This window comes from Mangifera indica, unplaced genomic scaffold (genome assembly GCF_011075055.1).
Source record: "Mangifera indica cultivar Alphonso unplaced genomic scaffold, CATAS_Mindica_2.1 Un_0076, whole genome shotgun sequence".
Lineage (NCBI taxonomy): Eukaryota > Viridiplantae > Streptophyta > Magnoliopsida > Sapindales > Anacardiaceae > Mangifera > Mangifera indica.
This window is the reverse complement of record NW_025401168.1, coordinates 8,258-132,957: the sequence shown is the minus strand read 5'-3', so window position 1 is coordinate 132,957 and position 124,700 is coordinate 8,258. Positions and strand designations below refer to the sequence as shown.

Sequence of the window (124,700 nt, the reverse complement as noted above, 5' to 3'; positions counted from 1 at the left end):
TTCTTTTCAATAATCTCAGCTTCAGGCTTTGAAGATCTGTTGCTAAACTCGTCTCTACGGATATTGCTTACAAGAGAAAGCCAGCGCTTGGAAACACATGCACAGGCACTCTTCTCCTTGCCTCCAGGCAAACGTCTGAAGATCTCAAAGAGACATTCATCAGGCAGGACTTCAATAGAGACATGTTTCTTCTCAGATTCTCTTCGCTGAAAACAATGGAGCACAAATGTGAGACCTCTTGCGAGGAGGAAAATACACATCCAAATGATACCCAAGGGACAGAAAGACGCTCGAATCCTTGGGGTTTGGGTATACTGGCCCCCCAGGGCAAAAATCATCATTACCTGATATTGAAAATCAAAATCTCAGATAAGTGAAATAATACAGGCAAAAAATTTCAACAAATATTGATACATACACTGAAAGTCACTATCTATGATACAAAGTTTCAACAACATACTACATCTTTTCAGACCATCAGCAATCTTACATTAGTTTTCAATTATAAAACCATATTATTCCTGTTTGCTCATGATTACAACCAGTTATCCAGGACTTCCCAATATACATAATAGCATGTTAGTAGTTATTTATGAGGAACTTTTCCACCCTAAATTTCTAAACCACCACCTTTCAAAGGAAAAAAAAAAAACAATTAAAAAAGCCAAAACGTTATATATGTTACTAGCAGCTGCTCAATCATCAACTTCTTCATATTCCACAAAGTTAAATTTAAAACATCGACTTCTTCATATTCCACAAAGTTAAATTTAAAAAGATAAATCTAGAAACCCCCTCTAAGAGATCCACAACAAACAAGGCTAATCACATCTGTAAAAAATTATGAAATCTCATCTAATCTATTCTACTCCAATAAATACGTCACAGAAACACTACCATCACTTTGGAGATCACAAATAACCTATACGATCTACGTTTACGTATCGTGTCAACAAGAAAAAGTCTCAACAAATCAAGGATCATAGATCTGATCTACAACGAAACCAATTAAACAACCACCTACAAAATCACAAAAACTAACATACGCATGGACAAATTCAACTACCAAATTAGAAAACAAGGAAAGATGAAAACTTACCAGAGAAAGCAAGGAGCTTAGACATGGGTACAGCTCAAAAAACCCCGGGAGGTAAAATCTGAACTGATCCTGACCCAAAAACCCTCCAAAGAGAGCAAAAAACAGAGACCCCACAAATATGGAAATCGCAACAACACCGTATAGTTCTTGTTCTTGAAGACAGGAATGCATGAGAAAGATTAGAGCCTGAAGGAGATGGAAACCCTATCAGATAGGGAAAAAAAAAAAGAGGAGAAATTAGAGATGAGAAACGAATGATAAATGTTTATGGTAAAGAATAGAATTTTAATATGAGTGGAGTGTGGTTTCGGTACGTGACAATATACGCAAGAAAAGCTCAAATGCAATGTATTTGTTCACAGAAGTGGGGCTTCCTTGTTATATTCTCCCACCAAATGAATACCAGAAACCAGGTCGTGGTTTTCTATTGCAGTTTCCATTTTTGTTAAATTGGCTTGTTTGGATACAGGGTTATTTCCAGCCCTGTACTTGTCTTTATTTGGATTTGGCCGTGTTTGGATAACCCGTCACGATTAATTGACATTAAATTTTATCGGTAATAACTGCCTATTTGACATTAAATTTTACGGAGAATTACAATATCCCACCTTTTTTTGCCTGAACGGCTTTAGCACCCTCTAATTTTACAAACAACACTTTTTTACCGTCACAATTCAAATATAACTTTTAACACTCAAATAGTATTTTCATCCGTTTATAAAATATATAAATATAATAAAATAAATATCATTTATATCTTTAAGAATATATTTAATAAAATAAAATACCATCAATGACAATTAGAATTGCATCATAAATATGTGATTCTAATTGATTTTGCATCATTTCGATATAATTTTATTTTAATTACATTATTTTCATATAATTTCTATTAGAATAACACTATTTGGATGTGACTTACCCTTAATCAAACTAAGATAGAATAATTATGATATGAAATCTCCCATAATTGTCTAACCATCTAGAACCATCATGAATAATATGATGATTAAAATCAATATTTATTTTATTTTTTGGCTAAACATGCTAATATAACATGTGATAAATGAAATTTCCAAGTTAGATTATGTCATGTATTTATTTATATAATTTTATAATTATAAGATTAAATAAAGAGAAATCGTACCACCCAAAGAAATGTTGTAAGTGGTATCAAACATTTGGTTGATATATTGGCATGAAGAGATTTTTTTTTGGGTAAACAGAGAACTTTTGTTTAAGTTGGATCATTTTTCTTATGTCAAATTAAAAGTTATTTTTAAAATTTAATTAGGTATGAAATAACTATATTAAATAAATAAAATCTCAAATTTAATGATAGGTTTAATAACATAAAATTTTACCTCTATGGAACATGTTTATGTGGTGGGGTGTGGGCATTTGCTTCTTCCATTATTTCCATGTGAATTTAGTAGGCATTGCCTTGTTTTTTTATTGGAATATGTTGCACATTAGGAAAATTCCAAGCCCATTTAAGAGTCATTGAAATAGTAAGGTAAATTAATTCTTTGGCCATTCCAAGTAATGTAATTTCCAGGTTGCATGTTATGCATTTTGAGATTGGCTTAAATTTAGAAGAGTTTGTTGAGATCAATGAATTGAGACTTGTACTCCTAAAAAAATAATTTTTCTTTATATTCGATTAAATTCAGTTCAAACTCAAAATATGCATAATGGCTTGAATTTGATTTGTTTTATGAAAATGTGTTTAATCATTAACTTAAACTTAACTCTCTCGCATTAAACTTAAATTGAAGTTCAAGCAATTAAGATAGAATCCAACCCTAATTGCACTCTAATTAATCCATTTCAACATTGGAAATTTAAGGACAAAGGACTATTTTCCACTCAAGTTTTAGCTTAATCTCAAATTACACCCGTGATAGTTGAAAAACTCAAATTTTTACCCATAAACAAACTTATATTAATTTTTTCTATTAGAAATAAAAGTAAAATCGTTATTTTATTATTAATAATAAAAAGATATAAAATTCATTATTTTTCACCCTAGTTTTTACAAACTAACAGTTTCACACTTATTTAAAGTTTTTAAACTTTTAAAAATAACATTTTCATCCCCAAACTACAACCAACCCCCAGAACTTTCAAAGACAATAGTTTTACCTTATTCTTGAACTTCACTTTTTGGGATTCTTCGGTGTCTGAGTCCATAGTAAACATTGGTGTAATGAAGAAATAAAGATCTTTTCGTCGCATGTTGTGACAAAGAGACAAAGATTTCTTCGTTACACGGTGGTGCGACAAAGAGATTTTTGTCTCTTCGTCTCACGGTGGTGCGACGAAGAGATCTTTGCCTCTTTGTCTCATGATGGTTCATCGCATCACTTTTTTTTGTTGGCTCAAGAGAAGGAGGAGGTCGGAAGCTAAAGTTGAAGAGTAGGGGGTGATTGCTATTTTTAAAAGTTTTGGGGGCAGTTTCAGTTTAAAAAATATGAAAACCCTAGGTTTGAGGGTGAAAATATTATTTTTCAAAGTTTAAAAACTTTAAGCAAAAATAAAATTATTAGTTTTTAAAAAATATAATAAATCTTATATTTTTTTAATATTAACAATAAAATGATGATTTTAACCTTTCTTTTAATAGAAAAAATTAACAAAAATTAGGTTATGAACCAGAGTTTAGGTTTTTTAACTTTCACATGTGATTTTAAGATTGAACTAAAATTTGAGTAGAAAATAATCTTTACCCCAAATGTAATAACAAATCTTATAATGAAGGTGATGTGAGAGCATTTTCTACGTTTGGCTTATAAAGATGAAAGCCCATATATCAGGAACATGAATTCTTATAAAATAAGCAAGTTGCAGTGATAATACAGAAGCCATCCTGGCTTGGTCATGAATTCTGCAAGAACATGATGGTGGAAAATAATAATAATACCATTTTAATATATACCTATAGGTTTATCGATAAAAGAATCAAGTACGGATTCTTCCCAGGTTCATAATTTTGAAGTATTATTGTTATGCTTTATTGACGAAATGCATTACTATTAAATTTGGAAGTTCAAATGGATCTCCCTGTTGCCCCATTTGACCATTGTATTAGGTTCTATGCAATGTATCAAGAATATTTTCCCCAGCCCAATCCTTGACAAGTTCCCAGTAGTAGAATGATCTGTGTTGGGTACCACTGTTATCTGCTATAGATTGTTGTGCTTATAGGGAGGGATGCTTTTTCTTCATAAAATTGATATTCTTTGACTAAAGGAAATTTCCATCCAGAAAGTAAAATAATCTTAATCTTCCTCATTTTTCAAATCAATGTAATTAGTTTAAACTTAAACACAAGGAAAGGCAAAGAGATGAGATGATTTCATTTGGAATTAGACTCATCTCTATCTCTAATCTTTAATATCATCCATAAAAACAAATACAAAACACGTTGCAATTACTTCATAGAGTCATATGGAGTAGTTGAATGTAGGTCCATTTTGGGGGCTAAACTTTTTAATTAAATTATCTTTCTGTCTCCATAAGAAACTTCCACCACAATCATTGAGTTTCTGATAAGTACAATCATCAGATGCCTTTGTACAGAGAACCTATTGAAATGAGGAAAAAGTTGATCAACTGTGAAAAAAAAAAAACCAAATTAAGCCTCAGTGTGTCTCCTCAGTCATACAAACCCTCCTTTTTCCAAACATCAACAAGAAAATCCACCATTTCCTGTCAATATGATGTGCAATGAATGAGCAGTCATCAACATTCTTAACAATAATAACTGCAGAAAGTAGAGTCTACTTACCGGGAGAGGGACTGGTTGAGCAAAAGGCTTGCTAGTTCCCAGTGAACTTTCGTAAGAAGCATTCCAACTGCAAAACACAGTAGTTAATTCATGTGGAACTATGTGACACAAGTTTATAGCCCAGAACAAAATCTCAAGTGATTAAGGCTTGTTTTGAATAGCATATTAGACATACAAAAGTCATGCGAAAAGTAAAAGCCTGATATTCAGTGTTGGTAGCAATGAAATTTATGCACCTTATTGTAGGTTCTTGAACTTGCTTTCGACTTTGAGAACTTTTGTTTGCAAGCCATTGCTGCCGTGTCTGGTTCCAGAGAAGAAGACCTGAGCCAGCCCAGTGAAGGCTCCACAGTTAAGGGAATTCATTTGACAAAACGAAATATTATTGAAAAACAGAATAGAAGAATGTAAGAAGAGAAAGAGGCGCCCATAAATGCAGCAATAACACTGTATAAACACAGGGCAGTAAAACAAGGAAGAGCATCTGAAACCTATAAATTCACCCCTGGTGTAGAAGCAGACAAGTTAAAATCATATTGATGAAACCAGAACAGCGTAGCTATAGATTTCTACATGCATGTAGAATCACAAGATAAAATAACAAAAGAGAAGAGAAAATTCAACCATGTTTCCAGGAAAATCTATCATGTTATTTGGAATATCTAGTCAAGTAGAGAAGTTCAGCGTAAAATGTACAAGCAAATTCACATTCATATAAGGGATCCAATAGTCAGCCTTAGTAATATAGACAGGAAAATTCAAAGAAGTAGAACTTGCCATGATTCACAAATTCAGAAGGCATGCTTGTGCTACCAGAACCATTGACAGTATGAAGGGATTGGTTTGATGCACAAACTGATGACACAATTCTGGACTGAATCTCATTGTTGTCCACCTCACCACTGCTAGAGCTCCAGAAATCGTCTATGCTAGGTTTCTTCACTGTTTTTCGTTGAATTTTCAATCTGTCTAATGGCTCATCCATGGAAGTAATCTGTGTGCTTTTAGTTAAGCATCCAAAACAGCCTCTGCTCTGTTACAAATCAGGTTTCACCACAGGCATGATTAGTACCAGAAACGAACAAGTCCATCCTCAATCCAGCATACAGACAGGAAAGTGATTAAATAAGATATGAAAAAATGTGACCAACTGCTGAAACATTTATCATCCTGCCATAAAGCCTCATTCGTTTATGTGCACTCAAAAGAGAAATTATTTTTCATGCTAAGAAATAACAGTAGATGAAAGCAAGGGGAAACTAAAAACATTGGGAAATACTGTAAACAGACAAGATAAGCATTAAATTTCAGAAATATTCTGATGATGCCTGACAGTAGAGCCCTCATTCCTACCACTTAAAAGATTGTATTTGTTTTCATGATATAATTCATCATGTTCTTTAGCTTTCATTCATCCTCCTTTTGTTGTTTACACCTTTAAATTACCCTTCCCCAGCACATCTTATGTTCATTCAGATTGACAAAATGAAAAAGGTTTACTTGAAAGCCAATCAACATCAATCTGCCTTCAGGAAAATCAACAGTTCAATTTTGATGACTGAACTCTTATGCCATATAACTAAGCAAGCATTAAGAAATAAAGCATTCCATTCCAAACAAATATACAAATTGACTAAATTAGGAAAAAAAACTTCCTCACACTGAAATGAGCCTTGAATGTGTTCCTAAATGATTTTAACAACCAACGTGTATGCATACGGATATAAGCTCCAGAAAACAGAACAAATGAACAACATGGTTTCTTCACAAAACATCTCTCCATTAGAACCGGGAAAAAACATTTAGAGTATCAAATCTCCTAATGAATGTCAAAGCAAAAGCATAACCCTACGTGTATTGTGTTGTATAGTATAACCAAGTGCCCAAGACTTCAAGAAAAGAATGGAAAACATAAAAAGCGATAACACGGCTCCCTTACAGTACAAGCAAGCACATATACACATGACACCTTATATAACTGTAAGTTTGGTGACTCAGAAAGCTTAAAAAGCCTACTAGATTGAAAACTTTAACTCCTAAGCTTCTACAGTCTTTAATCCACGAAAAATTACAAAATCCTAATGGAAAGGTTAAGGATGAAATAGTTGAATAAGAATAACTATTTCAAACTTTACCTTTCCATTCAATTTCCTATATCGGCTCTGCATTCAAAGAGAGAATCTAAAACTATAAAAATCCTTTTCTCTTTTTATCCCCAAAGTTTCTCAGAAAAAATCACAGAAGCAACAACCCAGAAAAGAAAAACGTAACATATGTATATGTTTATATTCTACATGAATGGAAATGAAATGACTGACCCCATGCATGCAAAAAGATGACAGATCCAAGGCGGGACGTATCTACAGAATTGCATTTAAGAGCACCAAACCACAGATCTTTTAAGCGAAACTTTATATGCAGAAAGGAGGCTCACAAAAATCCTGCAAAAATTTAACCGAAACCCAATTAAATAAAAATACAGGAGATGGTAAAAATATAGAAAAAGAGAATTACAAACCTAGAAAATTGCATGATAGAAATGGGATTCGTTTTTGGGATCATCTCGGTTTTCCTTCCTGGAAAAAGTTAGTTGTTTTGGCCCCGTGGTTCAACTTCAACTAAACGGTTCTATCACTTTGTATCTGCTCGAGGAAGTAACTGCTATTTTTGAATAAAATAATAAAAAAAGAACACAGTTGGAAGTTAGATAACATCTGATGTTGTTTGCACTTGCAACTGAAAGTTTAGATATTGTGGATAAGAATTACATTTCAAGTGGAGTCAGAATGGCGTTCACTGAGGGGGATGCAGACCAAGTTAGTACCTGTCGAATATAACTCCATTTGAAATAGTTGATTTTAAGTTGGAGATTTAATTTGATAATTTGATTAAATACTCATTTGTATATTCATATTATGATATTATTTATATTTAAAATAATATTATTTATCATATTAACAATAATTTAATGGTATTATATATTAATTTAAACAAATTTAATTTCAAACCAAATATTATAATTTCAATTCAAACTTGAATTTAGGTTAGATCTTTCAATTTGGACCAAACCCATCCCTATCTATTGCTCTATACCCCACATAAAAGAAGTTGCTTATAATTAAACAATTTCAATCCATATCTACTTTTGTTAGCACTTAATTTCAACAATTCAATTGTTTCCTAAGCAGTTAATTCAAAACAACTCAAAACCAAAACATTTGAAGGAATAAAAGTAGGCACGTTTTGATAGAAAGCAAATGCAATTTTATATAATCCCATATTATAGGTCAAGCATTTCTTGACAGTGAGAGTACTCTCAAATACATTCATTTATTGTTTACACATCATATAGAATGTGCGAGAATTCTGAAGATACAAATTATTGTAAATATGTACATCAATAGGTCTAGGTGGTAAGAATTGCAGGAAGGACGTCTGATTTGTTTCCAAGTACATGAGCCTTGGTATCAGGGAACACTTCATATCCTGGAATAGTTTTGATAGCTCCATCAATGGTAACTTCAATGGGATAGGGGAGTAGATGACCTGGAAAATCATCTTCAAAGGCATCGCTTGTGTACATTTCCCAACATTTCTCAGCGATCTCATTCACTTTTTGAATGCATAGCAGAGTTTCCGGATGGTTGAATGAGACATGCAGTTGTCCCAGGTGCTCGCACCATAATGCCATTCTGAATCTATATATTTGGCCCCTGGCTGTTTCATTAGGAGTCGTTAAATGACCAGGCTGAAAGGCCCCCATTGCTATCTCTGTGTTCCTTCCACCATCCATTGACCTCTGGTTGATGTTGGCAGATCCAATTATTATGTACATCATCAACTGAAAGAGTAATGAATATTTCACTTTATGGACAATTGATTAGAGGGTTTATTTGAATGCATATAGAGTAGGATCATTACTTACCTATCATCATTTTTGCATGAACATAGATCATGAAACGATGAGCCTGTTGAGCTCTCTGATAATCACTATCTGGTTCTGGTGTCTCTGGAGGTACATATTCTCCCGGTATTCTTTTCTCACGATTTCCAAGGCAAAAGAATGATAAATACTCTCTAGGATGTGCAATAAGTCTTCTCTTTTTAAGGGCTTGAGCAATATCATAATACATCATTTCAATTGTTCTTCTTTGCCAATCTAATATTGCCTGCACAGAACTACTCTCAGGTATTCCTTCGGGCCACAATGGAATCACAATGTACACAGCGAATCTCTCCCCTGCTTCTATCTTGCTAACAATCTTCAGAGAAAGCTCCTTTGGTATGTGCTAAGCAACAATATCCTCAACTTTTATATCTTTTGAAAGCCAATTGTACGAACTTCCCAAGAAATATTGGTTTTCAATGCAAATAAAGTTCTTTGCTTGACGAATAGCATTGATATATGCATCTTGAATGCTTCTGTCAATGACACTATCTTTCCCAGTAAGAAGGCCTAATTGGTATGCTTCATGAACATCGCTAGGAAATCCATATGCGGCACCCCCATCAATGGACCGAAATAATTGAACATTCCATGGTTTAATGTTTGATGACATATCGTTTGCAGTTGGATGGACTATGATTTCATCAAACTTCTCCTTGGAAATTAGAAACTTATTTCCAACTTGCTTTTTCCACCTCTGCTCGAAATTGTTCATGACATCCCATGCAACAGGACCTTCTAGTCTGTACTGAATATCATGCCAAGGCTCCCTTGGACCACCTTTTTTAATTGAAGAACCTAGAGAGTTCGGTTGATGGAAATCCTCATGATGCAATGAGTTGCTGTCCAAAGTCACGAAAAGAGGATGTGCTTGTATATCATACCTTCCTTCACAAAGATCAATCCCACCGATAAAACTCACAATCCTTCGCTTTTGTGATTCTCTAGTACCTGGTACTTGACTGTCAACCACCACAGTTTTTTGATGGTGAGTAAACATGGCAGCTATTTCATACCCTTGAATTTTACTTCTATGATTATCAGCAACTCGAGGACACAAAACACATTTAACATTTGAGTTGCGAAAATAATCTGCTGTTTCTTGGTCATGAGTGGCCATCAAACCACCCTTCTTTAAATCTCCAACTGAAGACCTGTCATCCCACACAAGCATCAAACTGTCACACCTTCATTGGCTTTCTTCTTCAGCAAATCCCCGAGCTTGATCATATGACTCTTCTGTCCATCCCCTATCAAAGTTATTTCAACATACACAGACCAGCCAGTTATATAAATAAAATGTTTGGCGTTATTGATTGCATAAAAAAATGTCCTCCCAACATCTGTGAAATTCATATTAAATTCCTCCAGGTAGAAAAATTTGAGGCTTAAAATTGTCTTGCACATGAGCATCCTGATATAAAGTAACCATGCAACCACGTCGTTGGTTAAAGAATGTTAAGAGAACTCCACCATATCGAGGACTTCCAATTCCTTGAGACCAAAAATTCTCCCTAGCAACATTGACATACTCCAACTTAACACGAATTTTGGAACCTCCCAGTATTGGATTAAGATCTTCATCTACAATAGGAACCCATCTGTCAATTGGATTCCCTCTTACAATGTCTTAAGCTGATAAATAAGCTCTTCCAACTAGTGTAGCCCCAATAAGATTGTCATATTTGTTTGCAAATACAACATTTGATATCAGATGGGCACAATATATGTGAAAGAACTCGTTCCACTGGGGCTTGGAGGAATGATTTTTAATTATTCTGGTTCTCCCCACCCTTGCCTTATCTAAATCGATAGTTGCATACGGTTGGGAACCAAAAAACTCCAAGAGAGTATGAGAAGTCAATTAGATGTAGAAATATGAAAAATCTAATTCACAAGACTTAAATTGATGACATTGCAATGTAGCAAAACGAAGAATTAGGTACCTCAAGCCCGCACATTATTTTCTAGACTTGAGATAAAAACTTTCTCTCCCGCACTGGCATGTTCAAATAAAAGAACAACAGTTGAAGGTTACTCAAAATTTATTAAATGATTTTTTTAAGGTCAAAGGTAAAGTTGGAGACATGCATGCAATATAGAGTCAATATAGAATATGGTAACAAGAAAATCGATTAATCAATTATATTATCTTTTAAGATGAGAGACAAATACAATATAACAAAGATTAGATAAAACCGATTATTTTTAATAAAACCTATGTTCAAAATTATTTTAAAGATAAAAATAATATTTTTTTATAAGTTATCATACAAATATTTGAAAAAGAAACGTACATATTATCTTTTGAACTAAAACAAATCTAAATCCAATATGTAATTTATCGATTTCATATATTGTCACCAAAATTATCTCATGTAGCAAAGTTGGTGAATCCATTTCCCTTTGCATTGCAACCTACAAATCACATCAAACTATAAATAAACAACTTCATAAATTGTCAAAAACTTCGAAATAAACTAACATCGCCAACCTTCAAGAACAGGAAGAAACCTTGAAAATGGATAGATTTCTGATTAATCTATAGAGGGAAAAAAGAGCATCTTTAATTTATTAGTTCTTTAGATGAAGCATCAAGAAAGAGAAAATTCTTTTACTCCAAAATTCATTTAGAATCTTTTCCTGCCTTTGCTTCAAAGCAACCCATTTTGGGTAACCATATCTTACACCACTTTACACATACAAATAAAAAATTTTTATTATTTATTACAAATCAAATACATATATAATGTGGGATTACATGAAGAAGTGTTGTCATATTACATCAATAGATCTAAGTGGTGAGAATAGGGGGAAGGTATTCTGATTTGTTGCCAAACACATGAGCCTTGGTGTCAGGGAAAATTTCAAATCCTGGAATAGTTTTCACAACACCATCGTTGGTAACTTCAATGGGATAAGGTAATAGGTGACCTGGAAGATTATCATCAAGGGTATTGCTGTTGTACAATCCCCAAAGATCAGTGGCGAATTGGTTCACTGTTTGAATGCATTGCAAACTTTCAGGATGGTTGAATGAATTGTGCAATAATCCAAGGTGCTCGTACCATAATGCCATTCTGAATCCATATGTTTGACCCCTGGCTGGTTTATAAGGAGTCGTTAAATGACGTGGCTGAAAGGCTCCCATTGCGATCTCTGTGTCTCTTCCACCGTCCATTGACCTCTGATTGATATTGGCAGATCCAATGATTATGTATTCATCATCAACTGAAACAGTAACAAATTCATAACCTTTTAGGTATTTTTACAATTGAATGCATAGTTTAATAAATGCAACTATAAAATAGTCATTACTTACCTATCATCACTTTTGCATGAACGTAGATCATGAAACGCCGAGCCTGTTGAGCTCTCTGATAATCACTACCTGGCTCTGGTGTCTCTGGAGGTACATATTCTTCCGGCATTCTTTTCTCACGATTTCCAAGGCAAAAGAATGATAAATACTCTTTGGGATGTGCATTAAGTCTTCTCTTTTTAAGGGCTTGAGCAATATCATAATACATCATTTCAATTGTTCTTCTTTGCCAATCTAATATTGCCTGCACAGAACCACTCTCAGGTATTCCTTCGGGCCACATTGGAATCACAATGTACACAGCAAATCTCTCCCCTGCATCTATCTTGCTAACAATCTTCAGAGAAAGCTCCTTTGGTATGAGATGTAAAGCAGCGATATCTTCAACTTTTATATCTTTTGAAAGCCAACTGTACGAGCTTCCCAAAAAATATTGGTTTTCAATGTAAATAAAGTTCTTTGCTCGACGAATGGCATTGATGTATGCATCTTGAATGCTTCTATCAATCACTCGACCTTTCCCTGTAACAAGGCCAACTTTGTATGCTTCTTGAACATTAGTGGGGAAACCATAAGCAGCACCACCATCGATAGATCGAAATAGCTGGACATTCCATGATTCGGGATTTGATGCCATACTTAATGAAGTTGGATGGATTATGATTTCGTCAAACCTCTCCTTGGGAATCAGAAACTTGGCGTCAGCCTGCTTTTTCCACCTTTGCTCAAAATTGAATAACACATCCCATGCAACGGGACCTTCTAGTTTACAATGAATGTCATGCCACGGCTCTCTTGGACCGCCTTTCTTTATAGAAGAACCTGGAAAGTTGGGCTGGTGGAAATCCTCATGGTGCAATGAGTTGGTTTGCAAGGTCGCGAAAAGGGGATGTGTTTGTATATCATATCTCCCATCACAAAGATCAATGCCACCAACAAAACTCACAATCCTTCTCTTTTGTGATGCTCCCCCGGGAATTTCGCTGTCAACGACCAAAGTCTTTTGATGGTGAGTAAATAGGGTCGCTATTTCATAACCTTGAATTTTATTTCTATTCCCGCCAGCATCACGAGGGCACAATACACATTTAACATTTGTGTTGCGAAAATAATCTGCTGTTTCTTGGTCATGAGTTGCCATCAAACCATCCTTCTTTAAATCTCCAACTGAAGACCTGTCATCCCAAACAAGCATCAAAACTGTCACACCTTCATTGGCTTTCTTCTTCAGCAAATCCCCAAGCTTGATTTTCGGTCTCTCCTCCCCATCCCTTATCAGAGTTATTTCAACATACACAGACCAGCCAGTTATATAAATCAAATGCTTGGCATTATTGATTGCATAGAAGATGTCCTCCCAACATCTGGGAAATTCGTATTGGATTCCGCCAGATAGAAGGATTGGAGGCCTGAATTCTTCTTGAACATGAGCATCTTGATACAAAGTAACCATGCAACCCTGTCGCTGATTAAAGAACGTTGAAAGAACTCCCCCATAGTGAGGACTTCCAATTCCTTGAGACCAGTAATTCTCCTTAGCAACATCAACATATTCCAACTTAACATGAATTTTGGAGCCTCCTAATATAGGATTAAAATCTTCGTCAACAATTGGAACCCATCTGTCCACTGTATTCGCCCTGACAAGATCCTCAGCCGGTACATGAGCTCTTCCAAAAAGTGTTGCTCCAATAGGATTGTCATTTTTTATTGAAAATACAACGCTTGAGGTCAAATGGGCACAGTATATGCGAAAAAACTCATTCCATTGGGGTTTCGAGGATAGAGATTTCAGCACTCTCGTCCTCCCCAACCTTGCCTTGTCTAAATCAACAGTTGCATACAGTTGAGAACTAAAAACCTCCAAAAACATTTGACAAAGTTATAAAAAAATATTATCAAAAATCTAATTGACCAGCCAGAGAAGAATTAAAAAATACCTCAGGCCCGCATACTATTTTCTTGACTTGATATAAAACCTTTTTGCCCCACTAATGTGATCAAAGAAAACAAATGAGTTCAGGTTCCAGACAATAACAAACTCATAAACAATAGTCATGCCTCAAGATAATTTGTAAACGAATATATTAATACATTATAATAATATTATTAGACTGTATAGGTTCTCAGTTGTAACATGAATTATATAGATAAGAATGTACATATATTACCAAACTCACATACAAAAATAAAAAATATGATCTTAGTACAGGTAAAAAAATGTAAATACAGCTACCATAAAAAGGGAAGCTTTATAACACTAGGCTATCATGTTGGAATTAACTACTACTTCGTCTATAAAGAACCACGCTGACATATATAGGGTCCCAATCCCCAGTTAGTAGACATGGATCCCACTCACCAGTGAGCAAGCAAGGGTGTAGAGGGGGGTGCCTTTGATAGAGCTAGACCCCAATTGAGTTGTTTTGGTCTCAAAAACCATTCAATTCGGTTCAAATTGAATTTATTTAGATTAAACTCAATCAAAAACGAATTGAGAGGGTTGTCTCTTATTTGAAACCAAGTTGAACTAAAGCTAAAGAGAGTTCGGTTCAGTTTAACTCGTGAGTTATATTGATGACTCGATTCAATTCAAATTTGGCTTATAAGTTGATTCGATTTATATCAAACAATTATCAAAATAACGTTGTTTTGCCCATTATTGGGTAAAACAACATTATTTTGTCAATGAGTCACAAACTCGCTATAGATTCAAATTAAACTCAAATAAAATCATTTTTCATTCAAGTTGAAATTGAGTCAGGGTGTTTGAGTTCAACTCAATTTGAATCCACCTCTAACCTCTAAGCCCATAAGCGGCGTTTAACTACTCGCCCCTTCCTTATGCAATGATTAGGGTGTAACCCATTAAATGCTACCTATCTTTAGGTGCTATCCATAACTTAGGCTTATCTCATGGATAGTTATTTAAGAATTTCCTTAAATGGTAAAAATTCTAATAGGGTTTGGTTTAAGGATAATAACCTTAGTACATCAACACATTATTCTATCATATGAGAGTAAAAACAGATATAACAATTCTATAGCAAATGCATTATTGAAACAAGAGGGATCAGAAAATATTTTATAATATTGATTCTGTTGGACATAACCAAATAAAGCAATGGGTCGGGTTGGCAACCGACCCGACCCATCTGGCTTATGGGTTGGGCCCAAGGCTCATACAGTAATGGGCCTTTGGGTTGGGTCGACCCATATATTTTTGAAGGCCCAAAGCCCGACCCATATATAAATGAGTCAGCCCATTTAAATAATTTTTTAATTTTAGTTAAAATTTTTAAATATAAATTATTTTTTAATTATTAAAATTGAAAACAATACTTCAAATGTTTTATTTATGATCTCTCATTTATAGTGAAATAATATTGTGGTTACATGATAGAAAATATTATAAATTTATAATATAATACAAATAAATTGATTTACATACTATATAAATTACAAACATAAATAAAACATATATACTATACCATTTATTTACTCATTTTTAACATTCAAACATTTAAATTCTTTTGACATTAGATCCATTTGTAATATTTTATAATAATAAAATTAAAATGAAAATGAAATTATAAACACAAAGAATTATTATTTACGAATTTGGATAATTTTTGAAAAATAGTTAATAGTGAAAATGGGATTGATAATATAATTAAAAAAATTAAAATTGATATAAATTGAAATTGATGAAGGGTTAGATTGATTTATATATAAAAAAATAAAAAAATAAAAAATTTAAATATATATATATATATATTTAAGGCTCCTGCCTTTGTGCTTCTACCACACAAAGGCAAAAGCCAACTGCTTTTGCCCTTCTACCCTCTGATTTTTTTATAATTTTTATTTTTTTAATGGTAATGGGTTGGGCCGAATCGGCTCATGAGCTTAATATTAAAGTTCATAACCCAATACGTTACAGTATTAGAGCGGGTCTTATCGTGTCAGGGTATAAATTTGTGTTTTAGATCGGATCTCTATTTAGCCTGACCTAATTAATGTGCCTAGACATAATCCACTCTTATGTGACTCAAGATAAATTACACATGTTCTTTCTCCTTATTGTGTTACTATTTGTACAGTTTCTAGTTTGCTTCTAAAATTAAGAGCATGCATATTTTTCTTAAATGAAATCATCTTTAAGGGCAAACTATACGCAGGAACCAGGTACTCCAAATTCTAATTAGACACCTGAAAAGATTAAATAGAAGAAAGAAATGTATTCACCTTTTCAGCCGAAGCAAATCCAAATCCAGTGTGTAGCTTATCAATCCCATAAATTGTCACAAAAATGGTCCCATGAAGCAAAGTTGGTGAAGTCATTTCTCTCCTGTCTTGTGAGTAACAACCTAAAAATCAATTAACCCGATATGAAAAAAATATAAAACTATGTAATCAAACACAAAAGAGCAATACTATGTGTACTCACTTTAGGTACACAAATATATACACACTCATATGTGTCATCATATGATTAGTTATTGTTTTATTTTTAATTCAAAATCATCCAATCACATGATGACACATATAAATATGTATACATTTGTGTACCCAAAGTGGGTACACATAGTTTTATTGAACACAAAATTATAAATAAAGATCGAAGCTTACCTTGAGGATTATGAAGCTATACTTAGGTTTGGAAATGAAGCTGTAGACTATATGCATGGCATGACCAATATATGCCTATATAGTGAGGAAGAGCATCTTGCTTTCAGTGTTTCTTGAGATCTCAAGGATCAAGAAAGAGACAAATCTTTCTTTGTTGTATAAAACCCAATTAAAAATATATGTTCTCTCCTTCGCATCCAAGCAACCTATTGTATATGCCAATTGTCCAAGCATATCTAATAATAATTTTTTTTATAGATGCTTATATGTGGCCGATAGAGATTCGGAGCTATCACCAACACTGTACAAACCGGTTCTGCTCAAGCCTTCGTTGTTGCTGGATGAAGTCTCTGCCACACTCCAGAATAATGAAGCAGAAATATTGTAATAAGAATGGATATTGTAAATGATTGTATGGATTGCAAACTAATAGAAGGAACTGCTTCTTGTATTAAACCTTTTACTGAATGTGATACAAACAATTTACTGAAGCTTTGCTAGCATTACATTGACAAAAGCATCTGATAACACTAAACTACTGGAAAGCAGAACTTAAACACCCACATAAACACAACCAAATTAAACATTCAACATAGAACACAATAACACCAGCTATTCGAGAGGCTAGCCACTCTCCTACTTTCTCCCTTCTTCCAATTTTTTTCTCTTTTTCCCCTCTTCTCCACCTCCAGGTCCATATTCCTCTTTTCTTCTGCCAAGTCTCTTTCATTCTTTTCTCTTACAGAGTTTCTTTGCCAATCCAATGCTGCCACTTCATCCTTCCTGCAGGTGCTTATGGTTCCCATACTCTGATGAATTAATGTTGTTGTTGCAACTTCTTTACTGTGCATAAGTTGGCCTGTTGACTTCCCTTTAGCTTGATGTCTATCATCTGTCCCTTGTTCTCTGCTAACATGTGTCATCCATTTTGTTCTCCTCTTTTTCTTCCTTGTGTATACCTTGACCGTAACAATGGCCTAGCTTTGGTTCATCTTCGTCATACACCAGGCAGTATTCTTTACATTAACAATGACCGATACAGTTTATGCTTTTGTGACATACACCATAATACAAATGGGTCAATCACAAACATGTAAATATTATTCGGAAAATGGAAAGATGTATAGAACTATGTGTTAAGCCTGCTATTACTATACCAAGGCATTATACGACTGCTAATACAAAAGACAAAGTCAGTCCAATGAAGAGGCATATCCCAAAACAAAAAGCTGACATTTCATCCCCTAATTAAAGAGATTGACTATCTGCGATTCCATAATTGATCCGTCATGGGATGTAAATCATATATATTCAACCCCCAACTAAATTAAGAACTTTTTGCTGTTATTTTTGCATGGTGGCAAAGTCTAAATGATAAATTTGTGGAGAGAGAAAAGAGAAAGGTGTGTAGAAGTAGCACGTCATACATTTATTTTTGTGGTTATTGAATAAGGTGTTATCATGGTTGTGTAGGTGAAATCTTAATTGCAGCAAGTACTAGTTACTTGGAATTTTAAGCTGTTTGGCCGACAATTCTTCATCTAGGATTTACATATGTTGTACTCTACTCTGTCCATAATGCAGTTCTCATTTATATAACTCCTTTCTGCAGATCTCTCTTTTTTATGATTCCTCTCCCAAGATTCAAAGAAAAACATGGTACAATCAAAGAAGTTCAGAGGTGTCAGGCAACGCCACTGGGGCTCTTGGGTCTCTGAAATTCGAAATCCTGTACTGTAAGCTCACCCACTAACATAATTGCTCCTAAAACAATATTAATGTGGTTTTCTCTAGATATATATAACTGTTACCTTTTCCAGGAAGAGAAGGGTATGGCTAGGCACCTTTGGGACTGCTGGAGCTGCAGCAAGCGCATATAATCAAGCTGCCATTCTAATGATTGGTCAAAATGCCAAGGCCAATTTTCCTTTACCAAAGACTACTACTCAAACTGCTGCTCATCAACAAGGCAAAAAGAGTGATACTGATCATCATAACTACTCTCCATTTCCTTCAAGGGCTCTTTCAGAACTTTCAACACAAAGCTTAAAAAGTGTTGCAAAAACTTGTCACCTTCACTCACCTGCCTCTGTCCATCCTTGATAATCAGAATATAATATAGCTTATATAAAAGGTATACGTACATCTCTGCATGTCCAAAGTCACCTTACCAATTAATCTCAAAATTAAACTCATAAGCATAGTATGCAGAAAGATGATTGATGTACGATTATAATATCACTGAGCTCTGAAATAAGTATATTCTTCTATGAGATTTATGTGTTACCTGGTAGAGTTGACGAACCGCTAGTTTCTGAAAACAAAAAGGAATAATGCTTGCTACCTGTACAAATCTAGTCATATAATAATATATGGTTGCAATCAATTAAGCAAGTCTTAATCAGGAAAAAGTGTATAATCCGCAACTTAATTATGTTGATGATGTTATAGTATACTTCGGATGTTATATTTTTCTCAGTAATTTGGTCTAGAATTAATATTTAATAATGGATATAAAAAGCAACTTACAGTTTCTGAGGTCAAGCATTATTATGAGAGCAGGAGAGGACATGGTCCACTCCAACCCCCAAATTTCTCCGTGGAAGTCCTTACGTTTTATAATTGAGCTGTCAAACAACTCAGTTAGTCAGGACTTTTCTTTTTCTTATGGTTGAGCCATGACAGACACGGTGATAATAGATATATAATGTTTATCACATCTCTATATTAAATTCTATAAAGAAAGAGGGCAGTTACTAGTTATTAAGTAGTTGGTTTATCACTAATGCCATCACTATCACTTCTAAAGTTACTTGAGTTGTGTTGCTTTCAAATCAAATGGGTTCGGTGAGTCGCATTTGATGCATCATTCCTGCTGCAATCTCGTTCTTTACAAGAAAATTACCCAACTAAAATTCTCTAATAAAATTGTGATTAGATTTTTTCCAATATTATCCCCTGAGTCTTTGAAGAAAATCTTAATGAATATATAGGTAAATTGACAAATTAATTTCAACTGCAATTAGTACAATCTGGACCCCCTTGTATTTAACCTTGTCCAAATCAATCCATAACGTAATATTTATGTTTTAATTATCCGACTAACATTTTATCTAACAAAAACCATTTTTCACCAAACCTCTAGAAAAAAGGGAAAAAAAGGTCAGTGTACTCAAGAAGAGGCTGTCAATCTCTACAAACTCATTAAAAGTCACTCTTAAGTTACGTAGCAATTTTCGACAGCACTGTATCAAGAAAATAGGAAAAGGTCTGCATCGAAACATTAACTTATATGCATCAAGTCAAACTTATTAGTTTTCAATTTAAGGCTCAAGGAGGAGCTAAACTTATACCTGTCACAATTCATGTGAAGTGCTGTTTGATAGACAGAAAAAGCAGCAAGTAAGCTCCACGAAAGTTTATCTCTGATAACCTGCAATATAATCAAGTTTAAAATGTAAAATTAGCAATCACACTCTCAATTTCTCATGTAAATTCACTATATTTCCCTGTGAAACTTCATGGTCGAAAGGGGTAAAAGTCACAAGGCTTGCTTCTTCAGAGCATAAGTGACAAATAATCTTGCATTTACTTCCTTACCTTCTGAAATAGCTTAGGTAAAAAGAATCATGTCAATCAAAAAATGCACAAGCTCTCATTTTGGAGCATCTATATGGTGAAGGGATTGACGGGTCAGTACTACTTCATTGACTGTCAACCAGAAGGACAACCATGTATTCAACAACTAAAATAAAAAAGAAAGAATCTCATGGGTTCCTATCATTAAGGAGCAATCATATAATAAAATATCATTGTAGTTTGCCAGAAAAAACAGGTTGATCGCAGAATTACCTGAATGCAACTTAAAGACAACCAACAACTTTATTAGATTAAGAACCCAAAGACCAATACATAATATCCAAATTTGCAAATAAAGCATCTTATTGAAAAACATTTGGTTATAATTGAGAATATAAATCATAGCATTCACGATTAGTAGTTCCAAAGCATTACTGCCATAACAAAATCACTTGGCAGCTTGCCTTTAACAATGGCAGAGTGGCTTGCAGCCAATAAACCCTGTTACAGCCTTAAACAGTAGCTGTCAACAGCCTCAAATGCTGGTCACAATCTATCAGCCAGATACATTGCTAAAGAGTTGACCGGCTTTGTAGGGTCAGCATTCTCCATTCCTCGATTCCTAATTTTGATCCGAATAAGATAATCATCTGCAATCCAGGCAAAACTCAGCAAAACTACATTCCTACAGCCATCTAGCTCTTGCAGGTCTAATGATTTCTTCACCCATTTCGGATGGTAAGTGACCTGGTACCATGCTGCGGCCTTACGTTCATAGATTAAATTCTTCTCAGCATCAGAGAGTTGCTCAAAATCTGACTCCATCTTCTCAAAAATTTGCCTAAATTCCTTTCTCAAGGAACTGTAAGAATGTTTGAGCCTCTCCTTTAAGTCACCTTGCTTCCGGCTGTTGTATCTTGGCATAGACCATATATGCCCCGTGACCAGCTCTTCTTCTCTATTAACTTTGTACTGGTCCAGAAGACCAAGCAATCGGCTGTCATAGGAGCATTTTTTATCCCAAGCATCAACAATGAAATCAACAGATCCAGTGACCTCAAGATCTGTATCATAGGGGATTTCAACAGGATTAATGTTTACCTCAGCTGAACCAGAAATTTCTTCTTCATAATTATCTTTAATATATCGATAGAGTCTTCCCAATATTTTGTTTGACTTGTATGATTGATACTCCTGCTTTCCCATAAAATCTGGATACATCTTTGGTTTCAGATGTGACGGCATAGATACAACCTTCCCGGTTTTGGGAAAATCAACAGCTGTGGCAGCTAACTCTGCTAGAATGATGCACTTCTCATCCAGTGCTCCATACTCACTGAGGTCAGCATGAACAACATGAGCATTGCAGATTGCACCTAGGTTCTCATTAACCATGTGTTTTGCAAAAAAATCTATTATGTCCTGTAAAAAAAAAAAAACATGATTAGAATTGCAGCACAATTAAGAGAGTTCTACAGAAATACTCTCAACAAGACTAATTATAAAATAACTCAGAACTTGAAGCTTCTTGTAGGAATCAGAAAATATCCATAAGCTACCTTTAAAGCTACATGCTATTCTAGATTCATCTGATTTCATCAAATATAGTTTTGTTATCATCTAATTTCATCAAAATAACTTCATTCACTTTTCTATGTTGAATTTTCTGAGGTTACACCAACAATGTAGCACTTCGCATCGTCTGGCAAAACACTCTCAAAACTACAAGAGGCCACTGTATTATCTGCAATACTGCCATTAACATTGCTGAGCTACCTGTTTCATCTGTTTTGTTGGGTGTAACATTGTCAGGCTCCACAGGTAGAAATTAAAAAAAAATGCCAGTTTTTGCCATTGCTTAATTGAGACATGTGCGCAATTGCAGCATTATCTTAATCACCTTAGTGCTACAAAGAAAGATAACATGGAAAGAATGTTTGCAGCATGAATAATTATTATATGATGTCAATGATAAAAAAAGAATTACATCTAACCAGATTCTGAATAAAACACACAGTTATAGAAACTTAGTCAGAACATTCTAAGGAGGTGAAAAGCTACCTGGTGATTGACTGGGCGTGACAAAAGTTTGGCCTCAGCAGGATCATACTGCATCGGAGGCCAGCTCTTCTTACCAGGAGGGATAAGATTTTCATCCCAAGTGACAAAGTAGAGATCCCCATCAAGGTCACTTCCAGAAGCTTCATTTGTATGGGGCCTGTCACCCTTTTGAGGGAAAACAAGGCAATCATACAAATGGTGCAAACCCGGAACATCAACTGCTTCCAAAATCCTTATATCTCCTGGGTGAAGGCACGGGTTCTTTGCTATAACCACAAATCCGGTAACAACTTCCAAATTGCATTCTGTCTCTGTAAATCTGGAGCCATGTTTGGAAAAGCGGTTTTCCAAAGATGGCTTGGACACTTGGATAAAGCACTGACCTTGTTCCAATACCGCAAGTTCATCCAAGCAGCCCATCAACCACCTCCCGGACTGAACAAATATCCGAGCCTTTTCCCTAAGACCCCAAAGCTGGGCAGCTCTTATAGAGGTTAACATTCCCCGTAAATGAGGTTCTGCTTGAGGCTTGAAACCTGCACTCAGCATCATTGCTGCGGTATTTCCTTGATCAGTACAGGATACAGTCAAGACTTCAAATGCCACATCAGTATCCATGACCATTTTGTTCAGTTTAGAAACCATAGAGACCTGCATTTGCCAAAATGTTTCATCGGGAATGTTCAATGTTGAAAGTAATGTAATTATCTGCCTATTTAGGAAACCAGGCTGAAACCTGGTCCATGAGCATATTTCCAAGGTAGTGTGTTTAGACTGGAACTTGTTCATACTTCTCCTCAACGACAGTCGAATCCCATCACCATTTGCTGGCCAACAGGCCACCACCCCTTTGTAACCCGCATATCTGATTTGATAAGCACAGGGCAGTGGGTTCATGTTCAATTTCAGTTTCTCTGAAACTTCCTTGGCAAGATCAGGAGTGATCATACCGATACCATCAGAAAAAACATATCCATTGCGCTCAACATCTGAAAGATCATGATTAACCTCCGTTGACGGTACTTCTACTGTTGCATATGTTGATGAGAAGCACTGGCCCATCCTGGCAGCGCACTTTGCAATGTTCCTATTGACGAACTTTCCCATCCAACTTTTAATGTCAAGCACATTGGTCTTCCCATCTTCGGCAAAAAACCACGCCGAACGATCCCTTAATTGATTTGACGAAAAGGCTAGAAAGGAATATTTGCGACCACATAAATAGAACCCATCTAAGAGAATGCTCCTCACCCTCTTAAATACTCGTGTCTTCTGTGGGAAGGAGTTTGATGTGATTTCCTTCACAATTGGAGCAACATAATAAGTAAGAACATTTGCATTCATTGTCTGCAAGCCTTCATCCATGAAGGTGACTCTTAAAAACCGATCAGCAACATTTTTATATTTCCGAAGAACCCTATTGGAGAGTTCAACTTCTGGGGGAAGACAGTACGCTTTGGTTGGGGTAATAACCAACCTTCTGATTTCTACAATGTCATCCACCTGCTTAGGAATCTCATAAAGCTTGGGATTCTTGAGTAACCATTCTTGCACAACTTGCAGCCTCTTACAGGCATCAAACACAGGCCGTTTATAAGAACATATGTGCTTCAGAGCAGCCATATTTACCTCCTTAGGTTGGCTCCTCAGTATATTAAAGAAGTTATCTGATAGCCGGTGTTGGCTGAATATTCCTTTATGCATGACAGCATTCACCAAATACATAACCTCAAAGTCTATGCCATCCCTATGATGAATACAAAAAAATGGATCTGTCATGAGCATCCCGAATTCAGGTCCATCTCTAATCTTAAGTGGCCACCTGAGGCACTCTACTGGCACCCCACATTTTCCAAGATAATCCATGGCCCTATTTAGCTTTCCACCATGACGGGGACGGACACAAATTCGATAATAATTACACCGACCAATTGCCCCACTAGGTGTAAAATCTGTGGTTCGGATCCAAGGATCATCATCATCCAACAAATCATATGGTACCGTTACATCTATATCATCATCAGCGGTTCTGTACCACACTGAAGGTGATGAAGCCAGCTGAAATAGAATTACTTGATAGGACCAATCTGAATATTGTTTGATCTCATTGATGTCCTGCACCAAGAACTCAACCTTAAAATCACATTTAATAACAGCACGTGCAGTAGAGCTTTTGAAAGAGAAAGCAACATCTCTTGAAAAACAAATTTTGCACATTCCATCAAAAGGATCCACCAAAAACTCAACGCCTGACGAAGGTCCTCTCCAACCAACAAAAAACTCATCTCGGCTAACTAAGGTACCAATTTCAACACATACATCAGGTAATTTGAACGGAATACTAGTCCTCCTCCTCATATTCAAGTAGAATGGATTTTCAGGGCCCAAGCTGGCCTTCAGTGCTCGATTCTTGAAAAAGAGCTCACAACGGCCTGCAGCATTCATTGCTTCAGTTGCAGATTCAGGTGAGGCAAAATGCACAAAGGCATGTGGCTCCACCTTCTTATAACCATCAGTACTTTGAATTTCTGAAGTTTTAATGATATCAAAATCTGGATAGGATTCTGGAGGGGTTGAAGAAGTCTTCAACCTACAGCGCCACACATCTCCAATGTAACATTGCAAGTAATATGTAAGTTCTTTTGCTGTAACATCGTTGTCAAATCCACCAAAACTAACCTGAGTGACCACTGTCTTCTTTCCAGTTCCTTCTTGCCCCATCTGGCACAGAAAAGTTGAACTTAAAACACTTGCATTAGAACCCTGATATCATAACAGATTAACAGTTATTCCAATTCAACTCGACAATCAAAGTAAAAACAAATAAATCTGTTCTGGTTAGCCAGAACAATTAAGAAATAATTGGGTCTAACCACAGGTCGAGCGCTCATAGTCATAGCAAGAAAATGATTACAAAGGAAAAGGAAATAGATTTGGAAACAGTTAGCTTAAGCCAATATAAGCAAAGATCGCTGTCCACCATGCCTTTATACAATAATAAATACTCTTTGCATATAATTCATTATCTTTTTTCTTTCTCACGAGCTTTCCCAACAGCCATAATATAACATATTGATCAGAAGCTACACACAAATATCAATTAAAACGTAGCCAAACTTTATTTTGGTGAGAAGAGAAAGAAAAAATAATTAATTAATTTCAGTTCATTTATCTTTTTTTTTTCCCCTTAGCGTGCAAAATCTCATTATACAAAATACAGAATAATCAATAAGAAAAAAAAAATTGCAAGAATCATTTCCGTAGAGTTACGCGGCAACCAAACAGAAGTTGAATTAACGCCCAATAAGTCGCTACAAGAAATTTGAAGGTTTGAAAACATGACATAACCACAAGTTAACTGAAACTCACCGAACGAAAAAGTACAAACCTGGAGAATGGCGATCAAAGTCAAAGAGGAGACAGACAATCAGAGAGAGTAAAGGCGCCGGAGGTTTTGAGTTTGTTAATAGTTGAATTGAGGGAAGGAAATGAAATGAAATGTGCGTGTCTATATTTATATCTCTCAAGCGAGGGAGGTGCTGAGACTGGAAGTGTTGCCTTCTCAAAGAAGTTGCGAGGACTCAGACCCACATTGCTTTATTATTATGTTTTTGTCTTTTTCCCGCTTTTTTATTTTTATTTTTATTTTTGCCTTGAAGGGCGACCGATATATAGCTGAAAGATTATTCATCCAACGGCTGCCATTAACTTGATCAAGTGCCAAAAGCAAACCGCGTTGGCTGCTGCCAGTGGAGTGGTTAAGAGAAAATTGTACTTAAAGTAAATGATGGTATATTAATTTTCATATAATTGGTCCGCATTAGGTTTACTTCTCCAAAAAGAGGGCATATACCATATTTTATTATTATTTGCTGTTATCAAAATTTAGAAATATAGAAACCATATATTATTATTATTATTATTATTATTTATCAATATGTCCAGCTCATTCCTCTATCTAATATGTTGTATTTTTTAGCTTTATGTCTTTGTCCTTTTCCTTTTCCATCTTTAAATGTTAATTTCATTAATATGACATCAAATCAAAGCAAGTCCAGGGTATCTTCACAAACAATATGATAAATTCGAACAAATGTTTGTTTAAATTAACAATTAGTTAGTTCAAAAGAAAAAGTTAGTTTTTATGCAATACTGATGTAACCAGGAATATTTGATTATATATATATAATGACATAGCGTGGAATGGAATAGTCACGGAAACAGAAGAATAATACTTAAAATTGATATATAAATTGTAATTTTGTTATTAAACTTAGCAAATATTAAATATAAAATTTTTATTTAATAAAAAATAAAAAAAAATAATAATTTTTTATCTAAAATTTGAAAAATAATAATTTTCTTCGTAGTGTTTTGAAATGATCGCAGGAGATGACAAAGTTTGATTGTATTAACTTTCCCTCTCGATTTATCTTCTCTTATTAACTTGTTTTTACCCATAAATAATAATGATTTTCTTTAACAAAGATGAGATTGTTTTTGTTGGAGTATCTTTGTCTTGGACAAAGATAATTTTATCTTTGTCTAAGATAAAAATACTCAAACAAATATAATTTCATTTTCATCGAAGGTAATTGCTTCAATCGAAAATATGAGTTTGATTGATAGAAAGAAATAATCCAAATAAAAAGATACACGTGATTAGTGATAGTAAACTTTATTGTCTTTAATGATAATTTCAAAATTTTATAACTAAAATTGTTACATTTCACACCTTAAATAAGGAAAATTATTAAATTAAAAAAAACAAAACAAAACAAAACTTTAGTTTTAAAAATTGTTTTGGTAAATGAAAGTGTTATTCTCACCTTTAAGAGGATTTTAACAAAATTTGTCTTACAAGGAACTATTTAGATTTTAAAAGATAAAAAATAACAGCCGGGAGCAAGTCTTTTGGCCAAACTTATACTTTGAGAAACAGAGAGGATATCCTTATTCTCCTCTAAAGAATATTCCAATTCCACCAACATAAAAAACAATACTTTTATGTTTAGTTATCTTACAGCTACCGACAGACTATCGTCTTCAATCGCCGGAATATTTCATCGGATCTTTATTATTTGGACAATGAAGTTTTGGAAGAGTTTGAGCATATTGATCGAAGAGACATTGCCTGATTGGCGAGACAAATTTTTGTCGTACAAGGATTTGAAGAAGCAATTGAAGCTCATCCATCCAAAACATGGCGAGAATAGTAACAAACGCCCCAGATTAGAGTGCCCAGATGGTGGAGCTTGCGGCAAGGAGGCTGAGGAGACCAAGCGTGTGAATCAATTCGTCAAGTTGTTGGAGGATGAGATGGAGAAGTTCAATGTCTTTTTTGTTGAAAAAGAAGAGGAATATGTTATCAAATGGAAGGTTAAATTCTGAATTTTTACCTTTAATATTACTGATTTATTGTTTACTAATTACTAGATGTTTTTTTTTTCTTTTTGTTTTATTTACTGTTTCTAGTTGTTTAGTCCTTGGAATATGTTTATTTATTGCGTGTAGTTAGAAATATTGTGTGCATCTGATTGTTTTTTTTGCATTTTTTTGAAAAATTTGTATGGAGAATCCCGTGTTGGGGAAGGGAATTTGGAATTTGAAATATCTATACGGTTGTGGTTGAAATGCAGGAGTTGCAAGATAGGGTAGCAAAGGCCAAGGGTTCAAATGAAGAGTTGATGAAAGTAGGAAGGGAAATTGTAGATTTTCATGGTGAGATGGTTTTGTTGGAGAACTACAGTGCCCTTAATTACACAGGTATATTTCTTTATCTTGGGCTTTATTTCAGTTTCTGATGTCCTGTGAGGCTACCTGCATCTCCTCCTAAAAGTTAGTGGGAGACGATGTGCAGGTTTATTCCTGCTTTTGGATGTGCTTGGTAGTATTTACCAAGCGCATTTGTGCAGACACAAAAGGCTGTGCTGGTATTCAAATGATTTATTGCTTGGATGGTTTTGTGGACGCATCTCTTTAAGGCATATAACTTTTGAGCAGTTACCTGTGCACAGAATATTTATTGCATCTGGTCAAATTGATGATGTGGTATTAGAATATTTTGGATATTGTTTTTGTTGGGTTGACATAAGTTGATGGAATATCTTAACTTTCATTTTTTCATAAGTTTAAGGCCAATCAAATGGGTTTCATATGTACCCTCTGCTGATAGGATTAATTTTGCTTAAAGATAAGTAGGATGGATACTGTTAAAGTTATAAAAAGGTTCAGACTTTATAAGAATAAATTTAACTGCCCATATTCCAATGAATCTGTTGTTACATAAGTTAGATAGGAATATGTCTCGTGCCCAGGTCCTTGGTGGCTGACTTTGCTGTAATTTAAGTTAATTAATTGCAAAGAGTGAGTGGATTTCTGAGTGCAATTTATGTCCTGCGATGGTATGATCTAAAAGGAAAAAAGAAAAATGTTGTTATTAAGATGAGTCATACTGTAGTTTGTGGCTTGCTACTAATACCGTCAAAGTATCTGTTATGGTTTGAGCCACTTGTGAGCTTTCCTAATCCTGATTTGTTATGTACAGGGCTGGTTAAGATATTAAAGAAATATGACAAGCGAAGTGGAGCTCTTATTCGGTTGCCCTTTATCCAGAAGGTATTACAACAGCCATTCAATACAACTGATGTGCTTAACAAGCTTGTGAAGGAGTGTGAGACAATGCTGGATCATCTTTTCTCTGAGAATGAACCATCATCCTTGTCCGAATCAAATGAAGAGAAAGAGAGCTTTGACCCAAATACTTCCACTGTTAATAAAGAGAGGCTTCTCACAGTTCCTAAAGAACTTTCAGAAATAGAGAACATGGAAAGCATGTATATGAAGCTGACACTGTCGGCGTTGCGTGTCTTGAAGGAGATTCGAAGTGGGAGCTCAACTGTGAGCATGTTCTCACTCCCTCCTTTGCAAAGTAATACTTTAGAAAAGGATTGGAAGAAAGTTCCTGTTTTAGAGCAAGCAGCCAAGTAGTTTTGATGGATCTTAGCTTTTATTTTCACTCTTTTCCTCCCTCTTACTGCCTTTTTACTTATACATCACTGATATAGTTGCTTACAGGCACATGTATGTTTGAATCCTAGCTCTCAAGACATGGGTGAAAGTCTTGTAGAAATTATTAATGACACGTAAACTGATGCGATTGACTTCTCTGAGTGTCCATACATTTAGTTATTTATTTTTATTTAACTATAATCACTTGGATGTTGGCAGATTATTAAAACTATTTTTTGCATTTACTTGTGTTGAAACAACTGAAGTTGTGGACATACGGGAAGAACATTTACATCAGGGGGACACAACTTTTGTTGGTTGAAATTGTGCTTAAGCTTTATAATTGTTTAATAATTTTGATTAAAGTTCAATTATCAAACCATCTTAATCTCACTTCTGCATATCAGTGTGATGATTCCAAGTTTACATTTTCGTGATTGTGTACACTGATTCAGACTTACCATCTTAAATTTATTTGGATAAAAAAAATTAACGTATGCACTGTGAAACGGAGGCGCCTGTAGCTCAGTGGATAGAGCGTCTGTTTCCTAAGCAGAAAGTCGTAGGTTCGACCCCTACCTGGCGCGTAATTTTAAAATTTTTTAATATTAGTGGTAACAATGCATGCGTCTTTACATGATTTGCCTAACTCCACATAAACATACTGGAAGCAGCCCATATAATCTCATTCAATCTTTTCAAAATTTGATCGCAAACCAAAATGTCTATAATAGGTGAAGCACCAGGCTTCCTCCAAGTCTGTGCTGATGGTTCTGTTTAACGCTTTGCTCCTGAAATTGTTCCTGCCTCTGCTGAATCATTTAATGGATACAAGTCTAAGGATATCATCATTCACACTTGTAAGCCAATCACTGCAAGGATTTTCCTCCCTGATACTACCATCACCACCACCCTTCCCATTCTCCTTTACTTTCATGGTGGTGGCTTTTGCATTGGCTCAACCACCTGGCTTGGCTACCATTGTTTCCTTTGGAGACTTCTCTGTTGCTTCACATGTTAGAATTTTTCTGATGTGAGTTAACATTTATTATGATTTTGATTTAATAAAACTATATAATTGAATAGTTCAATATCAGTTTACAGATGGGCTTATGTGATCAATAAGAATAAGTCCAATATATTTAAAGGTTATGATCTAGGTAGACAGTACAAGTGTGAGCTTTAAGATTTATTGAACCTTAATGAGAGGTCAATTAATCTAATATAAATAGGTTAGGTTTCTACTCCAAAACCTAATGTAGTATAGCTTACCCATTCAAAGTTGTCATTTAGGGAGATTTCTGGAGTAGTAAACTAAGTCATATCGAAATGTGATCTCGACAAATAGTTTCAGGTGATTTCAATAGGTTTTTCAGTTTCAAATTGCATAAAGATCTAGTTATTTCTAAAACCTTAAAGTTTAATTCAATATTTTATAATCTATGCGTAAATCTTGAGATTATAATTGAATGATTTATTTTATTTTGTTTTATGAAATAAATCTTACATGTGGTATCAGAGCCAATGCGCATTAGATTATGAAATCTGAATTTGGTGATTAAACTCTAAAATTATATTTTGAAAACCCTAAATCTAGAGTTTTAAAGTTTTATTTTAATTATTGCTTTTAATAATTCTAATTTTGAATTTGGGTTCTTGAATCAAAATTAAGGTTTCAATTTTTTTTAAATTTGGGGATTAATTCAATTTCAGTATAAATCAAACCTAAGAGATTATGATTTATGTTGAAATTAGGGATTTGGTTTAATTTTTGAAATTAGGGTTTCTTTTAAATCAAATTAAGGTTTATAATTCAATTAAGTTTTTAATTGAAATTATGGTTTAAATAAATAAATAAAACCATCACATAGAGTTACCATTCGACCACGATTTCCGACGAAATCAGAGGTGTTTGAGCCATTGTCGGCTTGAGTCGTACCCTCACACCCATACTCGGTTAATTGGCACTACCAATCGACGATGAGACTGGGTAGAAAAGTCATGGACGTCGATCGAGTGTGACTACCTTCTTTAACGTTTCTTTGATGTGATTTCTAGGCGAAGGCAATGACTCAGATTATTGTCGACATGCTCTTTGGATTTATTGTTCATCGAAATCGCTAATTATTTAGGATATAGTCCGAATCATGGTCAAAACTATTAGATTTATCAATTAGGGTTTCAAGAGCTAGTGGGTCTAACCGGTTTAGGAAAACCCGTTAACCTGATCCACTAACTGAATCAGATATGAATTGACTCGGTCAAAGTCAAAGAAGGTCAAATCTCAATTGGACTTGCCCGAATCCATTTACATGAACCTAACTAGGCGCGTGTGTATTACACGCACTAAATTATATTATATAGATTAGTAAGTCACACGTGAGCGAGTGCATGAAGAAGAAGACGTGTGAAAGTGCGTAGCTATGTTATTGGGGAGCGTGCTAGAACATGAATTGATTATGTGAGCGCATGATAGGAAAAGATAGCACGTGGGACTCAATTAGAGGCACATGTTCACGTGTGAATGGTTCTGGATGAGTGAGAGAACGCGTGGATGGCTCATGGAAGTCAGTGAAAGCATGTGAAACATTGTATGAGAGCCTTTTTGTCGTGTAAGCGTCCTTTTGGCATGTGCAGTGCTTTGACATCCTCTATCAGTGCATTGGTAGTCCTTAAAGGTATGTACAAGTTTATGATTTGTGTAAGTAACATGTAGGGTCTTCTAAAAACATGTTAATGTATATAAACGATTAATTATATTGAGTGGTTGCATGTAATTCTGTGCAATTTGTTCCTAATAAGTGTTTGCATACATAAAGAATCATTTGAACAAATTTTGCATGTGTCAAAGTCCTTTGATGACATGTAATAAAGTTTTAAAGTTCTCTTGGAGTACGTAAAACACATAAAAGGTTTTATAAGATACATATGAGTGTATGAAAGTTAGTTAAACACATTAGTGTGTGTAAAAGCCTAAGGTAACGTGTGAAACCCAATAAGAACGTGTGATCGTAAGTGATTTAAAGGTTTAAGAGTGCACATTACAACATATGAAAGGCAAACAACAACCTTTGACTAGCATTAAAGACAAATATCAGCACGTGAATGGATTGTGGTGGCATATAAAGACATATTAGACACCTTATAAGTCTCTATTTAAAAATGAATTGAATTTTAGGTTAAGTATTGTGACATAAAGTACTCTCCTAAAGTAAAGATTATTGTTCATTGAGTTAGATACAACAATTTAAGGAAGATTGTCAGAGACAATAAGGTATTGTGTCTCATGAAATCTTACTTAGGATAATAATATTTAGTATCATTAAAATATTTTGTGAGTTTTCATAATAGTAATTACTAAAGTGGTATATTATTTAGACTTACAAAATTTTTCCTTCGGTAATGATACATTTTTTGATTTTTAAAACATAAGGTTAATTTTGGAAATGCACTGGTCATGAAGAACTCAATACATTCAAAGGTGATTAGGCTTATTCAATTTACATGCGTTTTCCTATTAAATAGAGGAGGAACAATACTCTAGAAAGTTATATCTGTCCAAAGGTGATATTTCTTTCAAAAACCATATGTTCTGAAGCTCCTCATATGACTTTAACCTTGTGTTTGTGATCCTAATAATATGTCATTTTTCTATCCAAAGGTGATTTAGTAATGATGCACCGGGAATTCCTATAAGGTGTGACTTATACAGTTTTAAAATTACTTTAATTATTGCCTAATACGAATTTGTTGTAATACTTAATTAAAATTGTTAGAGGTAATTTAGTGTTGTATCTCATGAAATCTTAATTTTAACAATATTATTTAGTCTCAATAGAAGTTATTGTAAGTTTTCAAAATGTTTAATCACCAAAACGATACATTCATTGAAGCTTGTAAAATTTCAATATTCGGTGAAAAAGACATTATTCAATTAACACATACAATTTCCTATCCAAAGGTGGTTATTGTATGTTAAAATTGATGGTTGCATAAGGTGATTGTGAAACTGCATTGATCATGAAAAATTCAATTCACCTAAAGGTAGTTGTAATTTTTCAATTGACATATGTTTGTCCTATTGGTGTGAAAATGAAGCAATAACCTAGGGGGTTTATCTGCCTAAAAGTGATAAACTTCCTAAAAGTTATTTATTCTTCTTATTTGTAACCTTATACTTGAAGATCCTAATTGCATGTTGTATTTTCTACCCAAAGGTAATTATATGATGATGCATCTGGAACCTTCGTGGATAATAGCTTATAATGTTTTCAAGCTATTTATTGCCAACGATATTGTTTATTTATTGCATCCATATCTAATAGGCTTCATCATTGTGAACAATAATAATAAAGTCATAATTGAGGTCCTGATTAACTCTAACTTTAAAGAGTTAAAGATAAAAGTTGATTTTGTACTACTAATTGAGGATATATCTTTGGCCTAGTGAATTGATGAACTATCTAAGCTCAAGATGAAAGCCCAATTGAATAAAAAGATTTTTATGTTGAGTGGGAGAAATCCATCAAGTTAAGGTTGCTTGTCATAAAAAATCTCTTATTGATTACCTCGTTGGAGGTTTATCCTGAGGATTACTAAAATATCTCACAATATTAGAGATACTTATTTAAATAGTAAGAGTCTGAAAATGTATGATGGTCCCAAAGGAGTCAAAGATTGATGAGTATGTGTTGTTTTCAAAAGGCACCATTAGACTTACTTATGACTTCAATCAAATCAAAACTAGTTATGGTCTAGAATCATATATGAAGTACTATTAATTTTATTCATAAATGTTCTCGAATAAGGAAAACATAAAGTGAATGAGCCTTAATGATAGGCTTGATTATTCAATTGATACTCAATTGTAAAAGAAAACGCAATAATAAAAGGTACTAGTTTTAATTGTCCAAATAGAGTTAAAGTTTTAGATGTAAAGTTGGTCAATAGATAAAAACTAAGTAAGTGGAAGCCCCTATTCAAGTTGAAAATTGTGTGGACATTAAAAGTAAAATATGGGCATAACAGGTATTTTGCTAAAATTTTCAAGATCTTAGAACTTCAAAATGGTATTGTTATAAAACTCAGTCTTAAGCTTAAAGTTATGATGAAAAGTAAATGTATCTAAGTGTTCATGAGATAAAGTTGTCAAAATAACTTAGTATTTTCTTAATGAATTTCTCTGTATATATGTCAAAGTTATTACCCCCATTAAGATACTAAAGTGATTGACATCTAATTCATGAAATGTTATAAAATTAGATAATGTCATGACTAAAATCAATAGTGAGAGTCAATAAAGATTATAAAGTTTAATGAAATCTAAGATCACCTTAAAGGGTGTTTCCCTAAATAATTGATAACTAATCTTATAATAGATAAATCCAATACAATTGATGAAGGTATAGAAATTCTAATAGAATTGTTTATTAAAAAATGATGATTTGTCATTATCAAAAATTATTATGTATCTCAGCAAATGAGACCTTATAATATTGGAAGCTCATTTGGATTAGAGTTATAAAAAGTGAATATCAAAGTTGTCTTTCTAAATGAAAACCTTAGTAAAAAAGGTTGTATCATACAATCAAGTTTATTAAACGCATAAGGGATGAAACTTTTAGTATGCGATCTTGAAGAGTCTATCTATAGTAGAAATATAGTTCTTGACAATGGTGTTTTAATAAAATACACTTCTCATGGCCTCATAAAGAATAAATTGGACCAATATAGAAATATGAAGATCAATAAGAGCAAATTTATTTTTACGGTATGGTTCAATATAGGGAGAAGGCCTATTTCCCACCTAACTTTTGATGCGTTTTCAAAATGTCACCCATGGTAGATGAAAATCCACTTTTCCCACCCATGAGCCATGAATATGGATGATATCTGTTTGCATAAGGGTAAATTGATATTTTACCCTTGTTAGATAAAATGACAAAAATACCCCTCAATTTAGTCTGCAAAATTCATCACAAAATTGATGTGAAGGTTTTACCATTCACCCCCCTTAGGTTTTAGAAACTAACATTTCACCTTACCTAAAATTTTTAAACTTTGAAAACTAACATTTTCACTCCCAAACCTAGGGTTTCCATATTTTTCAAAATACAGTCGCCCCTTAAAACTTTCAAAACTAGCAATTTCACCTCCATTCTTCAACTTCATCTCCCGATGTCGTCTCCGGCATCGTCACCGGCCTCTTCCTTCTCCTGGTGCGACGACGGTGGTGCAATGAAGAGATCTTCATCTCCTCGTCATATGGTGCGATGAAGAGACGAAGATCTCTTCGTCGCACCACCTTGTGACGAAGAGGTCTCTCTTCGTCGCTCCACCTAGATGACGAAGGACGACTCTTCGCCGTCCTTCGTCACTCATCATGTCGTCTAGATGCTACGACGAAGCGTCGTCCTTCGTCTATTCTTCCAGATCTAGACGACACTTTATCGTCCAGATCTGGGCGAAGAAGGGTCGTCCTTCATCGTTCAGATCTGGGTGATGAAGGGTCATCCTTTGTCATCCTTTGTCATCCTTTGTAGTCGGAGATGAGAGATCGATCGATTGCGTCAGTTGTCGGTGGTGGCCAGAGAAGGAAGCAAACCTTAGAGGTGAAATTTAAACTTTTCAAACTTTGAGAATAGGTTAATTATTAGTTTTTAAGACCTAGATGGGAGAAACGGAAAAATTTTAAAGTTTTAAGGTTTTAAATAGTAAATGACAATTTTGCCCCTGTCCCTAACTGAAAAATTGGACGACAGTTTGGTCATGGGTGGGAAAAGTGGATTTTCATCTGTCATGGGTGACATTTTGAAAATGCATCAAAAGTTAGGTGGGAAATAGTCATTCTCCCGTTCAATATATTGATAGTGGCGATATAAATTTATTCCATGAAATTAAGTCAATTTTATCCAAGACATATGATGTGAAAGATCTTCAAAATACATCATTTCTTCTTGGTGTTGAGATCCACTGTGATAGGACTCATGGATTTAGTAACTTATCTCAAATGCATTCTTGAAGTATGTGCTTAAGAGACTTAACATGTAGAGTTGCAAGGTAGTCGTGTGTCTGTGATAAAAGGAGATAAATTTGATATCAAACATTGTGTAAAGAATAAGGTTAAAAGGGAATCCATTTGAAATGTCTCTTATAATAATACTACTTGAAGTTTCATGAATATACAAGTAACTTTTGCATTTATGGTTCTCAATTTACACCTCTCAAATCCAATGTTGATTATTGGGCTGTGGTTTAAGAGGCAATGTGATATTTGCAAAAGATCAAATTTTGGTGGTTATAAAGATGATCTAAAGTCTATTTTATGATATGTTCTTATACTCGCTGAATGGGTTATATTTGGAAAAATACTAAATAGTCGTTAGTTGCAACATCAATCATAGACATTTAATTTGTAGTTTACCATGGGGTAGCTTCTCAAGTGTGTGGTTGATAAATTACTTGGTTGAACTATTAAGGTATATTTTATCTATTATAATAGCAATGCTTAAAAGGGAATCCATTTGAAATGTCCCTTATAATAATACTACTTGAAGCTTGATGAATATATAAGTAACTTTTACATTTATAGTTCTCAATTTGCACTTCTCAAATCCAAAGTTGATTATTGGGTTGTGGTTTAAGAGGCAATGTGATGTTTGCAAAAGATCAAATTTTGGTGGTTATAAAGATGATCTAAAGTCTATTTTAGGATATGTTCTTATACTTGCTGAATGGGTTATATTTGGAAAAGTACTAAATAGTCGTTAGTTGCAGCATCAAACCATAGACATTTAATTTGTAGTTTACCATGAGGTAGCTTCTCAAGTGTGTGGTTGATAAATTACTTGGTTGAACTATTAAGGTATATTTTATCTATTATAATAGTAATGCAATTAGGTAAAAACCTATTAGTAGATTGAGACATACAAAATAAAATATATTACAATCAAGAACCTTATAAAGAAATGAGACATTAGACTAAAATATAATGCAAAGTTGATAAAAGTTAAACTCCTAATCAAAGGAATAAGACCTATAACTCATAAAGTCATGTTAAAAATATAAGGGTGTTTAAAGTCTTCTGACATGTAGGGTTAGTGGAAGTTTTTTTTATCGTTGTTTTATTGATATGTTTTGTTATTTATTATTTATTTATTCATTGATCATGATCATATTGATATATTTATTTGTCTATAAATGTATGCATATATATACGGTTAAGGTACAACATGTGTCTCAAGATAAAGTTTCTTTTGAGCATGACAGTTGTATGTGTATGTTTAATGAGTCTCGAGCAAGGTTGAAACATACAAATTATTTAAAAGTAAAGAGATTTCTCTTATTTCTTTTGAAACATAAGGTTAAAGAGAAATCATAAAGAAGACTGACAGAGATATAACACATATTTGTGCTCACATTGTTGGGTGCCATTTCTGTCATACTCCCAAATTTAATTATTAGTAATTGTGATAAAATATAATCTTATGTTGATAAAAGACATAAGTAATGACTTGATTCGTTATTAATGGTCGTATTAACTGTATTATTTATTAAAGTGTAATTTATCTTTGGACTATTTTGTTTTTAAAAATTGTGGCCACTTAAAATTAAAAATGTTAATTACTCGTGAGTCAAAAAAAATTGTTTTCTTTTTCTTAAAATAAAATAAAAATAATTAATGTTGTCCAAGTAAGAGAATGTTAGAAATTTTTCGATGTGGCTAACATTAATTATAATTTTGATTTAATAAAACCAGGTAATTGAATAGTTTAATGTCAGTTTATAGATGAATTTAAGTAATCAACAAGGATAAACACAATACACTTAAAAGTTATGATCTAGGTAGACAGTACAAGTACGGGCCCTAAGGTTTATTGGGTTAAAGTTTATTGGACCTTAATAGGGGGTCAATTAATCTAATATAAATAGGCTAGGTTCCTACTCCAAAATTGAATGCAATATAGTTTATTCATTCAAAGTTGTCATTTAGAGAGGTTTTTGGAGTAGAAAACTAGGTCATATCGAGAGGTGATTTTGACAGATAATTTCAGGTGATTTCAATAGATTTTGCAGTTTCAAATTGCATGAAAATCTAAATATTTATAAAATCCTAAAATTTAATTCAATATTTTATAATTTATGCGTAGATTTTGAGATTATAATTGAATGATTTATTTTATTATGTTTTATGAAATAAGTCTTACATCACAATCCATTGTCCTTTCTATTGACTACCGTTTGGCTCCAGAGAATCGCCTCCCCATAGCTTATGAAGATTGTTATTCTCACTTGAATGGTTATGTGGACATGTAAAATCTGAACCATGGCTTGCTCAGGCTGATATATCTCGGGTGTTTCTCTCAGGTGACAGTGCTGGAGGGAACATTGCGCATTATGTTGCAGTTAGAGCCTTGTGGAGCAAAGCTCTGGAGGTTAAAATCAACGGGTTGCTATTAATACATCCTTATTTTGGCAGTGAAAAGAGAACTCCTAAGGAGATGGCAGATGGGGTTGGTGAGCATGTGGCCATGAATGATTTGTTCTGGAGGTTAAGCATACCAGAAGGGTCGAATAGTAATTATTTTGGTTGCAATTTTGAGACACAAGACATGTCTACTGAAGAATGGTGTTAATTTCCAGCAGTGGTGGTTTATGTTGCTGGGTTGGATTTTTTGAAGGAGAGGGGCATCATGTATGCAGAGTTTTTGCAGAATAAAGGATTGAAGGTCGGAGTGGCGGAAGCTGAGAAGTAGTCGCATGTGTTTCATGTATTTTACCCCGAATCTGAGGCAACTCGTTTGCTTCAACAACAAATGTCCGAGTTTATGAAGAGGTATTAGTTACAAACTTAAAATGCTATAACTGGCTCGTGCCTTCAGAAAGCATTTCTAATAAAGTCAAGATTCAGTTCCAATTTACAGAACTTTCACTCATGAAATTCTTGCCAAGTAAGAATAATGTCAATGGAACAAAGAGAAGCAAGTATACACATCTGTACATATACAGGTGGAAGCAGGTACTTAACTCATAAAACCACCCACGAATCCAGCTCCATTGCAGCTTCCACACAGCATATCCTTTTTCCCTCTGCAACAAAACACATATAATATGAATCACTCAAGCAAATCAAACACAAGAAAGATCAGATAAAAACAAACTAAAGAAAATCTGCAACATTACCCGCAAAGCCAACTTGAATCACCAGCCATAAATTGTCCATTGAAGACATCGACAGTGTTCACTCCACTACCTTTGCATTGAGAGCATAAAATTGCACCTGGTATTATTTTAAATCTAGATAAGATGCATTTACATGCTATTTCCACAAATGCCAATAGAACAATCTCACCATTTCCATCACAATATGCACAGATAACACTTTTTTTTGGCTTTGTGTTTCCATTATTTGCCGCAGCCTTTTTTTGATACAGTAAAAAAAATAATAGCTGTTGCAAACACCACATCAATCTATAGAGGCTTAAACTGGCAAATGAGTAAAGTCTAACCGTGGCTTTAACAGAATAAAGTTTACTGGCTGTAGAATTTGGTGATGCATGATGAATCCAGTACAGCTTTTCATGTGTCCCTGCGCATCAGGATTTTATGAAACAACAGTTAAGAATAAAGAAGTTAAGATAAAGAAAGAGGGTGTTGTTACTTGTACTGAGTGTTGATCTTGAGGGAAGTAAGGGGCAAAAGATGAAGCGGAAACCATTGAAATTATTGGAGAAGTAGTTAGTTTGTAATGGCTGGCAATCAAAACTTCAGGATTAGATTCAAAGACAACTCAACTTGTTTGTGTGTTTGTAGCTTTGCTCTGAGCTCAGTTCTAGTCCCATTGCTTCAACTGGCCCAACCCAATATTTGTTCCATAAAGAACTGTTGCATTTAAGATACTCAAATTTAAATGGAATGAATTGTATTTGAGCAAATTTTTGAACTTGGATATTCAAGTTAAATTAGATATTTGAATTTAAATTAACTCAAATCAATTTAAAATTAAATTAATTTTGAGTTAAATTCAAATATTAACTCATCAATTTTAAACTGATTTTGAAAAATCTCTTGTTAATTTGAACAAATCTTAAAATGAAGACTTGTTGAGTTTGATTTAAACTGAATTCAGCCCTAAAATAAAAAGAACATACAACTTAGTTAAATCGAGAAACAATTTCTTTAATTTATTCTCAATTTCTTCTTTTTAAAAGGAGAGTTGTTTCATTGGGCCAAACAGCCCAAGTCACTGGAAAGCGAATTGAATTTGGTAATAAAAGACAAAATTTAGGGGCATTTTGGATCACATGTCCGAGTCGCCTCTTTATAAGCCGCTCTCTCAATCTTTAACCCTAATCTCTCTTTCTTCAGCCTCTTCACTCATAGATATTTTCCTTTTCTTTTTTGGCTAATTTTTTTTCCTTTGCAGCAGCCTCTCAAAATTTCCCTCTCCCCAAACCCTAACCCTAAAACCTCAAACCATCTCTTAACAGATTAGCAGGTGCAACTTTAATTTTTCTCTATTCACTCCCTAGTCCCCCACCTTTAGTCTTTTCTTCTGTAGTTCAAACCTTCCCCTATTTCGTTTTCGATTTGCTATTTTATAAACGGTGATTTGTTTGATCTAACTGTCGAAAACCCTAATTAATGAAGATCTAATGTAATTTTCTGATTTTGTTTTACAGGATGGGAGAGACTAGGGACAACGAGTACGAGGATGAGCTTCTCGACTATGAAGAAGAGGATGCCCAAGCTCCCGACTCTGTGGCTACAAAAGCCAATGGCGAAGCCGCCAAGAAGTCAGTGCTATACTCGTTTTATTTCTACGTTGGTTTATTATTTTGCCAAGATTCTGATTTCATTTGGTCTGGAAATGTTTTTATGTATTTATTATATTTGTTGCCTTTTTAAGTTTTGAATTAGTAAATTAGCCTGCATTGCCCTTAACAAATTTTTTCAATGTAATTAACTAATTTGAAAGTTCTCGCTCTCACTGTGAGCAGGGGCTATGTAGGAATTCACAGTTCAGGATTCAGGGACTTCCTATTGAAGCCAGAGCTTCTTCGAGCAATCGTGGACTCTGGATTTGAGCATCCGTCAGAAGGCAAACTACCATCTTTGTTTTTCAATTATTTTTTTATTGTGGTGGATTTTACTGATTTTCCTTAAAATTTATATCATAAGATACATTGTATGATAAATTCTGATGTGATTTTTTTTTGTGTCATTGTCAGTTGCATTTTTAGCCTACAATCTGAAAACTTAATAGGTGTACATTTTGGTTGATATGTGAATTACATATATTGTCACAAATAACTTATTTTTTAATTATACGCACTATATATGTGTATATGTGTGTGGGATTTCTGATTTAGAAGTTCTAGGATGTTTGCTGATATGGAAGCCCCTTTTTTTATTTCCTCTACTTGATATGTAAGAGGCGTAATTTGTGTGGTTTTGCTGCATGACTTTGGATACTGTTTTTTAATTAATTTTGGTACTTCTACTGTTTCTAAAATCGTGTTCTTATGTTGTTTTAGGTAATATACTACTATCACACTATTGATTATGGAGCAGTATTGTGGTTTGGTAAACCTTTCATCATGAAGGCTTATATTTTACTTACCAAAGGTTCCTTCGATACGATTTTCTTTGGTTCTTCATCAGTGCAACATGAATGTATACCCCAAGCTATTCTGGGCATGGATGTGATTTGCCAAGCTAAATCTGGGATGGGGAAGACTGCTGTTTTTGTTCTGTCAACTTTACAGCAAACTGAACCAAACCCGGGTCAAGTTACTGCACTTGTTTTATGTCATACTAGAGAGTTAGCTTATCAGGTATATCCAAACTCTTTTGTCTTTGTCTGGAATTATATTATTTATATTTGTTTGTATTATTGACTTGATACACTTTTCCCCATTTTTGTTACTCGCCACATTTTGCAGATCTGCCATGAGTTTGAAAGGTTCAGTACTTACCTGCTTGATATCAAGGTTGCTGTCTTTTATGGTGGTGTTAATATCAAAAGTCACAAAGATTTGCTGAAAAATGAATGTCCTCAAATTGTTGTTGGCACACCAGGAAGAATATTGGCTCTCGCAAGAGATAAAGACCTCTCATTGAAGAATGTGAGGCATTTTATCCTTGATGAATGTGACAAGATGCTTGAATCACTTGGTATGCCACCAGCTGTACCCCAGAAATTGAACTAAATTATTATTGTTTCCTGGAAATGTAGAATATCTTAATTCCGTTTGTAGGTATCTTGTGATTAGTTCCACTTATATTGTTAGTTTTCATGTTTTACAGATATGAGAAGAGATGTGCAGGAAATATTCAAGATGACTCCTCATGATAAGCAAGTTATGATGTTTTCAGCTACACTCAGCAAAGAAATCCGTCCGGTCTGCAAGAAATTTATGCAAGATGTAATGTCTTATGGCCAGAACTACTTGAATTTAGAACTCCCATCTTTTTTATTCATGCCAACTTTCTACGAGAGTTCCATAGAAGTTTTATAATGTGGTGGTTACATGACCTTATGCTGCCATTGATGTTTGTCTATCCGGTGGCAATTTTATTCTGAAAGCGGGGAATCCAGTCTTATAGGGGAGATTAGTGAGTAGCTGGAAAATAGAGACAAGTTGCAACAAGTTAGGATATCTCAAAGTTGTGGGACATGCCTTAATGCTGAACTTTTGTTCAGATAGGTTTATATTTGTACTTATTTTTTTTTCTTTATAGGCTACATGTTGGGTGTGGTTCAAATTTTCTGTTGTTGAGAGGGGTGGTTTGGGTTGTGGGGTGGGGTGGGCATCTCTGGGCTGTGCTTTGTCTTTATCATAGTTTACATGTTTAGCAACAGTGGCTCTTCTAGCTGTGACAAACAGTTTTCTACAAGGAGACAAATCAGATTGAAGGAATCTCAATTGAAGGGATGTGCATCCATCATACATTTCGTACTGGATTCATAAAATTGAGGAAGGTTCCTAATATGATTTACTGTGACATTTGTTCCTTTCAGCCTATGGAAATATATGTTGACGACGAGGCCAAGTTGACTCTTCATGGTCTTGTACAAGTATGTGTTCAGGAGCTTTATACTTTATCTTCTCTACTAGTTCACTGGTGTTCATTTTGTATCTCACTATTACTATTTGAAATAGCACTACATCAAATTGAGTGAGCTGGAGAAGAATCGGAAGCTGAATGACCTCCTTGACGCTTTGGACTTTAATCAAGTAGTTATATTTGTCAAAAGTGTAAGCAGGGCTGCAGAGTTGAACAAGTTACTTGTTGAATGTAATTTTCCCTCTATATGCATTCATTCTGGCATGTCCCAGGAGGAAAGGTTTGTACATCTTTAGCATACAATTTTTTGCTCTTTGCAATTATCTTTAGTAGTCAACTTTAACCCTTTACTGTAGTAATTGAATGCTTGTTTGTGATATCTAAATGTTACGAGTTTCTACTACTTTTCCCTTAACTTTCTTTTCTAGGTCTGTTTATGCTGTTTATATACTTTATTTCTTTGTTTTACTTTTTATGGGCATCCTTTACCCCTAAAGATTTTAGGTAAGTTCAGTGTTGTATCAAATATGTAATGGATTGAACATGCTATGATTTTAAACATAGCAGTGAATGTGGAGGGCTCAGTGAGAAGTTTAATAGATACCAATGGATTAAATTTAGAAGTAATTATAAGAGACAAATTTGTGCAGTATTAGGTTTTCCCCTGAATGGTCGTTGTCTCTGTGATTTTTTTGAATGTTCAACAGTATTAGAAACGTCCCCAGCTCGGTTGTTGAGGTTTTGTATTTTCTTTGTGCTGAAGCCTCTTGAAACATATTCATCAAAGAACAACCAAGAATTTGGCATATGTTTTATTTCAATCTGTATATGTAGGTTTTATGCTTTTTTTTTTTTGTCATTTCTTTTATTATGAATTTGTTAAAATTTTGCTCATATCCTTTAAGATCTGTTTTAACTAATGTTTCATTACGTAAAACAATCATATTCAATTTGTAGTATTCCCCTTTCCTTATCATTTATAGTGTCTATTTACTGTGTTTGCAATGTTGAAGGTCAACAAGGCAACGCTTGTTTCTTCTGCTAGCATCTGAACGTCTATCTAGATTTTGGCTTGTAGTATCTCTTTTATTATACAAAGCTTTACATCTTCATATCAAATAACTCTTACTTTATTGCATGGATGGTTGGTTGACATAAAGTAAATAAAATGTTAAATTTTTGGAAAATATTTTTGTCTTGCTACTGGAAATTAAAATAAGGATTAGCATATGCAATGGTTAATGGTTTGATTTTCAGCTGACTGATATTTGCTTGTAGGTTGACGCGTTACAAGGGTTTCAAGGAGGGGAATAAGAGGATTCTTGTGGCCACAGATTTGGTTGGAAGAGGAATTGACATTGAGCGAGTTAATATTGTCATCAATTATGACATGCCGGATTCTGCTGATACGTATCTTCACAGGGTAGGCTCATTTTAAGTTTTGGCCATTTGTTTGTGTCAAACAATCATGTCTGAGCTTTCAGCTCATGCTAGTGGCTGGATCTTGTAGGTTGGTAGAGCTGGTAGGTTTGGCACTAAGGGTCTTGCGATCACTTTTGTCTCCTCTGCATCTGATTCGGATATTCTTAATCAGGTTTCAAATTTATGTTTTGTGTGTCTCTATGAAAAATTATCTATAGTACTATTTTTTTTTGTTTCTTTTGATAATTATTTGTCTGTTAATAACTTAATTTGTTGGTCAATCGAGTGCAGGTTCAAGCTAGGTTTGAGGTGGATATAAAGGAACTTCCGGAGCAGATTGATACATCTACATACAGTATGTTTCATGCTGTTTAAGTTTTTAGTGTAGTGATTTAGCTTATATTATATGAATCGTCTTTGTAAGTTTCATTAAGTATTCTAATTGAGATAAAATTGTTTGTTTCTATATAGTGCCATCATGATGGAATGGAGGGAGTGCTTTTGAAATTAAATTTGGATGTGGGGTGCTGCAGGACCTGTACAACGGTTGACGTATGTGGCCTTGGAGAGACCTAGTCAGATAGACTCTTATTCTCTGTCATTTTATACTTCTTAGAGTTACATCTAAGACCACGATTCTGCTGCTTTTGGGAATTTTAACCTACTACTACTAGTACCTTTTTTCTTCATTGTATTAAACTGCTTATGAACTTGTGGTGTTAATTTGGTGTTGCAGATTAGATTCTTAGACAAAATTCAGAGGTGATATTTTGTGTTTTAATTTATTATGTTGGGCTTATTAGGTGTGCATATTATTGTTGGTTTATCGATACCTGAATGGAGTTGTAGTTGTGGATGGATGGTTTCTAATTTATACGAAAATGTCAGATTTAACTAAATTGGTGAGTGGACATCAGCTCTGCTCTGTAATTTTAGGATAATTATGTCGAAGTTCTCTATCAAAATATTTAACTGATTAAGTTGTTTTCATTTTTCCATCTCAACGTCTCGCTGATGGGTTATAATTGGATGTACAATGATTCTGATTTTAGACGAGAAAATGTGTTTTTAACCATATTTTAAGATATGATTGTTGATTGATATGATTAATTGGATATTATTTTATTTTTAATTTAAAATTATTTAATTATGTAGTAACTTATTAACAGTACACATTGATGGAATTTATCTGCTACTACCAGATCTAAACGGAGTATTTAGGCAGGGGACATTAGGAGTAGTGCGTGTGGAGGTTCTATGGGCATTGTTGCGGTAGGCAATAGTCTTCTTCTGGCGTGGAAGAAGTAATGTCAATTTCCTTCATTTGAATGTTAAAGCAACCCACTTCATCACTGCAATTCAATGTGATTGCTTGTTTGCCCCGCGAAGTTCCTTGCACACAGCATAAATTATAATAGGGTAATGCTGATCCAATAATTAGTTTTTATAATACAGTTTTAAAAACTATACCTCATCTCTTCTGCTGCGGTCGATGGTGTAATGCTGATAAATTATAATAGGGTTTTCGGCATCTATAAGTGTGATTTGCTCGAATGAGATGTCCCTAGCATATCCTGACCACCCAACCCCCCCTGGATAACTAGTATAACAACATCAAGTTACATTAGTTTGATTTATAATTTTTGTAATTATAACAATATATAATTAATTAATTACCCGAAATCTCTTAATTCTGGCTCCATTTTTAGTTCCAGTGAAATTACATTCCCGTACATGAGATGTCCCTAGCATATCCTGACCCCCCCTGGATAACCAGTATAACAACATCAAGTTACATTAACTTGATTTATAATTTTTGTAATTATAATAATATATAATTAATTAATTAATTACCCGAAATGTCTTAATTCTTGCTCCATTTTTAGCTCCAGTGAAATTACATTCCCGTACATGCACTTGTTCCACTGTGTCATCTGCTCCATGTTCTCCTAGACTTCCCACACTTGAAGCCAAACCATCATTGTTAATCTTAATCTGCCAAAATTAGTGAATGATGATGAGGGTTTTCACAAGTTACCTGATGCCATGACCTGGTCCACAGGCCACTCCCGTAATGTTGATAAAGGAGGAGCCGGTGTTGATAGCAATGCAGTCATCTCCTCTATACATATATATATATATATATATATATATATATATATATATATATATATATATATATATATATATATATATATATATATATATTATTAGTTTAATTATATAAGATTAAGATAAATGACATATGAGGGAGGGAATCAATCATTTACCAGATTTGATGATGGAGTTTCGCACATCTACGTAGGTTGATGAAGCGATGTCAATGCCATCAGTGTTAGGGCTATCAGCAGGTGAATTTATATGAATTCTGGAGATGGATACACCAGTGCACTGATTTATTGAGATATGACACATTGGACTGTTAACAACACTGATCCCTGTTACTTGATTATTACAGTTGTCGAAGTGTACAGCCTGCAACAACATATAAGAGGTTGTTAATTACTTTGCTAATTCAATCAGAGTGAAGGACAAATTCTTTTACCCTTGGTCGTGTAGACTCTTGACTTCTGCTCCACCAAGTAGAACCCCGGCCATTGATGGTTCCAGATCCATTAATGACAAGACCATTAACATTATCGAAGCCTAGCCAGTAATCTCCACTGCCATTCCATCCACTGATAGTATCGGGTGCTATTATATCCCCTCAAACCTGTCCTCCAAACAATTACATATAATATATATATAAAATATATATATATATATATATATATATATATATATATATATATATATATATATATATATATATATATATATATATATATATATATATTTATATGTATGTATACACACACACACATATAGGGACATTGTGACTTATTTGACCTGAAGATGAGGAGTAGTGGAGTTGCAGGGGCCTTGGAATGAAGTGGGGTTCAACAAGAATGTTTTTGCTGCAGATATTTCTTTCCATGCTTTTAAGAAAGCCTGAGAATCATCAGTTTTGCCATCTCCAATTGCGCCAAACTCACCTACATGAAAGGTAGGTTCACTGTATCCAATTGCAATACACAACAGAAGCAAAACTCCAGCACCAAGTACCTCCTGCATCTTCATCTTTTGAAAAATGAATCAACTGCTCAAGTAGATAGCAAGGAAGGACTTGTTTATGTATGTATATGCCTTATGCAACACTGGATTTATGGCAAGTTACTTGTTTATTATTTGTAAACATAAATGGGTAATTAATTATGTCATTTATAATTCTGTTCTGTGTGTTGCATGAAAAGTAGTAGTGCTCCCCTGTGACTCTTTTTTTAAGGTAATGTCCCCTGTAACCCCTACTCCTTTTCTATGTACAACCTTCCACATTAATTTACTTCATTATTATTTCTACACTCAAATTAATTAGTAATTTATTATGTCATTTCTAAGATTTTTTTTCCCCTAACCTCAAATGTTTGTTGCATGCACAATTATTAATTACCTCACCTAGTTTAGGGAATTATTTAATAAAATAAAGATAGATGTTACATGTACTTATAATAAATATTAATTTGAGAGTCAAATGACTATTTTTAACCCAAAGTTTAATAAAATAACATATTATCACTATTTAGAATTGAAAAAACTAATTTCCACCGATTTGTTAAATATTTTATAATATTATTCAAAATACAAAAAACTCTTAAACTAAATACCACTTTACTCTCACCATTTTTTCTACATTAGAATTGCTTATGAACTTGTGGTGTTAATTCTGTGTTGTTGATTAAACTCTTAGATAAAACTCAGAAATGGTATTTTATATTTTAATTTCTAGTGTCGTATTCAAACAAAGCAATGATATGGTTTTTCTATTTTATGTTGAAAAATATAAAAGAATTGTGTTTCTTGTGTGTTATGTACAAAGGACTAGCATTTATACTAGCACACAATAAGGTATGAAAAGGAAAAAATTAAAAAATTAATTTCTTGATTGTTTAATTTTTATGATTGATTGATTTCTTAATATATAAGATTGATTGATGGGATTGCTTGATTGATTGACCTTAATTGATGATTGATTGATGATCTTGATTCTTGTTTGATTGACTGATGATATACTGGATATCTTCAACATCCCTCTCAAACTGAAGGAGACAAAACAAATGTCATCTTGAGTCTGCTAACTAAATTAGAAAACCGTCCAAAAGGATAAGATTTAGTAAAAATATTGGCAAGTTGATCAGAAAAGAAATTGGATGAAGGCATAGAATATCTTGAAGCAAATATTGTCAAACAAAGTGACAATCTATCTTAATATGTTTTGTACATTCATGAAAAAATCATTATGAACTATTTGAATAACATTTTGATTGTCACAATAAAGAGGAGTGATAAATGTCTAAGGTATGCCTATATCATGCAATAATCACCGTAACCAAAGAAGTTCAAAGGTGCTAAATACCACTTTACTTTCATATGAGCGTGTAACGATACATGTAATCATCCAAAAATATAACAAAATATTTTGAACCTTTTAAAATTGTAATAGGTGTAGGACCTCAAATATCAGAGTGTACAGGGTCAACGGGTGAAGAAGCAATAAAATCACTTTTATCGAAAGACAAATTAAGATGTTTACCAAGTTGACAAGACATACACCCAAAATCTTTATGAAGAGCAGATCCTAATAATCCTGACGAAGACAATGTTTTGAGACAAAATTCAGATACATGGCCTAATCGAGAATGCCAAAGACTCAAAGACACAACAACATTAGTCATAGGAACATGAAGCGATGTAATCTCAAACAGTCGCCCGACTTTACGACCTTTCTTAACCGTTTTGCTTGTCTATGGATCCTGCACAATATAATCATTATTAGAAAAATGAAAATTTAATTCAAGTTCACATAATTGCCCAACAAATAAAAGATTTAAAGAAAGTTTGGGGATAAGGTATGTGTCTGGAACAAATAGGTGTGTAGTAGAGAAAAATCTTATATGGCTAACTTATATTGTAGATCCATTAGCTGTTTGAATATTAGGAATATTATTGGCTAGGGTCTTGAATGAAAATAATGATGAGGAAGGAGTCATATGATTACAACAAGTAGAGTCAAGATACCAAGAGGTATTATCTATGGTGATTGAAAATGCATAAACAGAAGTAGAAGTAGAAGAACTAGTATCAATTCGAGTGAGAGCTTGAGTGATAAGTGTCTCAATGTCAATCTTTGATAGAGTGCGTGTGCCAAAGGTAGGCTTTGGTGCATTATCTTCGATAACAATAATGACATAGCAAGGATGGAAACTCCAATTTGGATTACGTTGTTGATTTCTTTTTCTTAAATTGAAATTCCTCTTATCTTTAGAACGACATTCCTTAAGTTCATTGTGATAACAATAAGAGCAATATTTTGAAGAATTAGATGCAAGTTTTGTAGACTATGATTAAGTAGCAAGAACTGTATCTGAGAGACGGAGTTTTCGAGTTTACATGCTTGTTTCTTCAAAGATTAATTCTGTTATAGCTATGTCCAGTGTTGGTAAAGGATGCAAATGTTTTTTTCAAAGGTTTCGTGTTTTTTGATTGTCTAATCTTTATGATTGATTAATTTCTTAATCTATGAGATTGATTGATGATTGATGAACTTGCATTATTCCTTGGTTTCAAAATGAAAGTCAAATTTCATATCTCCTGGAGATGCATACAAGAAACTGAATTTAGATTGCTTCATTCTCCACAATAATCCTTTCATTGATACATGTATATATGTATATATCTCATGTGTTGGATTAATTGAAGAGGGTGTTACTCAATCATGAATTTTCTATTTCTCTCAGAATCTTGATCTTTTTAATTATGTCCTTCGTCTAGAGTGGTATAAGTAGTACTCCTATCACCTTCCCTTCTTTCAACAATGATAGTTGCGACAATGGCAGGCTTATTTGTATGGGTTCAGTGACCGCATTTAATGGCTACTTGAGTCTTACGCCGGAACTAGAGCAAGATAATAATTCAACCTCAACATCATATCAGGATTCACCTTACAAAGTTGGTCGGGTTCTGTTTCACCGACCTGTTCTAGCTTGGCCTGCCATTATTACCACTACCTTTACTGTCAGGATTTCCACCTTCCCTAATTCAACCGGTTCTGGAGATGGGATGACGTTTATCATGGCAGAGAATAACCATTCTTCACCACCTAAAAGCTATGGGTCTTATATTGGAATCATGGATGAAACCACAAAAGGCAGTAAAAAGTATTCAATTTGCTTGTAAAAGAAGTGGATTGGTTTCTGGTTTAGAGATTGATTAATTAATTTCTGAAAAAAATGGAAGCAGATGGCGTGGTTCGTCTAAGTAGCAGTAGAGCTGGACACTTACATGAACGAGTTTGATCTAGATGGAAACCATGCAGGCGTTGACACAACAAGCATAACAAAACCAGTTGCAGCCAAGAGTTTCAAAGACACTGGGATTGATCTCAAAAGTGGAAGAGAAATTAACATCAAAATTGATTATGACAGGCACAAGTAGATGCTCCATGTTTCTGGGGGTTATGCTGGCAAACCCTTAATCAATTTTCTTCACCAATCTATTATCGTGTCAGATTCGGTTCCACGCTCCGTTTATGTGGGTTTTACAGCCTCTACGGGGTCCTATTCTGAGAGTCATCAGCCCCTAATTTGGATGTTTACATCAACACAAATTGATAACAAGGGGGAATCCAAGGAGGATATCACAAAAGGCATGTTGATTATTGTGGTTCCGACTGTGGGATCATTGATTGTGGCCTTGTTTGCTTTCCCGCTTATTCGAAGAACCTTGAAGAATAAAAAGAAAGAAGATATAGAAAGACAATCAAGATGTGCTGCTAATGTCCCTCAAATGTTCACCTACAAGCAACTACAAAAGGCTGCTCAAAACTTCAGCAACGATAACTTACTGGGCAAGGGTGGCTTTGGAAGTGTCTACAAGGCCACCATTTCAAATCCTCCTTTAACTGTAGCAGTAAAAAAGATTTCAGCAACCTCACATCAAGGTCTTTCGATTTACTCATCCTTGAATTAATATTCTGAATTTTTCTAAGAAACACAACTTATCAAATTAAATTTTTATATTGTCGTATCAGGAAAGAAAATTCTTTGCAGAAATTTGTACAATAGGGGCCTGAGGCACAAGAATATAGTGCAACTCCCAGGTTGGTGCCACGAGGGCGAGCATCTCCTTCTAGTGTACGAATACATTGCCAATGGTAGCCCCGATCGTTTCATTGGGAAGGGGTTTCTTGATTGGAAGACCAGTTACAAAATCTTAACAGGCTTGACATCCGCTTTGTTATATCTCCATGAAGAATGTGCTAACCCAGTGGTTCACCGTGATGTTAAACCAAATAACGTAATGTTTGGACACCGAATACAATGCTCATTTAGGGAATTTTGGATGGCTAGATTGCTCTAAAATGATGCATGTGCAAGTGCAACCACCATGCTTGCGGGTACTCCAGGCTATTTAGCCTCCGAAGTGGGCTTCTCAGGAAAGGCTACCCTAGAATCTAACGTCTACAGTTTTGGAATGGTAGTAATTGAAGTAGTTTGCGAGAGGAGATCAAGGCGAATTTTGGAAGAAAATAGTTTAGTGGATTACGTTTGGAGTCTACATGGAAAAAATGCATTGGTAGAATGAGTGGACCAACAGCTAAAAGGAAAATTTGATGAGAAGCAAGTGAAAAGGACATTGATTGCTGGACTTGCATGCTTGCATCCGGATTGTACATTGCGACCTAAGGTAAGAAAAGTGGTGCAAGTTTTCCTGGACCTCAATGAGCCTTTAATGGAGTTGCCAGAATCACGGCCTAGTTTTGTCTGTGTATCGTTGTCTTCTTCCTCTTCTGCTGCAACAACAACTAATTTGGGTCCAGAAGTGCAAATGCCTCACTAAAGCCGCCCATGTCATCCCAAGATGAGATGGAGATGGATGTGAATTCATACATGTACCTAAGACTTTGTTTCTGAAAATACATCGCTGTATTGAAACATGAACTTTTCAAGAATCATGTCAAATCTCCGGAAGTCATTAGTTTCTTGGACTTTATTATCTGTCTTCTTTTCAATTTTCAGCATCATCTTCTATCTACAATCATCTACCTAGGTACAGGTTAACAATTAACTTTTTTCCCCATTAATAGGCTCTCATTTCTTCTTCTCTTTATTATTATTATTTTTTTTTTTTTGGTGTCCATATTGATTTTCTATGTTAGTTCTCTGTTTCTGGATCCATTGTCCAAAACCTTACCGGGCTTGAAGAGATCATTTCTTTGTAGAATATGAAGAAAGTGTCGTTTCCCCATTTAGTTCAGAGAAAAGCTACTGTTTTTCCTTAGCATGAAGTTCATGATGCAACTTCCAATTTAAGTACTTCTTTGAAGATTGGCCAAGGATCTTATGGATCTGCTTACCTTGGAAAATCAAGAGGAACTGTAAGTAAGAGGAACCCATCTGCTTTCCTCCAATTTTATTTTCTGGTACATAAGGAATCCTGTAAATTTGTTTCAGCACTATTTCTTAATGAATGACAGCCTCTTCTTATATGCATGTAGGATGTGGCTATCAAGCAGATGAAATATTGTTGCTTTTTCAGGTTTGTATGCGGATTCACTTTTTTCAATGCATATTAATCTGCACCGTTTTTCCTTTTCTTTTGTGAAGTAGTACTTTCCCTTGTCTTGTTTAATAGAGTCAGTTTGAGGTTATTGGATATGTATGCACCTGGTGAAAACTCTGTGTTTCTGAATTATGAATATGCCCGAAACGGTGCACTGAGTGGCCATGTTCATGCACAAGGCCAGTGTAAGAGGTGTGAATTTAGATTATTCATTGTCTCATCAATCAATGTACTTGAAACCAGCATGTTCAGATTTCTCTAGACGCAGCCAAAGGTCTTGAGTACATACATGAATGCACAAAGGCCTTGAAATCTCACTTCATTCTGCTTTCAACCAATACCAATGTAAACTTGTACTACATAATATAGGTCTTTCTGCAGAAACTTATTTCAGACGCTTTGTTCATTAATAATATAATATTGTATGGGCTCTTTGAAGTGTGAGCAGAGATAAACAGGTCAAAGAAACAAAGAGAAAATGGTAGTTCCATTCAAGTAAGAAACCATCTTGCAGAATAAATGGTTTATTAAATTTCAATGAACACCAAAATTTGGAAAATTTCTGACTGTTGAGTGCGACAAGACTATGGATCTAACCCAACATTTTTAAGACGAAGTCAAAAGAGGTAGAAAAAATAAAGCTACCCAATTCTTGATAATGAACAAATGATTAATTAATATTTTTATTAATAAAAATAATAATATTTTAGGAAATAAAATTAGTGATTAATAAAGTGTTAGGATATTATTATTATTATTATTAATCTTCATTAGTGATGTTGCGGAGGTGGTCAACACAACAGCATGCAAAAAGCACGTGATTTTACGAATCTTGTGAACGCGCGTTAGACATCCCCTATTCTGTGCACCGGGTCCGGATTTTAATCCGCTTTTCAATTTTGTCTTTCCTAAACATTATAAAATAATCCGACCTTGTGTTTTATTTCCTTTAAATTCATTTCTTGTTTTGGGACGAGGAGAATTTCAGTGTACAAAGACTGGCCCGAAATAACCAACCCATTACCCAATAAAAAGCCCACCCCAAAATCTCTATCTCACTGAATATTACCTCCCCCTGACACAGCGTCTGCGTCCGCATCTGCTTCACTCTTCTCCAATCTCCCACCCTTTAGACTTCACTTCACTGGTTATCTTACACACCCCTCCTTTTCTAAATCAATCTAACGATGGGCAAGGGTGGTGCTTTCAGCGATAGTGTGATCAAGAAGATCTTGCTGTCCTACACTTACGTCGCCATATGGATCTTCCTCTCTTTCACCGTCATTGTTTACAACAAGTACATCCTCGACAAGAAGATGTACAATTGGCCCTTTCCCATCTCTCTTACCATGATCCACATGTCCTTTTGTGCAACTCTTGCCTTTCTCCTCATCAAAGTCTTCAAATTCGTTGAGCCTGTCTCCATGTCTCGAGATCTTTACCTCTCGTCCGTCGTCCCCATCGGCGCTTTGTATTCTCTCAGTCTTTGGCTCTCTAACTCTGCCTATATTTATCTCTCTGTTTCCTTCATCCAGATGTTGAAAGCCCTGATGCCTGTCGCGGTTTACTCCATTGGCGTTCTTTTCAAAAAGGAGACTTTCAAAACTGATACCATGGCTAATATGCTGTCGATCTCCTTTGGTGTCGCTGTGGCAGCTTATGGTGAGGCGAGATTTGACACGTGGGGGGTTATTTTGCAATTGGGTGCCGTTGCTTTTGAGGCAACAAGGCTGGTAATGATTCAAATCTTGCTCACATCAAAGGGAATTACTTTGAATCCCATTACGTCTCTGTATTATGTTGCGCCTTGTTGTTTGGTTTTCTTAGTTGTTCCCTGGATTTTTGTCGAGTTGCCGGTATTGAGGAGCACATCTAGTTTTCAACTTGATTTCGTGATATTTGGGACTAATTCTTTTTGTGCTTTCGCCTTGAATCTTGCGGTTTTCTTACTTGTTGGAAAGACATCTGCTTTGACTATGAATGTGGCTGGTGTTGTTAAGGATTGGTTGTTGATCGCGTTTTCGTGGTCTGTGATTAAGGATACAGTGACCCCGGTGAATCTGTTTGGATACGGGTTGGCGTTTTTGGGGGTTGCATATTACAATCACTCGAAATTGCAGGCATTGAAGGCGAAGGAAGCACAGAAGAAGGCTGGACAGGTTGATGAGGAAGCAGGGAAGTTGTTGGAGGAGAGGGATGGTGAAGGAGGATCGACAAAGAGGAATGAGTCTCAAGATTAATTTTTTAGTTAACAAATTATGAAAATAAGTGCAAGGAGAGGACAATGAAGAAAAAAGGGTTTCTGAGTTGGGACGAGATATTTTCTTTTGCTCATTGGACGCATTTTAGGTTTGGTATGCTGTTTTAGGTTTTGATTTATTATGCTAGTTGACTGTGGCTGTTTCGTAATAGTGTTAGGGATTTGAGATTTAATTCTGGTTGCTTACAGTGCCGAATCATGTATGTTAGTAGAGTAAGAATCTCAAATACCCTTTATCTTTTTTGTTGTTTTGTTTTTCATTTTATGTGTCTGTAGGTGTTACCTATTCAATTGATGGAGTTTTAATGCTTATTTATTCATATTTATGATTCCTTTTGGCTCATGTTATTTATATTTATGAATGTTGTAAATTTGGCAGCTTCTTCTTGTCGGCGAAATTCATGATGGTCTGGAATCTGAAATAGTTTTTCTTGACTATTTATTCAAGCTATAACTAATTTGGTCGATGGTAAAGACATTATGAAGTGAAGAGTTTGCTGAAGGAACACAAATCCAATTAGAATAGAGTTGCCAAAGACATTTCCCCTTTAGTCTTTTAATAATATCACTTCGCTACTTTTCCAATATGGGATCAGGGTTCGTTTGGTGTAAGGTATAAAATCCACTACCTTAAACTTATGCAACCCTGCTTATGCTCTCAGTGTAGCCCACCAGATCCTGGGATTTTAACCAATGAAGTTGGTCATTTGGTTTGTATATTTTGACTTCAGTGACCGGGAGAATATTGATTTCTTCTTTATCAATGTATGGATTTCTGCTTGAGGAGATCTATTGGTAAAGTAACAATGATGATATTATGACGAATGAGTTCTTACACAAATTGTATTATGCATTATGAGCACCATTCTAGCCCATAGTTTATTGTTGTTCAACCCTAACCCTAAACCTAATGCGAATAGTTGCTTGTGACTTTGTGTCATCCATTTCTTAATTAAGATTTGTCAAGGGAACCCCGACCAACCAAGAAATGCAAGAGGTCTCAGCTTGGTAACTGTTTGTTTCCTTCATGTAGTCTCGTCTCTATTTGTTTTGGTTGTTTGAATGTGACTTGAGTTGTCAAAAATTTGAAACTATCGATCTTAATTTTAGAGATTACATGTGCATCTTTGAGCTATGCTATGCCTCATTTAGTTGCTGGGTTTGTTGAAGCGGTAGAAATGGTCCCTTACTGCTGGCCAACCATGTTCCTACACTGAAGGAATTTAATACAGCCATTTGCCCCTGGGGATTTACTCGTGTTTTGTCGGATCCTAGGGAGACCCTGTTTCTTAAATTTAGATCTAACCTAACCTTGAATCATTCGTTCATGGTCCATTGACGCCAGCAGTGGCTCCTAATAATTATAGTTAGTAATTACCGTGTTTACCTTAAAGCTCAAACTTTTCCTATACCTATTGGTTAATTCTGTTTTCATGTATCCATCGTGAAACCCTACCTACGTATTGTCGGGCAACTGCACATGTTTTTTAAGATCTGGGATATTTCATTTCCATCTAGTTGGCATGTGAAGCTCGATTATCAGCAAGAAGAGAAAATCTGCTGTGGTTGGAGATGTCCAAATTCAGGGTATTGTGGTGTGTGAAATGATATTCCCAGTAGTAATCTCTTGTTATGATGACCCATCGAATTAAATTTTGTCCCATTTAGTTAAAGTTATATAAGATTTGCTGTAAGTCACTTTATCCATGTTTGCGAAGAAACCATGTGATTTTCTATTTAAGATTATCTTGGTGATAATAACATTCATGCTCCCTTCGGCCAATTCATTTACTGTAATTTTTATGCTTGCAATGGATGTCTATCTACTTCTACCTGGGCATGATGAAGGATTCCACGAAGAATTTGATAATATGTTAGAAAGATTGGGCTAATGGTCCATAAAGATAGGGTATTAATGATAATCATTACAGTCCATTCTACAGATTCCTCTCTGCTTTTTGACATTTATGATACAATAAGCTTGCAAAGAAACAACACTACTCGGGTTGAATTGAAAAGGGTTACAAGCCATGACAAGACTCTTAATATACAAACGCCAGAACCTAATCCTAGTGCTTCTCTTCGGCAGATGAGCCTTTCACTATAATCTCCATCTCTCGAACATGTTTAATTGCTTTTCGCTTGTACCATGATGCAGATATAGGAAACAATACAAAATTAATGAAGCTTAATGCAGCTAGAAGTCCATAGAAGCAATCAAGTCTCCCATTGTTTATGTTGTCACCAACCCAAGCTTCTCTACCTCCACTTCCAGTTACAGTCTTGACAAAGGAAACCAGAAGGCTACTGAAAAAGAACCCAAGTGAAAGAGTTGCAAGGAAAAGGCCAGTGCTCATTGTTTTCATGCCTTTAGGTGATTGAGTGATGAAGAAATCTAGCTGACCAGTGTATATTGATCCTTCTCCAGCACCCACCAAAAAGAATTGTGGGATCAAATGGAAAACACTGATTGGTAAAGTTATTGTGGTTGGACCATAAACTTTAACTACTGATAGACGTTTGACCTCTGTTAGTGCTGCAATTGCCATTCCAGCAGCTGACAAGAAAAGTCCTATGACTATCAATTGTAGGTTGGTAAATCCTGTTTAAAAAACCAAGTGATCGAATAATTTAGAAAAAAAAAAAAGGAACTTCTCAAGTTGTATTTGGATTCCACAAGAACAATAGTAATAACCGCATATGAGAATTGAACAGTTGATAGGGTGCCATTATTCTAGTTTACACTAATGATCTTATGCACATTTGCCATAGAATAAATCCTTACACATTTACTTGGTTTTCTTTTCCATCTTTTAAAGAGTGGTATGATCACTCGGTCATAAACTCCCAGAGTGAGCAATATAGCTGTCACAAAGAAGACAGTGAGGGAACCAGCTGGAATTTGAAAATGTCCTATTGATCCCTCCATGGTAGCAGCTTGTTCTACAGAGAATGTGATCATCTGAGCATATGTGGACCAAAACAAGATTGTTGCTGCCCAAATAGGAAGTAGTCTAATCATCATCTTCACCTCTTCCACCTTGGTAATTGAACAAAGCTCCCAAGGGTTGCAAGTGATAGAATCATCAATTTTATAATCAGCTTTTGTCACAACAGAGGCCTTGTCCAAACAGCTATAGCATAAAACACAGAAGGAAAGATTTATGAAACAAGTATCTATTAAACGTAAAAAATCATTAAAGGTTGTAGACTATTAGGAATATATTTCAAGGTATCTGTAAGTAAAATGACATTGTTTTTTTTTATTCCCCAATTTTGTGCTGAACTGTTTTCACAAGATTTGCATTTAAGGGCAACATAATGATCAAATGAGCCCAACTGAAACTAGAAAAGGATAAGGGGGAAGACGAAAGGTAATAGATATTTTAAAAAGCATTTTGTAAGGCAGATATAACACTAGTTTACGGTGAGGTTAGAGAAAAATGATTGGTATAATTTAATTGGATTCCAAGACAACAACTAACTATTTGATACAATTTATTTAATATATGACACTAGAACAATGGAAGATTCATCAAGGCATGAGTTGAGGTAGTTGATTCTAGGGCTAAACTATGATTAAACAGCAGGATAAAGAAGAATGGTGAAATGATATTCAATTTTTCAGGAGTTGAATTTTGTGGAGTTGGACTTGGTGAAGTAGAGAGATTAGTGAAAACTAACATTATATAGACTATTAGCAATATTTCAAAATTTATCTACAAAGTTTGTATGGAACAAATTGTTTACCGGAACTGATTTTGTGTGTTGGCTTCTCACATCTTCAGGATAGTCCTCGTATAAGGAGTCAGTGTTAGAAGGTATTTCAATCTTCTTTTTCTTTATAGCTGCCACAACAACTTGGCAGATGTGGACAATGGGACTTCCTGAGCATTTCTTGTATCTGTATCCTTAAGTTCCTGACAAAATATCACTATAGCAATAAACATTGAAATAGAACAAATTTCGCAACCCCAGCTTCGACCAACTTCATCTTGAATGTATACGAGCACTGTAAAAGCCATTAAAGTCCCTGTAATAATTACAAAGAAGAACCTACTAAATAAGTAGGCCATTTGCATCCTTTCCTTTTCATCTTTCTCAATCTTTCTCATCAAACTGATTGGTTCCAAATCCTGAAACACTTGATTTTAGGCCACCAGTCCCCAGTGCAATTAGATACAAGGCAAGATATAAAATTCACATTTGAAATTCGCTAGCTCATTGGCATTGAGTAACTTGGGCAACATGGCAAGGAGGGGGTTGCAGCTTTGGCAGCTTCGTTGATATAGCCAATAAGCTAGTCCCCTGATTTTTGCATTATCATATCACTTACTGTAATAAAAAGGAAAAAAGTACAAATATATGATAGGTTCCTGGAGATAAGCTAGACTTGCACCGCTGAACACCTAGAAATGCTCTGCAATCAACCCTCCTACTGCCGCCAGAGAAGTTTGCTCGCTGTGAAACTTGTTGAAAAATTATATTGTATTTAGGAATGTAATGCACTGTAAAATAAAGTTTTTAAGTACTCAACAAATCCAATGTTTATATAAAGATATTGTATTGATTATAACTCAGAATATCAATATAAGAGTTTTACAATAAACTCTCTATTCCATCACACTTCTAGCATATGAAACCCAAGAAAATAACATAGAAAAACCCATAAAATGTTCAATGAAACTCAGAAAACACTGCAGTAATAGAAGTTGAAAATCTCTTCCAAATGGCCTAGCTTTCGAGAGGCTAAGTGTTCTCCTTCTCAGTCGAAACTGCCTACTCTTTTCCTGAAAAATCTCTCCCTCTTCTCACGTTCTTTTCTTCTATTTTTATACCCCTTTCTCCTCTAACTACCCTTGATTTTATTTGCCACGTGTCTGCATTTTCACAATGGTCCAACCTCTGCCTTGCTTTTGTGTCTTCCTCTCTGTCTTGTTTTTGTGCTCTGCCATTATATGAAGTCTTAACAATACCTTGCCCAACGAGAATCACCTTGTCCTCAAGGTGAAAGGTTGGATACTTCACTTTCATTGCTACAAAACTCTCTTGAGCAATTTCAAAGGGAAGTAGGTTCTACCTTTTGATAAAAAAATTATCGCAATTAGTAAGCACAATAGGTACTTCTGCAGGAGATATATGGTTAATGGTTATGTTGTCACCAAAGTTGAGTAAGTAGCGAGCATCTTTGACTCCATAAAGGCCTAGTGGATCAATAGTCATGTTCTTGAAATATGGGGACTCGTGAATGCAAGTCGAGTTTGGATCCTAGGAGTAAAGAGTTGAAGTGGGAATAGAAAGCTCAGTCCACATAGGGTTCCCCTTTCTAGTTGCCTCGAAAGTACTCTTGAACATATCAGATGACACATTAGATTGAACAACCTTAGCAATTTGTTCATTAGTAGGCTATATATCCTTAAAGTACACATTCCTTCCATCTTTCCCAGCTCCGAATGGCTCATTCTCGAAGTCGATGTCGATTGTGCTAGCAAGAGCATAAGCAACAACATAAAGCACAGTTGCCACACCAATGTCTTTTTTCGAAATTGCAACACCAATTGATTCATCAATTTCAACAAAATTTTCAATACACGTTGTGCAGCCATAACCAATCTGGAGCAAATAATTTTTAACAACACTAAAGCCCGACGCAAGACTTGTTTTAATGCAACAGTTGACTTATAGACCTAGTTCACAAGTCTTTTTAGCAATAAGACCAACCGCAGGCATGAGACTAGGGTTTGAAGCATTGGCACAGTTGGTCATGGCTGCGATAACAACACTGCCATGCTTAAGTTCAACAAGCCGTTGCTTGGGTATGTTAAAACTCTTGGCAAACCAGTCTCTAAAGCCTCCGCTTCCATACTTGGCTCCAACAAGGACAATCGTATCTTGCCCAATGGACTTGTACCTCATTGCCATATTAAAAACATGAAGTTTCTCTCTTGTGGAAATATGAATTGTTTTTGGACCGACTTCTCCATTTAAGAGCTTGTTAACAAGACAAATATTGGCGACGGTTCCTTTGGCCATCACTTCATCATTGCCTCGACAACTACCATAAGAATTGAAGTCCTTGCAATCCACCCCATGCTCAAGCAGATACTTTACAGTAGGGTTGTCATTGTAGATACTTTCAAAAGGAGATAAAAATGCCACAATTCCCCAACCTTCAATAATTTCGCTTGAGTCACGAATGATTTCACATGAGATGTTCATGTCAAACTCTTGCTTAAATCCAAAACACTTGGATTTTCCTTCTCCCCCCTTCATAATGGCACTAGCAATTGTGTCATGCTCACCAAAAACTTTCTTAAGCTATGCACATTTGGAATATAGACAAGATTGGTTTGTGTGTGTTTGCTCGTCACATCGGAAACGGAGACCTTGTGCAATTTTAGATGGAATTTCTGAAAGAGAAAGGTGTTTGGGACTACTAGGTTGAGAAGATGGTCGATTTCTAGAGCTGTGGTGGTTGGCGTTTGGAAGTCTAGCTGACAAGTTATTATGTTGTAGTCGTTGTTGTTGGGTGAAGGAATTGCTAGTGTTGAAATGTAACTGCTAGACTTGTGAAGAAAAAGAAGTCCACAGGTTATGTGAGGGGAGATTATGGGTTTGGGGTGGTTGGATATTGGTGGATAAGTTAATGGATTTGAGATCTCATGTGAGAGGTTGTGGGTTGTAGTTGTGATTATAAGTGGGATGGGTTCCAACTATGGGCTTGATTAATGGTTTGTTAGTAGGCTAGATTTGGGTTGTGGTTGTTTGAGCTGGGTTATGTAAATTTGGTTGTTGTTGGGGTGAAAAGAAGGTGTGGGTGGGGAAAATTTTATGGCTTGGGCAACATTTTTTTAAGCTTAATTTAGTTGGATTTTGGGTTTTTAAATTTGAGTTTTTGTGGAGTAAGATTTTGGGTTGGAATGTGGATTCTTTTAAATATAAAATATGTGTTAGGCTTGTGGAAAAGCAACTGGAAATAGAGTGGGTGAATGTACAACAAACACTTGAGGCTGGGTCAAATATTTTGGTTTGGTTAATGGGGTGATTAATAAAAAATGAAAGTTGGGTTGGGTATGATTTGTGGAAACTAAAGTTGAGTTTATATTAAAATTGGTTTGGGTTTGAATTAAGTGATAGGACTTTTGGGCTAGGTTGGGTTTCTAATTCCCACTTTTTCTTCTTCCTTTCCACCTACAACCTTTTCTTCCTTTCTTTTCTTCACGCCTCTCACACTGGTTTTCATCTCTTTTGATTGGAAAGCATGAAGGTTGAGCAGGGGAGTTGATTCAAGTGGCCGGACTTTGTCAGAGCCAGCCAAACCCCCATCGGATTGTACTATCTCCACCAGATCAGCCTTGATTTTACCGAAGATTGCTTCAAAATCCCTAGATATTGATGCCCCTCTGTCAAAATCTCCCATCTCAATTGACCCATCTTTCTTGTTCTTTGTTTCCCTATTGGTTTCCTCTTTTTGGACTGTTGTTGGTGGTCCAAGCTCTCTCAAATGCTCCTGCAATTTAATTGTAGAAGAGAGACCCAACTTTTGAGCAATCCAAAAAGCGTCTTCAAAAATCTCTCTCTAGCTTTTGTTCATGTCTCTACTTTTATTTGCCATGTTTCTGCTTTCTGATTCCATTTCTCCCAATTCCAAATTTATCCAGGAATGTGCTCTGATACCATTTGATAGGTTCCTAGAGATAAGCTAGACTTACACTACTAAATACTTAGAAATGTTCTGCAATCAACCCTCCTATTGCCACCAGAGAAGTTTGCTCGCTGTGAAACTTACTGGAAAATTATATTGTATTTGGAAATGTAATGCACTGTAAAATGAAGTTTTTAAGTACTTAAGAAATCCATTGTTTAGATAAAGATATTGTATTGATTATAACTCGGAATATCAATAAAAAAGTTTTTACAATAAACTCTTTATTTCATCACACTTCTAGCATATGAAACCCAAGAAAATAACATAAAAAAACCCATAAAATGTTCAATGAAACTTAGAAAACATTGCAGTAATGGAGTTGGAAATCTCTCCCAAATGGCCTAGCTTTCGAGAGGCTAGGTGCTCTCCTTCTCAGTCGAAGCTACCTACTATTTCCTTGAAAAATCTCCCCCCTTCTCACATTCTTTTATTCTATTTTTATACCCCTTTCTCCTCTAACTACCCTTGATTTTATTTGTCACGTGTCTGCATTTTCACAATAGTCCAACCTCTGCCTTGTTTTTGTGTCTTCCTCTATGTCTTGCTTTTGTGGTGTGCCTTGGTTTTGTGCCCTGCCATTATATGAGGTCCTAACAATATAAAATTAAAACCACAGGAGAGAAGAATTACAAACTTACAAGAGTCTAGACAGTGGCAAATATTGTGATTGTTTTGTATCTGCCTAAAAAGGAGTCAGCAAGGAAGCCACCCAATAAACATAGCATAAATGAGACACCCATGAAGTCTGTAACTATATCTGCAGAAGTAGCACTTGAAAGATGCATTGTTCACCCAAAAATGTCACAAGGTTCACAACTATTCCCATTGTTGAGGGTCTCTCGCATCTCTCAACACCTGGATAAAAGGTATAATGGTTTAGTATATTAAAATTGCTTTGCTATCCAATGCATATATAGAACATAGTCTGTGGCAACTTTTCCTTTTGAGGAAAAAGTTCTTCAGCATTGATTTTTATTCACAATTAAATTAAAAAATAAGTTTAAAACTCATAACTTGAACAAAGCTTTTCACTTAAACATTAGTTTCAGAATTCATGATGGAAATGATTTACTAGGAATGAAGCTTTTCACTTAAACATTAGTTTCAGAATTTGTGATTGAAATGATTCACTAGGAAGTTTCATATCATACCTAAGCTAAGAGCAGCAGGAACTTAACCACCAGAGTTAGACCTGTCAACAGGATTTCCCTTGTAGTCTACTGCACTGGCAACAGACCAACTCTTCATCTGATCCTGTTAACATAATCAATATGTGCATTTCTATTTGTCAGTGATCATCAAAATAATATTTATGGCTATAATAAGGAGACTCCATAGACCATGAAAATAACTTGAAAAATAAGAAACTAAATAGACTAGAGACACCAGCCATATTTTGCAAAACTCAGATGGAGAAGAGCTTAAATAGAGATTAGAATAGGAACAAAATGGGAAACTGAGATGTTTTGGTACTCAAATGGCTCTAATTTATAGGCAAGGATAGAAGTGCTTTTCTCTTTACAGTGACCTCCACTAATATTTCTGACAGACCTCACTTTGTTACGGTAATGTTAAGGATTAGGTTTATCATATCCAATATAGGAGTTTTCTGAACTTGAATCTTCTTGCAATCTTTCCCTTTTTAAATATAATTTTATGGATATTCCATGCAAAAGTTGGATGTTGAAGGTGATGAAGAATCTTTGGAATAGAGACTGTGGCTAAAGTAAAAGAAATTCCAGGAATCACTATTCTTGACATATTTATATTTTATAGAAACTCATTCTGTTAGGATTAATTAAATTGGGCCTGAGAGCTGTGAATGACATACAGAAACCACTCATTGTAAGTGGTTTTGCAGCTTTTGCTACCCACGAAAGCTAAAGCTACTAGCCTTGTATCTTTCTTCTGTTCCTTTGTACGGACAGAATCCATTATTCCTTCTCTTTAAGAAAGTCGCTGACTCAGTTGTGTGTGAAGATAATTAACACAGTATAATCCAAGATCTCAGGCAATGTTTTGGTCCTCACGAGTAGGCAACTTCAGCATATGATATGATTCAACAGTCCTCCCTTTAACTGTTGAGTAGACTGCTTCCCTATTAAAGCTAAGAAGCATTGACATCTCATCCACAACATCGTGTTGATCACTGAAGAGCCAGTTCCACTGAGGTCTTATTCATAAAAAAAGGTCTATATGAAATGCTAACCTCAGCCCTTTTAAAGTTCCACACTGTTAGATTGAAGAGGCTCCCTGACTGGGGCTGACTTTGATCTTTCAGTTAAGATATCATTGGAACCTGAAACAAGTATGGTGAACTTCACAATCAATTAGTCTTGCACAATTTGAGGTGAAAGTGAACCTCTACTACTACAAGGAACATTAGTTTTTATTAGACCATCATAAGAACAACCTGTTGTCTTTGTCCATTATAAGATTTTTCAGTAGCAACATACAAGTGCATTTTCAGCATACCTCAATATTAAAATCCCTGTTTATATGTTAATAAATCTATATATAAGCTCTGTTTATCAATTCACACAGTTTAATAGTATCTCTAATCATGCTTTCTCCCTTTATGCTATGCATTATTCCAGTAATGCAGCTATTACCGAGAGAGCAAGAATTCAATCACATTATGTGTGAAAATAAAAAAATGTTAGGCTTTTACCACACTAGGCCAAGTTCAAGATAAAGGCTTTCCTACATGATGTATATGTCTGGGCCGAGTGCGAACTCAGCTCCTTCAAGTGAAAATAATTGCATATGTTGAGTTCAAAGTTGAAAGTGACAGAGATACGAATTCCAGTTGGCCCTTCTCAAAAGCAAAAGTCTAGTGACTTAAGCAATTTGAATGCTATGCAGCCTGTTAAACATGAAGAATTACTCCACCGAACAGAAATTTTTTTATATATACACACACATTAATAAAAAAATCAAAGCAACTTGATCAGTAAAGCAACCATATATTCCAAGGATCCCTCTACTACATGCAGATCCAGAGCCCAGAATTTGTTTGCTTTCTTCTAAAAACTGGAATTTATCACAACTTTTTCCTTTGATTATATTATTTTGCACCCATTAATCTCAAACTCGTATGGGATTATATACTGGCACGTGTATCATATTATAGAAGGCCCAATTCAGCCCAAGTATAAGATAACAGTGTCGTAATCAAATAAAGGTCTTCATATGCATTAAGTAATTAAATAATTAAGCAAACATTATATAGAATATTTCAGACAAAAGATGATTAGGGCTCCCCACTTTATGAAATTATCCAATTTTTAAACATTATTGCCAAGGTCTCATGAAAGGAAGAACTTTTATTTCCTACTGTGGGGGAGGATGGTTTTTCCCCGAATCAAACAGATTGCTAGTAAGAAAAATGTGGTCCATGAACAATTGTTATATAATCAAACAATTTTAATTTATTTACTTAAATGACATATGAAGTGATGTTCATGTGTATTCAAAGTGGATACATATAGTATTACATTTTTTTTTTTATAACAATAAATCTATGCATACTAATTTTGAGTACATAAATAAGTGCACACTTATGTGTGTCATTATATGAATTAAAAATAAAGTAACACCTAATTATATGATAACACACATAAATATATATTCATTTGTGTACTCAAAGTGAGTACATATTATATTGCTTGTATTCAACATCCTTAATCTAGTAGTATCTACTGTCAAGATATTATCTACTTTAGACATACAGTTCATCATGATTTTGCTTACGGATTTTACAACTCAAAACGCGTCTTAACAACTTAAAGAGCTCATAGAGTATTTAATTAGTCGAATCCTCCTACCTCTAACCAATATGAGATACACAGACAAATCCAACATCTCTCTGGTGTTTTGTTGATATGAAATTTGTCTAAAAGTATCACATACACCCCCCTTTATAAGACTCAGTGTCCTTGTTGAGGTTTGTTCTACCATCTTTTAAGAGGACACGCGGAATCACTCTGATACTATTTGTAACATCCTTATTCAATAACTTGTCTCATTGTCAAAATATTGTCTATTTTGAACACAAAATCTGTTATTACTTTGCTTCTAAACTTTGTAACTCAAAACGCATCTTAATAGTTTAAAAAACTCACAAACTATTTAATCAGTCAAACTCTTCCACCCTTAACTGATGTGGGATACACAGATAGAATATAGACAGACTTAACATCTCCCTCATGTTTTATCGATATAAGATTTGTCTAAGGGTATTATATAATGCAAAGCTTAGAAACAAAACCATGATAAACATATATTGATAGTGGACCAAACTATTGGACCAAAGGTGTTATAAATGGTATCAGAACGACTCTTAACATGTCGTCTTGAACGATGGTGGGATAAACTTCAACAAGGTTGTTGAGTCCTGTAACATCTCTCCCTAAAAGTACTACCCACCAAAGGAAAAATGTTACGAATTAATATCCGGAGCATCTATTTTTTTTTTTATCTTTTAAAATACTTTAACATGAACGCATCACTAAAAGTGTTTAGAAATTATTTTAAAAAAACTGAAAATCTGGAAGCGAACAAAAGATATATATACTCATGTGAAAACTCATCTGAAAGCATCCGAATACGTGGAGTAATCATATACAATTGTACCATCATCTCAAAAAAGTCAAAAGTCGATAAGAACATGTCACTGTATGCATGTAATATAAACCAAAGATAACTTGTTTCAGTCGGATCTACCTATGCTAACCTGACCTTGCCTCGCAGCTACCTCAATCACCTGTACCTGCAATCATGAAAGAAAAGGAAGTTAGTGATAAGAACACTCAGTAAGGGGAAAGAATTAAGTAAACTATTTCCTTTCCTATTCTAACTCACTCTCGGGACTTAACCTCACTCATAACCCCCATAAGAAATCGAGGGAATAATCTAGTTTATGCGTAACTATTTGGGTCATACTTTGTCCCATCTGGTGCCTATTTGATACTTTCTGGAAGCTCACTATAGAGATTTGACACTTTTCTAAGCTCGAGCTCTCTTCCTTTCTCTCACTACACCATTTCTGAATCTGAATTGAGTTCTACTACGAGCATGTTCTACTGCGAGCGAACCCTACTGTGGGTTTATGTCCTACTACAGACGTGTTCTACTACGGACGTGCCCTACTGCGGGCAGTATAGTGTAAAGTGCCCCCTCATAGTTCATAGCATGCATGCAGGCCTTATATCTTACTAATTTTGCTTCCATATAAATCTATTAATAACTCACCAGAGCATACTCCTGGGACGACTCCTGAATCTTGAGCCCCAAATTCTTTTTCTTGCTTTTATTTCTTTTCTTCTTCTTTTCTTTTTCTCCCCTTTCTTTCCTTTCCTTTCCTTTCCTCTCTTTTCTTTCTTTTCCTTTCCAAAACTGTGAAATATTGTTCACAACACTGTTCATTTGACAGGGTAGCCTTAGTTTTCATACAATTTCACAATCTAAACGGTTTCTAATTCATACAAATTATATATCGTTGAAAAGAGGATTCAAAGAGCTTTCCAACAAGCTATAATAGCACTCATAATTCATTAGATAAGACAGTCAAAACGTGAGATGAAATCAGTGGCAAAAACTGCCTCCTCTGTTTATTTGGTAAAGTAGTTGTTGTGGTTCATACAATATTTAACAGTCCAAATGATCCCCAATTCATACAAGTTATATATCATTGAAAAGAGAATTCAAAGAGCTTTCTAACAAGATATAATAGCACTCATTACTCATTAGATAAGACAGTCAAAACGTGGGATGAAATCAGTGACAAAAACTGTCTTCCCTGATTATTTGGTAAAATAGTCATTTTGGTTCATACAATATTTAATAGTTCAAATGATCTCTAATTCATACAAACTATATATCATTGGAAAGAGGATTCAAAGAGCTTTCCAACAAGCTATAATAGCACTCATGATTCATAAGATAAGGTAGTCAAAACATGAGACGAACTCAGTGGCAAAACTGTAAATATTGTCCAACTCTCTGCCATCAACAAAATTACACACATAGACACCCCAAATGGCAAAACAATATTTTTCAACTTCAAAATCATCATTTATAACATAAATCCAAGGAACCAAAAGCCTAAAACATGCAATATATCAAGGATGATACCTTTTACCTTATTTCAAGCCAATTTTTTGCAAATTGACTTCCTTTTTCTTGTCTTGCTTCCTTTATCACCAAAATCACCTTAAATCAACACCAAAACATACTAACATATTTATATAACATGCATCCAATACATATGTAAGCATAGGTAAAGGGAAAATGAATAGATCTTTTGGTTACCAAGACTTCCAAAGTGCTTCATTTTTTTTTCTTTCCTTACTTGTCTTCTAAAACTCCTTTAAATCCTTCCTTTTTCTTCAAAAAGCAAAAAAAAAAACATGAAGAAGGCTGCTTTTTCTGGAAGGGACGGGAAAATGATGGAAAAAGTGTAAAGGTGCCTTTTTTGACTTTTCTCTTTATCTCTTTTTCTTTTTCTTTTTCTTTTTGTATTTATATATATATATATATATATATATATATATATATATTTAAAATGAGAAGTATCTCAAAACAGGGTCAAAAAGCATAATTGCCCCTCGAACATACATGAGGGTATTACCAAGTCCTGTAAGGGGGTATATGTGATTCTCTTAGACAAATCTCACATCAGTAAAACACGGAAAAAATGTTAGATCTGCCTGTACTCTGTCTATGTATCCCACATTGGTTAGAGGTGAAAAAATTTGATCAATTTAATAGTTTGTGAGCTCTTTAAGTTGTAAAGACACATTTTGGATTGTAAACCCTATAAGTCATAATAGACAATGTGTTCAAAGTAGAGAATATTTTAACAGTAGACTAAGTTATTGGCCCAAGAATGCAACCCTGCATGGCTTCCACTTCCCGCACACTGTTGATTCTTGGTCGTACCCCTGTTGCTTGTCTCTGCATGCGCATCATTATGTCCTGCAAGTTGGCCCCTTGACAGTTGGACTACCTCCCACATTGCTAGAACAATGAACTACTGGACTGGGTTGTTTGCGCTGTCTCTCCCCCTAGCCTAGACCCTTCCTTGGTTGCTGGATGGTTAGGGTTGACTCCCTAACACTCTGTTACAAGTCTTTTGCCCATTTGTCCTGAATTGGACCCTAGCCCCTTGACTGGCCTGTTTGCTACTCCCGCATGTGCGTGCTCCCGAGCTACGCTTGCGGCCTGCTGTGCAGCACGCACCCCCTGTGCTGTTGTTTGCCTGGACTCGTGATCACACTGCAGGGCTGAATCTGCATTCACACAATGACATGCTGAACCCGCATTCCTGCTGCGGTGCACCTGATTGTTACGCTGCGACAACCCCGTGTTGTGCCTGCCAAAATTACCCCTTGACAAATTACATTGAACAGTATCAAATCTAATACATTGCCAACAAAGCAGGCCACAATCTAAAGACTTCAAGTGATCCTTTGGCGTAGCTGTACCAGAAGCACCATAATCTCTTTTTCCATCCTACAACAACTCTTTTCCAAAAGATAAGACAAATGAAGCATAATGTGATTATATGTTGATGAACTCCTGCCAGAAACAGTATCGCTATAATTGTCCCTAAAAAGGGGCACTGTATGCACCTGCTATGACTTTCAGATGATCCATGGCATGCCATGTCTACATATTCAGCTAGGTTGATCAAAATTAGAGGACAAGAGTTGCACAGAATTGACAAAGCTTCCATCTAACCCAAACTTTGGTACCATAATCCGTGACAGTGAATCATCATGAGTTGGAGTTGAAAGCACGATGAAAACCTCAGTGGGCATCATAAGATTTTTTAACTAGACAAGACAATCGTGGAATAAGTAGATGGAACAATAATCCTGAAATTGATTATCGGTTTGTCACCAGAAATTTCTATAGGAGCATAATCCATCCTTGAAATAGTGGAATCGATTTTGGTCCCTCACCACTATTTCTCGATTATAAGTCTTATAGGTGAAATTAATGGCAGAATAAATGAAAATCAGGAGGCATCTTCCTTGTCTTCCTCATTAATGTGCAGTAACACCGCCAATGTAGAAAGAACACATCCAGCTGCCTTCATCTCTCTACCCATTTCATCTAAAATCTCATATATATCTTTGTATTGATCATGAGATTTATCCCCGGCAACAAATTCATAAATTTCGTTATTCAGTTCAATAATAGTGCCCCCAGGGATCTTCCTCATCCCCCTTCTGTCCATCACCTCCCTGATATTGATTTCTTCCCCAAAGGAGCATTTTTGTGTATATGTTGGAAAGTAGTACATAATCAGATTTGTGCATAGGTTTCATTTCCGGTTAACCATTTGGTGATACTCTCCCCAGGCTTGATTTCACGCAGGCGCAATAAGCTCTAATCAAGGTTGGGCAAACAACTGGGTTTGGTTCAATGAGCATCTCTTGGCCAAACTCATATGCCTCTTGAACTAATCCAGCTCTGCGTAATATATCTACCATGCTTCCAAAGTGTTCAATTTTAGGTATTATGCCAAAATCTTTTTTCAATAAATCATAATACTCTCTTCCTTTGTCAACTAATCCGGAATGATTACAAGCAGAGAGCAATCCAACAAAGGTCAGGAGCCACTCCAGCTTCTATCATCTCCTCAAACAAAGCCATAGCTTCGAAACCATGACCGTCCCTTGCCACCCCAACAATCACAGAAGTCCATGAAACAATAGTTCTCTAGTTCACGTTTCTAAACAACTTCGAAGCTTCATCAACATCACCACACTTAGCAAACACGTCAATAAGCGCATTACATAACTCCACGCGTTTTTTAGCCTCTCTTTCTAAATAAAATATCCAATCCACTGAGAAAGTCACGTGCTTCTAAGTCGTACACGCAGACAAAACTGAAACCACAGTGATCTCATCTGGACAAACAATACAAATCTGCATCTTCCTGAACAAACCTATGGCCTTAGTTGACAAAACCAAACGTGCGTACCCACCAATCATCGCACTTCACGAAACAGAGTCAAACTTTGACATTTCATCAAATACCTTACCAGCAAACTCGAAGCCTCCTTTTCAGCAACCATACATGTGAACAAAAGTGTTGTGTACATTGATATTATCACCAAAACGGAACTTCAACACCAACCCATGTGTAGACATGCCGAAATTCAGGTCCTCAAAACCAGCACAGGCCTTAAGAACAAATGGGTACGTGAATTTATTGGGAAAAACTCCAAATTCGAGCATAGGCTTGTAAAAGTAAAAAATTTGCCTTGAACTTGTTAGTTTGAGCATAAGCTCTTATTACAGTGTTAAATAGTAGTGGATTGAAAATACGATATCGTATTTGGGTGAAAATGCAAAAGATGAAGCGTAATCTATAACGTTTAGATGGGAGGATGTGGAAGTAAACTTGGTAAGAACTGATGGGTTGTTATGGAGACCCAATTCGATAATGTGGTATAGACTTGGGTCAGTTTTGAGAGGCTATTGCAAGAACGGAGGAGAGATAGGCAGCTCTGCTCTGCTGCTCTTTTGTTGCCCCTTGAAGTTGAAGTAATGATTGGGGTGCGAAAGAGTACACCCGATCAAGCAAGGGACATAAGTTTCATTTTTGAAACTTCAAGGGAGGTGCATGACATTTACCCGGAGCGTTTTCTTTTATTGCGGATGCCGAGGGTAGATTCAAACAGTTACTTTGCTGTCCACGTCAACAGTGCTCCAACGTTGCTCCGCGTGGTGATAATAGAAGCAGCCACGTCACCTCTCAATCAACCTCCCTCCGTTTTCTGGACGACAATTTGGAAACTGAAATCACAGTCGTAGCTCTGAAAAAGAAAATGAGAAAATTTTCTTCGATGGCTTCGTTACTCTATCTAGGATTGTACATCCAAAGGGGAACTTATAATAAGAAGGTTGGCATAAATGTGCTTCGCTCTTATTCTCGCCTTTTATCTCCAAAGCCTCCAGGTACCTGGCCTCTTATTATATGCTAGTTAATGCGAAGGTTTTTTTTTTTTTTTATGAAAATCAAATTTTGTGATGATGTGAATCACGCTGGATGATGATAATAAGTATATGCGAAAAGAGTTTGTCTTGGGAATGTAAATATTATTGGTGTCAATAATTTGAGTTTTAATGTTTCTTCGAGCAAAATTGAGAATAGAAGAGACATGAATTTCTTGATCCATTGAACTTTGAAGAAAAAGAAATCTGTAGTTTTTAACTGCGTAGCTACTTAACGTAACTTCTTACTTACCTAGTTCAACATGTAATCTGGTCAATTATTTTAGTGGCTTGTATAATTTACAAAGTGAATTCCTGAATCGATTCCTTTGATCAGGGGATTCTTTTTTTTTTTTTTTTAAGTTCCACTTCTTTGATGAATGGCATATTCACTAGACAAAAATGATGGCGGTTGTTGAATTTTCCATGGTATCTTCGTTAATATGGTTTAAGATTTTATCTCTCAGGACCACTAATGCAGTACAGAAAACTGATTGAGGAGGGGAAGCTGCGGCGGGATCCTAACCAGGAAAGGATTGCTTTGGCATTAGAGAATTTGCTTGGGAGATTAGAACAATATGAAAAATATATGGAGGAATATCATGTGATTATCTGTGTTGCATTGAGTGCCGGATTTGGTGTTCTTGTTATTCTTTGACCACCATTATGATTTTTCACATGATTTGCATCCTCTCTTTGCTTTTTTTTAGGTAAACCTAGCCAACTGGGAGAAAAAAAGAGAGTATGAGAGGCGCAAGCTATTGATGGAGGAAGCTGAGCTAAAGCAGCAGGGAGATCTGTTGGGTTCAGTAAACAAGAATAGGAATCAAATATTGGAAAGATTGATGCTTTGGTGAGGCATTTCTGGTTCTGTCATGACATGTTTTTGACCAACCCTCCAGTTTAATATAAAATATATGTTTATATTTGGGTAGAGCATAGTAATATTGTTGCATATTTTGATGACTCCGTACTTTTTGTGCATGGATGTAATCAAGAATAAATATCATTGAGTTAATTCAAGAAAAACTACAGCATAGAATTAGCTGAAATTATTCGTTTTGACTGAGTTAATTGGTCTCTTCTGTTTCCCTTACTAGAGGCAAGATTCCCAAAAATTAATATGCTGTTAAATCAGTTTTTAACTTCCTAAATAAACTATAGCAAATACTGCCAAAGATTAGGAAACCTCAGAAATTATCATGGATGCTTTCTATATTCTATGGCCATGGGCTTTTCAATATTAAAGATATGCATCTTTGGTGATTTTTCTTGAGGATATTGAAACAAAGTTGATATCAACACTGGAGAAGTTTTAATGGCTTTTTTTTGGTAAGTAGAAGTTCTAATGTTGCCTTGTCTGATTAAATGGAACCTCTTTTGATTCAGGAAAAAACCTAGAAATGTAGAATCAGGAGTGGGTAAATGGGTTTCATACCTTAACCGAGAAAGGAAGTTGGATTCTCTTGTTGGTCGGCGTCCAACTGCTCCTCCAGCCCCGAAAGGAGTATATATATATGGCAATGTTGGAAGTGGTATGTTGGTGGATCTTTTTTGCGCTTATTTTTGAAGCCTGGGCATACAAGATATAATACTTAATTACACATTGGACAATATGAAAGAATTGGTTTCTGATCTGATAACATGGTATTGTTCCATAAATCATTTTTTGTTGTCATTCAAATAAATCATTTGCAGTGGAGATTGCTAGTTGCTTTTAAATCTATTTCTGAGCTTTTCATTTAATCTTGTTGACTTATGAATGTGCATATTCACAAGAATATAATAAACTAAAGAAATTGTTCCATGCAGGCAAAACCATGCTTATGGACATGTTTTATTGTGGCACTCAAAGAATTGTTAAACATCGACGAAGGTTTCATTTTCATGAGGTAAACTCTTGATTATTTTGCTGAAATCCTGAAAGTTCCTTGCATTCAGATATAAATTTAAATTTATTTTGATAAATGAAAGAATATACATTTTTACTAAAAAGGTTTTTTTCCCTACAGTATGAGATTGCTGTCCTTTGATGGTAATTCTTAGGATTTTAAATTTTCTTTGCATGCTATTAATAGGTGGCAGTATATGTAATGTGCACTTGATTCCATTTATTAAAAGTATGTTTTAGCAGGCTATGCTCAAAATTAATGAACATATGCACCAGTTCTGGAAAAATCAAGTGGAGGAAAAGTCTTTGCAATCTAACATATCTAGTTGGATTACGAGTCTTCCATTCGATATGAAAGTTAAGGAATGGGTAGCTGCAGAAGAAAGATATAAGCAGGATGTTCAGATGAAAGATATTCTTCCTGCGGTAGCTGATAAGTTTCTTATGGAGTGGCATGCAGATCAAAGAGGGGCCAGCATTCTTTGTTTTGATGAGATACAGGTGATGATACATTTATAAAGGGTCTGGTTTTCATTTATGTCATTGACTTCACATTTGTAATGTCCTTTTGCACTCTTGCTTCAATGCAAATCTATTGCTCAGGTATCATATGTTAACACTTTTACATTTCGCAATCAAATATATATGGGTTTATTCCTTACTCTGAAGTTCAGTGATGAGATCCTTCCTGTAGCTGTCTGTAATTTGTTTGCAAAAATCCATGTTCTAGAGGTCATATTAAGGCAGAGCTCTGCTGATGACCAAGACCAGGGTTGTCACTGTACAAAACAGCATGCTATTTCACTTTGATATTACCCTGACATAGTGATAGCCAAGAACTCTCTGCATTTTCCAAAAGATGAATTAGTATTATGTGGGAATATTCACTATTGTTTATCACTATCCAGAACCTGTTGCTAAAGGAACCAGCTTATGGAATTGGCAACTCTTCATGACATAAATGTTTTGCTTTCTAGTACAGACTGTGGATGTGTTCGCTATTGTAGCCTTATCCGGAATTTTGAGCAGATTGTTGAGTACTGGAACTGTTCTTGTGGCCACGAGTAACAGAGCACCACATGATTTAAATCAGGTATGTTGCTGATTGATGTTGATGAATGCAAGAGCTTAATTGACCAGAACTTGCATTCAAATTCCCCATTATGTTGATAAAATTTCAATAAATTGAGTTTGTTGTCATCGAATCCCCCTGTTTTATTTACTGTTATGATAAGTTGTGTATGTGGTTTGTATGTCTGATCCATTTTTAAGGTTAAATAGTATTATTGTTGGTCCTTGTCATTAAGTGTATGCTATTGGATGTAGTGGTTATTTCACATACACAATGCATAGAAACATTACAACAGGTTTCAGAAAAAATCCTTCTCATGCAGGATGGGATGCAGTGGGAGTTATTTCAAAAATTTGTTTCAAAATTGGAGAAGCATTGTGAGATTATTGCAATTGGAAGTGAAATCGATTACCGTCGCCTTATAGCACAAAGATGTATGGACCAGGTGAGATATTATCATGGTTGGTTTCTTCTTTATCTGTTATCTACCATCAAGATTTTTAGTCTAAGAATTATCTTGACATCATAACACCAGTTGATTTTGTATAGATTTTAATATCTTCCACAACCTTTCATGTTCAACCTTTTGGAGGCCAAATGAGAACTATCTAGATAGCTTTTCTCGGTCTTAATTTTCCGTCATTTACTTAGATTTAGGAAGAACTCAAGTCCTCTATATCATGATAGTTCAGTGAAATATGAAAAAAAGATTTTGAAAGATTAAGACTACATATGGAAACATTTTCGTTAAATTTCCAAGCTTTTTCTGGTTGGAGTATCTAAATCTTAGCTTGTAATCATGCTTTAATTTTTTCTTTCCCAGTGTAATATAACTTTGAGAAATAAAAAGTCAGGTTCCAGTTTTTGACAATTGTCTGAGGATGCTATTGCTGTCCGTTTAGTTTTTGAGATTATCGTCTCATATATGCAGGTCCACTACTTCTGGCCCTTGGATGGTGGTGCTCTGACGGCATTTGAGACAATGTGGGAGCAAGTCACAAACCAGTTGGGAGGAAAAATCACGTCCTATACCATCCCGGTGATGTTTGGGAGGTACTTTTCAGTCTTAAATACACAAATTTAATCAATTTACTCTTCCCAAATTAAAGTACACTTTTTTGTTCTCAACCAGAACATTGGAAGTTCCTCAAAGCTGTAATGGAGTGGCACGCTTAACATTCGAGTATCTATGTAGTCGCCCGGTAATAGACTTGCCCTTTTGTATGAATTTGTGATTTTTGTTCATACTTTTTCTATATGGTCAACAAATCATTTATAAGTTAATTGCTGTATATAGCCACACTGTCCACACATCTTCATATATATGGGTGTGTGTGTTTTTCTGTGTATAAATCCTCATTTTATTACTAATCTTTTTGTTTATTCATTTACTTGCTAAATTGATAACTTTTATCTGCCAGGTTTTTTAACATCTTAGGTGAGCTTAATATCTCAAAAGCTCATCAGACTCTTCTTTTGGTGACTTTAGAAGATGGCAAGGCATTTGAATTATTTGACAATTTCTTTTCCTTTTTTCTTTAGCCTAGGCTTGTTTGTGGTTTGCTCACTTTACCTTTCCTGTATGGTGTTATTAACTTTATTGTCCAATGTCAGTTAGGTGCAGCAGATTACATTGCAGTAGCACAAAACTATCACACTGTTTTCATCTCTGACATTCCAGTAATGAGTATGCGAATTCGTGACAAGGTATGTTAGCAACATTTTAATGCTTCAAGCGCCAAGCTTGGTGTTGGATATTTGATATAAATGAGCTAAGGAACAGTATTTGGGAGTTCCATTGCAGAAACTGCTTTCTACTTTAAGTACTTCTATAGATTTGGAATCTTGTTTCAATTCCTATGATCAACTATGATTGACTTACAGTTAATTTCATTCTTGTTGTTGCTGATATTAACATGCTTCACTTTCAGGCACGTAGGTTTATCACCCTAATTGATGAGCTATACAACTATCATTGCTGCCTCGTCTGTTCTGCAGCTTCTTCTATTGATGATTTATTTCAAGGAACTGAAGAGGGTACACTTTTTGATTTGGAAAGGTAGGTATTTTATTCTATACCAGGTGGCTTTATAATCATTTGTTTCTCATCTGCATAGAATACTCTGCCTAAATGTTTCTGGATCTCAATAAATTGTTTTTCAACTGTGGCTTTTAATTCTGTAATTATTACTTCTTCCTGTAGATGTAAAAATGAAGAATTTTGATTTTTAGACTGAGTTGCAATTTGGCAATGTTACATATTTTCCTTTTTTATAAATGTTTATGAATGCACCTCAAGAATTTTCAAAATCTAGGGGTTCTGAATTCATATGTATATGACTAACATGGGCATCTCCACTTGAATTTCAGTTTCCAGTTTGAAACAGAGATAGAGGGAGGGAAACTTCGCCGAAATGTTTTGGCAGAAGGCTCTGTGAGTTCAGGGGGTTCACCCACTGGTATAATTTCCATGCTATCTGGACAAGAAGAGATGTTTGCCTTCCGCCGAGCAGTAAGTAGAGTTCTCCTTTTCTCAAATATTGTTTTGTTTGTTGGTGCCCTCACCCCTCTCTTAAGAAAATATGTTTGTTGAGCTGATCCAAAAAATATTTCTTTTTAACATTTGAACAATGATACCGTGGCTTGCTTGGTCAGTGTTTTTTTATATTAAGCACAAAAGCATCATGTTTCTTTATCAGTGATTCCTTACTGTGTACCTATCTGATGATTCATAATATTTACTGGTTAACAAGAAATTGTTATATATATAGCCTTTATGCCAAAAACATATGTTAAACATAAAATTGATCATATATTTAGTTAACAGAAACAAGTTGTCAATGTAGGTCTCTCGCTTGATTGAAATGCAGACACCTCTATACGTGGAAGGAGTTCATTCTCTTCATCCATTTTTCCAAAACAAAATCAAGAGTATGTAAATAGTCATGCAAGTGCCTTCTCGATCCCAATCATTGATCAAGAGAATAAATCCATTGTGCTTATAGGGACCCCTTTCAACCATGCATATACAGAAGAATGCTTGCCCTTCCTCATTTTCTATTTATTTTATTCTATTATGATTTAACCATTTTCAATTGGTTATTATGAGGATGGATGCAGAAATGTCTTGTAAGAAAAGATGTTATTCATATAGTACTGAGTGACAAGTTGACATCTGAACTCTGTACATGATTCACATTTGTCCCTTTTGATTTAATAATCTAGAATTTTCAGTGGATGCCCGCCCCAATTTTGGATTCATACTGGGTGCTCTTGACTGTCATTTCACTGCCAAAAAAAACTACAGACAAAAAAACAGTGTGGCCATTTTAGGATTATCTTAATATAATAACCCCATTTGACATTGAAGTTGTTGAATATGACCTCATTTGATCTCGCATGGAGGTACCGAAATGGTATTATTTTAATGAATATCTCTCCTCTAACCGTAGTACTTTTGCTTAATTTTTTTCTTCATTCTCTATATGAATCCATACACTGATTCAATGGATTGGTAGTTCTCTCCCTATACATGTGTGCCAATCTTAATTTTATTCATCGCTTTCTGTCACTGCTTTGTCTATATGGAATAGTTGAAGCTGATATCACATGCATGCCATATGCAAGAGGCTTGCAGTCTTATGGCCATGGAATGAGGTCAGTTTTCTTTTCTAGAATTGCCAGTTAAGTTGTTGAAATATATTGGCTGATTATTCTTCTTTTAAAAGTTGTGTATGACATTTGGGAACTTAATTCTTTTCAATTTGGTCTAGAAGTGATTAACTAATAACTAATCAGGAAAGCAGATAGTTGTACAATATAAATATCACTTGATTCATTGCCAATCTTGTCCCATTATTCACTTCACCGCACAAGATGTTCACAATTTACTTTCTTTTTGCTGTGCTCTCCCCTAGATAGTAACTAGCCATGTGAATGTGATGTGATAGAGTTACAGTTCTAAATATAAGAACCTTTCTGCTTTGTTAAGTGACTCTGCATAATCACTGCATGTGGGATATTATATTAAGAGTAGTGGATGTCTTTGTTTTAAGATCTTTCATTATCATCTTTAAGGTGAAAAAAGTAATGATTATGATGACTTGGATATGCATGGTTGAAGCACATTTATAATAATGTATTTTGCATAGACATTACTGCACCACTTTGAGATAACCATCCTGCCATTAAGTCACTAACCACATGATAAGATTCATTAAAGATTGTTTAATTACTTGGCCATAACACAAGGGTAGGTGTCATTTTTTAAGATTGAATTTCCTGACCGGCTTGTTCTAAGAGCTCCTCAATATTGTCATCAAGTACATAAATGAGTGAACAGCCAATTGTGGGTGGCTGCACTGGAGGATTCAGATTTAGCCTTGTTTGAGTTGATTATAATATTTCATTATTGGAGTGTGAGTGGCATTTGTTTCTTTTGATACTGTCCACTTATTCAAGTGGAAGTCAATTTTGTAAGGAAATAAAACTTATGTTTTACTTGGTTGTACCACTGAATTCTCTGTGCCATGGGAGGCTTGGCAGCTAAAAACTATGTTAAAATTGACTTGATAAAGTCGCCTGGTGTGTGTTTGTGTGTATAAAATACTTTAGCTTAATAATCTATGTATTTATACTTTTATTAAGATGTAAAATTTTATTAAGAGACTGGGCAGAAGCTTTCTTGATCACTACTTCGTTTGATGATAACATGCATCACATTACTGTGGTCAATGAACCTTGAAGCTTATGAGACTGCAAATTAACGCTCTAGAGGAAGCAGAAGGATCAGTGTCTGCAAAACCATGTCTGTGCATAAGATATCCACAGCATGTTTGTATTATTGGTTCTTGATCCCAAGTTCAAAAGTTACGAAGCATATCGCCATATTCCTAGAAATCTAGCTGAATAAGCATGTACTGATAATGTTATGGAGCAATGAAGTGATTGATGTGTTGGAAGCATTAAATTTTGATGCTTATCCAATCAGTAGTGTTCCATGTTGACAATTGCATATTGAATTATAGATAGAATTTGGGGCAATTCATTGAAGAGGTTCAATTGTGATGATCAAACCGATGTTTTTAGTGCAGTTAGGTCCACCTATATATTATTGATAATATCATTAATTTACAAGTAATTGCATAATTGAGTACTAAAACTTTAATATAATAAATGTGGATAAATTTTATTGTTATGGAAAGTTGAGGGTTGTGTGCTCCTAATAACATAGAAAATGATTTATATCCTGTAATGACAGGGAATGAAAATCATAATTAAATCCTAAAATCACAGTTGTTATGGAAAGTGGAGGGTTGTGCCCTAATTTGGTAAGAAATGATTCATATAAATAAGAATGGTATGTTACAAAGATTATGGAAGAGTTTTCTGTCATGCATTGTAGATAATATGGACGAAATTGACCAGTGTCGTTTCAATGTGTGACTAAAGAGCACAACAAATAGATCAAAAGATTGGGAATTAAATCAACCAACGTAAGCTCTTATTGACTTGTGGTAGATACAATATGTCACAAATAGACTTCAGGATGTGGATATTTTGAATAGGAATGTATCTTTTTTCATCGATTTAAAGTGTGAATTTAATTTTACAGTCAATTTCTGATTCAATTCCATGATTAACACTACTTCAACAGTCTTTCGGCCTTTTATGAGCTCAATATTATGGGAAGGTTTTGCTTCTAACTTTGTCACATCCAATGGATGATAGCACAAACTCATGAATTGATAGTGGACGAGCATGATTAAAAAGCCTTTTATTTTAAAGATTAAGCAGAACATGCATAATTAAGCATTATCTTGGGCAATTTAACAGAATATTGAGACAATAATTCCAGAAATTTTGAGAATGACAGTCATTAGAACAAGTCAAGATTATTACAAGATTACTGGCATTGCAATTATACATTTTGTTCCACTCTTCACAAGCATATTATTGTAGTTGGATAATGTCGAAGTCATATCCTGCAAGGACAATTAGAGTGGAATAAGAAGAAAGAGGAGAGAAGAGCAGAATAAGAGTGAAGAGAAAGAAAAGATACGTACTGGGCATATTCAATGTTGATTTTTCCAGCAGAGCGGGAGACGGCAGCAAAAGCATCATTGGACAGGAGGATGGTTGCAGGGCAAGGAGATTTGGGGCAGAAATCCACCACCTTCACCTCAATACTACCACTCTTGCAGGGTTTATCAATGCCACTCAGGCACCTCAATCTGTAACGTCTCCCACAAGCAGCGCCGTTGTCCCACAACCCTTCACTAACCGCAACAAACAAATTTCCTGGAGGGAATTGATCTTGACTATTGCCATTACACCTAGTTGCTGCACAAATCACACAAATCAGTAGCTAGTAACCTGTTTGAATGAATAAGGTTTTATATTGATCCAACAAATCAAACGTATTTTTCATGGTTCACTCACGCAAGTATGGAGGATTATAAGATGAAGCGGTACCAATATCACCAAGAACAAGGCTTCCTTCTAAGTTGCTTAATAAGCTCAATACGACTGCCATGATCACAAAGAGTGAGGCCATGATAGTGTTTTAGTGTAAAGCCAGAGAATAAATGATTAATTGCTTCAAAACTTACTTGTTGGACCCTATTTATAGATGAAGAGGAACGAGTTTCGGTCTCTCTACTTGCCCAAAAAAAAAAACTCTCTCTCTGTTCGAATAATTTATTTTGTTTTTCCACTTTTAAATTCCTCATAGAAAGTGCAAAGATAAACGTGTACAGAGTGATGGTAATGGGATGAAATGGATACTTGGCTTTAGAAGCTAACGGTATTAACCACCTGGCAGTAAACAAGTGAAGTGAGTCATCAACATTCGGAAGTGGGAGTTTTATTTAGTCTGAAATTCATGAAAGTTGTACATTATGCAACTCTGTTTTCAGTTTAACAATCCTTGTGTATATCCACTACTCTTGGCGACTCCCACAATTTGTAATGTTTATCTCTAAGGGTGACATAAATTCTTCTCTCTAATGTTAGATAGAATTCAGGGTGACGGTGGTCTGAGTTTGATCTGAAAATCTGATAGTGTAATCATCCATGTGTCAGGTAAAAAAACACGAGAGATGGGAAAAGTAGACCTTGACCTTTAAAACAAGAAGTGTAACTCCTTGCTTCTTTCAGAATGGAACATACTACTCACAAAATTTCTTCATGGAACAGAATAAACATGGTCGCAATTCCCTCCTAGAGAGAGAATCAGTCAGACAAACGATGAGTTTTGATAGATTGGGCTTAGGCCTCAACATAGTTGGGACTTTAGTTAATTACTAATAATGGGGTGGATTTAGCCAAACCTCAATTTTACGTTATTTGAATTTAATTCGACATAAAAAGAGTCAAACTTAAGTATACACTTGAGTTTAATAATTTTTTAAGACTTGAACTAGAGTTTGAATTTAATATGATAGTTGATACTTGAACGTAACTGATACAAGCTTGATACTATAAATATGAGCTTAATAAACTCAGGGTATGTTTAATTTAAGTAATATTTTATTATCAAAAATAAAAGATTATTTCACAAATAGAGTACTGATATAAATTATTACTATATTTAAAAAAATTTAGTATATATAAATAATTATTGTATTTAGTTTGATGTAATTAAAATATACTAATACATTATTTTACTTGAATATCTAAAATATTTTTTTATATTACATAGTATATTAATTAAAAATGAGGACCTAAAAAATTAATAAACAAATAAAATTATAATAAAATCAAGACTACCATATTAATATTTTTATATTTAAAGCAAATGTGGTAATAGATTACATTATCATTGTTAATAAAAAATTATCAAAATATTTTATTACCTAATAACATAAATAAAATAATAAAAAATATATTACTAAAATAATTTTTAATTACCCTTATAAGGTGTTTGGTTGAGAGAATTAAATATTACTAATGATGATGTGACACGTAATATAATAATAATCTGATTACTGCATTTACTTTAAGTATTAAAACAAGGTAATCTTGATTTTTATTATAATTATATATTTATTTATTAATTTTTTAAGGAAAAATAATCTCATTTTCAATTAATTTAACAAATAATATAAATAATATTTTAGAATAATTATATTCAAAAGCATTTAAGTAAAATAATTTACTGATATTTTTTTATTACCTCTAATCAAATATAATAATTATTTATATAAATTAAATTTTATCAAATATATTAATAATTTATATCCATATTAAAGATTAAAAAATATTAATATATTATTTTACTTAAATTTTATTGTATATAATTATTTAAAAATATTTTTTACATTATTTATCATATTAATTAAAAATAAGGTTATTTTTATCTTAAAAATTAATAAATAAAAATATAATTATAATAAAATTAAAATTATCTTAATAATTTTTTAATAATTAAAGTGAATCAACCAACCCCCTTGCAACAAAATATTATTGCTTCGATAAATTATATAATAAAATCATGTTGTATCGTACTGTTCATGTAACACAAAACGTCATTTGAAATTAGGCCAAACGACTATTTCCCACCCAAGGTATGATGTAATGACAAGTTTCTACCCTTTAACTATGGAAACACCAAATACCCATTCATGGCCGGCTAAATTTAACAAAACTCTAACAGTGATAAATTTAATCTCATTTTCCCCCCTAAAAGTTTAAAAACTAACATTTTTTCCCTAAGCTAAGTTTGAAAAGATCGCATTTCCCCCCTAGGGTTTATTTCCAAACCCTTTCACTTTCTCCGGTGCCATCGTCGACCGTCTTCCCCTCCCGACTGTTTCTCTTCCACCGACGGCCCCCCTCAACTCCACCCCAACCCATCCGGCGTAGAGATACGTCGTTTGGGAAGACGATCGTCTTCCCAAATGAAGACGACTTGTCTTCCCAGACGACGACGAGTTCTTCGTCTTCCCCGACGAAGTTCTTTGTCTTCCACGGCTTCTCCGATATCGATCGAATGTCCAAATGGGAAGAAAGAGATCGCCGGAAGGAGAGGATGTTTCGGGAGGGAGAGGTCGTCGGCAATGGAGCCGGAGATGTCGTCGGAGATTTCAAACGAAACCCTAGGGTGAAACTGCGATTTTTTAAAACTTAGGCTGGGGGAAATTTTTAGTTTTTAAAGTTTTGGGGGGCAAAAGTAGATTCTATTTTAGTTTATTTTCAATATGATAGAGAAAATGACGATTTTACCTTTACCACCATTAGGGTTTTATTAAATTTAACTAGCCAAAAATGGGTGTTTGATGTTTCCATAGTTAAAGGGTGGGAAATAGTCGTTTGGCCTTGAAATTACTCAGGAGTCGTTTTTATTTTGTTTATATAGACAAGTTACTTAGGATTCTACCAAATCAAGAACCCTTATAACTGGAGCTTGAGCTCGGTAGTGCACAACACACTTCATGGCTTGTGTGGGAGCCTAAATTCTAAAACTAGATGATGAGATAGCCAACCACAGAATGGTTAATTGATTTAATTAAATATTTTGGCTAATATTTTTCATTTTTATTTACATCTTCACTTTAGGAGAGAATATAATATAAAATAGGTAAGTGGGTTGGAAAAGATTATTTGAATATATCCTTTAAACTTTGAAATAAATCAATAAATGTTCTAATTATTTTCTTCCATTTTATCATTTTATATTGGTCAAAGGACTTATTCCCACCCAAAATATCATCTTATCTCAAGTTATTATTCCTTAACTTTAAAAATCATAAATACTCACATATAAATAGTTAAAATTAGTGGTTTTAGAAGCAAAATCGATATTTTATTTGTAATATTAAAAACAAACTAAAATTTAATCTTTTTTCCCCTTTAAATCTTAAAAATTAAAAATTTTCTCTTAATTCAAGTTTTAAAAAATGACATTTCTTTCTTAAGATTAATTTCCAGATTTTTGACATCAAATCTGATGTCATCACTTGTGATGAATGTTTCCCGATACCTCGTTTCTCTCTAACGACCAAGTTTCTCTCTTTTGAAGGCTTGGATGATGACGATTGACACCAGAAATAACTCTCAGCTTTGTCATCACCAATGAAACATTGTCTCCTAATGGGTTTAAGACTGTTGACCAAAATGGAAGATGGTGAGGGAGCGACCGCCAAAGAAGCGTAGAAGATAGTGTTATAGTTTGAAAACTAAACCTTAGGGGGAAAAATTCTATTTTTTAAAATTTGACTTTTGAGAGAAATTGTTAGTTTTTAGAGTTTAGGGGAGAAAAAAATAAAATTTTAAGGAGTTAGAGTTTCGTTAACTTTAACTACTCAAATGTGGATAAATAGACTTCAAAATTAAGGGGTGGAAATGAGATTTAAGGATACATTGGGTGGGAACAGTGTTCGGCCTTTTATATTTGTTAATTTATTTGTAATGCTAACATATATGTATATATTTTGGTTGGTCCAAGAATAATGCCTTAAAAGCATTACCAAACTAATTTAAAATCTCAAGAAATAAAATCAAAATCCCAACAGTCTTCACATTCACTTCCATCGCAAAACCTAACTCGTCCCAGCCTCCCCAGTGGCCGGCGAAGACAGCCGCCTGTCATTTTTTAGGCAAACTAAACTGTATTCTTTGAGAGAAAGTGAGCGTTTCAACTAACCCTTGTTCTTTCTTTTTCATTATTACCTTTCTCTCCATTTTCACCTTCCTTCGTTTTCACCGCCTGTGCTTTCGGTGTCTTCAAACAATACACTTATTCAACGCATATTCAAGGAGAGCTTATTTTTCTCTTACCCATTTCGAGAAAAAAAAAATTTTTCTATCCGTCCGTTTGTGCAAAATCAAATCTTTTCAGCAAAACTACTGTCTATCAGGTTGAACCTTTGAAAAACTTCATCTGGGTATTTGCTGAATTCTAAATAAAAGCTTATATCAGACGTGGTTTTTCTTGTTATGGGTAAGAGAGGAGGAATTCAACTGTTTGATGATAGAAGTGCAATCTGTGATTTGGCATCTCAATGGAATCTCAAAGACGATAACTTTCATTGTCAGTATCAACTGGGTGGCTTATTTGCAAGCGTGGGCCAAATGGGAGTAAATTTCGGTGTTTCTCCAAACTCGCCAAATCCTCATGACAGTAACAATGGCGGCATCAAATCTCCGTTGACTGATTTGTATGTAAAGTACGTTACTTCAAAGGGTGGAGCTTGCATTATTGAGGTGCCGGAAGGTGAAACGACTATGAAGAAGAAGAAGGGTGGACTTAAATTGAAAATTAAGATTGCAAATCCTTCATTGAGGCGGTTGTTTAGTGGAGCAATAGCTGGGGCTGTGTCAAGGACAGCTGTGGCTCCACTGGAGACTATAAGGACGCATTTGATGGTAGGGAGCAGTGGACATACAACTGGTGAGGTGTTCCATAATATAATGAAGACTGATGGGTGGAAGGGCTTGTTTAGGGGTAATTTGGTTAATATCATCCGTGTTGCGCCTAGCAAGGCTATTGAGGTAATGACTTCTACTGATTTTCTTTTTAATTAATAGATATTGATAGCCATATAGATAAAAACGTATGTATGATTGCTTAGAATCTTGATTTGTTTAGAAGTTGTTTTGATATGAGTGGGTTATTCTTTCCTATGGAATTTTCAAGTCTCAGTCTTTTCTTGTTCATGTTTAACAATACTATGGTTGAGAGTGAGGATCTTAAATGAGTTATTTGAGTTTTGCAACCCATTTTATTAATACGTTTCAATGATATCATTCTTTTTTCTTGTTTGTTCACCTAACTGAGAGTGTGAACATTGGATTGTTGGCTTCAGTAATTGAATTTCTTTTTTTCTCTTTCTGGTGTGGTTGATACGTAATGCTTATGACTTATATTTATTTTTTTGTTCTATAAAAGCATGGGCGGCTCTTTTTAAACTTGCTTTGAGAATAACTGTCTAAGTTCAACTGAAAGAGTAAATTATTTGCACTGTATTTGAGAGTAAAAGTTTGCTAATTCAGAGGTTTGAAATGGTAGTTAAGTAAGTGTTATCTTTAAGCTGTTATTTCTGTGCATGTTGAACTTCAAAGCTTATTTAAAAATAAAAAAAGTTGTCATTTAAAAAATTTTGTAATAAACATTTTATAAAACATTGTTTTCATTGGTGGAGCCTGGAGTCTATGTTGTTAAAGAAGTAGTGTGTAGCAAAGCAATAATTGGAAAATTTTCATTTGAAGCCAAAACTTGAGAATTTCTTGAAGAAAAATATAATACATTATAGCAAAGTTATCCTTGAGTTTGACTTCAAAGGAAATATTTTTAAATGGTTATCCATGCATAGATTAAGAACTAGGTCCATCTACTCCTTTGAATCTAATTTCGGATTCACAAGTTGGGTATCTTAATAATATGAGAGTAAATGTTCAACTTCTTCCTAATGTATGTGAATGCTATGTGCTTCGTAAACTTACAATTTGGAAGGGATTCCTCTAGGCAATAGTTTGTTCCTGTTATGTTTCTGTGGTTATCCATGGTTTGTCTCTACTCCTTTTGATATTGAGAAGGAAAAATGAAGGTGAACTGAATTTATATCTAGTATTGTTTTTAAATATTATCAAGGGGTCTTCATGATTATGTTATTGGACTTATTAGAGTTGCATTGACCTTTGTCTTGTTCTTTTGTTGTGGGATAAGAAACTAAGTATATTCACGATAATCAGTTTTAGACTAGCACTATGCTTATCTGCTCTCTACAGCCATGTAACAATAATACATAATGAACTAACAAAATGGATACTAACAGGTACTCTCAGTTGATGTGTCATCATCTAAGTGGGTCATTTTGAATTAGAAATAAAATAAATAATTAAATCACCACATCATATGATGACATATCAACATTTGTACTCATTTTATTGGTACATTTAGTATTACTCACCATGTAAATACATTTTATTGGTACATTTAGTATTACTCACCATGTAAATACAACTTTAAGACTTGCATTTTGCACCCAGTAATAAATTTTTTCAGCTAGTAGTAACACTTTTAATCCCTGAATAAATTTTTAAGCTAGTATTAAAAATGGGGAAGAGAATAATGGAAGGTGGTTTCCTTATTATTGGCTTTGAAAATAGAAGAGTCTAGTTCTCAAATGAATTCTTCAATGCTATATCTGATCTGCCTGCATTTGAAGTTCAATGAAATATTCTCTGGTGCTGTGCGCCACATGTGGATATAAGGTGTCATTTTAAGGAGTTCAGAAATTCCATTTTCTACAGTTTTTAAACTTTGTACCCATTTAGTAGCAGAAATTTATTGCACATGACTTGCATCTAAGCCTATGTTTTACTCTCTACAGCTTTTTGCTTTCGATACGGTCAACAAGAAATTGTCAGCCAAACCTGGGGAACAGTCAAAAATTCCCATTCCTGCATCATTAATTGCTGGGGCCTGTGCTGGAGTTAGCTCAACTTTATGCACATATCCTCTTGAGTTGGTCAAGACTCGTTTAACCATACAGGTACTCAAAACATAATTAGAAATCTAGACTTAATCTTGCAAATGACATTTATATGTAGGAGGTTTTGTAAATTTGCAGAGAGATGCATATGATGGTATAGTTGATGCATTCGTAAAAATACTGCAAGAAGAAGGCCCTGCAGAACTCTACAGAGGTCTTGCTCCCAGCCTAATTGGAGTAATTCCATATGCTGCCACCAATTACTTCGCTTATGATTCATTAAGGAAAGCTTATAAGAAAGCAATCAAGCAAGAAAAAATTGGCAACATTGAAACCCTTTTAATTGGATCACTAGCAGGTGCTATATCAAGTAGTGCAACTTTTCCTCTTGAAGTGGCTCGCAAGCACATGCAGGTTGGAGCAGTCAGTGGACAGGTATACAAGAATGTTATTCATGCACTCGCTAGCATTCTCGAGAAAGAAGGGATCACTGGTTTGTATAAAGGTTTAGGACCCAGCTGCTTGAAGTTGGTGCCTGCTGCTGGGATTTCTTTTATGTGCTATGAAGCATGCAAAAGAATACTGGTTGAGAAAGACGAGGAAGCATAAATCTCTTTTGAAAATAAGAAGGCTGGGATACTTATTTATATATGCTGGGTTGAATAATTTTGCTCTCATCTTTGATACTGACAATTTTTTTTTTTAATGACTCGTTCAAGGAGGCAATTTTCAGGCGAGAATTTCTTTTTCTTTTTCTTAGAAAGATGTCTTTTTTTTTTTTTTTCGCTTTTTATTGGATGAGACTGTAAGCCAATTAAGAGAGAATGAGATTTTGATTATATTTTGAAATCGAGACCATTTTTCCATATGCTGTAAGAGATAGTTCGTCACCGTGATTGACAAATTATCATGAATTGACAATACAAGATTTTACCTATGAGATGACATCTGTTAGTTCGCTTTGGTAAAAATTTTCAGGTCCTTTTGAATTAGAGAAATTACACTGTTTTCAAATTAATTTGAAGTGGCAGTACAAATCGTTTTCCCAGGTTACAATCTGTTACAGATGATATCTACTCTGAAGAAATTCAAAGGCAGTCGATATTAACCCGAGGATTCATTTTTCTTACCACCCTTCTGCCAGCCCATGAAGAGTGATGCTAAAGTATCATGCATAACCATAAACAAGCCAACACCAACATATCACATAGTGAAAGAGAGTGAAGGTTACATAAACTTCAAAACAAAATTGAATTGAGCAACCGAAGGCATTGAATTTTACAAAACTTCCTACAACAATTATGTTACTACTAGTAAAACAAAACTTAAGAAAGTTCATCTAGGAAGAACCGTTACAGATGTCCATGATTAACAAGCTAGAGAACAAACTACATTCCAGGTAGCATCTCGTGAGCTCAGGTCTGCTCCTCATTTTCCAAGGCCTCCTCTGCAGCAGCAGCCATCAACTCATCAAACTTTTCTGACTTCCCCAGTAGTATTTCAATCTACCAAAAGATTTTTTTATCAGCTCTCTAAGTTATATAGAGAATAGGGAAATCTGGCCCTGAGAACACCCACTAAACATTCTCATCGTTAAATAGACTGCCCCTTATGAGATGAGAACAGTTACATGTGCTTTTGACAGGTTAAAGAAAAAGTCAAAAGCCAGTTTGATTACACTTCACAGGCCTAACAGTAAAATTTCAATGGATAATATTACGGCGACATACACCTTCATTGCATGTGATACATCAAGACTGAGAGACTCAACAATCAATCTGACCAACAAACAAACAAGGCATGTAAGACCTTGACATCCATAATAACATACTCTTCCAAGGTATTAGGACACAACACTCAATGTTTCACAACAGCGAAAATGTAACAAATCTAACCAGATAACTTTCTCCATTTAATAGATACACAATGTTCATTCGTTTTTAGGAGTAGAAGAAATCATATTCTATGTTTCTTTTTATTTGCAACTCTTTTAAATATATGTATATATATACACACATTCTTTCAATTTTCTTTTTGTATTCATTTTTGGATAAAATATATATTCTGTAAATGCAGCTAAAGAGAATAAATGAAAACACAAACCACCCATAAAGACATTGACAATGAAACCTAATGCAAATATGCTTGTGTTTTAACTACAATATGAAATTTACTGCCTTGTACAATATTGCAATTTACCTTCGCTTTTTGGACAGGTCGTCCTCCGGTTTCCTCCCTCATGTCAACAGTAGAAGTCATGATCTCTATATGAATCACATGCCACAATTGTGAGTGCACATTATGTACTTGAAAGCAAAAAAATAAAAATAAAAAATAAGTCTAAAAATCTCACTTTTCTCAACAGCCAGTCCATTATTCTTCAAGATCTCAGCAATTGTAACAACTGTGGCGATAGCTGCAGATGTAACATAAATGTAAATATGTGAGGAAGACCATTTAACAACACAGATGCCAACTATACACGGTATCAGACAAGCAGTTCAATAGATGAGAAGCCATGGGATTAAAACCATACTTGATAACACAAAAATCTATATAACTGGCCAAACAAGTAACAAACATTACAATCACTCTGGTCACAATGAAGATATAGCAAATCAACACCAAACACTTAAAATGCATGAGACAAGCATAACCACTCAAGTATGTCTTTCAAAAAAACGCTTTAGCCAACTTCGTTGAAATTAATCAAAAGAGACATGAATCACTTGATTTAAAATGTCAAGAAAGTAATACCACAAAGAGAGGAAATTTTTCAAAATGGAGAACCAAAATATGATTCCATACTATACTTGTAAAACTAAGGACAGGCTTTAGAGAGTAAAAGCTTTACCCATTCCAAGAGCAGAAAGTTCCACCTCAGAGTGCTGCTGCATGTACCTCTGCAAAGATAATCATTAACCATCAAATGATCAAACACCAAACAGGATACACGTGTCATTTACTAAGCATAACCCACTGAATCCTAGACCACCACCACCACCACCACAGGGGCCTCAACTCTAAATAAATACAGAAAAATTAAAGTGAATACAACCATGGATATTCTTGCGTGTATGTGTGCAAGTTCATCAATGCGAAGCTCCATAATAGAAAGGAGAACACTAACTCTAAATGGCCTTATTGAGAAAGGTATTCATCTCAATCTGTTTAGTTGATATTTTCCTTCACAGAAGGACAAAAACTGCAAAACCGCGAATCCAAAATTTTCTAATCCTCATTTTTTATATTACCAGCAATCAATCAGTATATTAGATGGTGACTTTAGCAAATGAGAGGGAGAGAGAGAGTATTGACTCAACAAATAAAGATTTTTAAATTTCTTTCATTGAATAGGACCTGGCAGCACTCATCCGCAAAAAATTACCTTGATCATAATGTGTATCATAACTTAACTCCAAGATAGCCCTTTTTTGCTATCATCTATTTCTTCCCTTTTTTATTTTTCTTTCCCTCGAATGCAAACCTAATTTTCAGCCGTACAAGTATAGTAAAATCGAAACTGTTGTCACTGTTGTTATATTTCCCTTAAATTTTCAGCAACCGAACATGGGTTCATGTAAATGAAAATGCAAGAAAAAAAAACATATCAGCACATAAAAATTAAAAACCCTAATCCCTAACAGATTTTACTAACAATCTACAACCCCGAATAGAGAAAACCAAAAAAAAAAACACTAAGAGAGATAGTTTGTAAACATTTTAGCTACTTTTGTTGACCGTTTCGGGCAACGATACATAAAGCAAAAAGAAGTTGTGTGCGAGGGGAGAAAAAGAACACCTTAGCGAGATTCACATAAAAGAACAGGGGTTTCTTGGTATTAGAGACTTGGATTCGGTTCTTCTTGTTGGCTGCAGATGTATCAGTGATGTTCAAGTTGTTAACTTGCTCTGTAATTACCTCCATTTGAGAGAGAGAAAAACCCTAGTTCCCAAGTTCAGAACACTCTCTCTAGCCTCAGAAAATGTTGATTTTGAAATAACAGCAGAAAACCCTTCCTTGACCCCCTTTGTCTTTATAGCCGGGGCTTAGACATTGCTCCCATATGTTTACACCAAATCGGCGTCGTTCTGTGTGTTCTAACTTCTAATCATGTCTCTTTATGAGGTTCCAAACCAAGCTGGGCCTTGGGTGATTTAAACCTGATCCGATAAAGCGTAGCTGATTGCAGATTATTTATATTTTTTTTTATAATTTAAATAAACAAAAAACCACCTTGTCTTCAGAAATTCAGGCATTTTTCGAACATCGATGCAATGGACGAACAATTAATTGAAAAGAATAACAATTTCTTTCATTCTGTTTCTCAAACGGAAGAGTACATTGCTTCTACATGCTCTTTAACTTTATAAATAAATAAAAGGCCAAAACACTAATTCCCAAAACCCAAACTTAAACAGTTAATTTAAAAAAACCTAAAATATGTTAAATTTTTAATAAGCGTTAAACAACAAAATCATTATTTTAATAATATTATTAAAAATATATATATTTATTTTTTTATTTTAAAAATTAATAAACTCACTTTTAAAAAAAAAATTAATTTTAAAAATTCATATTTCCACCCTTAAACCTAAGTTTTTTTTTTTACTCTTTGCCCATCAACGATCTCTTTTTTCTATTTTAAATAATCGATATCATCATCTCTTCACTTCTTTGGTAAGAACCCCGTCATCTTTTAACTTAGAAACTAGTCATCCAGATAATTTTTTTCTAGATTTGATAAATCCAGACAAAAAGATCTCCACTTCGAGAGACATTGAGTCGTCCCTTCCTTCCACTGTCCATCAGCAACATCAAAAAATTACGTTCAACAGAAAAATCATAAAAAGGTGGCTATAGAGAAATCATGCTTGACGGAGAAGAATCACGTCTCCATCTCATTGGAGAAGGATACTAGGCTAATTATAGCTTGATCCAGGAAGAGAGGTGGTAATAGACAGAGAGAGGAGGGCACCGAAAAAAGGTCAACAAAGGGATGGAATTTTAGAGATGAAATAAAAGTTTCAAAAAGCTTTAAGGGACGACTGTAAGCAAATCTTAAAAAAAGTATTAAACCCTAAAGTTGAAAGAAAAATATTATTTTTTACAATTGGAATATATAAGATTAAAGAAAAAATTATTATTTTCTAAAACTAAGGTAAGGAAAAAAAAATAAAATTTTAATTTTTTAATATTATAATTAAAATAATAATTTTATCTTTAATTTTAACTAAAAATTTTAATAAAAATTTTTAAAAATTAATAGATATAAATTTAAAATAACACGAGAGTGGGAATAAGTCTTTTGGCCTAAATAAAACTGCGTAACTTACGGTCCAGTACGACTAAGAATAGAGTAAGGACCAACAACGTACACCTCTATAGAAGTGAAAAAGCAAGAAATAAATTATTCGATACAAAGAAGGGATCTTGTAATGTCTTGTCCTTCAGCACCAGACAAAATTAATAAGATCCATCAAACTCCTTTCTAGACAGAAAAACTGTATGATTTAGATCATATCATCCACAAACAACTTCAATAACTTCATATCTTATTGTATAAACACAGGATGAAAAACTTCAAGGAGAGATGACATTTGGTACTGGTATGTCTCAGCAATTGATGCCACATTGACCATTTGCAGCAGATTTGGTGGAATTTGAGGTGAAGGGATCAATTCTCACCCAGAGCAAGCTGAAAATGGAGGCAAGAAGTATAGACCAGACAATGACGATGGTAGGTGTACGGTTTTGGCGACCCAACAAACCCTTCAAGAAAGGATAGAGATGGGCAATGACCCATATGGCAAAGAACAGCTTGCCAAATAGGGGACCCCATGATTGGTACCCACTGTTTATGGCATATGATACACCAGCAACAATACCCACCAGGTTCACAATAAGGACAGTAGTTGGGGGGATGAGAAGAGATGTCCATTTGAAAACATAAAGCTCTGCAAAGTCTCCATCATCGTCAGATGCCTTTGAGGTAACAGTGAAGCTAGTATCAATACCTGCAAGCACTTTTAAAAGACCCTGGAAAACAGCAAACAGGTGCGCTGATGTACCACCAATGACCCAGAACTGTTCGTTCCTCCACCAGTCCTCAATACCAACCCCACTCCACCGTAGCTCCAGTATTCCAGTAGCAAAAATGGAGACAAAAAGTAAAATAAACCACATGCTAGCAAAGTTGCTTATCTACAAAAAATGGTTGTGTCACAAATTAATTGGACAGGTAATATTCAGATACAATATTGAAAGAAAGCACAAGTCAGTTGTAAGCCAATGTAAGCAAAAAAATCACTTACCTCCGGAATAATGAATTTTCCAGTAAGAAGGCAAAAAGCAGGAAGCATGCAGTAAGCAAGCAGTGGAATAGAGGTCAGGGGGTAGACAATGGTATTAATGTAAGCCAGTCTTTCCAAAAGCTTCAATCTTCCCTTGTACCCATACCATATGGGGCAATGCCGGCTCAGCAAAATCTCAATTGACCCCAAGGCCCATCGAAGAACTTGGTTCAATCGATCAGAAAGATTGATAGGAGCAGACCCCTTAAAAGCTGGACGGGGTGGCATGCAATAAATTGATATCCAACCACGAGCATGCATCTTGAACCCAGTTAAGATATCTTCTGTAACAGAACCATAGATCCATCCAATCTGGCAGTACACTTAGAGATTTATTAGTTAATAAAACATAGTTAAGACAATATCCAACTAAATCCCCAGTTGGCATGACACTAACCTCTTTGCCCCATTCAGTCTTGTCCTCATATCCACAACTTATAACATGGATTGCTTCTTTCAAAAGAGTCGCAGGATTAGTGGTTGGTGGTATGCCTCCCTGTTCCATGAAGGTGGCAGCAATAAAAACTGGTGACTGACCAAAACGCTTCTCTAAGCTCTTCTGAGACATAAGAAGGGACCTCTCATCATCATATCCTGAAGAATGCAAGGAATACAGTTAAAAAAGTCAAATAGTATGGACTTCCCCTCAACCCTACTTGAGTTAACCAGCAACTTTTGTCAAATAAAAAGATAGAAAAGGCCCGAAGATACTCCGATATATTAAATTAATGGTCATTCAAACAAGGTTATTGATGGCTTGCAGTGCTAGCTTATTAAAAACCTACCTTCAACACCCTCTTCAATGTCTTCCATATTAAAAATTGGAACGGTAGATTCAGTTCTTTTCATTGCCCTCTTCTTGTCCATGTATTTCTTGTTAGAACCCTTTCCCTTCTTTCTTGAACCACAACATCCCTTGATAATAATGTTTGGCTCCAAATCCTCTTCAGTTAAAACTGGATCATATCCATATAGAGCTTGTCTATTGAAACAACAACCAGTTCCCACATAGACTGGACCCTGGATGCCATCAAGCCCCTTCAAGTTGATCTGACAAATAAAAGAAGAAGCGTGTGCTTAACAAGCCTAAGCCCAGTAACTACTACAATGAAATTAATTCATACTAGCAATCTGGCTAGAAATCCAAGTGGGACTTACATCAAAAAAAACAATATTGCGATTGGCATATCGATCATGAATATCAATGCCGTCAAAACGCTGTGGGAACTGTACATAGCAAGTTTTCTTTCCAAGTACAGGATCCATCATGAAACACATTGCCTCTCTAAGAGCTTTGCTGTTATTGAAGTAGTGATCACAATCAACATTCAACAGATATGCACCATTGGTCAAGACAGCTGAAACTCGAATCTGCATTACAAGGTAAAACCTACCTGGTTAGTAAATAAGAAAGGCAAAAGAATTTGCACACAGCATGAGTTACAAAACTGACTGCGGCAACCGAAATGGGAAGAATTTATAAATAACTTGTAGTACATTATTAATAAGTAACTTGATGAAATAAAACAAAATGTTTGAAGATCACAAACCAATGCATTCATAGCTCCAGCTTTCTTGTGGTGTTGGAAGCCAGGACGCTTCTCACGAGAAACATAAACAAGACGAGGTAGCTCATTTCCATCAGTATCAAGCCCTCCACTGTGGCCTAAGAACACCTGTTCTCCACCAAAGAGAACCAGAACCAGAAAAAATGGAAAATAAAATGATAAGAACACAACAGATAAAAAGGAAATTTTAAAGGTGATTTTTTTATGACACTTGGAAAGATGATAATACCTGAATCATTCCAGGATGATCCCTAGGATTATTACCGGGCCATGGAGTGCCATCCTGCATTGTCCAACCTTCTTCCGGCATCTTCTGAGCTTTTGCAACAAGGGCATTGATCTGCACCTTAAACTCCTCATATTCTCTCTGCAAGGAATAAAAATTATCTGTTATTTATAACTCAAACAAGGGCAATGTAAAATCAAACCACTATAGCCATACATAGGTTTATGTTAAATAATTAGAACAACACATCACAGTCAGAACTGTAGCTTTTATACACACATCACACAAATGCTTCACAAAACCTACTTTAACAGATCTGATATATCTTTTTCCTACAGTATACAGGCTCAAACATTTATGATCTCTTTAGTCTTACCTCAAATACACTTAAAAATAAATATTGTATTTTCTTCCTTTCTCTTTACTTTTACATTTTTCTTTTCTAGACTGGGGACTAGGTGGAAACAATAACCTTGGTAGTCATAACCATGGGCTATGTTATTGCAAGTATGAAGCTTAAGAGGTTTAAACAGTAACTCCTGGTTGGAAATTAAAGTTCTTAACACCACAACCCCATTGTTGGTTCTCTATTTCTAATGTAACATGCAAGCCTCACCTACGACCGTACTTATGGAGACTCACCTTCATTGCTCGGCGTTCTTTCACAAAAGAAGGTTGTATTTTGTCCTTCAAGTAATCAATCTTCTGGGCGAAATAAAATTCAGGGGCCCTAGGCTCAATATTGTGCTTCTTACAGAATGGCACCCACTTCCTAGCAAACTCTGCAGTTTCAGAGAGGGCTTCAAAGGTCAACATTGCTGAACCATCATCCGAAACATAGCAAGATACTTTGTCAACAGGATAATCCACAGCAAGTATGGACAAAACAGTGTTTGCTGTAACAAGAGGCGGCTCTTTGAGGGGATCCACTGTACTAACAAAAATATCTACAGGAGCCAATTGTGATGGTTCCCCTTCCCTATCATATCTGCAAAGCAGAACTACAATTAATAATATAGTAGAATCCCCTGCATATTCAGGTCCCAAATCCAACAAACTCAGAAGTTAAGTAAATTAAACAGACCTCAATGCAAGCCTGTCTAAATAGGTCTCACGGTTGACTGGATACCATTTTGGAAACTGATCTAGAAGCCAGGACAAGGCGAACCAAATCTCACAGATAACTGATGTCAGCCATAAAGGATAAGCATCTTTCACCGGATGAGTTGCCCGATATTGTAAGAAAAAGCCCAAAATTATAAGCCGGAGAATGATTACAACCCGATAAGGGGTCAAGTGAGATGAAGGAATTGGTACCACACGACTCAACGGCTGTCGAGCATCATCAGCCCTGTATCAAAAAATTATAAATATCAATGAAAGTAAAAAGAGGCACAAAGCTCAGTTGACAGTTCAGCGATACAAAAACATTCCACTATTTACCCAAACAACCTGCTGCTCAGAAGTAGAGGGAAAAAAAGAAATAAATCCCAATAGAAGTCCAAAGAAACTTACATTTGGAGTTCTTCTCCATTTGAACCAGTGCCTTCTATGTCTCCCTTTCCTTCACTATATTTACTGCTCATCTGCATCATATTTTTCTCCTGTTTAAGTTTCCAGCCTTCAACCCTCTCCTTCCAGTCAACATTTCCAAGGCCATAAGAATTCAAGTCCTTTGAAGGGTCCACAATTCTCACTGGAACTGTAAAAATAGATTATATGATCAAATGATAATTCATAAAGCAACAACAATGCTATAGAGCCTTGTGTAAGGATTTTCAGATAAAGAAAACTCAAGTTACTTGAATACCTGGTTGTCTTGGATCAACGTAAGGAGAAGAATTAATATTCCTTTCAGCAGGGCCCAGAGGACCAGATGTAGTTCGCACAGATTGAGTGTCAGGTGTTGGAATTTCACTAGAGACCTGAAAAAGGAAAAGAAATTGAGTTGGAACACAGTAAAAAATTATAACAATTTGAACATGTCTTATCAAGCTAAGAACTCTTCATGGTAACCAACCTACAACTACAAGAAAACATTGATACTTGTACTCAACAATAGAACAACCCATATTCTAGACAGACTATTAAGTTATTCTGATCATTAGTACAAAAGGTAGATTAATTCCAAGAGAGGATATGACAGTAAGGTCAAAGAAAGCTTCAAATTACTTCATATGCACCACAATTAGATACAAGAAGGGAACTTTATATATGCATTTCCAAAAACTTAGTAGCAAATCAGCGAAAAGCATAGACAAAATGATATGCCTACCGGCTGTCCATTGGTCAGAAGGGGAATTGGTTGTCGAGATTCATGTCTAGAAGATGCAGATAGTTCTGGGTCTTCGCCCTGCCACTGGTGTCTTGCTTTGCTATGTACCTGGGCATAATTGAACTCATTCTCCAGATCATCGATATCATCCTCTTCATCATCTCCCTCAACTCGTGGACTCCCTAAATTATGCAGGCTTGATTTATTTTGTTCTTAACAATATGACTGAAACCAGATTTTGCAAAAGGATAGTTAAAAAAGTTTTTTTTTTTTTTTAAAAAGGCAAACCTTTGTGCCTCCTATATCTAGTCTTGCACTGAGGGCAAGACTGAGTTCCATCTTTACGCTCATACTCATAACAAGGCCTGCAAACTGGGAAGGCACACTCATTGCAGGCAACAAATATATCACCAGTAGCTGTGAGTCCAACGTTATCACCACAAATCTGGCATGTTTGACCATTTAAATTCTTCAGGGGCTTGGGCTGCAGATACACAACAATGCACTGCTCAGGAATCCAAAATTGGAAAAGGAAAAATTCATTGTTTTGATTTAATTGCCCTCAAATTTACAAGTTGCAGGCTCATAAAACCAAAAGATTTTAATGATGAAAAACAAAAAAGCACACTCAACTGTTAATTGAAGTCCTAATTATTTGTGCCAATAACTACAATGAAGACAGGGGAAATTTTTTACTTAATAATTTCATAACTTTCTTTCTTTCCTTTTTTTCAATTTCTCTTATTATTGTAAAGAGCTAGATTAATTTCGCATCCTTTCAAAACCATTGAATATGAACAAAATAACAAGTTCTTGCATCTTCATATACATCTATCTTTTTTTTGCAGATAAAAAAACTTTACAGACTAAGATGCAGACTAAGCTAAAAATACTTTACACGAAAACTTTGTTAAACAATGAAATCAACAGATGTAGCAATCCCTAAACTCTTCCACACTGTTGGCCCACACCTAAAAATGTTAAGTAAATAATGTCCTACGATACATAAACCCAATAGGCAATAGCACACCATAACCAAGCTCTTCCACAGAGTTGTCGAAACCTAAATGCATTAAGTAAATATAAAGTCATGTGTTACATAAACCCAATAGGCAATAGCACACAGTTATAACCAGCGTTCAAACATGTATCAGATGTGTGTCCAAGAGAGAATATATGTAGAGCCAAAAAAAGAAAATACAAGAGTGCACGTTTTCCAGCATGTGGCATCTAAGAGGACAAGAGATGTTTAAATCCAACTGGGATGAAGAACAAAACATCAAGATCTCAAACATAATGCACCATAATAATAGCACACGCAAGGAACTGAACAAAATCCAAAAATTAGACAATTAACAAATGGATGAAATATCCTTAAATCCAGTTGTCAAAATCCTAATTCTAATAAATACCTTACAAAATTTGAAGAAATGGACACAGAACAACAAGATCACAACTACAAATACCTAATCCGAAAAAACATAGAAACCCAAGAATTCACTAAAATAACGACTGACGGAAAAACTTAGCACCAGGAAAACTCAGTCTCATAAATCAACGCTCTGATCCAAACACCAAAACTTGAAGGACCACTCCAGAAAGGTTTTAAACACTTGAAGTCAAACTAAGATATCGAGATCAACCTACAAGCACTACACAACTCTTCCAACTAATAGCCATTTTCATACAATTAACAATCAGACTTAGGCACCATAAAGCAACCAACGAAAATGACTTACAACACTGTAGTCACAAGTTAGTTAATCTAAAATGATATTCAGCTACAATCTTGTTTTCAACTCAAACATAACGACTCAAACTCAAGCTCCAAAGTCACTTTCAGATAGTTACCAATTAGATCCACAAGCTAACAATCAGAATTACGCACACAAAACAGAAACAAAAATGAAACGCAAAGTTAAAATTTTGAGCGTTGAATCAGAAAAGGGTAGGCTAAAAACACAAACCCCACTGTCGGAATCGTGCCGAATCCGAACCAACTCGTTTCGGCGGTGAGAGCCGGCCACCATACCGGCATTGGCTTGCATGTTGTGTAATAAAAGGCCAAACGAATCGTTATAGTTTCCAGTGATTTGGAAAAACAGATCCCTGCAATTTCTTAATTTTGTGAGACTAGGAGAAAAGAGTAACTCTGAATTCTTCGCCCATTCAATACGCCATCTCTCTCTACACTCCCATGTAGCTGAACATTGCTGGTCTATCACCTTTGCTCGTCTTTCTATCGTTTGGCCAAAAGACTTATTCCCACATCAGGTACGGTAAAATTCCAAAATCAGTAGGATCAACTTCCAAAAATCTAATTACACACTCATAAGCTAAAATGTTTAAATTTTTCAGTTATTATTAAAAGTAAATTTATCTTTTAATAATAATATTTAAAATAATAAAAAATTATATCATTTTATTTTATTTATTAGAAAACCTAACCATTTGATCTTAAAATTAAGTTTTAAAAAATGATAATTCTTTATTTTTTTTAATGAACGATAATTGACCTATCTCCCTCTTGTTGACATATATCTTTTTGATGTTTTTCCTATAATCAATGACATTTGGATTTAATAAAATCCAGATGAAGGGTCAATAATCTTTATTTAGACCTTTGTCATCTAGACAAAGTTAGTTTCGTATAGACGACAATGATAGTTCAAACGAGAATGACTCCTCTTTTAGATCATCGTTATCATTTAGACAAAGTCTACTTCATTTGGACGATGAAGGTTGAGACGAGGAGTTTTGATTTTTTGTTTAGATTTGATATTCAGAGAGAAAATGTCGAATGAAGATATGTCTTTGGGAGGGAAAGAGATCGACCATTGTTCGTTGGAAATTCATTGACGAAATTTGAAACCCTAGGTAGGGAAGAAATTGTCACTTTTCAAAACTTAATTTTAAGGGAATTATTAGTTTTCTAAATTAAGGGGGTAAAATAATACAAACTTTTATTTTTTAAAATATTATTATTAAGTAACGATTTTATCTTTAATCTTAACGGAAAATTTTTACAAATTAGCCAAAAGACTTATTCATATCAAAGGTATAATGAAAACCCAAACTCATACTCGTCAACTTTTAAAAATTTAAATATCCACCTATCATCTAATTTTTGTTAAAATTGAAGGTAAAATTATCATTTTACTAAAAATATTAAAAAAATTATGTTTTTGTCACATTTCCACCTCTTAGGTTTTGAAAATTGTATTTCATCCCACTCTTAACTTTTCTAGTTTTGAAAAGTTACTTTTTCCTTTCCTGCACTCAAATCTCTAAGTTTCATTCTTTCTTTACAATGATAATCCAACTATGACGACCATCCAACTACGGTGGTTTATCTTTAGCACCTGTCTCTTTATCACGAAGACAAAGATTTGTCTCTTTGTCTTTGTGACAAAGAGACAACATTTTTTTGTTTTTTTATCGACGAAGACGAAAAGACGACTATTGAAGATGAACCATCGTAGTTGGATGGTCTTTGAAGATGAATCATCGTAGCAGGATTGCCTCTGAAAAAGAAGAACAAAACTTAGGGATTTGGAGGAGAAAATATTACTTTTTCAAAATTAAAAAAATTGAGATTAAAGCGAAATGTTAATTTTTAAAACTTAAGGAGAAAATGAAATAAAATTATATATTTTTTAATAATTTTTATAAAATGATAGTTTTACTTTCGATCTTAATAAAAAAATTTAATAAAAATTAGATAATGAATCTGTGTATAAATTTTTGAAAATTAATGAGTATGAGTTTAAGATTTTATTTTACTTTGGATTAGAATAAATCTTTTAACTTTACATATTTTAACTTATGAATAAATATTTAAATTTTTAAAAATTAAAAATAAGATTTTGAGCTCTTACGATGCTTTGGATGAGAACAAGTGTCTTTTTGGCCATTTCGTTTTAGTTTTCTATTATTTTATTGTCCCTAGTTTTTCATCTTTTTATTATCAGGACAACCGGTTGTTGGTGCCTAACCAGCTCCTCAACTTGGCTCGACTCTTGAGTTTACCGTCGGCTTGGAGTCGGCTCAGCTTGACTAACTCAACCCTAAGCCGTAACCTTTACAACATCATTGTAAATAATTCAGTGGCAATATATGAACAGTTGTAACGTGAGCTTTCTTATTTTTCAGGGTCGGATGGTTAACAAAAAGGTAGTTACTAAGTGCAGTTGATTATGTCTCAATCGAGCCGTTGATAATCTAACACGTCGTCTATTATGCCTGTTGAGAAGTTTCTTTCAAGGGCTGTGTATTATAATTCATTTTGTCAATATATTATTTGCAGGTAACAGCCTGTCTGTGCTACGATGAACCGGTGATTGCCGGTAGCTCCCCTTTGCCACTTTACTGGCTGTCGGTGGACTCGATTTTGCCTTTTAATGTATCAACATTTAATTTACGGTACCACAGCCTACTTGCAGAATCATGTTACTACCAAACAAAGATTAATTTCAACTACTTATGTAAATTACAGGATTATAATATCTTTACAAAAAGCTTTATAAAAAAATTTACGTTGTCATCGCTAGATGAATATTATCTAAATGGATAATTTTTAATATTTGAAAAATAGTAATCTCCTTTTTATATTGCTTGAATTGCTTATTCTTATGTCATGAAATATAAACACTGTCATTATCAATTTCAATTGTTTGTGCACCATTAACAAATGGCCTGGTTTCCTTAGAGGTTGAACTAAATTGTGCTAAAAATAATTAATTTAGATTATCAATATGATGGGCAATAATATGAGCAAAGTTTTGTACGGTATAATATAAAACCCATCAAATTCTATGATTCAAACTTTAATATAATCTTTTATTATATTTAAAAAAAATGTCATTGAACAATACATTTTTTGAAAGTAGTAGCTAGTAAATTGAGTGAAAAATAAGAAATTTATTTACTCGAATAAAACACATTTTATGTGTTTCATTATATGAGTAAATAATTTTAAATAAACATAAAATAATATTTAACCACATAATAACACATAAATATATATTTATTTCTAAATTTAAAATAAATACACATATTATTGCTTTTGTTTAATACTCAGAGACCTTTAAATTGCATTCATCTAGGATGGACCTAAGTGACGACAGTGGACATTGTTGAGTGCATTTGAAGCATATATTCCATTAACTCGGAAAGGTAATTATATCAGTTTTCATTTTGGCACCAAACACTGGTAATGGGAATAAATTTAATACACAAAATGAACCCCACATGGTAGATGGAATAGGATTGGGCGTGGGCATGACTTGTCAATTAAATAATAGATGAACTAGATATCTTTTTGGGTTCTAGCCTATAGAAAATAGTAGGTAAGCATGATTCACTTTTCATAAGATAGATAGGTCACAATTCCGGCAAACGCATGCGACTACTTATTATTCCTTAATTTGTCATTCCTTCACATTGACAATCTGAAAATTTGTGCTACCCCAGTGGGTTGAAGAGTTTGGAGAAGCAACATTGATTAGAAATTTTCTATTTCCACGTAAAAGGTAAAATCAAACATCAAAATCTTCTCTTTTTTTAACCTCATAATATGTCTTATTCACGAATCACTCATAAGGACCCATCGGCATTTGTATCACTTCCGCCTCTCCTGCTTGCCGTCGTGTTCTTCAATATCTGCATGTTACAATCAACAAAACAGGTCTCATAAGTTATAAAATGTATTGAAGCTCCACGTAAAGCACTTAACTGATCCAAGGCATGCCACAGTGTCTGGCAGCCCATGAAGAGTCTATTGGGCCAAAGAAGCACATGCAGCAAATGGATAGTACTAGAATGTCTCCACCCTATATGCTAAACTGTGCCATCTACATTTTCTTTATCGCAAAATCGTCAAAGCACTCTTCAACAATATATACAGTTGAATTATTAAGTTTACTTGATTGATGAAATGAAAGCAACAAATAACAAAAACGGTATAAAGAACCATAACATTTTATTTTCATTTTTTGGGTAATATCAAATCATTCTACTTACCTCCTCCGTGTTTCTGATACAAACCTAATACAAAGAATGGAATACTTTCATTCTAAATTTCAAATTCCTTTCTGTGACATTTGGGTAGTTGATTGGAACTGGATGTTTAGGCATGGATCATAATGTCAAAAAATGCCCTTTAAAAGTACAATTATTTTTAAGTTACGTAAAGTACGACGGAAAATAACATTGAACTTACGTGTCTGAGCATCTGATTCTCGTTCTGCAACGTGGACAGTCTCTCTTCAAGCTCAGAGTTTTTCTTCTCCAAGTCTTTAACTCTGGTTTCCAACTCATTCAAGTAAGCCTTTTTCCTTTCTCTTGCTTGCTGAGCTGAAACTCTGTTTCTCAACAACCTGACACATCACACATTGTCATCAAAACGCCACAGTAAGATAGGACACACCACACTGGTTCCAATGGTTAAATCAGCCATAAGCTTACCTCTTTAGTCGCTTGTTCTCTTTGTCAGCTGGACTTCTACCTCTCTTCCTCTGACTTTCTCCTGATGGCTGAACTCCTGCACCTGCCACTGAACCGCTATCACGGCCGGACGCTGACGTTCCAACAGGTTCCCCGCCGATCTCGGGGACTCTTCGGATCTCTTCATCACTTTCCATGCCTGAATTCATCGAAACCATAAATTTAACATCTGACATTTAAAAAAGCATTCCCATAAAAGAACGTAGAAGGGGAAAATCTGGCTGATCTCAGATAATCTCCCGGGAAGCATGATTCTAGAGAAAAATTTCAAGTCCCAGTTGAGGAAATATAAGACATACTCAGATGGGAAATCCCGAGAACTTTTGATTTCAGTAAGAATAGTAAATATTTAAAAAAAAAACGCAGCAAATATATGTTAAATCATATTTATAAAGTGAAATCTCATATTAATTCGACAGAAATCGGAAGAAGAGATTCAAACTTTTTTCTGAGATCATTAAGCGCAAAAATAAGCTAGCAATACTAAAAACAAACTCTTCCCATCATTTAGAAACTGAAAAGTTTCAAAATTTAAAGCCGCAACGATTGAAAAAAAAAAAAACATATGTATCTTGAAATTTTGGATAAAACAAACGGAAAAATAAAGAATATTTAAGGGACCTTCTTTGAGTTCGAGCTGAAGAGCAGAACTTGAAGATCTCTCACTGCTGGACGGCAGAGAACTAGCTGCAATAGAACTGGTTGCTTGATCTTGCATTTCTTCTTCGATATCGAAAAAGGGAAAATGCGAGAAAGACCCCTTGGGCGGTCTGAAAGAGCGGGATATTAATGCTACAGTTTGCAGCAAATCAGTGTTAAATGTTGCATCCACCGTCGGATGGGAAACGTATCTGACGGTGATGAGAATGCAATCGTGGAGGTATAAGAGCCATGAGGAGTTGATTAAATCAAAGGTAAGCTGGGAGGAAGCGTGGAGGTTATTATGACCGTCTATGGGATCGGACGGTTAGGATAAAAATTGGAATAAAAAATATAATAAAATGGGACCACCACATTATATGCTTGCTGGCTAAAAGTGTTGATTGGTTTGATTTTTGGGAAATGTGTAAACAATCCTCATATAGGCTTGGAATTTGAGTCCCAAGCGTGCATGTCACGTGTAATTTGTGATGGGAAAGAAAATTATTAAAAATGTTTTTTGAAAAATTATTATAAAATATAAAGTAAATTTAATATATACCCTCAAACTAAAATTTTTTTAAAATAATAAAATTATGTATATAAATAATAATATTTTATTAAATAATATTTTATTTTTAATTTGAAATAATATAATAATATTTTATTATTTATATTCAAGTTGTAATTTGTATATATAATATTAATCTTTGAAAAAATTATTTATTTGCGTTTGAGAATTGATTTAAGGATTTTGGGAAAGTCAAAGTCATTTAGTTTTTGAACCCTTCCCTTATCTCAACAAAGACATAAAGCAATAAAGGATTCCCTGGCTGGACACTCAGAGGACATGAAGAAACCACAAGGCTTTCCAATTCCCGGGCATTTGGTTAGAAAATATTAAAAATCACTCTAATAATTTATTATTTATATTATTTTATTTAATTTATAAATAATAAAATATTTTGATAATATTTTATTATAAATAATGATATAAAAGATAATATAAAAAAATAATTTGATTATTACCGCTAATTTAAGTATTAAAAGATTAATAATATAATTTTCATTTTATTATAACTATATCCTTATTTATTAATTTTTTTAAGGATAAAAATAATATCATTTTTAATTAATATAACAAATAACATAAAATAATTCTAAAATAATTATGTCTAAAGGTATTTAAGTAAAATAATATACTATTACTCTTTTGTTATCCCTAATCAAACATAATAATTATTTATATTTATCAAATTTTATCAAATTTTATGAAATATAGTAATAATTTATACCCAATAATATTTTAATTTTGATAATAATTAATATATTCATAATTGTCCTCGATGTGATTTCATCGTTTGAAAGTATTATATAATGTCTTCATTACCAATATTATCAAATACATTTTTCTCTATATATATAACTAAACTATAATTCAATCATTGATCACTCATTCTATTTTGCAAATGATTCTTCACAAGATTCATTGTTGAAAATGCTCTCTCTACACTAGTAGTGGCAACTGGTAAGCTCAAAACTAATTTCACTAACAAATAAACCAGTGGAAACACTTTATCTTTCTTAGTTTCAACCATCAATCTTACAAGATCCCCAATCCCATTCAATCCAAAAAAATTGACATTAGAACATACATCCAAAAATATAAACATCAAGTTGAGAATCAAGTGCCATGAATTCTAAGTTAGAAAAATCTTTTGGATAAAGTTCAGTAATATGCATCATTTTTGTTTATCAAAAGCAACAAAATTCTCATTTGGACATAAACATGCCAAACAAATAAGCAATTTCATGTTTACCTCATTGAAACAATTATTCAACCCTAGAAGTTGCATGTCAAACACACTATAAAATACTTCAATGCGGTAATAATGCACATTTGTGATACCTTGAGTCCTGCGTTGTGATCGCCGTTGAATAAAATATTTATCATTCATATTTGGAACATCAATGTCCTAATTGATACAAAAAAAAAAAAAAAAAACTTTGTGTAGTAAATTCTCCCACCCACTATCCCTCTTTATTTGCAAAGCTTGCTTACACGCTTCAACCAAATTCATAGCATTTACAGTATCTTGATTTTCCTTTGTAGTGCTTGAGAAAGTTCATTTGTAAAGCCGAGTACATCCTTCATCTGAAAAAGACTAAACACAAAGTCAAATAATTGCATCAATTTTAATATATTTTTTGCTTGAAATCTTTGTTAAGAGTTTATCCCATCCTTTGCCACAATTTCAAGAACATCAATAATGGATGAATACAATAAGATTATGCTTATCAATTAATCATAGTGCGAGCCCTAACGCATATCACCGGTATGTTTCAAATTTAACTCCTAATTACGACTTTTTCCACTTGAAAGTTCACCATTAGAAAGACCCTTAATAACTTTACAAACTTGCTTATCTCTAAGAATATCACAATGTTTTGATGAAACACTGACAATATTAACTATAATCACCACAATATTAAAGAGGTCATTAACATCATTTTAGTTCTTTGCTAAACCCACAAGAGCCAATTGAAGTTGGCGGGCAAAACAATGAATATAATAAGTACATCTATTCTCTTTTAAAATCAATGTTTTCAAACCATTAAATTCTCCTTGCATATTACTAGCTCTATCATAACCTTGTCCTTGCACTTTAGAAAAACTCAACCCATGCCTAGAAAAAAAATTGTCAAATGATGTCTTGAGTAAGTTGTAATACTAGTAACATATTCAACACCTATAAAACGCTCCACAACAAGTCCATTATTGTTAATATAATGCAAGACAATAGCCATTTGTTTCTCTGTAGAGATATCACGAGACTCATCAATCAATGTAGAGAATAAAAAATCCTTTAAATCTCGAATGATAGCACTTATAGTTTCCTATGAAATGACACTTACAGTATCTTTCTGAATCCTAGGTGATGTTAATTTGAGATTATCAAGAGCATTTTTGAAAGTAACATTATAGACATCTTCATTATGAGCAGTAAGAAATCGTAGAAGCTCAAGAAAATTCCCTTGATTGTTTGAATTATCAGATTCATCATAACCACGAAATGCTAGTCCTTATCTTAGAAGAAAATGAACATAGTCAATTGTAACATTTAAACAAGTTTGATACTTAGTTTGTGCTTTAGAAGAATGTCTATAAAGAAAGTTTTGAATAGGTTACTCTTGATTCTATAATGATTCACATATTCTTCGAGCCTGATTATGAGCACTATTAGCACTTCCAAAATGAATATTCAATTTTTCTTTCTTTTTCCAATTTGAAAACCCTTGACCAACAAAACGATCACCACCACCTTTATCACCAACATTTGACTTGAAAAGATAAAAACAAAGACAAAATATTGCGTCTTTTGTTATATTATATTCTAGCCATTGATCAAACTTATTAAACTAAGAAACAACAAATCGTCTTGCAAATCCACCAAAATCTCTGAAAGGAAACTCATAGCCTTTTGGTTGACAAGGACCCCTTTTCAAATACAATCTTCTAATTTGATCTCGAATATTAGGATTATAATCTAAAATTCAAGGTTGTAAGCCTGGATCCATAAGAAGATCTTGCAAATTGACCTCCACATTTTTACTTGAATCATCAACATTATCCTCTTGTTCAGATGATGAGATCATTATTGATTTCTTTTTGAAATATTTCTTCAAACTATTTCAAAACAATAATATATTATTACATTATATCAGTTAGACTTCAGTTGAAACATACTATCACATGATAAAAATAAATAGAGAAAATAAAAGTATATAAGCAATATCCTTGAGCACTAGAACAATTGTTTAAGAGTTCAATAAAATTGTGTGATTCTTTATTACTTTATTTATTACTAATACCTGTCACAAAACACATGTAAACACTCAATACAGTACAATGGCCCCATGTTGAAAGTGAAAAGAATTTTATTAACGTGTCATGTAAAAATCATGTATATAAAACAACTTACTGTATTAGTGTATTGCAAACATTATGGTTTTTTTTAATAAAAAGTTTGCTTTATTGAGTTTAACTTTGTTGAGAGGTTAGCTTTATTTCAAGAACCTAAATGTACCAACATAAAATAGAAAGTGCCTAGAGTTCAATTTATAATGATTTAGTTCATGAACTGCTATATATTATATGGGTATGAAAAGTTTGCTTTTGTTAACCAACAATTTTGACATTAAAATTTGAAAAAGACAAAGAACAAATATTTTATAGACAAATAGGACAAAAAATTGCCACAAAGTATTGGCATCTTCATTAATAAAATATTAAAAATTGGTTCCCCTAATTTAATTTTCTTGCCCTAGTAGGTAGTGGCAAACATTTGGTGAAAATTGAAAAAGTTTAATACTTTGAACAAAAAAGAAGATTACTTATAACTTCTATATTCAATAATAAATTATCTATAAACAAAAGAACATAATATAAATATGAGGAATATGTTTTAATCCAATAATATTGTAGAAACTCAGTAAAATATTATAAAAACTTAGTGATACAAAAGTAAAGAAATAAGGATGAAATATACCTTTTGAGGAACAAGTCAAGGAATAAGATTATTCTATTTTTGTCGGTGTTGTTGAATGAATAATTGAACATTAATTTTAAATAGAGATTGAGAGAAAAAGTTATGTAGAGAAAATGGTGAGAAATTCAGAAATAGTTACCTTATTTCGTCTGTGTTAAGTATAATTGGAAGGAGTTTTGAATAAAAAATTATAAATTATAAGATATAAAAACAAGGGTATAATTGTAAATTTATCAAAACCTAAATTTTTTTTGAAAAGTCAAAACCCCTTCTGTGTCCGCCATTAATATGTATATATTTTTATATATAATTTAAATAAATAAATAAAATTATTTATATATATATAATGTGTATATAATATTATTTAACCTTTTAAAGCATATCTAGTTGGCGAACCACAAGGTTTCTTTTTAAGTCAACAAAATATTATTAGAAATTGACTAGGGAACTCCTTATGACATCGATAAGGATAATTTTAAATCGATTTACAATCACTTTAAGCATACACTTGTAAAACATATTATAACAAGAAATTGGATCCAATTATTTTTTAGTTTCGTCTAGCATTTTTAATTTAGATTTTAAGATCTAACTTGACTTTAAAAAATAGAAAAGAAAAAAAACTCAAAGATATTTACATAATTCTGTTATTTTTCATTAAAATTAATGATAGCTTAATTAAACAATTTATAACTTTTGCTCTTTAATTGAAAAAAGAATCTAAAAAAATTATACTTTAATGATATATAATACCCTGATAGAAAATAAAATGAGTGGAGGAGAATTACCGTCAACCAAATTGCTCAATCTATTTAAAATTTAAATTAATTTTAAATAAATATGTAGAATGGATATTGTAAATTCAAGATTCTGAGATACAAACATTCATTTTGCTAAGTAATATTACAAACTCTGCTGCACCGTATTTGTCTGTTACCACAGTAAATTAAGATAAGAAAATGTAATCGCTGAAATATGGAAGGCAGTTGCCCGTCGTTTCCAAGATACGGCAAAGATGCTGCCTCCAGAAGTAGAAACTTTGTTAAAGAGCTGGGGAGTTGAGAGACTACGAGGGCAAGTAGTTGGTGATGCAATATTAATTGCATTTGAGAAACTCTTGGTCTCTTTGACAGTGAGGCATGGTCTTAGCTCTCTCATCTCCACCTTTCCATCTTCTCCTAGATAGTACTTTGTATCCCACACTATTCCTGATGAACCTTGGCTCCTGTATGTAACTTCAGACCTTTGTAAAATTGCCATCCTAATTTCTCCCTTAACTTGTATTGATAGATGACTTGATTAATTTAAGATGTTTGTTATTCTATGAATATATATTGGGCGGCTTGGGTGAGAATAAAAGAAAGAATTAGGGGACAAAGGTATAGAATGACATTTAAGTTGGACTGAAAACGGGGCAAATCGAGCCTGAATAAGCCCAACTTGTTTTACACTAGGCTTGACTTGGGTTCAAATTCAGGCTCGCCAAGCTCGTTCACTCACATATTCATGATTGGATTCCTACTCGTTGTCTTAGATTGTGTTCAAACTCATCCCAACTAAATTCATTTCAAGCTCAAAAAAACTCTCTTTAAATCTAACCGTATCTTCAGATGGGAATAGAAACAATATTGTTTGCTAAAGGTTCAAACAAACCATGCTTGACTTGCAATCTGAGCACAATTATAGTTCAGGTTTGAACTCAAATTTATTTTTGGTTTTACTTTCCAACTCATGCTTGAGTTTGTATTTATTGTCTCGGATTCATGATCGAACTCATTCAAACTAAACTTTTTTCAAACCCAAATAAACTCGTTTCGAATCTAACCTTACATCTGATTAGACGTAAAGGAGTCAAATTTTGTGGCGCATGCATATGCGTTGCATACTCTTGTTTTATCTTTTGTTTGAAAATTTGTTCGTCTGTAGTCAACCTTAAACCATGTTTTTTACCCTACATAAGGTGTTATAACTTCTAATTATGACTTTGAATATTGAAAATTTATGTTTGTTTGATTTGATTTAGTTTGTAAAATGATTTAGTTTATAATGATAAATTTTTATAAAACAATTTTCACTTTGGGTAATTTTCAAATCGAACTAAATGTATTTTTTTTAAATACATATATATATATATATATATATATATATATATATATATATATATATATATATATATATATATATATATATATATATATAACTATATTTGAAATATAAATCAAATCAACCATTCAAAAAATGTTTAATCTCATAAACATACCTAAAAACTATAATATATATAGTCAAATACCGTCACAAAATAATAATGAAATAAAACTGATAAAACTGAAATGACTGGAATGCCCTCACAACTTTATGTTCATTGACCATCGCTCGTTCTGCAACCATCATGATCATCTATAGCTGTATATATGAAAGTAGAGGAATGAGTGATAAAACATTCAATATTTAGGAGACTCTACTGATAACTTCCACTAAAATCCCCAACATGCCCTTAGTCTCGACCTTTACTATCTCTGTCATCCGAAATCGACATCAAACTCCCTTATAAATGATAATTGGTTCTATATACTGTCTTTATGCTTATACTATACTTTAAGAAATATCTAGACTGCATATCATAACTCCCGGGTCAAATTATGTTTTGCTCAGTCACTAAAGAACTACTGTTCAAATTTCTATTTGACGTGCCCGTACTAAACTTGGTGGAAACATTTGAATTTGAAATTGTAATCTAAAACTGTGTACTAAGCTAATCGGTTGATCGAATACAAAGATTTAACACCTTAGCCATATGAGCCATCTTTTTATTCCATTACACAAAACTATATCTCAGTTGAGTTCTAGTATAAGCAAGTACTCTATTATAGGTTCGATGTCTTATTGCATATATGCCCTATTACGAGCGGTATAGGAAATGTATACTTATGGTAACCCTTTATAACTATCTTATGATGTTTAGTATGCATGCATCTCAAGTCTTAACTTGACTCGCTCTTGCTTCCACCTAAAATGTATCTCGTGCCATTCTGTAACTTAACTCTTAAGCATTTAGGATACTACTGCGTACTTGGAATCTTGGTATTGTTGCTCGGGACAACCCATATACCCTTAGTCTAATTCCCTTTCTCATTTCATTAACTCTACTACATACACGAGTGTGTGCCTATGGACACACAGAGGTGTGTCCCTTTTTATTCTACACACACGGCTACCTTATTATGACATCTTCCTGTGTGCAAATTTTCTATACACACAAGTGTGTGCCTCTCTAAATATTTATTTCGCTTTCCTTTTCTATTATCAATTGCACTACTTTGTAAGGGTATTATAGTCATTTCACCCCACCCACGATTGTAATAATTCTATACAAGAAATGTTCACGTCCTAGTTCATTGTTCACCGGTTAACAATGTCCAACGATCAATGGACTGCCAGAAAACTCGACCTGAAATCTAGGGTTCGCACACACAAGCGTTCGTCTCATACCACATGGCTGAGTAACGAATGTAGACAACAAATCGAGAAAAACCTAATTTCAATCTCTACTTTGTTTTTATGCAATAACTCACTGTCTATACATTCCTTGGCACAAATAATAATCCTTACATTGCAATAAGCCAATTCTTAACACAAATGAACACCCAAGGGATCAAACGCACTAACTCAAAGCATTAGAACTCAAACTATTAATCATAATATAGAGGATTAACACACATCAAGCCTAACTTTTCTATATTATGAGACCATTCAACCCCTCCTAAAATTCCATATCACAACTAGATTTCATTCAGCAGGAGATCATCTCAACTATAACATAATCATCATGGCAATATCTATATAACAAATTAAACATATCAACTCATGCATTTCCCTAGGGCTGGACTCGAATTGAGCTAGCTCGAGCTCGAGCTCGAGCTTGGCTCAGGCGAGTCCGAAATGAGCCGGCCTTAGTCGAGCTTGAGCTATTCGCCAGATTTTCTAATTAAAAATTTTGATACAAAACGATTTTGGTTAAAAAAGTATATTGTATTTTCCATATGAAAAATCTGTAGTTGAATGAATATAGACATATTGTAGCAACAGAACGTGACAAAAGAATTAGGACAAGAAGAGATTTGGGAAGAAAATTATAAAGAGAGAAAAGAAATATCTAAAAAATCATCTAATTTAGTAAGAATTGTCATACTACAATAGAATATTCTGAACTGAAAAAACACACAAAAAAAAAAAAAAAAAGCACAGTGTTACAAATAACTTATGTTGAATTTTAGTAATGATGAAACATGAATTATTTCCCACATCTGCGCCTATTCTTATTACTGTTCCTATTATTGTAACAGTTATACAAAATCGAACATGAATATAATTACACAAGATAATAAAAACAAAAGTAAAACATCCACAACTGTTCTAAAAAAATGAAAGTTATCATCAACCAAACATTTCCTATCAAAACTACTAAACATTTTTGAAAAATCTATTGAGACACAAACTACAAAACAACTATAAATAAATAAAAAAAAATAATAAGCACATATTGCAACAACATTGAAAAAAAATAATGACAATTACTGCATATTGCAACAAAATTGCATGACAAAAGTCTTATGAAAAACATACAAAAGTCTCATGAAAAACACAAAAGGAGTCAACAAAATTACATGATACCGGAAGCTAACCTCAAACCCACCAAACCCTTACCCAAATTAAGCAAATGATACATCTTAAATCACCCAATAAACAAAAATTTAAATTGGGTAATGGTACACCTTAACAGTTCTTCCCACTATGTCGTGCTCTCTAGCCGTAAAAAAAATCAAGAAGAGGAATATTAAGTCAAACACTGCAACCAAATACAAAATAAATCATGCAAATATATAAATAAGAGAGCACCGGGAAAGAAAAGATAACATCATTACTGATAATATTAACTACCTAATCTATTAATTGAATAAGAAGGCATCAATTACTGAAACCCATCAGGTAAACAATTCCTGCTCCATCTCCTTCAAATGCTACAACCAGGTTTCTAACTACAATAGAAGAAAAGATCACCTGGTAGTCATAAACAAAGTACAACAAAAGAGGAGATAATGCAATGGTATTAATAAATGGCATATAATGCAATTGATGATTTATGCATCCTTCAAAATTGGAAATGAAATTAAAAACATGCAAAAATAGATATGTATGGGAATTACGTGCATGGCAACTAATACTGAAAAATAAGGAATGGAAAAATAATTAAAAAAATGATACTTTATAAGGGTTTAGGGTTTAGGGTTTAGGGTTAAGGGTTTAGGGTTAAGGGTTTAGGGTTTGGGGTTTGGGGTTTGGGGTTTAGGGTTAAGGGTTAAGGGTTTAGGGTTTGGGGTTAAGGGTGTAGGGTTAAGGGTTTAGGGTTAAGGGTTTAGGGTTTAGGGTTTAGGGTTTAGGGTTTAGGGGTTTAGGGTTTAGGGGTTTAGGGGTTTAGGGTTTAGGGGTTAGGGTTTAGGGTTTAGGGTTTAGGGTTTAGGGTTTAGGGTTTAGGGTTTAGGGTTTAGGGTTTAGGGTTTAGGGTTTAGGGTTTAGGGTTTAGGGTTTAGGGTTTAGGGTTTAGGGTTTAGGGTTTAGGGTTTAGGGTTTAGGGTTTAGGGTTTAGGGTTTAGGGTTTAGGGTTTAGGGTTTAGGGTTTAGGGTTTAGGGTTTAGGGTTTAGGGTTTAGGGTTTAGGGTTTTAGGGTTTTAGGGTTTTAGGGTTTCAATAACGCATGTTTTTTTTTTTTTTTTTTTTTTTTAGGGTTTAGGGTTTAGGGTTTAGGGTTTAGGGTTTAGGGTTTAGGGTTTAGGGTTTAGGGTTTAGGGTTTAGGGTTTAGGGTTTAGGGTTTAGGGTTTAGGGTTTAGGGTTTAGGGTTTAGGGTTTAGGGTTTAGGGTTTAGGGTTTAGGGTTTAGGGTTTAGGGTTTAGGGTTTAGGGTTTAGGGTTTAGGGTTTAGGGTTTAGGGTTTAGGGTTTAGGGTTTAGGGTTTAGGGTTTAGGGTTTAGGGTTTAGGGTTTAGGGTTTAGGGTTTAGGGTTTAGGGTTTAGGGTTTAGGGTTTAGGGTTTAGGGTTTAGGGTTTAGGGTTTAGGGTTTAGGGTTTAGGGTTTAGGGTTTAGGGTTTAGGGTTTAGGGTTTAGGGTTTAGGGTTTAGGGTTTAGGGTTTAGGGTTTAGGGTTTAGGGTTTAGGGTTTAGGGTTTAGGGTTTAGGGTTTAGGGTTTAGGGTTTAGGGTTTAGGGTTTAGGGTTTAGGGTTTAGGGTTTAGGGTTTAGGGTTTAGGGTTTAGGGTTTAGGGTTTAGGGTTTAGGGTTTAGGGTTTAGGGTTTAGGGTTTAGGGTTTAGGGTTTCAGTAACGCATGTTTTAGGGTTTAGGGTTTAGGGTTTAGGGTTTAGGGTTTAGGGTTTAGGGTTTAGGGTTTAGGGTTTAGGGTTTAGGGTTTAGGGTTTAGGGTTTAGGGTTTAGGGTTTAGGGTTTAGGGTTTAGGGTTTAGGGTTTAGGGTTTAGGGTTTAGGGTTTAGGGTTTAGGGTTTAGGGTTTAGGGTTTTAGGGTTTAGGGTTTAGGGTTTAGGGTTTAGGGTTTAGGGTTTAGGGTTTAGGGTTTAGGGTTTAGGGTTTAGGGTTTAGGGTTTAGGGTTTAGGGTTTAGGGTTTAGGGTTTAGGGTTTAGGGTTTAGGGTTTAGGGTTTAGGGTTTAGGGTTTAGGGTTTAGGGTTTAGGGTTTTAGGGTTTAGGGTTTAGGGTTTAGGGTTTAGGGTTTAGGGTTTAGGGTTTAGGGTTTAGGGTTTAGGGTTTCAGTAAGGGTTTAGGGTTTAGGGTTTAGGGTTTAGGGTTTAGGGTTTAGGGTTTAGGGTTTAGGGTTTAGGGTTTAGGGTTTAGGGTTTAGGGTTTAGGGTTAGGGTTTAGGGTTTAGGGTTTAGGGTTTAGGGTTTAGGGTTTAGGGTTTAGGGTTTAGGGTTTAGGGTTTAGGGTTTAGGGTTTCAGTAAGGGTTTAGGGTTTAGGGTTTAGGGTTTAGGGTTTAGGGTTTAGGGTTTAGGGTTTAGGGTTTAGGGTTTTAGGGTTTAGGGTTTAGGGTTTAGGGTTTAGGGTTTAGGGTTTAGGGTTTAGGGTTTAGGGTTTAGGGTTTAGGGTTTAGGGTTTAGGGTTTAGGGTTTAGGGTTTAGGGTTTAGGGTTTAGGGTTTAGGGTTTAGGGTTTAGGGTTTAGGGTTTAGGGTTTAGGGTTTAGGGTTTAGGGTTTAGGGTTTAGGGTTTAGGGTTTAGGGTTTAGGGTTTAGGGTTTAGGGTTTAGGGTTTAGGGTTTAGGGTTTAGGGTTTAGGGTTTAGGGTTTAGGGTTTAGGGTTTAGGGTTTAGGGTTTAGGGTTTAGGGTTTAGGGTTTAGGGTTTAGGGTTTAGGGTTTAGGGTTTAGGGTTTAGGGTTTAGGGTTTAGGGTTTAGGGTTTAGGGTTTAGGGTTTAGGGTTTAGGGTTTAGGGTTTAGGGTTTAGGGTTTAGGGTTTAGGGTTTAGGGTTTAGGGTTTAGGGTTTAGGGTTTAGGGTTTAGGGTTTAGGGTTTAGGGTTTAGGGTTTAGGGTTTAGGGTTTAGGGTTTAGGGTTTAGGGTTTAGGGTTTAGGGTTTAGGGTTTAGGGTTTAGGGTTTAGGGTTTAGGGTTTAGGGTTTAGGGTTTAGGGTTTAGGGTTTAGGGTTTAGGGTTTAGGGTTTAGGGTTTAGGGTTTAGGGTTTAGGGTTTAGGGTTTAGGGTTTAGGGTTTAGGGTTTAGGGTTTAGGGTTTAGGGTTTAGGGTTTAGGGTTTAGGGTTTAGGGTTTAGGGTTTAGGGTTTAGGGTTTAGGGTTTAGGGTTTAGGGTTTAGGGTTTAGGGTTTAGGGTTTAGGGTTTAGGGTTTAGGGTTTAGGGTTTAGGGTTTAGGGTTTAGGGTTTAGGGTTTAGGGTTTAGGGTTTAGGGTTTAGGGTTTAGGGTTTAGGGTTTAGGGTTTAGGGTTTAGGGTTTAGGGTTTAGGGTTTAGGGTTTAGGGTTTAGGGTTTAGGGTTTAGGGTTTAGGGTTTAGGGTTTAGGGTTTAGGGTTTAGGGTTTAGGGTTTAGGGTTTAGGGTTTAGGGTTTAGGGTTTAGGGTTTAGGGTTTAGGGTTTAGGGTTTAGGGTTTAGGGTTTAGGGTTTAGGGTTTAGGGTTTAGGGTTTAGGGTTTAGGGTTTAGGGTTTAGGGTTTAGGGTTTAGGGTTTAGGGTTTAGGGTTTAGGGTTTAGGGTTTAGGGTTTAGGGTTTAGGGTTTAGGGTTTAGGGTTTAGGGTTTAGGGTTTAGGGTTTAGGGTTTTTAGGGTTTAGGGTTTAGGGTTTAGGGTTTAGGGTTTAGGGTTTAGGGTTTAGGGTTTAGGGTTTAGGGTTTAGGGTTTAGGGTTTAGGGTTTAGGGTTTAGGGTTTAGGGTTTAGGGTTTAGGGTTTAGGGTTTAGGGTTTAGGGTTTAGGGTTTAGGGTTTAGGGTTTAGGGTTTAGGGTTTAGGGTTTAGGGTTTAGGGTTTAGGGTTTAGGGTTTAGGGTTTAGGGTTTAGGGTTTAGGGTTTAGGGTTTAGGGTTTAGGGTTTAGGGTTTAGGGTTTAGGGTTTAGGGTTTAGGGTTTAGGGTTTAGGGTTTAGGGTTTAGGGTTTAGGGTTTAGGGTTTAGGGTTTAGGGTTTAGGGTTTAGGGTTTAGGGTTTAGGGTTTAGGGTTTAGGGTTTAGGGTTTAGGGTTTAGGGTTTAGGGTTTAGGGTTTAGGGTTTAGGGTTTAGGGTTTAGGGTTTAGGGTTTAGGGTTTAGGGTTTAGGGTTTAGGGTTTAGGGTTTAGGGTTTAGGGTTTAGGGTTTAGGGTTTAGGGTTTAGGGTTTAGGGTTTAGGGTTTAGGGTTTAGGGTTTAGGGTTTAGGGTTTAGGGTTTAGGGTTTAGGGTTTAGGGTTTAGGGTTTAGGGTTTAGGGTTTAGGGTTTAGGGTTTAGGGTTTAGGGTTTAGGGTTTAGGGTTTAGGGTTTAGGGTTTAGGGTTTAGGGTTTAGGGTTTAGGGTTTAGGGTTTAGGGTTTAGGGTTTAGGGTTTAGGGTTTAGGGTTTAGGGTTTAGGGTTTAGGGTTTAGGGTTTAGGGTTTAGGGTTTAGGGTTTAGGGTTTAGGGTTTAGGGTTTAGGGTTTAGGGTTTAGGGTTTAGGGTTTAGGGTTTAGGGTTTAGGGTTTAGGGTTTAGGGTTTAGGGTTTAGGGTTTAGGGTTTAGGGTTTAGGGTTTAGGGTTTAGGGTTTAGGGTTTAGGGTTTAGGGTTTAGGGTTTAGGGTTTAGGGTTTAGGGTTTAGGGTTTAGGGTTTAGGGTTTAGGGTAGGGTTTAGGGTTTAGGGTTTAGGGTTTAGGGTTTAGGGTTTAGGGTTTAGGGTTTAGGGTTTAGGGTTTAGGGTTTAGGGTTTAGGGTTTAGGGTTTAGGGTTTAGGGTTTAGGGTTTAGGGTTTAGGGTTTAGGGTTTAGGGTTTAGGGTTTAGGGTTTAGGGTTTAGGGTTTAGGGTTTAGGGTTTAGGGTTTAGGGTTTAGGGTTTAGGGTTTAGGGTTTAGGGTTTAGGGTTTAGGGTTTAGGGTTTAGGTTTTAGGGTTTAGGGTTTAGGGTTTAGGGTTTAGGGTTTAGGGTTTAGGGTTTAGGGTTTAGGGTTTAGGGTTTAGGGTTTAGGGTTTAGGGTTTAGGGTTTCAGTAGGGTTTAGGGTTTAGGGTTTAGGGTTTAGGGTTTAGGGTTTAGGGTTTAGGGTTTAGGGTTTAGGGTTTAGGGTTTAGGGTTTAGGGTTTAGGGTTTAGGGTTTAGGGTTTAGGGTTTAGGGTTTAGGGTTTAGGGTTTAGGGTTTAGGGTTTAGGGTTTAGGGTTTAGGGTTTAGGGTTTAGGGTTTAGGGTTTAGGGTTTAGGGTTTAGGGTTTAGGGTTTAGGGTTTAGGGTTTAGGGTTTAGGGTTTAGGGTTTAGGGTTTAGGGTTTAGGGTTTAGGGTTTAGGGTTTAGGGTTTAGGGTTTAGGGTTTAGGGTTTAGGGTTTAGGGTTTAGGGTTTAGGGTTTAGGGTTTAGGGTTTAGGGTTTAGGGTTTAGGGTTTAGGGTTTAGGGTTTAGGGTTTAGGGTTTAGGGTTTAGGGTTTAGGGTTTAGGGTTTAGGGTTTAGGGTTTAGGGTTTAGGGTTTAGGGTTTAGGGTTTAGGGTTTAGGGTTTAGGGTTTAGGGTTTAGGGTTTAGGGTTTAGGGTTTAGGGTTTAGGGTTTAGGGTTTAGGGTTTAGGGTTTAGGGTTTAGGGTTTAGGGTTTAGGGTTTAGGGTTTAGGGTTTAGGGTTTAGGGTTTAGGGTTTAGGGTTTAGGGTTTAGGGTTTAGGGTTTAGGGTTTAGGGTTTAGGGTTTAGGGTTTAGGGTTTAGGGTTTAGGGTTTAGGGTTTAGGGTTTAGGGTTTAGGGTTTAGGGTTTAGGGTTTAGGGTTTAGGGTTTAGGGTTTAGGGTTTAGGGTTTAGGGTTTAGGGTTTAGGGTTTAGGGTTTAGGGTTTAGGGTTTAGGGTTTAGGGTTTAGGGTTTAGGGTTTAGGGTTTAGGGTTTAGGGTTTAGGGTTTAGGGTTTAGGGTTTAGGGTTTAGGGTTTAGGGTTTAGGGTTTAGGGTTTAGGGTTTAGGGTTTAGGGTTTAGGGTTTAGGGTTTAGGGTTTAGGGTTTAGGGTTTAGGGTTTAGGGTTTAGGGTTTAGGGTTTAGGGTTTAGGGTTTAGGGTTTAGGGTTTAGGGTTTAGGGTTTAGGGTTTAGGGTTTAGGGTTTAGGGTTTAGGGTTTAGGGTTTAGGGTTTAGGGTTTAGGGTTTAGGGTTTAGGGTTTAGGGTTTAGGGTTTAGGGTTTAGGGTTTAGGGTTTAGGGTTTAGGGTTTAGGGTTTAGGGTTTAGGGTTTAGGGTTTAGGGTTTAGGGTTTAGGGTTTAGGGTTTAGGGTTTAGGGTTTAGGGTTTAGGGTTTAGGGTTTAGGGTTTAGGGTTTAGGGTTTAGGGTTTAGGGTTTAGGGTTTAGGGTTTAGGGTTTAGGGTTTAGGGTTTAGGGTTTAGGGTTTAGGGTTTAGGGTTTAGGGTTTAGGGTTTAGGGTTTAGGGTTTAGGGTTTAGGGTTTAGGGTTTAGGGTTTAGGGTTTAGGGTTTAGGGTTTAGGGTTTAGGGTTTAGGGTTTAGGGTTTAGGGTTTAGGGTTTAGGGTTTAGGGTTTAGGGTTTAGGGTTTAGGGTTTAGGGTTTAGGGTTTAGGGTTTAGGGTTTAGGGTTTAGGGTTTAGGGTTTAGGGTTTAGGGTTTAGGGTTTAGGGTTTAGGGTTTAGGGTTTAGGGTTTAGGGTTTAGGGTTTAGGGTTTAGGGTTTAGGGTTTAGGGTTTAGGGTTTAGGGTTTAGGGTTTAGGGTTTAGGGTTTAGGGTTTAGGGTTTAGGGTTTAGGGTTTAGGGTTTAGGGTTTAGGGTTTAGGGTTTAGGGTTTAGGGTTTAGGGTTTAGGGTTTAGGGTTTAGGGTTTAGGGTTTAGGGTTTAGGGTTTAGGGTTTAGGGTTTAGGGTTTAGGGTTTAGGGTTTAGGGTTTAGGGTTTAGGGTTTAGGGTTTAGGGTTTAGGGTTTAGGGTTTAGGGTTTAGGGTTTAGGGTTTAGGGTTTAGGGTTTAGGGTTTAGGGTTTAGGGTTTAGGGTTTAGGGTTTAGGGTTTAGGGTTTAGGGTTTAGGGTTTAGGGTTTAGGGTTTAGGGTTTAGGGTTTAGGGTTTAGGGTTTAGGGTTTAGGGTTTAGGGTTTAGGGTTTAGGGTTTAGGGTTTAGGGTTTAGGGTTTAGGGTTTAGGGTTTAGGGTTTAGGGTTTAGGGTTTAGGGTTTAGGGTTTAGGGTTTAGGGTTTAGGGTTTAGGGTTTAGGGTTTAGGGTTTAGGGTTTAGGGTTTAGGGTTTAGGGTTTAGGGTTTAGGGTTTAGGGTTTAGGGTTTAGGGTTTAGGGTTTAGGGTTTAGGGTTTAGGGTTTAGGGTTTAGGGTTTAGGGTTTAGGGTTTAGGGTTTAGGGTTTAGGGTTTAGGGTTTAGGGTTTAGGGTTTAGGGTTTAGGGTTTAGGGTTTAGGGTTTAGGGTTTAGGGTTTAGGGTTTAGGGTTTAGGGTTTAGGGTTTAGGGTTTAGGGTTTAGGGTTTAGGGTTTAGGGTTTAGGGTTTAGGGTTTAGGGTTTAGGGTTTAGGGTTTAGGGTTTAGGGTTTAGGGTTTAGGGTTTAGGGTTTAGGGTTTAGGGTTTAGGGTTTAGGGTTTAGGGTTTAGGGTTTAGGGTTTAGGGTTTAGGGTTTAGGGTTTAGGGTTTAGGGTTTAGGGTTTAGGGTTTAGGGTTTAGGGTTTAGGGTTTAGGGTTTAGGGTTTAGGGTTTAGGGTTTAGGGTTTAGGGTTTAGGGTTTAGGGTTTAGGGTTTAGGGTTTAGGGTTTAGGGTTTAGGGTTTAGGGTTTAGGGTTTAGGGTTTAGGGTTTAGGGTTTAGGGTTTAGGGTTTAGGGTTTAGGGTTTAGGGTTTAGGGTTTAGGGTTTAGGGTTTAGGGTTTAGGGTTTAGGGTTTAGGGTTTAGGGTTTAGGGTTTAGGGTTTAGGGTTTAGGGTTTAGGGTTTAGGGTTTA

General features: G+C 34.8%; 17 protein-coding genes, 2 long non-coding RNA genes, 1 other non-coding gene and 4 pseudogenes across 33 annotated transcripts; 10 read left to right on the top strand and 14 right to left on the bottom strand.

Moving 5' to 3' along the window:
• Nucleotides 1-4,437: 4,437 nt before the first annotated feature.
• LOC123207426 lies at nucleotides 4,438-7,640 on the bottom strand. 3 transcript variants are annotated; one of them, XM_044624828.1, is made up of 6 exons: nucleotides 7,408-7,640; nucleotides 7,208-7,330; nucleotides 5,667-5,917; nucleotides 5,126-5,213; nucleotides 4,890-4,956; nucleotides 4,438-4,810 (listed from the first exon to the last, which is right to left on the bottom strand). In XM_044624828.1, exons 2-6 carry the CDS (start codon nucleotides 7,261-7,263, stop codon nucleotides 4,757-4,759), a joined length of 516 nt encoding a protein of 171 aa, XP_044480763.1. In that variant the 5' UTR covers nucleotides 7,264-7,330; nucleotides 7,408-7,640; the 3' UTR covers nucleotides 4,438-4,756. The 3 variants fall into 3 exon arrangements, with proteins under 3 accessions (XP_044480763.1, XP_044480764.1, XP_044480762.1); XM_044624829.1 differs by having other exon boundaries at nucleotides 5,667-5,922; nucleotides 7,408-7,639; XM_044624827.1 differs by lacking the exons at nucleotides 7,208-7,330; nucleotides 7,408-7,640 and adding an exon at nucleotides 6,550-6,702 and having other exon boundaries at nucleotides 5,667-5,922.
• Nucleotides 7,641-8,295: 655 nt separating this feature from the next.
• LOC123207411 lies at nucleotides 8,296-10,796 on the bottom strand (annotated as a pseudogene).
• Nucleotides 10,797-11,584: 788 nt separating this feature from the next.
• Nucleotides 11,585-16,521, bottom strand: LOC123207406 (phospholipase D alpha 1-like). The gene is made up of 4 exons (XM_044624805.1): nucleotides 16,406-16,521; nucleotides 14,098-14,148; nucleotides 12,158-14,018; nucleotides 11,585-12,066 (listed from the first exon to the last, which is right to left on the bottom strand). Exons 1-4 carry the CDS (start codon nucleotides 16,499-16,501, stop codon nucleotides 11,630-11,632), a joined length of 2,445 nt encoding a protein of 814 aa, XP_044480740.1. The 5' UTR covers nucleotides 16,502-16,521; the 3' UTR covers nucleotides 11,585-11,629.
• Nucleotides 16,522-17,219: 698 nt separating this feature from the next.
• LOC123207415 lies at nucleotides 17,220-18,717 on the bottom strand. Its single transcript, XR_006500334.1, has 2 exons — nucleotides 18,601-18,717; nucleotides 17,220-17,837 (listed from the first exon to the last, which is right to left on the bottom strand). It is a non-coding gene; the product is annotated as an uncharacterized LOC123207415 (long non-coding RNA).
• On the top strand, nucleotides 18,272-19,200 carry LOC123207414 (ethylene-responsive transcription factor WIN1-like). The gene is made up of 2 exons (XM_044624814.1): nucleotides 18,272-18,525; nucleotides 18,610-19,200. The coding sequence occupies exons 1-2, from the start codon at nucleotides 18,446-18,448 to the stop codon at nucleotides 18,890-18,892; spliced, it is 363 nt and encodes a 120-aa protein (XP_044480749.1). The 5' UTR covers nucleotides 18,272-18,445; the 3' UTR covers nucleotides 18,893-19,200.
• A 1,452-nt stretch (nucleotides 19,201-20,652) lies between these two features.
• Nucleotides 20,653-25,999, bottom strand: LOC123207413 (RNA-dependent RNA polymerase 6-like). 5 transcript variants are annotated; one of them, XM_044624813.1, is made up of 4 exons: nucleotides 25,818-25,998; nucleotides 25,109-25,150; nucleotides 22,430-25,019; nucleotides 20,653-21,790 (listed from the first exon to the last, which is right to left on the bottom strand). In XM_044624813.1, exons 3-4 carry the CDS (start codon nucleotides 24,872-24,874, stop codon nucleotides 20,915-20,917), a joined length of 3,321 nt encoding a protein of 1,106 aa, XP_044480748.1. In that variant the 5' UTR covers nucleotides 24,875-25,019; nucleotides 25,109-25,150; nucleotides 25,818-25,998; the 3' UTR covers nucleotides 20,653-20,914. The 5 variants fall into 5 exon arrangements, with proteins under 5 accessions (XP_044480748.1, XP_044480743.1, XP_044480745.1 ...); XM_044624808.1 differs by having other exon boundaries at nucleotides 22,430-25,192; nucleotides 25,818-25,999; XM_044624810.1 differs by having other exon boundaries at nucleotides 22,430-25,169; nucleotides 25,818-25,999.
• A 1,356-nt stretch (nucleotides 26,000-27,355) lies between these two features.
• On the top strand, nucleotides 27,356-29,596 carry LOC123207405 (SPX domain-containing protein 1-like). The gene is made up of 3 exons (XM_044624804.1): nucleotides 27,356-27,808; nucleotides 28,069-28,195; nucleotides 28,977-29,596. Exons 1-3 carry the CDS (start codon nucleotides 27,437-27,439, stop codon nucleotides 29,417-29,419), a joined length of 942 nt encoding a protein of 313 aa, XP_044480739.1. The 5' UTR covers nucleotides 27,356-27,436; the 3' UTR covers nucleotides 29,420-29,596.
• A 358-nt stretch (nucleotides 29,597-29,954) lies between these two features.
• On the top strand, nucleotides 29,955-30,027 carry TRNAR-CCU. The gene has a single exon. It is a non-coding gene; the product is annotated as a tRNA-Arg (tRNA).
• Nucleotides 30,028-30,161: 134 nt separating this feature from the next.
• LOC123207430 lies at nucleotides 30,162-39,282 on the top strand (annotated as a pseudogene).
• Nucleotides 39,283-39,290: 8 nt separating this feature from the next.
• Nucleotides 39,291-40,288, bottom strand: LOC123207428. Of its 3 annotated transcripts, none has more exons than XR_006500337.1 (4): nucleotides 40,101-40,288; nucleotides 39,949-40,028; nucleotides 39,623-39,719; nucleotides 39,291-39,529 (listed from the first exon to the last, which is right to left on the bottom strand). XR_006500337.1 is itself a non-coding variant. In XM_044624830.1 (3 exons), the coding sequence occupies exons 1-3, from the start codon at nucleotides 40,155-40,157 to the stop codon at nucleotides 39,463-39,465; spliced, it is 516 nt and encodes a 171-aa protein (XP_044480765.1). In that variant the 5' UTR covers nucleotides 40,158-40,288; the 3' UTR covers nucleotides 39,291-39,462. The 3 variants fall into 3 exon arrangements, 1 of the variants encoding a protein (XP_044480765.1); XR_006500338.1 differs by having other exon boundaries at nucleotides 39,949-40,014; XM_044624830.1 differs by having other exon boundaries at nucleotides 39,623-40,014.
• Nucleotides 40,289-40,776: 488 nt separating this feature from the next.
• LOC123207425 (DEAD-box ATP-dependent RNA helicase 15-like) lies at nucleotides 40,777-45,831 on the top strand. Of its 3 annotated transcripts, none has more exons than XM_044624825.1 (12): nucleotides 40,777-40,937; nucleotides 41,122-41,235; nucleotides 41,440-41,540; nucleotides 42,104-42,276; nucleotides 42,385-42,616; nucleotides 42,749-42,867; nucleotides 43,464-43,520; nucleotides 43,606-43,790; nucleotides 44,789-44,933; nucleotides 45,021-45,104; nucleotides 45,224-45,287; nucleotides 45,404-45,831. In XM_044624825.1, exons 2-12 carry the CDS (start codon nucleotides 41,123-41,125, stop codon nucleotides 45,412-45,414), a joined length of 1,284 nt encoding a protein of 427 aa, XP_044480760.1. In that variant the 5' UTR covers nucleotides 40,777-40,937; nucleotide 41,122; the 3' UTR covers nucleotides 45,415-45,831. The 3 variants fall into 3 exon arrangements, with proteins under 3 accessions (XP_044480760.1, XP_044480759.1, XP_044480761.1); XM_044624824.1 differs by having other exon boundaries at nucleotides 42,068-42,276; XM_044624826.1 differs by lacking the exons at nucleotides 40,777-40,937; nucleotides 41,122-41,235 and having other exon boundaries at nucleotides 41,977-42,276.
• A 460-nt stretch (nucleotides 45,832-46,291) lies between these two features.
• LOC123207410 (probable polygalacturonase At3g15720) lies at nucleotides 46,292-48,312 on the bottom strand. The gene is made up of 9 exons (XM_044624807.1): nucleotides 47,815-48,312; nucleotides 47,478-47,626; nucleotides 47,203-47,407; nucleotides 46,971-47,052; nucleotides 46,787-46,895; nucleotides 46,667-46,697; nucleotides 46,610-46,622; nucleotides 46,403-46,532; nucleotides 46,292-46,324 (listed from the first exon to the last, which is right to left on the bottom strand). The coding sequence occupies exons 1-9, from the start codon at nucleotides 48,050-48,052 to the stop codon at nucleotides 46,292-46,294; spliced, it is 990 nt and encodes a 329-aa protein (XP_044480742.1). The 5' UTR covers nucleotides 48,053-48,312.
• Nucleotides 48,313-49,887: 1,575 nt separating this feature from the next.
• On the top strand, nucleotides 49,888-54,021 carry LOC123207418 (L-type lectin-domain containing receptor kinase IX.1-like). The gene is made up of 3 exons (XM_044624818.1): nucleotides 49,888-51,968; nucleotides 52,059-53,405; nucleotides 53,526-54,021. Exons 1-2 carry the CDS (start codon nucleotides 51,464-51,466, stop codon nucleotides 52,385-52,387), a joined length of 834 nt encoding a protein of 277 aa, XP_044480753.1. The 5' UTR covers nucleotides 49,888-51,463; the 3' UTR covers nucleotides 52,388-53,405; nucleotides 53,526-54,021.
• Nucleotides 50,147-51,205, top strand: LOC123207409. The gene is made up of 2 exons (XM_044624806.1): nucleotides 50,147-50,179; nucleotides 50,801-51,205. Exons 1-2 carry the CDS (start codon nucleotides 50,147-50,149, stop codon nucleotides 51,203-51,205), a joined length of 438 nt encoding a protein of 145 aa, XP_044480741.1.
• Nucleotides 54,022-54,554: 533 nt separating the features above from the next.
• On the top strand, nucleotides 54,555-56,170 carry LOC123207417 (probable sugar phosphate/phosphate translocator At5g25400). The gene has a single exon (XM_044624817.1). The coding sequence runs from the start codon at nucleotides 54,778-54,780 to the stop codon at nucleotides 55,828-55,830; it is 1,053 nt and encodes a 350-aa protein (XP_044480752.1). The 5' UTR covers nucleotides 54,555-54,777; the 3' UTR covers nucleotides 55,831-56,170.
• Nucleotides 56,171-57,919: 1,749 nt separating this feature from the next.
• LOC123207408 lies at nucleotides 57,920-68,923 on the bottom strand (annotated as a pseudogene).
• A 1,374-nt stretch (nucleotides 68,924-70,297) lies between these two features.
• LOC123207407 lies at nucleotides 70,298-73,139 on the bottom strand (annotated as a pseudogene).
• LOC123207416 (putative ATPase N2B) lies at nucleotides 73,133-79,793 on the top strand. Of its 2 annotated transcripts, none has more exons than XM_044624816.1 (14): nucleotides 73,133-73,533; nucleotides 74,037-74,098; nucleotides 74,280-74,422; nucleotides 74,959-75,104; nucleotides 75,382-75,461; nucleotides 75,704-75,961; nucleotides 76,443-76,553; nucleotides 76,855-76,977; nucleotides 77,464-77,585; nucleotides 77,665-77,734; nucleotides 78,147-78,239; nucleotides 78,464-78,591; nucleotides 78,903-79,044; nucleotides 79,379-79,793. In XM_044624816.1, exons 1-14 carry the CDS (start codon nucleotides 73,404-73,406, stop codon nucleotides 79,469-79,471), a joined length of 1,701 nt encoding a protein of 566 aa, XP_044480751.1. In that variant the 5' UTR covers nucleotides 73,133-73,403; the 3' UTR covers nucleotides 79,472-79,793. The 2 variants fall into 2 exon arrangements, with proteins under 2 accessions (XP_044480751.1, XP_044480750.1); XM_044624815.1 differs by having other exon boundaries at nucleotides 74,037-74,173.
• A 2,716-nt stretch (nucleotides 79,794-82,509) lies between these two features.
• Nucleotides 82,510-83,097, bottom strand: LOC123207404 (EG45-like domain containing protein). The gene is made up of 3 exons (XM_044624802.1): nucleotides 82,974-83,097; nucleotides 82,598-82,874; nucleotides 82,510-82,516 (listed from the first exon to the last, which is right to left on the bottom strand). Exons 1-3 carry the CDS (start codon nucleotides 83,086-83,088, stop codon nucleotides 82,510-82,512), a joined length of 399 nt encoding a protein of 132 aa, XP_044480737.1. The 5' UTR covers nucleotides 83,089-83,097.
• Nucleotides 83,098-86,998: 3,901 nt separating this feature from the next.
• On the top strand, nucleotides 86,999-90,836 carry LOC123207421 (adenine nucleotide transporter BT1, chloroplastic/mitochondrial-like). Its single transcript, XM_044624820.1, has 3 exons — nucleotides 86,999-88,025; nucleotides 89,867-90,028; nucleotides 90,107-90,836. Exons 1-3 carry the CDS (start codon nucleotides 87,471-87,473, stop codon nucleotides 90,575-90,577), a joined length of 1,188 nt encoding a protein of 395 aa, XP_044480755.1. The 5' UTR covers nucleotides 86,999-87,470; the 3' UTR covers nucleotides 90,578-90,836.
• A 307-nt stretch (nucleotides 90,837-91,143) lies between these two features.
• Nucleotides 91,144-94,077, bottom strand: LOC123207424 (uncharacterized protein At2g34160-like). The gene is made up of 5 exons (XM_044624823.1): nucleotides 93,771-94,077; nucleotides 92,823-92,871; nucleotides 92,322-92,384; nucleotides 92,168-92,232; nucleotides 91,144-91,473 (listed from the first exon to the last, which is right to left on the bottom strand). The coding sequence occupies exons 1-5, from the start codon at nucleotides 93,894-93,896 to the stop codon at nucleotides 91,384-91,386; spliced, it is 393 nt and encodes a 130-aa protein (XP_044480758.1). The 5' UTR covers nucleotides 93,897-94,077; the 3' UTR covers nucleotides 91,144-91,383.
• Nucleotides 94,078-95,329: 1,252 nt separating this feature from the next.
• On the bottom strand, nucleotides 95,330-102,647 carry LOC123207419 (cellulose synthase A catalytic subunit 1 [UDP-forming]-like). The gene is made up of 14 exons (XM_044624819.1): nucleotides 102,359-102,647; nucleotides 100,680-100,875; nucleotides 100,392-100,573; nucleotides 99,927-100,041; nucleotides 99,632-99,818; nucleotides 99,201-99,467; nucleotides 98,759-99,104; nucleotides 98,120-98,257; nucleotides 97,873-97,998; nucleotides 97,481-97,693; nucleotides 97,108-97,372; nucleotides 96,720-96,916; nucleotides 96,284-96,634; nucleotides 95,330-96,173 (listed from the first exon to the last, which is right to left on the bottom strand). Exons 1-14 carry the CDS (start codon nucleotides 102,437-102,439, stop codon nucleotides 95,586-95,588), a joined length of 3,252 nt encoding a protein of 1,083 aa, XP_044480754.1. The 5' UTR covers nucleotides 102,440-102,647; the 3' UTR covers nucleotides 95,330-95,585.
• Nucleotides 102,648-105,779: 3,132 nt separating this feature from the next.
• On the bottom strand, nucleotides 105,780-107,888 carry LOC123207422 (transcription factor HY5-like). Of its 3 annotated transcripts, none has more exons than XR_006500335.1 (5): nucleotides 107,517-107,888; nucleotides 106,857-107,034; nucleotides 106,612-106,768; nucleotides 106,413-106,510; nucleotides 105,780-106,052 (listed from the first exon to the last, which is right to left on the bottom strand). XR_006500335.1 is itself a non-coding variant. In XM_044624822.1 (5 exons), exons 1-4 carry the CDS (start codon nucleotides 107,611-107,613, stop codon nucleotides 106,472-106,474), a joined length of 471 nt encoding a protein of 156 aa, XP_044480757.1. In that variant the 5' UTR covers nucleotides 107,614-107,888; the 3' UTR covers nucleotides 105,780-106,052; nucleotides 106,437-106,471. The 3 variants fall into 3 exon arrangements, 2 of the variants coding, with proteins under 2 accessions (XP_044480757.1, XP_044480756.1); XM_044624822.1 differs by having other exon boundaries at nucleotides 106,437-106,510; XM_044624821.1 differs by lacking the exon at nucleotides 106,413-106,510 and having other exon boundaries at nucleotides 107,517-107,868.
• Nucleotides 107,889-116,635: 8,747 nt separating this feature from the next.
• Nucleotides 116,636-117,165, bottom strand: LOC123207427. Its single transcript, XR_006500336.1, has 2 exons — nucleotides 117,023-117,165; nucleotides 116,636-116,930 (listed from the first exon to the last, which is right to left on the bottom strand). It is a non-coding gene; the product is annotated as an uncharacterized LOC123207427 (long non-coding RNA).
• Between the last annotated feature and the right edge of the window lie 7,535 nt (nucleotides 117,166-124,700).

What these genes read in the sequence shown, in the direction of transcription:
- LOC123207426 (XM_044624827.1), bottom strand. Translation starts at nt 6,672, where the DNA reads ATGGAGAGATGTTTTGTGAAGAAACCATGTTGTTCATTTGTTCTGTTT. An exon ending in TTCTGAATTTGTGAATCATG is followed by an intron (nt 5,214 to 5,666) that starts GCAAGTTCTACT and finishes GGGCTGGCTCAG; the next exon opens with GTCTTCTTCTCTGGAACCAG. An exon ending in GTTCAAGAACCTACAATAAG is followed by an intron (nt 4,957 to 5,125) that starts GTGCATAAATTT and finishes TGTGTTTTGCAG; the next exon opens with TTGGAATGCTTCTTACGAAA.
- LOC123207406 (XM_044624805.1), bottom strand. Translation starts at nt 16,501, where the DNA reads ATGACTTCACCAACTTTGCTTCATGGGACCATTTTTGTGACAATTTAT. An exon ending in AAATAGTATGCGGGCCTGAG is followed by an intron (nt 14,019 to 14,097) that starts GTATTTTTTAAT and finishes ATGTTTTTGGAG; the next exon opens with GTTTTTAGTTCTCAACTGTA. An exon ending in TCATGCAAAAGTGATGATAG is followed by an intron (nt 12,067 to 12,157) that starts GTAAGTAATGAC and finishes TTACTGTTTCAG; the next exon opens with TTGATGATGAATACATAATC.
- LOC123207414 (XM_044624814.1), top strand. Translation starts at nt 18,446, where the DNA reads ATGGTACAATCAAAGAAGTTCAGAGGTGTCAGGCAACGCCACTGGGGC. An exon ending in GAAATTCGAAATCCTGTACT is followed by an intron (nt 18,526 to 18,609) that starts GTAAGCTCACCC and finishes TACCTTTTCCAG; the next exon opens with GAAGAGAAGGGTATGGCTAG.
- LOC123207413 (XM_044624808.1), bottom strand. Translation starts at nt 25,150, where the DNA reads ATGGGGCAAGAAGGAACTGGAAAGAAGACAGTGGTCACTCAGGTTAGT. An exon ending in CACGCCCAGTCAATCACCAG is followed by an intron (nt 21,791 to 22,429) that starts GTAGCTTTTCAC and finishes TTTTTTTTACAG; the next exon opens with GACATAATAGATTTTTTTGC.
- LOC123207405 (XM_044624804.1), top strand. Translation starts at nt 27,437, where the DNA reads ATGTTTAGTTATCTTACAGCTACCGACAGACTATCGTCTTCAATCGCC. An exon ending in AATATGTTATCAAATGGAAG is followed by an intron (nt 27,809 to 28,068) that starts GTTAAATTCTGA and finishes GTTGAAATGCAG; the next exon opens with GAGTTGCAAGATAGGGTAGC. An exon ending in CAGTGCCCTTAATTACACAG is followed by an intron (nt 28,196 to 28,976) that starts GTATATTTCTTT and finishes TGTTATGTACAG; the next exon opens with GGCTGGTTAAGATATTAAAG.
- LOC123207428 (XM_044624830.1), bottom strand. Translation starts at nt 40,157, where the DNA reads ATGGTTTCCGCTTCATCTTTTGCCCCTTACTTCCCTCAAGATCAACAC. An exon ending in AAGATCAACACTCAGTACAA is followed by an intron (nt 40,015 to 40,100) that starts GTAACAACACCC and finishes ACACATGAAAAG; the next exon opens with CTGTACTGGATTCATCATGC. An exon ending in GATTCAAGTTGGCTTTGCGG is followed by an intron (nt 39,530 to 39,622) that starts GTAATGTTGCAG and finishes GTTTTGTTGCAG; the next exon opens with AGGGAAAAAGGATATGCTGT.
- LOC123207425 (XM_044624824.1), top strand. Translation starts at nt 41,123, where the DNA reads ATGGGAGAGACTAGGGACAACGAGTACGAGGATGAGCTTCTCGACTAT. An exon ending in ATTTGAGCATCCGTCAGAAG is followed by an intron (nt 41,541 to 42,067) that starts GCAAACTACCAT and finishes TACTTACCAAAG; the next exon opens with GTTCCTTCGATACGATTTTC. An exon ending in GGCATGTCCCAGGAGGAAAG is followed by an intron (nt 43,791 to 44,788) that starts GTTTGTACATCT and finishes ATTTGCTTGTAG; the next exon opens with GTTGACGCGTTACAAGGGTT.
- LOC123207410 (XM_044624807.1), bottom strand. Translation starts at nt 48,052, where the DNA reads ATGAAGATGCAGGAGGTACTTGGTGCTGGAGTTTTGCTTCTGTTGTGT. An exon ending in AAACTCCATCATCAAATCTG is followed by an intron (nt 47,053 to 47,202) that starts GTAAATGATTGA and finishes ATATGTATAGAG; the next exon opens with GAGATGACTGCATTGCTATC. An exon ending in ACCGCAGCAGAAGAGATGAG is followed by an intron (nt 46,325 to 46,402) that starts GTATAGTTTTTA and finishes GCTGTGTGCAAG; the next exon opens with GAACTTCGCGGGGCAAACAA.
- LOC123207409 (XM_044624806.1), top strand. Translation starts at nt 50,147, where the DNA reads ATGTCAATCTTTGATAGAGTGCGTGTGCCAAAG. An exon ending in ATAGAGTGCGTGTGCCAAAG is followed by an intron (nt 50,180 to 50,800) that starts GTAGGCTTTGGT and finishes TCCTTCGTCTAG; the next exon opens with AGTGGTATAAGTAGTACTCC.
- LOC123207418 (XM_044624818.1), top strand. Translation starts at nt 51,464, where the DNA reads ATGCTCCATGTTTCTGGGGGTTATGCTGGCAAACCCTTAATCAATTTT. An exon ending in TTCAGCAACCTCACATCAAG is followed by an intron (nt 51,969 to 52,058) that starts GTCTTTCGATTT and finishes TTGTCGTATCAG; the next exon opens with GAAAGAAAATTCTTTGCAGA.
- LOC123207417 (XM_044624817.1), top strand. Translation starts at nt 54,778, where the DNA reads ATGGGCAAGGGTGGTGCTTTCAGCGATAGTGTGATCAAGAAGATCTTG.
- LOC123207416 (XM_044624815.1), top strand. Translation starts at nt 73,404, where the DNA reads ATGAGAAAATTTTCTTCGATGGCTTCGTTACTCTATCTAGGATTGTAC. An exon ending in TTTGTTTTGATGAGATACAG is followed by an intron (nt 75,962 to 76,442) that starts GTGATGATACAT and finishes TTTCTAGTACAG; the next exon opens with ACTGTGGATGTGTTCGCTAT. An exon ending in TGTTTGCCTTCCGCCGAGCA is followed by an intron (nt 79,045 to 79,378) that starts GTAAGTAGAGTT and finishes TTGTCAATGTAG; the next exon opens with GTCTCTCGCTTGATTGAAAT.
- LOC123207404 (XM_044624802.1), bottom strand. Translation starts at nt 83,088, where the DNA reads ATGGCCTCACTCTTTGTGATCATGGCAGTCGTATTGAGCTTATTAAGC. An exon ending in TTATAATCCTCCATACTTGC is followed by an intron (nt 82,875 to 82,973) that starts GTGAGTGAACCA and finishes TGATTTGTGCAG; the next exon opens with CAACTAGGTGTAATGGCAAT.
- LOC123207421 (XM_044624820.1), top strand. Translation starts at nt 87,471, where the DNA reads ATGGGTAAGAGAGGAGGAATTCAACTGTTTGATGATAGAAGTGCAATC. An exon ending in CGCCTAGCAAGGCTATTGAG is followed by an intron (nt 88,026 to 89,866) that starts GTAATGACTTCT and finishes TACTCTCTACAG; the next exon opens with CTTTTTGCTTTCGATACGGT. An exon ending in AGACTCGTTTAACCATACAG is followed by an intron (nt 90,029 to 90,106) that starts GTACTCAAAACA and finishes GTAAATTTGCAG; the next exon opens with AGAGATGCATATGATGGTAT.
- LOC123207424 (XM_044624823.1), bottom strand. Translation starts at nt 93,896, where the DNA reads ATGGAGGTAATTACAGAGCAAGTTAACAACTTGAACATCACTGATACA. An exon ending in TTTATGTGAATCTCGCTAAG is followed by an intron (nt 92,872 to 93,770) that starts GTGTTCTTTTTC and finishes TTATCTTTGCAG; the next exon opens with AGGTACATGCAGCAGCACTC. An exon ending in GACCTGTCCAAAAAGCGAAG is followed by an intron (nt 91,474 to 92,167) that starts GTAAATTGCAAT and finishes ATCTTTTGGTAG; the next exon opens with ATTGAAATACTACTGGGGAA.
- LOC123207419 (XM_044624819.1), bottom strand. Translation starts at nt 102,439, where the DNA reads ATGCAAGCCAATGCCGGTATGGTGGCCGGCTCTCACCGCCGAAACGAG. An exon ending in GCAATATTGTTTTTTTTGAT is followed by an intron (nt 97,373 to 97,480) that starts GTAAGTCCCACT and finishes TTTATTTGTCAG; the next exon opens with ATCAACTTGAAGGGGCTTGA. An exon ending in CATTGAAGAGGGTGTTGAAG is followed by an intron (nt 96,917 to 97,107) that starts GTAGGTTTTTAA and finishes TGCATTCTTCAG; the next exon opens with GATATGATGATGAGAGGTCC.
- LOC123207422 (XM_044624821.1), bottom strand. Translation starts at nt 107,613, where the DNA reads ATGCAAGATCAAGCAACCAGTTCTATTGCAGCTAGTTCTCTGCCGTCC. An exon ending in GAGAACAAGCGACTAAAGAG is followed by an intron (nt 106,769 to 106,856) that starts GTAAGCTTATGG and finishes GTGATGTGTCAG; the next exon opens with GTTGTTGAGAAACAGAGTTT. An exon ending in AGAATCAGATGCTCAGACAC is followed by an intron (nt 106,053 to 106,611) that starts GTAAGTTCAATG and finishes TGTAACATGCAG; the next exon opens with ATATTGAAGAACACGACGGC.